Below are 118521 nucleotides of genomic sequence, written 5' to 3' on the forward strand. Positions count from 1 at the left end.
TATGTTACCTTGATGACACAGACAAACTAACCAGTTGAAATGGTAATCCAAATATATTCTACTTTACCTCCAAATTAAAAGAATGTTCATCAGATCAGGTGATAGATGCTGGGCTTGATGATGCACACCTATAATCCCAGCAACTTGAGAGGCTGAGGCAGGAGGCTCACAAGTTCAAGATCAACTTCAGTAACTTAGTGAGATTCTTCTCTCAAAATAAAAAACAGTGCTGGGTATATTTGTGGAAATTACATTCAATTACTGATATCCCCATTTGATATTCATTTAACACATTTTTTTAATGTTCTAAGAAATAAAAGATGGTAGGCATACTTACTAATTTGAATGAAAGCCTCTCTCCCTCTTTCTCTCTTTCAGTAGTGGGAATCAAACAGAGTGTCTTGGCTGAGTATGGTGGCACATGTCTGTAATCCCTGTGGCTCGGGAGGACAAAGCACGAGGATCACTAACTCAGCAATGGCAAGACACTAAGCAACTCAGTGAGACCCTATCTCTAAATAAAATACAAAATAGGGCTGGGGATGTGGCTCAGTGGTTGAGTGCCTGAGTTCAATCCCTGCTACCAAAAAAAAAAGAAAGAAAGAAAGAAAGAAAAAAGAAAAGCGCAGTGCCTTGTGCATACTAGGTAAGCATTCTACCACCGAGCTAGATCCCTACCCTGACAATGCCTGACTGTATGCTTCCTTTGTTAAAGGCAATTACATCAAGGTGGGACAAGTGTGTGGATGAAGAAGTACTGGATGCTCTGAGAGCACGCCAGGGGGCCTTAACCCAGACTTGGAGTTATGTGTTTGGGAAGGCTTCCTAGAGGGAGTTACATTTAGGCTAAGTTTTTTCCTGAAAAAAATGAGGGGGGGGGCGGTGCAAAATACACATTGAGAGACTGTTACACTAAATAATCCAAGTAGACAGATTGAAGACATGGTCAAGATTGGTGGTGAGGGAAGGGAAATGGGGAGCAAGAGCTCATCCATAATAACTCAGGTATTACTTGGGGAACAGAAGGTGGAAACTGGAACAAGGGAGAAAAATGATGAGTTCAGTTTGGACCTGTAGAATTGAATTTAGGTGCCTATGTGAAGCCCAAGGAATGATATATATCTCAAACTCAGAAGGACCTGCCTGAGCTAGAGAGGAAGTTTGGATTCTGGAATTCTTAGCACATATGATAATTGCAGCAAAGGAATATTTGAGATGGTTGGTTGAGGGATCAACAGTGGAAATGAAGCCCACTAAAAAGGCAGGGGAAAGAAAGGTAGAAGGGAAATCAGAAGGCTTTATCCAGCAGAAGACTCAATAGTTGTGTTGCAGTTCATTACATGCACGGCACTATTCCAGTTGCTGATGATAAAGCAGTAAGGTTTTACACAGATTTTATTTGTTGTATTTGGAGGAAGCATATAATTTCATACACTATGAAGAAAAATAAGGCAAAATATGGAAATACAGAATGATGGAAGAAAGGCTATTTTTTAAATATTTATTTTTTAGTTGTAGTTGAACACAATATTATTTATTTATTATTTTTATGTAGTGCTGAGGATCAAACCCACAGCCCTGCATGTGCTAGGAGTGCACTCTACCGCTGAGCTACAACCCCAGCCCTTTTTTTTTTTAAAGAGAGAGAGAGAGAGATTTTTTTTTTTAATATTTATTTTTTCGTTTTTGGCAGACACAACATCTTTGTATGTGGTGCTGAGGATCGAACCTGGGCCGCTCGCATGCCAGGCTAGCACGCTACAGCTTGAGCCATATCCCCAGCCCAACCCCAGCCCTTTTTAAAAAAATTTTTAGTTGTCAATGGATGTTTTTATTTATTTATATGTGGTGCTGAGGATTGAACCCAGGACCTCACATGTGCCAGGCAAGTGCTCTACCCCTGAGCGACAACTCCAGCCCCGAAAGGCTATTTTTGATGGGGTGTCTAGGAATGATTACTCTTAAGAATTGGCATTTGAGCAGACGTACAGAAACGTCTGAAGTACAGAAATGGGAATATCTTGGGGAAGAGCACTCCAGGCAGAACAAATGGCAAGTGCAAGGGTCCTGAGGTAAAGAGCTTGGTAGATTCAAAGAATGTTAAGGAGGCCAGCATGGTATAAGGCTGGCAGTGGTAAAAGAGTTTGGAGAGGATGGCTGGGGTCAGCTCCTGCTGAGCCTGGTGACAAAGAATTGGGGTTTTGTTCTGAGTGTGTTGGGAAGACATTAGAGGGTTGACAGCAAGGAGTGGCATGATCTGAATTATATTTAACGAAGATCACTCTGGTTGCTGCTGGAGAATTATTTTGGGAGCAGCCCAGAGGAAACAGACCAGATAGGAGGTTAGGACAATTATCCAGGAGAGAGAGAGGGTGTGTTTTAGTTTGGTGGTGGTGTAAACTGGATGGATTCAGATACATTTTGAAATGAGAGCTGAAAATATATACTAAGTGTTTAGATATATGTTTGTTAGGAAAACAAAGAATCAAGGAAGCCTCTTTTTGGTTTGTACTTTAACAACTGGGAAAACAGGAGCAGAGTTTAGGGTGAAGGGGAAAAGAATCTAGAGTTCTTATGTAGAACATGTTAAATTGGATACATATATTGGACATTGCAAGAGAAGCTGCTTCTTGGGCCTTCAGATACAGGTCTTAGAGTGGGTACCCTAGATTTCTTCTGGCATTCATATAATTTTTTTAAAGTATTTATTTTTTAGGTGTAGATGGATACAACACAACGCCTTTATTTTTATGTGGTGCTGAGGATCGAACCTGGGTCCCGCCCGCCTGGCGAGCCCTCAATGTGAGCCACAATCCCAGCCCGATATATACATTTTTTATGTTGATCTCAAGATCAATAAATTAAGACCTTGAATCTAGGCCTCAGGTTGGCAGATGGTGACTTCTAGCATTGACCTATTATATGCATTCTTAACGGGGTGATATTGTCCTCAATGGGACAAAAATTTATTGTCAAAGTTGGAAGAAAAAAAAAACCTTAGACTTTACAATGACTTATGACCTTCAGAATTCAACTTCATCTGACAAAAATCTTTTTTTTTTTTTTTTTTTTGGTTGTGCTGGGGATTGAACCTAGAGCCTTGTGAATTTTAGGCAAGCACTCTACCAACTGAGCTACACCCCCAGCTCCATCTGACAAAATCTTATTCCTTAGTGTTTAATATATTTTATTAGGAAGAGCTTACATTTAATTAAGTAATTAAAATTTTCAGACTAGGGGCTGGGGCATGATAGTGTAGGCTTGTAATCCCAGGCTGAGGCAGGAGGATCACAAATTCTCAGCCAGTTTGGCTAGTTAACTTAGTGAGAACCTGTCTAAAACTTTCTTAAAAAGGCGGGGGCCGCAGGGCTTCTGGCTCAGTGGTAGAGTGCTTGTCCCGCATGTGTGAGGCACTGGGTTCAAGTCTCAGCACCATATATAAATAAGTAAATAAAAATAAAAGTCCATTGACAACTAAAAAAAAAGTAACACATAATCTTAAAAAAAAAAGGTTGGGGATATATCTCAGTGGTAGAGCACCCCTGAATTCAGTCTCCAGTAGCATTAAAAACAAACAGTTGGGATGTAGCTCATTGTTAGAGCTTTTTGCCTAGCATGTGCAAGATCCTGGATTCAGTCTTAGACACCATAAATAAATAAATAAATAAGTTAATTGATTAAAATTTTCTCCTGGCACGGATGGATGATGGGAAAAAAAAATAGGTTGAGAAACACTGAACTTGTGCAAGGCTTTTAGGACAGACCTGGTATGAATCCTGGTTCCATCACTTGGACATGGAACTTAAATGAAATGACATGCCTGGCCTATAGAGAATGGCTGACAAATGTTTCTTTCCCTTTTATTTCCTCATCCCAGAAGGGAGATTATTATAGAGAACTCCAGTAAATCGAGTGGTGACCTAAATCAGGTGGGAATATGAACTTTAAAAACGTATTGAGGAAAAACAGGACATAAGGGCTAATTAAATATTAGGAATTGGGTGTAAGAAAAAGGGAGCAGCTGAAATAATTCTTAAGGAATTTGACACTCAAGGCAAGCCCCCAGTAAAGGTTGTTAGGTGCCTGTTGAAAATGCTATCTGAGGAAGCTTACTCTGGAGTCATTGACATATTTCACTGAAATAGTGATCAGAGGAAGAGAGCCCACATTAATTGTGGTGGACTTGGAATCTGAAGATCTGAGTGTATAAAATGTTGAACAATGAGGGGCTGGGAAAATTAATTATGGTCACTATTTTGAAATATCATGCAGCCGGTACAATTGTTTCAGAACAATATTTAGTGGCACATTACGAAACAATATGAAGCCATTTTTGTCAAACTTATGTCTGGGTAGGAAATAGATAAAATTATCTCTGAACTAGATATCAAGTTTTCTTCTTTGTAGTTTTCTGTGTTTTCATTTTTTTTAAAATACAAAATGCTTTTGTTAGTTTTAATAACTAGAAAAAAAAAGCTATTTTCCGAAAGAACTTTTGGCGGAATTCACAGAACGTTGTGACCCACATCTCAGCATTACCCCAACCTCTGGGTCCTGAGAAACGGAGAACCAAGGGTGTGGCTCCGGAGGTCTGAGACCCAGGGAAAGGGAGGCAGTGGCGAAACCTCCCTCCTCTGGGCAAGCCCAGTCTTTGGGGGGAGGGATCCGACGCAGAGGTGGCCACACTACGCGAAGCTCAGAGCCAGACCCTCCCCTGGGGCTAACACCGGGAGGAGCAAGACGCCGGCCTCCGGAGTCGTCCGGACCACGGGGGCAGCCTAGAACCGAAGGGCGGAAGGCCCAATGGCCCTGGCGGCCGCCTCCTAACCCCAGCCCCAGAGTAGCCGGCTGGGAACCGCGCCAGCCCGCGCGTCCGCGGAGCCTTCGATGACTGATGGGAGGTGGGAATGTGGGCGGAGCTTCACACCGCAGCTGTGATTGGAGCAGCCCACACCTCCCGGGAAGAGCTGGAGAGAGCTCCAGCTAGAGATGCGCAGAGACTGAGGCTCGAAGCCTTCTCCGTGATTGGCTAGCAGCACGGGAAACCGGCTATGTTTTGATGATTGGCAGGCGCCAGACATCACTCGGAAACCGACTTTGCTTGGCTATTGGCATCCTGAGGGAGGAGGCGGGATTAGTTTTCGTGTGGTGCTGATGATTAGCTGGCGGCTGAAAGAGTTTAGGGTGTTGGGAGAGAGCCTGGGAGGGGGGCAATCGGGGTAGCTGACTTCCTTCTCGTTATTGGCTGGTGAAGTGAGTGGGGGTGGTGCGAAGGTCCTGTAGCTGCCTGGGATTGGAGGATGCTGGCGTGAGTGACAGACAGGGGGGCGAGCTGCGCGACCAGCGGTTTGTTTTTCGGAGCGTTCCTGAGGTGGAGAACGGTGGCCGGACCGAGCGACTGCCGGACTGAGGGACTGGTGGGCGGGCGGGCCGAGTGGCACTGCCGAGGCCGGGCTGGGCCAAGCCCGGGAGCGCCCGGGATGTAGCGGGCCACCCTGCCCATGCCACAGCGCCCGGCTGCGGGCGGAGCCGGAGCCGGAGCCTGGGGAGGCGGCGGGGGCCCTGAGCGCAGCCCGCGGCCCCCGTGCGGAGCCAGGCCCGCTGCCGTCCCCGCCCCCCGGGCCCCCGGCATGCAGCCCCTGCTGCGGAGGTGACACTCCTGGGCTCGAGCCGCCGCCGCCATCGCCACCATGGGTGAGTGTCGCCACCGCCCCGGCCTGTGCCCGCGCTGCCTTGCGACGCCCCGCCCCGGTCGGAGGGGAGGAGAGCCCTGGGCCGCCGCCTGACAGGCATGGACAGCTCGCCCAGCCCCGGCTGCGGACGGTCGGCCCCCCGCCCACCCGCTTGCGGCGCCGGGGCCGGGTTTCTGGCTCCCGAGGCCCTCCGGGGCTGCCCCGCCGGCCGAGCCCACTAGGCAGCCCTCTTTCCGGGAGGCGCGGAAGGCGCATCCCGAGGAGGAGGAGGAGGCGGCGGCGAGACCCAGGGCCAGTGCTCCGCTGGGCAGCCGGCTCCAGCCCCAGCGAGCCGGCCCTCGAGCCCGAGGGAGGGGGAGCGAGAGCGCAGTGTGGGGCCCGGGTTGGAGGCTGGTGCAGGCCCAGCTGCTGTTGTGTCTTTTCCTTGATTTGCTTTTTTTTCCTGCCTGTGTCATTTCCTTCCCTTTGCTCACATAGGCCAGCCTGTGAGTTCCCGGGGCTTGCTTTCGAGTCCTGGTGCGCGCCCCAGCGCAGGGGGAAGGGCGTTCGAGGATCGGCTGCGAAGTGATTAAACTCAAATCTCTGTTATCAACAGCGTGGTTGAGAAATGCGTGCTCCACGCAGATTGCAGAAGGTTAGGAATGTAGGGTGCTGCAGATTATAGTTCTTCCTCTGCTTTTTGAAAGATTCATTTGTGGTGTTTTACGTCTATTATTTTTCTCTTGTGGTATTCCTGAAAATTATGTAACTTTTGAAAGACATTTGCTACAGAAAAGGTTCTAGGAAATCATTTCCTTTTTGTCAATATTTGCCGTTTTAGCTGGAAGATGTAATCTAAGAAAAGCTGATGATGTCTTCCACACGCAGCACTTGAACTAGATTTCATAGCCTTTTTAGTACTTAACAAATGACCATTGGAGCAGACAGGCGGTGTAATACTGTTGTCCCCATTCACAAGAATTATTATTAAAAGGGTGAACTTGAGTGAAAAAGGATTCTTTGCAAAACCATTCATTGCTTCTCCGCAGTGTCCCATGTGAAGAGGGAATGTTAATGTCTGCTTTGCCCTAATAATAAGGTCAAGTTATTAGGGCATTTTGTAGGTTAAGTGTGTGCTGTGTCACATTGGTTAGATATTCATTTACGACCCATCTCCACACTCTTTGAATGAACTGCCTTGTTCTGTTTCATGCTGTCCCTCAAACAGTATAGGAAGGGTTTATTTGTTTGCTGGGCTTGTGGTTTCTTTCCAATTATGTTCTTTAAAAGTTCTTTCTCTTCTAGGGAATATCTCCCATGAGAGTTAAACATATAAAGGAATCCAATAAGGCCTGATGTTCAAATATATAATTCTACAAACATTCTTTGAACATTTACTATAAATGGGGCACAGAATTATTTTTGTCTTGTCTTCCCAAGGCTTTAAATATTTATAGAATTTGAACTAATCTTTGAATTGATTTATGAACCTATATTATAATAGTTAGTCTTTTATAAGTCTACTCTTGTCCTGTGTGGCAGCATTAAGTCCAAAAGGGGTTATGAAGAAATTGAGGTGTTCACCCTTTGCAAAACCAGTAAGATTGTCCAGATGTGAGGGCTACATCTCATTACCTAAAATAGATATACGAACCTGTTTTCAAGACATTTTTAAAAAATTTAAGTGTCTGAATTATGGGGAGGAAAGGAACTATATAGGTAATTTCAGAGTCCCAAAGGTGAAGGACCAGGAACTTTTTAATTTGCCCTTTTATCAGTTTTACATTAAAAAACTGAGACTGTGAAGAGGGGAATTAACTTGTCTGGTGGCAGCAATACGCTGGACAAGCCAGTTTAAAAACCACTGCCCTGGCTCTTTCTCCCCTTGCCATTCCCTACCTCTTTCTTTTATGTAGATGATCTTAACACACTGTGAGAGGTAGTATTGAGTTTTCTAGACACCGGGCTCTTTCATTTGTTTTGTTTAGAGCTCAGCAAGGTTATATGTACATAGTCACACACTCTGAAATACTAATTTTATTTTGGTGATGTAAATGATGAAAACTCATCCCCAGTTAGTTTGCTTTGGTTGCTGTGGTTCTAAATAAACCAGCAAGGAAGAGGCCCTGGGTTCAATCCCCAGCACCAAACAAATAAATGAAATAATTTGATGAAAAAGAAACATAGATTCCTTAATATCTTAGTTACACTTGTTGAACTCCATCCCAGTGAGGAAAGGACTAAGACTAATTTGAATACCCTGCCCTGCAGGTTCTTTTGTTAATAGTCATATTTTCTTGAGCTGTTCTATGCCCCAGACTCAAGCCTGTTTGGCAACTTGGATTGTTAATAAAAACAGGTCAGATTTTATATTGGTTATTAGCTCCAGTAAATTTCTAGTGGAAACTATACTTTGTAAATAACAAAAAATTCTTTTTACTTTGATACCATGCTATGTAACTATTAAGAAAAAAAAATGGGGTTGACTGGTTGTTATTTCTTGGTTACCGTAGAATTCCCTCCCAGTTTTAGTAATTGTAGTGGCAAGTGCTCTTAATAATACCTGAGAGTAATTCACTAGTGTTTATTTGGTGTTTTTATAAGTACAATCTGAAACTTAGTGGAATATATTACTGAAAAACATGTAATAACTTGGAAATGTTAAGGAAAATATAGTGAACTAAGTATAGGATTAAATAGACTGGTTCTAGTCGCTGATTTGATGTCAGAATCATGGTGACTTACAGAGCCTGTGTCTCTAGGGTTCCAAGGCTGTTGGGAGCTCCCTGGAAGACCAAATTCAATTTAGTTTGGCTAGAATATGATCACCTGTGTAGACTCAGAATGGTTATTAACTTTTGATTGAAACTTGAATTATAGCCAGGCGTGGTGATGCATGCCTGTAATCCCAATGACTCAAGAGTCTGGGGCAATTTAGTGAGACCCTCAACAAATTAGCAATATGCTGTCTTAAAATTAAAAAAGAAAAAAAAATACTGGGGATGTGACTCAATGATCAAGTGTCCCTGGGTTCAATCCCCAGTACCAAAAAGAAAAAAAGAAAACCTTGAATTGCAGTTTCACAAATCAACATAACATGATTTGTGATATTTTTACCATGTCTTAATGTGATTCCTAATATTTTTTTAAAACTGACAATTGGATTTTAAAACTGAATTTTAAGCACTTATAAAAAAGTAATAATCCATCCATTAAGTGCTAATTTGGTGGACACACAGATGATAAGAATCAATTCTGGTTCTATGTAAGCTATCCATTTATTTTTTTGCCCATTTGTCAAGTGTTTCCTATGTTCCAGGTGTAATATTAAGCCCTGTACCTGCATTATTCTGCTCAAGAAGTTATAGTTAGGTTAGATGAACCAAAAACATATAAACAATACAGGTTGAATATTACTGTTTTTTTTTTTTTTTTTTTTTAACTCCAAAACACTTGGGATCAGAAGTGTTTAAAATTTCAGAGGTTTTGGGTTTGGGAATATTTGCATGGCATTTACTGGTTGAACATTCCTAACTCATTTCAGATTTTGGATTAGGGATGGTTAACCAGTAAGTGCAACAAAAAAAAATATAGGTACTTTGTCAAAAGTATGTAAAGATTTGCAAGAAGGAGAGCACAGTTCTGTAACTAATGGTTTAACCACACAATCCTATAGCTTCTAGTTTTTTAAGTTAGTTTTTTCAAATATTAAAATATAAAGGTGATACATAGTATTTCTTTTTATGAGGAAGTAGTGGTTTTCTTTGTAATATGTATTTAAAATTTTTGAACTGTAAATTAATGTCAGATGCCTGTTATATATCCTAGAAACAGAAGAATAAACACCAGAATTTAACTTTGAGATTTAGCAAAGTTTCAACCATGTTATTGAAGGAGAAAAATTTGTGAACTGAGGATGGGGACTTTTTGTACATACTTGTTATAAAATGACGTTTGCTTGGGTATGGACAGGGTGGAGACATTGGAAATATGTGAAATGTCATGAAGAGAAAGAGTAAAATCTGACTCAGGGACACTCTGAAGCATAGGCTGTCCTGGGTTGAGCACTGTGATCAGATAATCTGGCAGAGCTGGGTAGAGCCTTGGCAAGATGAAGAAATAACATCATTAGTTAAGTGAAAACAAAGATAAAAATATTACTTTGGGGATTTGTATATATGGAAAAGAGAGAGTGTATGGCATAGTAATCAGACATCTTGCCAGATGACAGTGTTTATTGGAGGACACTGTGCACCTGGCAACTTTTCTGTATTTTTAGCCAGGAAAACTCTTACATGGGAAATGTCTTAAGACCCTTCTTTTAGATAAAAGTAATATCTCAATCTGGAAGGATGACTTCCTGCTGGAGCTAAAAAGAGGAATGTGTTGTTTGGCAGCCCCCATACCCTAGGTCAGGATTTAAGAGAAGAAAAAGTACATGCTGCTGGGAAATTATGGATACCTGTCTACTTAAAACTGCTTAAGACTTTCCACTTTGTAAGCCTGAACTCTGATTCTTGTTTTATATATGGCTTCTTTTGTATCATCTCTTTGAATGCTCCTCCCTTTCCCTTCATATGTTCCTTATTTCTTCCTCCTGTACCTTCCTTTCCCCCTCCCCCCTTCTCCTTTTTTGGAGTCTGGGTACTGGGCCTGACACATGCTAGCAAGTGCTCTACCACTGCACTGTACCCCACCCCTTTTTTATTGTACTTTGGGACAGGGTCTTGCTAAGTTGCCCAGGCTAGCCTCAAATTTGTGATCTTCCTGCCTCAGCCTCCTGAGTTGCTGGGATTTTAGACATGGGCTTAACTATTTTTTGCATTTAAGATTTATGCGTGTACATGTGCTGGGGTTAGAACCCAGGGCCTTGCTCTACAGCTGACTTATATGCTCAACTTCAAAAAGCCAACTGCTTCTCTCTCTCTTTTTTATTTTTTTCCTCTTTCTTTTCCTGCAATGCTAGGGATTAAACCCAGGAACTTGCACATGGTAGGCAAGTGCACTACTGAGCTATATCCCCAACCTTGGTTAATATTTTTTTATAAACTAATGTTTGTATGGTGTTTATTCTTTTACCCCTAGAATTGAAATACTTCCAAATAGCTTTTATAAATTTCTAATGGGGCTAGAATATAGCTCAGCAGTAGAACACTTGCCTAGCTTTTATGAAGCCCTGTATTCAATTCCCAGTGCCCTAAAAACAAGCAAAAGAATAAAACATTCTAATATATAAAATATGATAAATATTCAGTAAATGGTTATTGTTAATGATTAATAAATTTTCAGGATTAAATTTAAGTACTAAGGTAGATTAAGTAGCCTCCAGTTTTTTTCCACTGACCTGTTCCTACTGATAATAATAATAGCCAGCATTTTTTTTTTTAGTATTACTAAATGTTAGGTACCATGAGAAGTAATTTATAAGTTCATTTGTTCTTTTTTCTTTCTTTCTGATTTTTAATTTTCACAGCACTCTGTGAAATAATGCTTTTATTACCTCCATTTTACAGATGAGGAAATTGAGGTTTAGGGAGAATAAGTTTTGTTTATTTAGGAATATTACACTGAAGGGGTGCAAATAATTCAGATAAAATCACAGTCAAGGAAGAAATGCCTAAAAGAGCTACTTGATTTCCTTCCTGTCTTTATCCATGTCCTCAGTTTGAAGTATCTGTTGAAGAACTATTTTGCTTCTAGTAACTTTGACTTTTACATAAAAACAGGTTCTATAACCTTGTTTTACTTGTGTCAGGCGATAGTGTCAAACCATTCCTTAGTGTGTTCTCAGCGCGAAAACTACCAAACAGGTTTATCCCATTAAGCATCGTTGGGAGTTGGTTAGCTTTCTGGAGATGGAATTTGTCAACCCGATAAACCAGCTCTTATAATAGCATCATCTGATACAGAATTAGAAATAATTCTGCCAGTCATACTTGTGGATTTGACTCAAAAAGTATGTTTTATTCACATCCCTGTTTGTTCAATATAAAAATTTAGACAACTGAAATCTATACCCTCACCCCTGCAACCTCTCATCTCTCTCTCTCTCTCTCTCTCTCTCTCTCTCTCTCTCCTCTCTCTCCTCTCTCTCCTCTCTCTCCTCTCTCTCCTCTCTCTCTCTTTTTTTGCATGCCAGAGATCAAAGCCTGGGTCTTATGTGTGCTAGGCAAGAACTTTAACACTGAGCTATTTTCGAGATTTAAAATCTTGGTTGTAAGAATTAAAACAAACAAACAAACAAAAAACCAAACCAAACAAAAACCCAAGATAGTCCCCCCACTGCTCCTACCTCTAAGCTATATCCTCAGTCCAAAGTTATTTTTCTCTAAGGAATATATAAAGAAATTGCTAGAAAATATAAAATAGTGATGGGACTTATGTGTTTTAATTTTGACTAATGTCTTTTTGGAGATACCCACTTCCCATTTGTTGTCCCATGTGAATGCTTTCAGTACTATAACTGTGTTACCCTTTACAAATTTTTGTATGTGTTTTGAAGTGGAATCGTAGAGAAGCTACTCTTCTGATGTTTTTCTTGCAAGTTTTAAGTCTAATTTTACTTTTCTGGACAGACAAAAACCTCTTTATAGGCACCTTTGTCCTTCCTTTCCTTTACCTCCTCTGAGGTGTGGTGGGCCTCTAAGCAGAGTAGTCTAGGAAGAGGGGAGAGGCAAATAGTATGGGAGAAGAAATTGGAATGATGCTGTGTTTTCCTTTTCATTGGGGTATTAGAATATTTCCAAGGGACACATAAAGGGCAGAAGATAGGCACTCTATTTGGGAGTAGTCTTTTGCACTTGTTTCTTTTAAAGTTGTGTCCCAAGTCCCCAAGTGACTCACTTGACACCAAAGTGTGTGTAACAACTCATCCCCCATATTCCCTTCCAGAGCAACAGATTTAATTATTTTCAACCTCTAAATATTAATTGAATGAATAGAAACCTCGTGAAGGACCTAGGAGAATTTTGCAAAAGTTAGAATTGGGCTGATTTGGGTTCTGCTTTTGCTCAGTTGTTTTCAGTGCATGAGAACTCCAGTAATTTATGCTATTTCAAGGAAAAGAGATTAAAAGTAATGCCAGTAAGGTAGAGACAATGCATTGCTTGGTCAGGGAAGAAAAACAATAGAACTGCCCTTTGACTTTCCTATAGGAAGCAGAAGGTCTGTAAACTTTGTAGAGTTAGGGGGCCTATATTCAAATACAAGGCTTGTAAAAAAAAAAAAACCTCTGCTCCAAGTAGCTACCTGAAGTCCTTGTTTGGTACCTTTTTAAGATTTGCACTCCTACATATGATACTTTAAGAGTAGGTCTGGGACTGACTGTGTCCCATATTTAGCTCTCTCTGAATTTATCTTTTCATTAATACCCTGTTACACATGTGTGCTATGTTTTTTTTTTTTTTTCTCTTTTTTGTGGTACTGGGGATTGAACCCAGGGGCATTCTACCACTAAGCTAGGTCCCCAGCCCTTTTTATTTTTATTTTAAATCAGGATTTCATTAGCTCAGGCTGGCCTTGAGCTTACTATCCTCCTTCATCAGCCTTCCAAATTGCTGGGATTACAGGTATGCACCACCTGTGCCTTGGCTCCAACTTTGCATCTGTTTTTCCTGTTAAGTTTTTCTAATACTGGACAAATTGCTCTTTTTTAGTATCTTCCTTAGTTGCAATCAGTTGGCAAATACTGCTGCCAGACTTTTGACTGGAGCGCTTCTAAAAATTCGTTAAGATTTAAATTGTCATAATCTGATCTCATTTATCTACTTTAGTGAGGCATCTGCTGTAGTGATTGTTGTTACTGGGTCTGTCATTTTACCTAGGCAGAACCTCCTGAGTATTAGTTGTATAATTTATGGAAGTGCTTTGCTGATCTCTGTTTTAGTCCCTTAGCCCATGTGCTCTTTTTCATTGCAGATGAACAGGAGGCATTGGACTCGATCATGAAGGACCTGGTGGCCCTCCAGATGAGCCGACGTCCCCGTGCGTCTGGATATGAGACCATGAAGAACAAGGACACGGGTCACCCAAATAGGCAGGTATGTGTGGCCTTAACAGATTTGTTGGAGAGGGATTTTTCCAATGGGAAATATTTGATAAGTTAAGGCCACTCTACTAACAGCCTTGAATTCTGTGGTCCTTTCCTTCACAGTCTGTTAAATGGTAAATGATATATATCAACCAGATGTGAGTCTATGACCTGAAGTTCCAGAGCCTTGTGCATAGCATTTCATTTATAAAGAATAAAAATAGCTGGGTGCAATGATGCACATCTGTAATCCCAGTGGCTTGGGAGACTGAGGCAGGAGGATCTTGAGTTCAAAGCCAGCCTCAGTTATGGCAAGACACTAAGCAACTTAGTGAGACCCTGTCTTAAATAAAATACAGCTGGGGATGTGGCTTAGTGGTTGAGTGCCCCTGAGTTCAATCCCCAGTACCAAAAAAAAAAAAAAGAAGAAGAATGAAAATAATTATTTTACTTATTATGGGGAGAGTATTCATACAATTTTTTTCCTTTATTGATTATTTGGCCTTATTCAGATTCATGCTTCCTAACTCAGAAGTATTTTAGAGTATACCTTAGAGTGTGTATTCAGAGAAAATTAATTTTATATAAAACGTAATTAGGAAGGGAAATTTCATTCAAATGTTACATAAGTACTTGGGACACTGAGCCAGGAAGATTGCAAGTTCAAGGATAGCCTCTGCAACTAGCAAGACCCTATTTCAAAATAAAAGGACTGAGAATGTAGCTCGGTGGTAGAGTACCCCTTGGTTCAATCCACAGTACCCCAGAAAATAAATTAAAATTTTTTAAAATTTAAAAATGCCACATAATATATTCTAAAGGCAACAACGAATGACTTGTTATTATTATTTATAGTTGTTTCCCATTATTGACTCATAATATATTTTTGAGATAATATTTGTTTTATTGAGAGTCCTGTGCTGCTTCAGAAAAACATTGCTCATTTTTGTTAACATTTAAACCTGTGTGCTGTTGGGACTCTTCTCACCTCTAGTGTCATCTATTGTCCTATTTCCTGGGTACTTTGGCCTTCTGAGAGGAATGAATGGATGGGGATCTTTCCTCCCTAGTGGGTATCACCAGTGTTATATCTGATGGTGTTGCACATGTTTGATAAAAATTTGTCCATGATATCCATTCTTTCATGAGCTAACCTCTTCTCTCATTTGCATCTTGTCTACCAAATCTTCAGAAGTATCCTTGGTTCCTAGAGAAAGCATAAACATAAGGCTCTAGGATTTTTTCTATCTGTGGTCTTGCCTCCTAGAGTATTTCCTGCCTTTAGGAATTCTAAGGGCCCCCCCCCCCCTGGGGGGAGGTGGAGAGGATTATTTTTGTTCCATATTATTAGTGGAGAGATCACTTTAGAAAGCTTTCATTGTAATTATCTTACAGAACTGAGCTAGGAACAGATTAGGACCCATTCTTCTAATATTTTCATACATTATTCTGTCTAATTGTGTGGGTTCTCCTTGTCATAACTTATTTGTATTCAAAGCCACTTTTGGAAGGAGCATTTTACCAGAATTGAGTTCCCTCCCCCAGGCTTGAGCCTAATGACCTCACTTTCCTTCCTGTCTTCCTATGTGGAGTATGACTGCAAACACTGCTCCAGTTAGCTGATTTTTTTCCATACTGACCTATGGGCGTAGATATCAGTCAGTGGGTGAAAAGGGCAAGCTGTGTTGAGCTGGAAGACCCAAATGGACTGAGGGAAAGGGAGTGAAATAGTCCCAGATAGTTCCTTAACAGGAATTACCTTTTAGGAATCATTCTGTTTAGAGCCTAAAAGCTATTATAAAAGAAATCTTGATTTTTTTCCCCTATGTCTGCTGTTATGTTATTGGAGTGAAGTCAGTGGTTGGGAAAGTTGTATAAAGAATTGACTAGGGCTGGGGATGTGGCTCAAGCGGTAGTGTGCTCGCCTGGCATGCGTGCGGCTCGGGTTCGATCCTCAGCACCACATATCAACAAAGTTGTTGTGTTCTCTGAGAACTAAAAAATAAATATTAAAAAAACTCTCTCTCTCTCTCTCTCTCTCTCTCTCTCTCTCTCTCTTTAAAAAAAAGAATTGACTATTTTTTTAGAAATTAATCTTCATGCTACTGGCTCTTTGCACCTATAATTTACTTGAGTAATGTCACATTTTTTTTTTTTCTGTTATGTGGAGGATACAAATCATTAACCTCAGTTTTTTTGTTTTTAAAGAAAAAACACAACAGCAGCAGCTCAGCCCTTCTGAACAGCCCCACAGTAACAACAAGCTCATGTGCAGGGGCCAGTGAGAAAAAGACATTTTTGGTAAGGACCTGTATTACCTGTTAAAGCTGAAATGTGCTTTTAAATTTGCTATTCATTCTAAAAGAATGCAATTCATTTCCCAGATAAGTTGTTTTAGTGAATTTGTAGGGACCATTGGTTCCATGTTCTGTGCTTCTAATCATTTCTCACAACAGTATTCATAAACAGCCTCTCTCAGTACTAATAAACTTCCTGTGATGACAGAAATGCTTTAATATTTGTGCTGTCCAATATGGTAGCCACTAGCCACATGTGTCTGTTGAGCAACTGACGAACTAAGTTTTAAATTTTACTTATTTTTAATTAAGTTAAATAGTCACATGTGGCTGGTGACTATTTGAGAGTAAAACTTTATATACTATGTAAAGTATTGTTGATTTTTTTAAAAAGGAAATTAAGTCTGTGCTTAGAGATGGTAGAGATTCATTGGTGCCTTCCATTTCTACACAGGTCGTGAGTTTCTATAAATTATTATAAGTTCATCAATGGGAATCCTATCTAATGAAATTCTATTCTTTGGAGAATGTGAAGCTGTGACTCTAACATGACTGTTTTTGAAATTAAAGCTCAAGTTTTTATGCAATATTAGGTAAAAATCCAAAAAGTGTCAAGATGACTTTTCTCTTTAAGTCAAGGTTGTAGAATGATCTCTTCTGGGAAGCCTAGTAGCTTTTCACCAGGAGAGATAGTCTTCAAAAATCTTTAAAAAAAATTTTTTTTTTAGTTGTAGATAGACCTTTATTTATTCATACGTGGTGCTGAGAATTGAACCCAGTGCCTTACACGTGCCAGGCAAGTATGCCACCACTGAGCCATAGCCTCAGCCCCTTCAAAAATCTTGAAAGCAGAAAGAGACTGCATTTATAAAAGAGAGAAGGTGAAATGGGGGTGAGGGAAAATGCATGGGGGAGAAGTATTGACAGTTTACAGTTTAGTGTAATGAAAAGCATGGTGGTGGGGAGTAGGGGGAAGCTGGGGTTGTGGCTCAGCGGTAGAGCGCTAGCCTAGCACATGTAAGGCTCTGGGTTTGATCCTCAGCACCACATAAAAAATAAAGGTGTATATACATATTAAAAAAAGTACCTGGAAAGTGGACTTGGGACTTTACAATTTACAGAATAAATTAATGTTTGTTATTGTTGTTTATTGTTAGTTTAGGCCTAGGATAGGATGAAATAGCTTTTTTCATTACAAATTCTTTGCCAGAATGTCCATGCTTAGGAAGAAAAAGGAATGAAAAATCACTGCCTAATTTAAAGGGCTAAGAGATGCCAAACTGGGCTAAGAAATGTCAAATTGGGCTAAGGATTCAAATTGCAGAATTGCAGTTGAAGGTAACCAAGTATTTTGGCTAGTGGGAAAGGTTGTTAATTCATGAGTGGAATGATGTTGGCAGAAGCAAATAGCTCTTCAGTGTGCAAATGGCAGTGCTGGTTACAAGGCCAAGTTGAGACTGGCACAGCCTCATGGGGCTCAAGCTTGGCACCGCAAAGAAAATCAGAGGAGGTAGGTTCATTGATAGAAATGAAGAACTGAGGCCTGGAAGAACTGGGAAACCTAACTCAATATCTCTGATTGGCAGGACTTAAGACATCCTCTTAAGTAAACAGGGTTGGTAACTAATTGAAAAAGAATGTGTCTAAGAACAAAAAAACATTCTGAGCCACTATAGAAGTACTGTGGGCAACAAGATGCTCAGTTGTGAACCATTGGCCGGGAGGCTAGATCTGTGTTCTCTTTATTCTCTCTTCTATACATTAGGTCCCTGGAAGCCTACAGCATGGTTAGAGCTGGCTGAATATCTTAGGTGTATGGCATATCAGGTGTGATTGGGGCCTGTGGATAGTTTTGCAGGTCATGATATGTTAAATTCTCTCAGCTGGTATCCACTCACAGTGAGTACTAGCTGCCAGCTCAGTGGAGTTAAGAGAGCACTGGCCTAGAAGTCATAGAATTGTTAATCATCTGTTAACAAAGGATTTTACGATTTACTGAGTATTTTCTACAATGATAGTTAACAACATCAGCAGTTGTAAACATGTATAATGTTTTAATGTTTACAGAACTTTTTATTTTATTTTTTTATTTTTAGTTGTTGATTATTTTTATGTTGTTTATTTTTATGTGGTGCTGAGAATTGAACCCAGCGCCTCACACATGATAGGCAAGTACTCTACCACTGTGCTACAACCTCACCCCATACAGAACTTTTACACAAAGATAATTGAGTAGAACCAGGTAACAAACACAGATCTTCTGACTCTTAGTCACATTAATTTTACCAAATGTAAGTTATATAACCTTTCGGAACCTCAGTTTTTCCATCTGATATATAGACATAGTATCATATTGTGTTTACCTCATAAAGTTGTGGGTAACATTGTCAGAATGTATTTCGTACATTTTAAAACAAACATATAAATGTGAAGTTGTAGCTGGGTGGGGTGGAACACGCCTATAATCCCAGTGGCTTGGGAGGCCGGGACAGGAGGATCTTGAGTTCAAAGCCAGCCTCAACAGTGGTGAGGCGCTAAGCAACTCAGTGAGACTCTGTCTCTAAATAAAATACAAAATAGGACTGGGGATGTGGCTCAGTGGTCAAGTGCCCCTGAGATCAACCCTTGGACCAAAAAAGTATAAATGTGAAATTGTAGTGATTACATGACTTCTATTATGTTCTAGTTCTGTAGGTGTGAACTTTGAGGAAACAGTTTCTAAACCAAAACTATACATACTGTTTTGGAACTGAAAGTTCTAAGATTTTCTACCTTTATTGAATTGTCATTATCAATTATTTGATTGATGGCCTTGTGCAAACTTCTGGATCTAGTCCAATTTTAGAAAACTCCAGTAAAGGAAGAAATAGAATCTTTATTTCCATGATTCTGATTTCCCTTGAATCTTATCAAGATGGCAGGTAGATGCTCCATCAGAGCCCAGAGTCTGGATCTGACTCTCTAGATAGTCCACTAGTGGGTCCTTCTGAATGGAAAAGCTGCCTTTTTTGTGGCAGAAGTAAGCAGGGCAGACCCTTGGCTATCAGTTCTACAGGAAGAAAATTCCAGGAGCTGTTCCTCTAACAGGGTCCATGATTAAGCAGACTGCCTTTTGCTTTTACCATGATAGATCTGGCTCTTCAGGACTTCCCTTCTCTTTCAAGGGTTGTTGATAAGATGGCTGGCCAGTTTGAAAATAAGACATAGCAGCACACAGCCTGGTGTTTTTTTTTTGTTGTTGTTGTTATAAGTTTGGTTTATAATCATCTCTTCCGCTGATCTCTTCTGACTTTTCTGAGTTACATATACAAATAATATTTTTATTTTTGTTGCCCTTTTCTTTCATTTATTTACAATCTCTGGCAAAATAAGGACTTCAGTTCCAAAGATGTGGGAAGCCATCAAAGGTATTCAGCAAATATAGGAAGAGGGAGCAATACAGAATCAGAGAGAGGGTAAGACAGATAATGACTAACGGAGACCTTTGCCAGAACAAACTAGTTCACAAACCTTTGTTTAATAAACAGTGATTTTTTTTTCTGGATTCTCAAAAGAGTTTTTTTGGATTATATGTTCACATATCAGTCCAGACTTTGAGAAATTTGCGTCTTCGTAAATGTGGTGTTACCAGTGACATCCATTGCCCCTGCTGCTTCCTGAATCTGTAGCTCAACTTTGAGGCCTGCTCTGTCCCTTTTCGGAGTGTGACCCTCACTGTTACCCTTACTGATTAACTGGTGAACAGGGGACTTGAATTTCCTAAACCTGAATCGTTAATTTTCTTCCTTTTTTTGGGGGGGGGTTGTTTGTGGGGGGATACTGGGGATTTAACCCAGGGTTGATTTACCCCCCTGAGCTACCTCTCCAGTCCCTTTTATTTTTTATTTTGAGGCAGTCTCACTAAGTTGCTGAGGGTTTCACTGAGTTGCTAAGGCTACCCTCAAACTCTTCCCAGTGCCTCTTGAGTTACTGGGTTATAGGTATGCACTACTCTGCCAGCTCCAGAACATTTTTTATCAGCTATGGCACCTCTATTAAATTTAACATATGAGTATAGTCCAGCTTCCTAAACACATAAAAGAAATGTAAGTTATAGTCCCTGAACCCTAGGATTTATGCATTCTTACTGGGAAATGAAGAATACATAGAAGAATGGCAGGAAGACAGACAGGCAGGCAGGAAGGAAGGAAGGAAGGCAAGAAGGAAGGAGAGCAAGCGGGAAGGAAGGCAGGCAAGAAGGAAGGCAGGAAGGCAGGCAGACAGGAAAGAGGGCAAGCAGGAAGGAGGGAAAACTACTGTAGTGTATGACTGTACCTAATCAATTATATGGTCCCCAAAATGAGTGCTATGGGAAACCAGGAAAGTGAAAGGTGTAAACTTGAGCCAGAAGAGCTATGGAGTCATTTCATATGGAGGTGGCACTTGAACCATTCTGCAAAAGTTGTGTAACAGTTAGGTAGAAAGAAGGAAGAGTGGCACTCTAGGTCAGGAAACAGTTTGTTACAGGCTAGAAGAAGGAATAAATATGGCAGAAAATAGAGTGAGCATTGACTGGCTTGAGGGGAGAGTTCCTTAGAGAATAAATAATATGCAGTGGTTAGGTAAACAGAATGAGTGTAAAATCCCAGAGGATTTCAAATGGTGGTGGAGGATTTAAACTTTATTTCATAGTTGTGGGTATCACTGACTATTATTTGAACAAGGAAGGGACACCATGAAAGAGGTGATTAAGATAGTTGGGGCCACGTATGATGGCACATGCCTGTAATCTTGGTGTCTTGGGAGGCTGAGGCCGGAGGATGGTGAGTTAAAAACTTAGTGTGGCCCTAAGCAACTTAGTGAAACCTTGTCTCTAAGTAAAATACAAAAAGGGCTGGAGATGTGGCTCAGAGGTTAAGCACACCTGGGTTCAACTACTGGTACAAACAGAAGATACTTGGAACTGTAGAGGAAATGTAGAATGGGTAAGACGTGGGGAACTGAGAAGCACAGAGGTAGCCTTCAGAATCCAGTATCAAGAGGTGACGTCAGAAAGAATGGGAAGCAGAATCTCTTATCAAAGTCTTTTTTTTTTTTTTAAGAGAGAGAGAGAATTTTTTTAATATTTATTTTTTAGTTTTTGGTGGACACAATATCTTTGTTTGTATGTGATGCTGAGGATCGAACCCTGGCCGCACACATGCCAGGCGAGCGCTCTACCGCTTGAGCCACATCTCCAGCCCTCTTATCAAAGTCTTTTGAAGGGAGAAATTGGAAATTGCTATCTGTCTGTGAGCAGGGAAAGGAAGGAAAGGCTCAAACAGAACCCAGGTTTAGCTGAGAGAACAGAAGTACCAACTTAGAAATAGGGATACTGAGAAGGGAGACTCATTTAAGAGGGTAGTTGATGTAGACATATGTGGCTAGGTTAAGTGTGAGATTGCAGTGGGGAGAAAAACTGAGAGAGTGTGATGGGGGTATATGTGTGTGTGTGTGTGCCTGCACACGTGCACTGATTTTTGCAGGTCTACAGTATCTTTTTTTTAATATTTATTTTTTAGGTGTAGATGGACACAACACAATACCTTTATGTTTATGTGGTGCTGAGGATCGAACCCAGGGCCTTACACTTGCTAGGTGGATACTCTGTTGCTGAGCCACAATCCCAGCCCCTCCACAGTATCTTATCTGCAATTCTGAAATGCGGAGAGTTCTGCAAACTGAAGGATTTTTGTTTTTTAATTTCAAGCAAACTCATTTGGGAACAAAACTTACCTGAGTAGATGCAGAGCTATTTATAATCTTTCTCTATTCCACTTATTATGAATATTCATATTTTCACTGCAAAAATTAGAATAACTTAGATAAATAGTTTGTACTGTGTAACAAATGAACTATGAATCTCAGTGACTTAACACAATATGGCCAGTATGAGGAGGGAGAGGAAAGTGTTCCCCACAGTAACTTAGCAATTTGAGTTGAGAGGGTCCCTGCTGTCTTGGGATGTTAGACTGCCAGGAAAGAGTATAGAACTCAATTCTGTTTCTAGCTCTTGGTCAGAAATAGGCACAATGTCCTAAACTAACTTTAGGAAATGCACAAGAATGTAGGAAATACTTAAGAGCATTCTGCCTCTCCAGTGGGAGTGCTGCCCGCCACTGACCCAGGGATGGGGGAGGTATCATGTGGTATACAGAGTACACACCATATTAGTTCTCTAAGTCCTAAATGTGCATTTCGAAACACTTTGGCTGCAAGGATTTTGGCTAAAGGATAGTGGACCTTTCTTAGTTTTTAAGTATCAGGTACTATTCTAATTTATATAATTGTGTAATTTAATTATTTTGATAAATCTACATAAAAGATACATGCTCTTATGATTCTTACTTTTCAGATGAAGAAATTGAATCACAGAAAGGTTAAGTAATAACCTTACAAACTAGAGCCAGCATTTAAAGAAGGTGGTTTGACTCCACTGCTACATTTTAATAACTGCATATCTGCCTCAGATACATGGTAGGCAAATAAAGCTTTGATTCACAGATTGGGGCTGGACATAGAGATTTGAGAGTCTTTTATTTATAGGTTGACTTGATGAAATTTATCCTTACTGAGAAGAAAGTTGAGTAAAGAGGGAGAAAGCCAGAAACTGAAGATTTGAAGATTCATGGTCACATGGTGAGAGGGGTGAGAGAGGGCACGAAGAAGAGGAAACAGCAAAGAAGCAGAAGTAGTTAGTGTGTTAGGGGTTAGAGTGGTAGCAGGTTCCCAGAGGAAGACTTGGCCACCAATGTAAAATACCCCAGAGAGGTTAAGGAGAATGGTTGGCAGGAAGGAATTGAACTAAGTTACCTTTATCTGAACCTTCTTTATCCATATTGTCAGCCTGACAGGAGAAACAGATTTAGGAATTTGGCATATTTGGGTACACCATGTCATACATGGAAACCTGCATTTTGCTCTGGGATGGCTGTGGTATCATTAGACAAGGAATCTTTGTTTACACTATTTGCTAGTCACAGCCTTGGTTAGGCTGGAGTAGGAGTGATTTGTGGTTTGGAGCAAAAGTTTAATTCTTTCTCTCACTCTTTATTTTTGTACCAGGGATTGAACCCTAGGGACAATTAACCACTGAGCCACATCTCCAGCCCTTTTTTATATTTTATTTAGAGACACAGTCTCACTGAGTTGCTTATGGCCTCACTAACTTACTGAGGCTGACTTTGAACTCGTGATCCTCCTGCTTCAGCCTCTTGAGCTCCTGGATTACAGGCATGCAACATCATGCTGGGCTTAATCCCCTTTCTAACTAACCTCATGTAGAGGCAATGCCCAAGTTATAACCCTTAATGAAGCAAATTTAGTTCCTTCAGTCCTATAAAGGAACTGAAGAGGTTCTTTCATATGTATGTCTAAATATATTGTTCCAGTTTAAGCATGAGAGCTATTATTATATTTTTTTAAACTATCATCTTGTAAAATGAAAAAAAGAAGTAGATAAAAATCAACAAAAAACCTGAGGAAATCTGAATGAACTGTGAACTTAGTTAATACATGAATATTAGTTAATTAACAGTAACAAAAGGAAATGTGCCATACTAGCATGTTATTAAGGAAAGCTTAGTGTGGGGGGAGAGGAATATATGGGAAGTCTGCTTTATCTGCTCAATTTTTCTGTAGATCTAAAACTGTTTAAAAACATCTATTCATTAAAAAATAATAATAATGAGAGCTACATCAAGGTATGCCAGGCTATAGGCAGAATTGGTGAAAGGATATGGTAATCCACCTTCAGGGGAACACAGGTGAGCACTGAGGATACTTCAGAATCCATTGTGGGAATAGAGTGAAGCATGTCAGGGTGGACCATGCTTTGGAGGGATTGAACTCAGGGGCACTCAACCATTGTGCCACATCCCCAGCCATATTTTGCATTTTATTTAGAGACGGGGTCTCACTGAGTTACTTAGTGCCTCACCCTTGCTGAGTCTGTCTTTAACATTCTCCCATCTCAGCCTCTCAAGCCGCAGGGATTATAGGTGTGTGCCACTGCACCAGCTTGGAGGTAACTTTTGTTATGGCAGCCCCTTAGCTTTTCAGGGAAGAAGAAAAGAAGACTGTGAAAAAACTGCTATCACTAATATAAATCTTGAATTCATATGGTAACTCCTCCACAGCACTGCTCCATCTTCTGGCTTTTATTTATATGTGTGTGTGTGTGTGTGTGTGTGTGTGTGTGTGTGTGTGTACACGCACGCCCTTGTGTGTGTGGGGGCATGTTACCTAGAATACAGATCGATAGGAGCAGCCTACCTTCCTGTTCTATCTCCTTTATCTCCATCTACCCATAATCTCAGCCAAAGGCTCCCCTCCTGGTTTCCAAGTTTGCTGCATGATTGTCTCCTGGTTCTGACTCCACTATTATGCCAGATATAGAGTTTTCCATCTCTTTCTTTATAGTTCCAAAAAGTAAGTCACGTAACTTCCTTTGGTGTTCTTATTTATTTATTTATTCTGGGCGTACCAGTGATTTAACTCGGGAGCGCTTTACCACTGAGCCTCATCCCCAGCACTTTTTATTTTTTATTTTTGAGACAGGATCTTACTAAATTGCTTAGGGCCTTGCTAAATTATGATCCTCCTGCCTTAGCCTCCTGAGTTGCTGGGATATAGGTGTGTGCCACTAAGCCCAGTGATAGTTTCCTTCCTCAGTACTTGCATTAAAGCCCTGCATCTGTGAGTGAAATAAACATTTACCTATGTGACACTTAAGTTGTAGCATAACATGGTAGTTAAGATAAGAGCTAGTCTTCCACAGATTTTTAAGCAGTGATAACTTGACCTTAGGGAGACTTCCTTAACCTTATTGTAACTCAATTTCTTCTGTAAAATAGGAATAATAATAATACCTGTTGTGCAGATTAGTTCAATAAACATATAATATGCTTAGGACAATCTTGGTACATAGAAAATGCTCAAGCCAGGCATAGTGGCACACAAGTATAATACCAGCAATTTGGGAGGTTGTTACGGGAGAATTGCAAGATTGAGACCAGCCTCAGTAATTTAGCGAGACCGTCTCAAATAAAAAATAAAAAAGGCTGGGGCTGCAACTCAGTGGCAAAGTGCCTATGGGCTCAGTCCTTAAAGTTCAATAAGCTGGGTGAGGTAGCCCCTGCCTATATTCCAGTAACTGGGGGGACTGAAGCAGGAGGTTTGCAAATTTGAGACCAACCTCACTGATTTAGCAGACTCTGTCTCAAAACAATTTTTTTTTTTTTTTTTTTTTTGGTACCAGGGATTAAACTTCAGGGGCACTAGACCACTGAGCCACATCCTCAGCCCTATTTTGTATTTTCTTTAGAAACAGGGTCTCACTGAGTTGCTTAGCACCTTGTAGTTGCTGAGGCTGACTTTGAACTTGCGATCCTCCTATTTCAGCCTCCGGAGCCTGGGATTACAGGCATGTGCCACTGTGCCCGCCCACTAAAACAATTTTTAAAAAAAGAAAAGAAAATGCTCAATAAATGTTAAAAATTATTGTGTTATTATTAATTGATAAAATGACTTATAGGTTATATGAAAAGAAAACATCAGGGCTGTATGTTTTGGGTTTTGTTGTTGTTGTTTGTTTGTTTGTTCTTTTTTTTGTAGTACTAGGAACTGAACCCAGGGACACTCTCTCACTGAGCTACACTCACATCCCTTTAGTTTGAGACAGGATCTCACCAAATTGCTCAGGCTGGCCTCAAATTTGCAGTTTTTTTTGCCTTAGCCTCCCGAGTTGCTAGGATTATGAACATGTGCCACTGTACCTAGCTCAGGGCTATATTTGAAGAGTTATCACATTACAGGCCTTGTCCCTCAAGGGAGCCTTGCTGTCTACTTTTTTAGTACGTGTACTTTCCAGGAATACTGAGCTATTTGAGCCTCACTTTCCTTGTGTTTAAAATAACGGACTAGAGGATGGTATTCTTATATTCTAATTTAGTGATATAGTCTGGGTATCCTCTGGGAGGTTCCTAAGACTATTTCAGGGTCAAAACTTTTTATAATACTAGATGTTACTTGCTCTTTTCACCCTCATTCTCTTAAGAATATACAGTGCAGTTTTCCAGAGTAGCCATATATGTCATTGCAACAGAGTGAAAACAAAAACAAACATGAGAATCCAGCTGTCTTAGGTAAGGCATTAAAGAGATTTGCATTTTCTCAGTATATTTTTTGGAAAATACTATTTTTTAAGTAAAAATCTATATTAAGTATTAATATAAATATTATATTTAACAAAAAGTCTATATTTTTATTTTAATTGCTGTGTATATATATGTGTGTGTGTGTGTGTGTGTGTATGTATGTGTATGTGTATGTGTATGTGTATGGTACTGGGACTTAAACCCAGGGCCTCACACATGCCAGGCAAGCATTTTACCACTGAGCTACACCCCCAGTCTTAATTGCTATTTTTAAATGAATAAAAGAAATAAGATTAGGGCTGGGAATATGGCTCAGTTGGTTGAGTGCTTGCCTTGCATGCACTAGGCCCTGGGTTCTAATTCCCAGCACTGCAAAAAATAAAATAAAATAAAATAAAATAAATTTTCTGAGCTTCTAATATGGTAAATGTCAATGGATATAATCCACAGAAACAAAAGTACTTTGGGGTCCTCAATAATTTTTAGGTATAAATTAGAACCACTGTTTCAGTTGACCTAAAGCATTCTAGCCCCTAAAGGGAGAAAGAAGTTCTTTGTGTACTCTCCTACCTTTCAAGCCTGCTCCCTTTTCTGTCATCTTTGATTACTAATTATTCTTCATCTTTTAAAATTTATTTTTATGGGTGCATTATAATTATACATAATATTGGGATTTATTGTTGCATATTCATACATGCACATGATGTCTGTCTTCTTTAGATACTCTGAAGTCCTATTTTTCCCTCCCAAGCCACAATCTATTAATTTGTCTTGTCCATATAATTTTTATTCATTGAGCTTGAATTCTTTCTCTCCTTCATTTGTTATTCGATGGTTTCCTGATGATCATACTTTCCTTTTCTTCTTTCATTTTTTTCCTTCTGTAATATCTTATCCCCGGCCCCCTTTTTTTTAGTTATAGATGGACACAGTACCTTTACTTTATTTATTCACGTATGGTGCTAAGGATCAAACCTAATGACTTACATGCGCTAGGCAAGCACTCTACCACTGAGCCCCAGCCCCACCTTTTCTGTCATTTTTAAAATGCCTTCTGCACTATCTCTTTCTTGATTTATTCTTTAACATTTTCACACTTATACTTTTCCCTATTTCTGACATTTACACTCAGTTCTGTTCTTCGGTCCACTCATCCATTTAGCAAATATTATTAAGCACAAATATTATATGCTTCTCCCTTTGTTGGGCACTGGGGATTCAGGAACAAGATAAATGTGATCCTTGCCCTCCCAGAGTTCTCATGCTATCCAGCATAGTTACTTCAGATAGATCTGGGGACAGTTTCTAGGGTAATTTGTATAGGGTCTTACTTTACTCCCACTAGGTTAGCCTTGGTAGAATCATGTGAAATCCATGATAGTAGTAACAATAGCAGCAGCAGATACAAAAAACATTTGTCACATGTCTATTACTTGTCAGTTATTTTACTAACATTATCTCATCTAATTCTCAAAGCAACTCTGCAAGATGTGTTTAGACCTATTCTACAGATAGAAAAACTAAAACTCACAGAGGATAAGTAACTTACCTAAGGTCTATATCTAGAAAGATCGGCATCTAGATTTCTTTTTCTATTTAGTTGCATCAGCCAAGCAGTAAAGGTATCTTGGTCAGGAGGTGATTTGGTAGGAGAAATTCCAGAGCCACTTGTAGAAATAGTGTATGAACCTAGAAAGTTGTTGTTTCAGAGCACGGCAGTTAAGCTGGAACAGTTACCTAGGAATTTTATCCCAAGAGCTTTGTTGCCCCTGAGGTTAGTACTGGAAGTTGTAACTCATTGGAAAGGAATGCCTTTCTGGGTAGAGAAATTGGACCAGGAGCCATCAGGTGTGTGCTTAATGGTGATGTTTACTTAATGTTGCCAAGGACTGCCCAAGGCTTACCTGGGAATGTCTAGAGGAACACAAGTCAGAGACTGCTCTAACCTATCTATCATTCCTTTTGACAGAGTGATGTCAGAATCAAATTTGAGCACAACGGGGAGAGACGGTAAGTTGCCTTCCGATTGATGGTTGTGTTCATGTGTATGTAAGCTATCAGTATTGACTTTGGGAAGCAATACCCTGTCATGTTCCCTGTGGGACCACTGGGCTGGAGCATAGGGTTGATTGGGCATAAAGGGGAAAGTTTCACCTATCAATTGAACTTTGTTTCTGATCTTAGAATTGGAATCCATTTCAATTGCTGATGTTCTGTTATATTCTGTTATTGTGAGGTCTGCCATTTTACTAGGGGAGGAAATGAGAATTCTGTTTCTATTCCAAGTCATGGCTTCCAGACAACTGGAACTTCCAGACAGCTGCCACCTGTAAGCATTAGAGGGAGGTCAGGATGGTCCTGTGACATGATGCCATCCCTATCTTCTGTAGAATTGCCCTGGCTTTGTCTATATTGGGGCCATTGAAAGTTGGGTGAATTGAAAGTTTCTTCATGATGTGTCTTTAGGTCATGGGAAGCTATACTAAATCCATCAGTTTTAAAAGATTTCAGATCCTTTAAGGGCATAGAAAGAGGGAAAGCTTTCTGTTTTTGTTTTTTAAAGTCTATTCTGAATCTTACCTCATTGGTGAAAATAATGTTACTCAACTCTTCTGTCTTTTCCATTGTCAATATTTTAGTAGTAGTTGTTGTTGTCATTATTGTTATTATTTTGTGGGAAGCCAAGGTAGAAGCTCTCAGTGGAGAAAAAAAAATGTGACTCCACTTACTTTATCAGGTTATTTAAGGAAAAACATTTTAAAAATATACAGAACTCTGGTTGAGCAATATTTGGAACCCTGTTATGTGTATGCATATGGTCCATGTGTACCTAAGTGTGTCTAAGGGTGCCTTTCAGTATTTATTTCCCACTCTTTCCCTCTCTTTCCCATTGCTATTCCTCTTTTTCCCCTTATTTGAGCATCTGAAGAGGTGAAGAGCATGCCAATGAGAAGATCTTCCTACTTTAAGAGGACCTTAGTACCTCCACACATCCTTCATTCTGGGAGTTGTCTGTAGCTGGTACCTTTCAACCCAATTTGACACTAAGTCCAGAGGAGATTGATGGCTGCAATTCTCCCTTAATAAGATCCAATCACAAGCCTGCAAGGTTGGCGGAGACTACCTGATAGAAACCTCCTAGAAAGTGTGGCCTATGGAGCCAGAGTCCTGTTCTCCCATGTGGATTTCAGGCCTGGAGGAAGGAAGGTCCTCAGCTGCTCATTCTGCATTCTTCCAAAAACAAGGAAGTTAAATTGCCACTTCTTAGTTGCTGCTTTTCACACTTTCTGACCTGACTGGGTTTTGGAGGGATGGCCAAATTTGGTATAGCAGAGAATTTTCAGAAGTAGATATGAAATCAAAAGCTCAATTGTGTTGGAGCCTAATTATGCAGTTATGCTCTTCTGAATTCCCTGTTCCCAGAGTGGTGTGCAGTTACAGTGAACGGACTTACACTGAGAAAGTGAGTATGTTTGGTTTCAAAGAAGCTGCCAAATTGAAACCACAAATATTTAAGGTGGTCAGGCCTTCTGAAGCCCCAAGTGGCAGAATGTTGGTATCAAGGTTTTGAAAACTGTATTCTCTTTTTATTGAGCTGACATTTCCCTGTTTGTGTACTATATGTAGAATCGAAGACTTTATAAAGAGCAAGGGGAAGCCAAGTTCAAGCTGCTCTTTGCCAGACAGCTCTAGTTGCAAATATTTCATGTCAAGATTTTGTAGAGAAAGTTATGGGTTTCTTTACTTTTTACAAGGAATATGGTTGGATCTTTCTAAATGTAGGCCCTTACAGAATTAGAATTTACAGAAAAGAGGAACAAAGTAGCAACTTTCCCATTCATTCCTGTCAGGTATCCAGGTTGGTCATTGCACTTTCCCTTTGTTTTAGAAGGGTGGGGACCAGACTCCTGACCCTCCTCCCTCTTTGCCCCAGAGGCAGAAAAGGAGGAGTCTTTCCCTTTGAAAACCTCAGTGGCAGATAACATGGGGTTTGTTGTTGGGATATAGATTCCTGGTTGAAGCACAGGCCTAAAAATGCCTACTAGAGCATGCCATGGCAGCAGCTTGGGCCCTACCAAATCTTTAAAAGTTCTGGTTTCTGAACTTGACCAGACTGTGGGCAGCTTTTAAGGGTTTTTAATTGCTCATTGCCAAACCAGGATTAGGAAGATTTAATCTCTGATCCTTTTCTAGTACTGTGCTATGGATATCTAAGTGGACTTCTGGCATTTTTATACAGAAAGGCTAGCCCCTTTTGACTTATTGCTGAGACCCTGATGAGATGAATACGATTTGATATTAGGAATGACAAGAAAACCATTCTTTCCAAAGGCTACATAAAACTCCTCTAAGATAACATATCTAGCTAGCATCTAGATAGTACCTAACGCTGCTTGGGACAGTTGATGGGGGGAGGTACGAATGGATTTTTCCCGGTGAAGACAAATGAATATAGTTGGCAATATAACTTCCAAAAGAAAAATTATGGGGAAAGTATCTTCCTAAAGGGTAGGTTATGGTGTATAGTAATATCCTATCAGAGTTGTCCAGTAGAACTTTCTGCTATAATGGAAATGTTCTGTATCTGTGCTGTCCAATATACTGGCCACTAGACATGTGTGGCTAGTGAGACTGACAAACCAATTTTAATTCAAATACTTTAAACTTGAAGCTGGGTGCGGTGGTACATGCCTATAATCCTAGCAGCTCAGGAGACTGAGGCAGGAGAATTGCAAGTTTAAAGCCAGCCTCAGCAACTTAGTGAGACCCAGTCTTAAAATAAAATATAAAATGGCCTGGGGATGTGGTTCAGAAGTTAAGCACCTCTGGATTCAGAAGTTAAGCACCTGGTACCCCCCTAATTAATTAATTAAAGTAGCCACACATGGCTAATGACTGACATATTGAATAACAATTCTAGATGAAGGATTTTTGTACTGCTCCTTGGAGCCAGTATAGTACAGAGGAACATTAAAGAAATTTTATCTGGTCATATTCTATTAAACCCAATGGCTTAGATCCATCTTTCCTGTGGCTGATTGCTTCTTCCTCTGGTTATACCACTTCCCACTCTGGGTGAGCAGGGAAGATATGAAAGAGCCACATACTTCTTCCTGTCAGCATAGAGGATGGCAAAAAATGTAGAGTCTGTAACTGAGCCCTGCAGCTCTACCCCTAGTGTGATTTTTGTCCTGAATAAGTGTACTGAGAGATTTTACCAATTACATGGAATATCTTTTCATGTGTGCATTAGACATTCATAACTCTTCTGTAAATTCTTTTTCTATTTTTTGTCTTTTTGATTCTTTGTTAAGTATTTTCTCTAAGTTCAATATTTGTTGTTTTTTTTAACAAAAAAACAAAATTTTTGGTTTATTTTGCCATTGCAAGTTTAAATTTTCGTCTTTAAGTCTGCCTTCTTCCTTGTTTTCTATATTTTATGTTACACTTAGGAAGACCTTCCCCACTCTTAAGAATTTTATTTATTTATTTATTTTTAGTTGTTGATAGACCTTTATTTTATTTATTTATATGCAATGCTGAGAATTGAATCCAGTGCCTCACACATGCCAGGCAAGTGCGCTACTGCTGAGCCATAGCTCCAGCCCCTAAGAATTTTTTTTTTTGAGATGGGGTCTCACCATATTGCTTAGGCTGGTCTTGAACTGTTGGACCTAAGTTATCTGTGACCCTCCTGCCTCAGCTTTCTGAATACCTGGAACTACAGATGTGTGTTGCTGCACCTGGCCAAGATTTTACTTTTTAGTCCAATATTTTCAGGTGTGCGGCGGCGGTGGGGGAGAGAAATTAATTCTGATGTTCTCTTCTGTTTAATTTTTCTCTTTGCCTATTTCAGTTAGTTTAGAACCTTGTTGGGTTGGACCTATTGGATATCAAAAATGATTGACTGATAGCAGCCCTGTATAATTTAGCCTAATACATTGATTAAAACATTTTACCCTGAAAATATCAAACATACACAAAAGTTGATAGACTATTATACTGAACCCCCATGGTCCTGTCATCCAGCTATAACGTTACCAATATTTTGCCAATATCGTTTCATCTCTCCTACTTTTTAATTTTGCTGGAGTATTTAATAACAAACCATATATTAATACTTCTTTACTGAAGTTTTTACTCTATTTTATGTTTATAGAACTTGTTGTTTGTACTGACCTAATGAATCTCCCTAGAAAAGCTTCAGTATCAACACTACTTTCATGCCCAGATAGGACACTGGTTAAGACACTGGTATATCAAAAACTTAAGGGAATTTTTATAATTCCATGGTAGGAAATCCTAATTCTGAAAGTAGTCAGTATTGAGATTTCTGTGCCATCTCAAAAATGAACAATGGAAAAGATCTTTCACTTCTTAAGAGTTGAGTCCCTTAGGATTTAAGATCATGTTTTCAGACCTGGTGGTTTGATCTCTAAGTTTTTTTTTTTTTTTTTAAAGAGAGGGGAGAGAGAGAGAGAGAGAGAGAGAGAGAGAGAGAGAGAGAGAGAGAGAGAGAATTTTTAACATTTATTTTTAAGTTTTCGGTGGGCACACCATCTTTATTTTTATTTTATGTGGTGATGAGTATCGAACCCAGCGCCCTGCGCATGCCAGGCAAGTGTGTTACTGCTTGAGCCACATCCCCAGCCCTGATCTCTGAGTTCTTTTAGCTTATTTCCTAACAAGAGTATTTAGAAAATAGTTCTTAAGCTCAGTGGCCTGCTGTGATGCTGTCATTGGGAGAAAGGTGCAAGCTAAAGTAGTAGAAGGAAAAACTGAGATTGAGCAAAGGTTGCAAGAGCTATTGTCAGATTTGAGAGATGTTTAGGTGAAGGGTGAAAAGGGAAAGATAAATAAGAAAATAAAAGGAAACAATAGAAAAAAAGCAAACTCAGTGAAAGAAAAAAGAGAATCCTATGTTGAGAAGAAAGGGAAAATATGTTCAGGTCATTCTAAAACCTACATTGTAAATATATAGGTAAATCAACCTGCCTGTTCCTTTTCAGAATTATAGCATTCAGCCGGCCTGTGAGGTATGAAGATGTGGAGCACAAGGTGACAACAGTATTTGGCCAACCTCTTGATCTACATTACATGAACAATGAGGTAAGAGAGATGAATCGTGCAGGGACAGGAGAAATAGCTGCTTAAAGAAATTAAAAAAAAAAAAAAAGGAAGAGATGCCTACTTTTCTTTCTTTCTTTTTTTTTTTTAAGAGAGAGAGAGAGAGAGAATTTTTTTAATATTTATTTTTCAATTTTCGGTGGACACAACATCTTTGTATGTGGTGCTGAGGATCGAACCCAGGCCGCACGCGTGCCAGGCAAGCGCGCTACGGCTTGAACCACATCCCCAGTCCCCCTACTTTTATTTCTTACTGCTTAACTGAGCTGAGCATTTTTTTACATTTTTTAGTTTGTTCCTCTAATATCATCTGCAGGTTCTCATTTTCTGGAGCCTCTTTTCTTAATTCTAACAACTCTGGGATTTCTGGTTTTTTTTTTTACTACGTGAGAGATAACATAGTTATTTCCATTCCCCCTACTCATTCAGTGTAGGTAGATCTAATATTTCATGGTGGAACCAGGTATGATACCAGGGCCAGAACTTATTCTGTCTCCTTTACATTTTATAGGTGCATCTTTCTTTTCAGCACAGACTTATCAAAAATAGAGTATTAACTGAGCACAGTGACACACATCTATAATTCCAATGATGGGAAGCTGAGACAGGAGGATCGCAAGTTCAAAACCAGCCTCAGCAACTAAGACCTTTTCTCAGAATAAAAGGGCTAGGGATGTAGCTTGGAAGTTAAGTGTCCCTGGGTTCAATATCCAGTATCCCAAAATAAAAGAATTCCAGATGTAGAGTTGGGGATGTCGCACAGTAGAAGAATGCTTGTGTAGCATGTGCAAGGCACTGAATTCAATTTCTGGTACTGGGAAAAAAAAATAAAGTCCCTAAAAAAAATACCTCATGTTCCCAAATGTCCCTAAATCTATTTTGAAACTCTTTCGCCAGTTAACAACTGTTTAGAATATTGAGCATTCCCTATTTTAAATGTTTGTATAGATGTTAATTTAAAGCCAAATCTAGATAATTATTTTAGATCATGCATCTAAACTATTTTTTGCTGTCCATACTTTACTAATGTCAATGATCAGGAGTTGACCAATTTATATTTTGTTAATTTAAAATTCCTTGTTTTGGTTGTACTATTGGCCTACATTGGCAAGCCCCTATGTGAAAGAGATGGAGTTAGAAAATGGGTCCATCTGGCGATAAGCCTGTGCTTATTCCATTTCAACACAGCTTTAATGCTGCATTCAGGGTGGAAACCTGAGTTACCAGAGTTGAGATTTATTATAAGCAAGTGAGGATTTTCTCTGGCAGTCTAAGGACCACCAGCAGTGGGTATACATTGCATAAGACAATAAATAAAGAAATCTTTTTTGTTCTTCAAAAAAATAAATAAATAAAATTCATTTTCTTTCTTTTGTTTTGCTCCTAAACTCTACCCTGTTAGGATTTGAGAATCCCAAGTGAAAAACTCATTGAGGTTTTATTTAATTTATATATATAAGGGGCTGGGGTTGTGGCTCAATGGTAGAGCTCTCGCCTAGCACAGGCAGAGCCCTGGGTTCAATCCCTGGCACCCCACATAAAAATAAATAAATAAAATCAAGGTATTATGTCCAACTACAACTAAAAATTAAATATTAAAAAAATTTATATATACATCATATACATATATATTATATATATCACCCCCACCCCGTTACTGGGGCTTGAACCCAGGTATTCTTTTTCTTTTTTTTCTTTTTAATTTTTTAGTTGTAGATGGACACAATACCTTGATTTTATTTATTTATTTATTACCAGTGAGCTATACCCGCAGCTCCTTAAAAAAAACAAAAACTTTTTTTTAGCTGTAGATGGACACATACCTTTATTTTATTTATTTATGTTTTGCTGGTGATCGAACCTACTGCCTTGCATATACTAGGCAAGCGCTCTACCACTGAGCTACAACCCAGCCCATCTTTTTCTTAGTAGATTGAAATTGTGTGTCATCATGGTTTAGATTTGCTTTGTACTAATGACTACTAATGTTGAGCATCTTTTCATGTGTGTTGGGCCATTTGTTTATCTTGGGACATATATCTGCTCAACTTCTTTGCCCATTTAAAAAAATTGGTTGTTGTTTTATTGTTGAATTTTAAGAGTTCTTTGTGTATTATGTGTACCAAACTCTTACGCATTTGTAAAATTATAGCTGTTTTGAAAGTTAACACCTATTCCAATGATCTCTTTATACTGTCTGCAAACAGTTCTTATTTATTCCTATCTTGACTATCCCCCAGGAAGGAATTATTTTGCAGTATGATAGATTTGCAAAATATTCTTCCATTCTATGAGTAGTTTTGAAATTTTTATTTAAATACTATTCTTGCAGTTGAGTACACCTATAATCCCAGCTACTCTGGAATCTGGGGCAGGAAGATCACAAGTTCAAGGACAGCTTGCCAATTTTGTGAGACCCTGTCTCAAAATAAAAATAGAAAAGGGCTGGGGATGCTCAGTACACTCACATACACTGTTCTTACTATTTGTTTTTCCCAGTTTAGGATTTGGGATTCTGTCATCTATCTGTATTTTAAATTGGAAAATGAATAAATTAAATGGACTTTGCTTGATTTTGTTTTTACGACATGTGTGAGATCTGGCATTTGCTAGTCCTGGGCAAAGCATATTTTTGCATCTAAGTATTCAGTGCCCTCTACATTTAACAGTGAGTGAGACTTATCTGTATCCTTAAAACCTTCTCTTTAATACTTCAATGGAATGAAAAGAGAGTAGGTAGTTTTCAGGTTCTAGTCACTGAATTTGCCTTTAAACATTAAGATATTAAACATTCAGATTAAATTTGTGCTCTTATTTTTAAAATTTTTTTTAGTTGCAGTCAGACACAATACCTTTATTTTATTTATTTCTATGTGGTGCTGAGGATCAAACTCAGCACCTCTCACCTGCTAGGTGAGCGCTCTACCACTGAGCCACAACCTCAGCTCTTGTGCTCTTATTTTAATGAATTTTCATTCTCTTCCATTCCCCCCATCCTCCTTATACCTTTCTCTTCCTGCTTGTTCTGTTTTTGTCAGCACAATGGGAGATAGGGTGGGACATGACTCAGCTGCTTACTTTGGGTAAAAATATGGGACCTTTAACTGTTTAGGATTTGATGCTTTGGAATAAAGGGTATTTTTAGAGAGGACGCTCTTCTCAGAAAATCTCAAAAAAAGTACTGAGTCTGAGCATGGTGGCACACGCCTGTAATTCCAGCGGCTTGGGAGGCTGAGGCAGGAGGATTACAAGTTCAAAGCCAGCCTCAGCCAATTAGCAAGGCCCTAAACAGCTTAGTGAGACTAATCTCTAAATAAAATATGAAAAAATGAACTGGGGATGTGGCTCAGTGGTTAAGTACCACTGGGTTCAATCCCCAATACCAAAAAAAAAAAAAAAAAAAAAAAAGAAAAAGTACTGAGATGTGCTACAGCATGGATGAACTTAGAAACATTAAGCTAAGTGAAAGAAGATAGATGTAAATGATTGCAAATCTTTGAGTTGAATTGAATATGTATAAATTGCATGATTCCATTTATATTAAATGTCCAGAAAATCTATAGACACAGAAAGTAGATTAGTAGCTGCCTGGGGCTAGAGGTGGGAAGGGGGAGTGACTGTAAATGGCTACAAGAAATATTTTGGTGTGATGGCAATCTTTTAAAATTTAATTGTGGGCTGGGGTTGTGGCTCAGTGGTAGAGCACTTGCCTAGCATGTGTGAGGCACTGGGTTTGATTCTCAGCACCACATATAAAAAAAATAGATAAATAAAGGTCTATCAATAACAAATAAAAATATATATAAAAAATTTAATTGTGGTACCAGTTGTGGTGGTGCATACCTGTAATCCCAGCAACTGGGGAGGTTAAGGCAGGAGAATTGCAAGTTCAAAGCCAGTCTTAGCAATTTTGTGACACCTTGTCTCAAAATAAAAAATAAAAAGGCCTGGGTATGCATCTCTCAATGGTAAAGTGCCCCTGGGTTCTATCCCTAGAACCCCTACTCTGGGGAAAAAAAATAATTATGGTAATGGTTGCACAACTCTGAAAAGTTACTAAAAAATATTGAATTGTATACTTGAAGGAAAAAAATTACGATTTCATGTAGATCTTTTAAGACCCATAGTATCCAATGAGATTATTTTTTTCTCCAAACTTATTTTTAATTTTTATGTTTGCAAATTAAACATTGAAATAGAGTTGTATTTTATGATTTAATTTTTCTGTGTCCCATGTCACAGCTCTCCATCCTGCTGAAAAACCAAGATGATCTTGATAAAGCAATTGACATTTTGGATAGAAGCTCAAGTATGAAAAGCCTTAGGATATTGTTGCTGTCCCAGGACAGAAACCATGTAAGTAGCCTGTGTTATGGGCCAGCAACTGAAGACAAAGCTTGCATTCCTTCAGGCTTACTTTGTTGCTTGACAGAATCTTGTATTCCATGGCCTCTGCCAAAGTATGGGCATAAGCACAGGCCAGCCCACTATTGTTGGTGGCCAGCAAACCTTCTGTGTTTGATTTCATAGAGATTCAGTTTCAAATTTACAACTAATGGTAATTTAGCTAATAGGGTGGGAGGAAGGAAAACACTTTATGATAAAGGAGAAAATTCTTTTCTCTATATTTGTTTTCAATTAGATTTTGCCCCTACCACAAGAGAGTTGATTAGTGTAGAGGTGATGTTTAGTAAAGGCTTTCAAGGACTTGAGACTATCATATCTTGTGAATCCAACTCCCACAGCTCAGCAGTCTGGCCTCTCCCTTGAGACACATGTAGGAACAAATTTTCCATCTGTGCAATAGAAAAAAAGGCCATGGGCTGGAGGGCTTCTTGTAACTTGCCAGCTGCTGCCCTACCAAGTGGCAGGCAATCTATAGGGGCTGTCAGAAATGGGGAATTACACCATACACTTTTTTTCTGCTGAATTGTCTGAGAGCCTACATTTCATGAGAACACTTGCAGTTAGAATTTGTCGTCTTCTCTAATTCCTCTGCCAGATTTCTTCAGATGTGTGTTCCTGAAAGTTTCTTGACTCTCTTTCCTTTCCTTACACTTGAAGATATGCAACTGTGGACAACTGACACGGCTGCATGAGAACTATGAATGTACTATGGCAGGGTAGAGTTTAGGTGGAATGGTACTCATGACCATCTACTTTCTGAAAGACTTGTGTAATAGGATGTCTTATTGATTAGGAGGAGACCCAAGAGAATGGGTATGTCCCTGTGCATAAGAAGAGTCCTTTTTTATCCCCAGTGTATCTTTTTTTTTCTGAATATGTTTTGGGAAAGTATCATTTTATGTTATTATATAATATTTCATTTCTCTGTTCAAGTTACCTCCTCTATATAGCCCTTCTTTATTGCCTATCATGTAAAATCTGAATTTAGTCTAACATCCAGGGTTCAACACTGAATGTCTCTGCTTTTATCTCCCCAGTCTTATCTACCTACATTCTTCATCATACTACAGAGCCCACCATCATTCCTTTCACCTCTTTGCCAGTTCATTGCTATCATCTTTTATTTTAGGATCCACTTTGATTTACCTGCTATCATGTAGTCAGCATTTCTGACTGAGGCCATTTTGATTATTCTTAATTCCTTTAGTCATTGGATATAATTTGTACACTGGTCTGTAGGTTGTTCAGTTGTTGCCATATAGTTGTTGCACAGTTGTAAGTTTTGCCCTACAAGATTATAACTCCCCAAGAATAGGAACTATATCATTGTTTTGGAGCCCTTCCCCACCTATTCACTAAATAAAATGTTAGTGCTTCTTGAATTGTTAGCAAGAGTTAAGCAGAGATCATTTTTAGCAAAATCCTTCCTTACAAAAGAAACTAGAATTGAAGTGTTGTTGAATGGTTGCTTGACTGAGGGCTAGCACTCCTGATTGTGATTGTGATCCTCTGATCTCCTAATAAGAAGTCATAAAAACTGGTTCTTTATATCAGCATTCCTGTCACTAAGGGGGTGCACATGGTTTCAGACATTGCCACAACACTCAGAGGTGTTTGAAAGATTTAGTCCAAGTGATTTGGGAACTGAAGCAGGAAGATTGCAAGTTTGAGGCCAGTCTGGTTTACTTAGCAAGAACTTGTTTTAAAATTAAAAGGACTGGAGTTGTAGCCTAGTGGTAGAGTGCCCCTGGGTTCAAGCCCCAGTATGGATAAAATGACAACAGTAACAACAAAAATTAGTTATTTAATTAAATTATGGTATATCTATTAAAGAGAAATATGTATGCTTATAAATTACAGTTATGAAATTATATATTAGCATAGAAAAATGTTTGTGATTTAAGTGAAAAATAAGTTAGAAAATTGAATGACTACCATGAAAACATTAACATAAATACATATACATATGGCCAAAACCTGAAGAGACATATGCAGAAATAAATAAAAATAATAAATGTGTTATGGTGATTTTAAACTTTATAAAACTTACATTGAATTTATTTTTAAATTTTTTTTTTTAGTTCTAGATGAACACAATACCTTTATTTATCTATTTTTTATGTGGTGCTGAGGATGGAACCCAGTGCCTCACACATGTTAGGCAAGTGCTATACCACTGAGCTACAACCCCAGCCCCTATATTGAATTTATTATGATTTCTGAAAACAAGGTCCTTAGAAAAAGAGGCATCGATGTGGCATTTGTCTTTTTTTGTTGTTGTTGTTACTGGGTATTGCACCCAGCAGCACTTTACCACTGAGCTATACTCCTAGCCCTTTTTATTTTTTTGTTTGAGATAGATCTTAAAATTACTGTAGTCCTTGGAAAATCTTGCCTGTGCCTCTCTATAGCTGGATATCATTAGTAGTCAGAAAGTATGATTTTACCTATGAGGAAAGCTTGTAAGATAATGTATCATTTTATTCCCCACATCTCAGAAGATAACTGACTAGAAAAAATCTTAGAGAAGACAGAAAGGGGTTGGGATCACTTTTTTATGTGAAAAGTTAAAAAGCTTGAAACTCTTTGGTTAGACAGTCTAAGCATGAATATAATCTAAAACATCAAAGCGTTTAAGAATATAGATAATGAACACACAGATTTATTCACCTAGGCTCAATTTAGTTGAATGTGCCTGAAATACTGGCAGAACTTGTATAACAGTTGGTAAACATGGCTTTGTATTCTGAAATTATGTAATTTCAAAATGGATTTTTTTTTTTTTTTGAGATAGGGTCTCGATAAGTTGCTTAGAACCTTGCTAAGTTGCTGAGGCTGGCCTCAAACTTGTGATCCTCCTGCCTCAGCCTCATGAGCAGAACTAAACCATTAAAGCAGGATGCTATGGATAAGATCCTGTGTGCCATTCCTTCCCTTATATTTTCATGCACCAAACTAAAGCAACCTCTCTCCCTCCTGTTTTCCCTCTGCTTAGTTGAATCTACTTGTTCTTTTGTGTCTTATCTCCAAATCTTTTATTGAAATCATTCATGCGTCAACTTTTATAACTTTTCTGCTTATCTCCTATCTTCCATTCACTGTTCATCTTGATACATCTAGTTTCTTAGTAACTTTTCATATTATTTGTGTCATACTGCTTCCCATAGAGTCCTTCAGTGAAATTTTCATGGAATGATCAAATACCACCTTCTAGCTGCTGTGTTTAGAATGTTCTGTTAGTTACACATGTCACACCTGTGGCTCCTATCACTCTATGACAGTCCCCTGTCATTTTTTTGGTATTGTCCCACCTTCTTCCTTTCTCTTTCCTATTTCTGAATCTTGTTCAAGTTTCTGTAATTCTTTGCAACAACTTCATTTTTGTTTACCATGTCATATTCCTTATTTCTTAAATCAAGGTTTTCAAAACTTGGCTGACTATTATAATCACCTGGAGACATCTAAAAATTATCAGTGCTTGAGCCCCATCCCTAGAGGTTCTTTTGTAGTTGGTCTGAGACATCGTAAATTCCATAGGCAATTCTAATGGGCAGCTAGAGGTGAGTAGCATTATCTGATATTGAAGCAAGCCTCAGCTCCTGAAACCTCACGACTAATAGTGTGGTCTGTGGACAGCAGCATCAGCATTACCTGGAAGGTCATTAGAAATATAGAGTCTGAGCTCTACCACAGACCTACCTACCCAAATCAGAATCTGCACTTTAACAAGGTTCCACGGTTTGTACATATATGTATTAGAGTATGACTATGAAACCTTCACCCAGTCCCTTCACCTGCTTTTCAGCCTGTTGCCAAATTTCAGCCTTTCCTTTCACAAATCTAAGCATGGGCTGGCATGAACTTTCCTACCTCAACCTTTAAATTTTAAAACAGAATGTTTAGTGTGGATGTTCTTTGGAACGTTTCAAATTTATACTACGAAGATTCAGTGAAGTCTCATAATGTGTAAAGTCCTTCACCCAAGCAGGTGCACTGGGGGTGCTCATCATGCAGCTCTTCTTTTTCTGACTGCAGAGCTATGGCCCTCCTTTGCCCTTTACAAACCTGCTTTCCCCTGTGTATGGATTTGATTGTTTTTACCTTTCTCTGGGCAGAACTATTGCACTTCAGAGGCTTCAGCAAGAATATTCACTTCCCTTTAGTTTAGACTTCCCCTTAGAGTAAGATAATTTGTCAAGACAACCCTACATGTGATAAAGTCTTGCATAGGGAGACTATAGAGAAGGCTGTTTGGCAGCTGGACATGCCCCTGGGAGCGGGAAACCTTTTTTTCTGGGGGACAGGATATAGAGATTGTCTAGATCAGACTTTTTTTGTTTTGTTTTGTTTTTTTCCTTCTCCTATGGGTAGAGGACATAGAGAAGCAAGTAGAAACGTTGACCTAAATTGTTGATAAATCCTGAGCTCCCATTCAAACTTTCAATAGTGCTTTTGCATATATTTGTAATTACACCCTGACATCTCTCACTTACTTCTACTGATCGGTTTTAAGCTTTCTCAGTGCAAAGCCCCCCATTATTGCTTTGATTTCTCTCTAGGGCTCCCTTGCTGACTTGACTGGGTTGGCACCTCATGGGGGTAGGTACAGGAAAGCTGCTGACCCTATTCTGAGGTCCTTGACCTCTAGCACAATGGTGCCTCCCATAGTTTTTCCTGGTTGAATGTGATCCTAAGATGATTTATGTGTAAACCTTGGTATTTTGAAGCAACCAAAATGTTTATACCTTAATTTTCAGGGAGTGGTTATGATTGGGGAAGGAGCATATTGAACTACTTTTTAAAGTATCGTTGTTAAGTATTTAGCGATGATAATTTTGTTGGGCAGGGAAGTTACCATCGTTCTCTTTTCTGACCCTCTCGCAGCAGGTGATTTGGCTGCTGAAATAATTTCCTGCAATTCTTCCAAAGCTCTCTAGAGAATTTTATGAGAGGGTATTTACAGCTCTCTCTTCTGTTTGGCAGATTTTTTACAGGAATGCCTGTTATTCCTCCATGTCTGGGTCATTACCCATTAAACTGGGCACCAGATCTCATTGCTTATTTATCACTGAAGCTGTAATACTACATTTAACAAATAGTGAATTGTCAAGACAGATTGAGGGAAAACCAGGTAGCTCATTTGTTTTAAAATATGAACATGGCTGGATGTAGCAGCACACACCTGTAATCCCAGCGACTTAGGAGGCTGAGGCAGAAGGATCACAAGTTTGAAGCCAGCCTTAGCAACTTAGTGAGACCTTGTCTCAAAATAGAAATTAAAAAGAGTGCCCTTGGGTTCAGTCCCCAATATTACCAATAAAAATGTATGAAGGTGGCTGAGAGAGCAGGGAATCCTAGAGAAGTCAGGGAGCCTTATAGGCCTGCCTGCTGAGAGATTTAGTTCAGCGTTTTTCCTCTTCTCTTACAGACCAGTTCTTCTCCCCACTCTGGGGTATCCAGGCAGGTGCGGATCAAGGCTTCCCAGTCTGCAGGGGATATAAATACCATCTACCAGCCCCCTGAGCCTAGAAGCAGGCACCTCTCTGTCAGTGAGTATCTCACTTCTTTATCCCCCTCCTCTCATTTATTTTATCGGCTCACACTTTAAAAATTCAACAAATATTTGGACAACCCCTGTTGGGTCCCCTCTCACCCTGCAGGAGCTTCTCTTCTCAGTTAAATAATTCCTACTCTTTTTAAAAAATATTTTGTTAGTAGTTAGTAGGCCTTTTTTTTTTTTTAATGTGTTCTGAGAATCGATCCTAGTGCCTCACACATGCTAGGCAAGTACTCTGCCACTGAGCCACAACCCTAGCTCAAAATCCTACTTTTTTACACTCAAAAAATAAAATAATTAAAATTTAATAAATATTTATTAAACAGTCATCAAATATGTATCAACTACTACTCTGTGCCAAATAATCCTCTGTGCTTTTATTTATTTATTTATTTTATATATATATATATATATATAGTTGATAAAGCTTTATTTTATTTATTTATATGTGGTGCTGAGAATCGAACCTAGTGCAATGTGTGCTACCACTGAGCCCCAGCCTCTCTGCTTTTATTTGGGGAGGAGAGATGGGAAATGACTAGAATGTTATCCTGATCCTTAAGGATCTAACAAATATAATGATATAATGATCTGATTAAATTTCTTTTAAATATCCCTGAGAAGATGATCTCCTCAGACATCTGTTTGGAGACTCCAGTGGAGTCTACACTCATTTTTGATAATTCTTTCTCCTAAAGGACCAGAGACTTTTAAAGTTAGGAGACAGGTCTGAGTTTGAGTTTTGAATTTCTGCTTATAAGTCCTGAAAAGTCCTTATACTTTAAGGAAGTTGCTGGCTAGAAGACTCTTGGAGAATCAAACTAAGTTGTCTGAGAAGGACAGAGTGTTAGCATATACAATTAGCTAACTACTGGAAAAGCTATTTGAAGCTGGTGCCAAATTTCCCTAGAAAAGAAGCCTAACTCAGGTCTGTGAATTATACCAAGTAACATAATGTCCCTCTGGATCCCCTTTCCTCAGAGTTTGATTGGAGAGTTCATTTACTGAATTGTGGAGTTGTATCAAGAGGGAGGGAAATCTTGCTGGACATGGGGCTCACACCTATAATCCCAGCAAATCTGGAGGTTGAGCAGGAGGATGGCAAGTTCAAGGTCAGTCTGGGCAATTTAATGAGACCCTCAAAATAAAAAACAATTTAGTTATATCTCAAAATAAAAAACAAGAAGGACTGGGGATGTAGCTCAGTGGCAGAGCACTCCTGGGTTCAATACCTGGTACCATTAAAAACAAAAAAAAGTGGGAAATCTGGCCTTATCAAATATTTGTGTTATATCTGTTGCCCTAATGTTGAGACCCTGTGCTACTAAGGAGCCAAATTTTCCCTTTTCCATATAAGCAGAATTGCATTAAACTGAACTACTCTGAAGATTCAGAGCTAAGCTTGGAGAGGTCTGAGCATTGGTCCTGCTACTAAATCTGTCTGTGAGTAATATGTCTCCTGAGGAAAGAGCAGGAAAAACTATGTTGCTGAGGCACTGATTTTGCCTCACTGAGTAATTTCTGGAACTCAAGCAAACACTGATAGTGTTTCCAAATGAATTTCAGATTTCTGTGGATAATTATAGATAATTGGTGGATATGTTTTCAGTATGTTGGTTGAGGAGAGCCACCAAGGAGAACCTATCCAGAGCATCCCTGGAATCTGGGTGCCCTGGAGCCTGGAAAACTCTGCCAGCTTGACTTCTTTTCCAGAGACCTTATAGAGATTAAAGGAATGGAGGGCAGCAGCATTGTTCTTTGTAGAACAATGAAGTATGACATGGGGTAGGAATTCAGTCTTCTCCCAAGCATGAGCCTGTGATTAATGTGTAGAGACAGGAGTTAAATGCTGAGCCATTTGGACCTTTTCTCCATGTTGCAGGGGACATGTATGGAAATTATTTTCCTGGCTAAGAATGCTGAGAATAAGATTTCTATATAGATCCTGTTTCTCTAGAAAATGGACAACACAGACTTACCCCACCTAGATTCTGGCTTCCTTCATTCAGCAAGCATTATGTACCAATTGGTGGGCTGGGTGAATGTGACAGTGGACCATGTACAAAGGCAATGGTAGTAGGAGCACAGAGGAGGAATCACTGATTCTGCCCAGGAGAGGAAGACTTTCACAGCAAAGGGAACATCTGGGCTTACACGCTGTATATAAAGATAGACATTCCAGGCAGGGGAAAGAGTACCTTCTAGGTGTGATCATAAAAGATTATGGTGGGCTTGAAGAACTCCAGGCACTTTGGAGCATGTGGAGTGGTGTAGATGCATCAATAGAAGGGGGCAGAACCAGAAAATTGTAGAGGACTTCTAACTGGGATGACCTGGGAAATGCCTTCTGGGGAGGAGCTTTTTTAGCTAGATTTGAGAGATAATGGAGGATTTCCATAGAAGGATGAGCTGAGAGGGCTTTTAGACTGTGCCTGTGGAGAGCTCACAATCCTTCACAGATGGGTTCATGCATTTGGAGAAAGGATGCCTGGGTTGCTTTCTGGTGGTGCCCTGATTGTACTTAGTTATGCTTCTTTTTTGTTTTTGTTTTGTGTGTGTGAGGTATTGAGGTTTGAGCCAGGGTCTTTTTTTTTTTTTTTTTTTAACAGAATGCCTTTATTTTGTTTATTTTTATGTGGTGCTGAGGATTGAATCCAGTGCCTCACACTTGCTAGGCAAGCGCTCTGCCACTGAGCTACAGCCTCAGCCCAAGTCTAGGGTCTTGCATATACTAGACAAGTCCTGTACTACTGAGCTGCAACTCCAATCCTTTTAATTTTGAGATAGGGTCTCACTAAATCGCCTAGACTGGCTAAAAACCTATGAACTTCCTAATTAGCTGTAATTATAGGCATGCACCACTGTGCCTGACATGCGCTTAGTTTTTTTTGGTAGTCAGTGGAAACTGCTGAAAATCTTCTTTCCTCGTACCCTTTACCATTATAATCTTTATCACATTATTATCTTATTTCTGTCCTATTAAACTACATTTTTGTTCATTCATTACCAAAGTATCTGCTATGTGTCAAAAACATGAAAAACAAAAAAGACGTGGGCTTTGTTCCTGAAAACAGACATTTACTTGTTATGATGTGATGAATGTATAATTCCAATATGTGACCAGAAGATGCATAGTACTGTGTGTTTGATGAGAGATAGAACCTGACCCTGGGGCTGGAAGGGCTTATACTTCTACCTAAAGCACAAACAAAGGGTTCCAGGCAGAAGGTACCACAAATGCAAAAGCCTGATGACTGGAGGGAGTGTAGATTAGAGAAAGGGAAAGAAGTCCTGATAGCTGGAGAGCTAGGAACAGAGGAAGGAGGCCAGAATTTGGCTGAAGAGAGAGGCAGACCCATGTGGACTGTGGTTAAGATGTTAACCCTTTTGTCTAAAGCAGTAAAAAAGGAGTCTTAAGGTGAGGAGGAATGGGTGGTGTTACATATTCAGATTTGTATTTTGATAAGATTGCGCTGGCTGTAGAGTGGAGAACAGATTGGGTCAAGAATGGACCCAAGGGAACCATACTAGGATAATGCAGTAGTCCAGGTAAAAGAAAACAGAAGCTTGCATTAGGCTGGTAATAGTAGTGGAGTAGAGGAACAGGAAGATTTGAGATTTCCAGAGGTAAAACTGACAGAAAGTGGCATGTCAGTGGTTCTCAAAGTTTGGAATGAGAACCCTGGGAAGTCCTTGATACCCTTTCAGGAGATCTGTAAGGTCAGAATTACTTTCAGAATCATACTAAGACCTGATGCCAATTCTCTCACAAGTCAGCAGTGGAGTTTTCCAGAGGTTATGTGTCTGAGGTGATGTCATCCTTCTGATGACTAATGGAATATGTACTTGTGTATTGTGTTTTTAAAATTTCTGAGTTTGCAGGGTGTGGTAGTGCAGCCTGTAATCCCAGCTGGATCGAAAGTTCGAGGCCAGCCTGGGCAATTTAGTGAGACTCTATTTCTAAAATAAAATAAAAAGGGCTGGGGATGTAGCTCAGTGGTAGAGCATTTGCCTAGCATGAGTGTGGTTCTGGGTTCCATCCCTAGAACCACACACACCAAAGGAAAAAAAAAAAAACTCTGAGCTTTAATTTCTTTTTTGAAAATATTTATTTTTAGTGATAGGTGGACTCAATATTTTCATTTTATTTTTATGTGATGTGAGGAACAAACCTGGTACCTCATGCATGCTAGGGGAGCGCTGTGCCTCTGAGCCCCAGCCCCAGCCCCAGCCCCAGCCCCTGAGCTTTAATTTCTAATATGGTAAATATCAGTTGACCTTGTTGGGGCTCTGAAAATGATACCTTGAAGTATGGTGCTTTGGCATGCTGAGTACTTTGAACTGAAGGACATTGGTAAGGCCTCAGAAGCAAAGTTGTATTTCTGACATTTGTTTGCTCTTCTTATATCTTGCTCCCCATTCTCCTCTACAGCAGGCTACAGAAATTAGAATTCTCTTTTCCCCAAGCACATTATGGAATTTGTTTTTTTAAAAATGTATAAATTAGCAATTTTATTGAGGTAAACTTATGCATTCCAAGAAATGATCTGGCTCTGAAGCAGGATATTCAAATTGTCTAGACTTTTATATTATCATTTCAAAACCATTATATAAAATAATATTTCAAGTGGCACTTCATAAAATTATAAATATCAATCACATATAAATTAACTCAGATCTCATATTTAAATTATCAATAAATTAAAAATAATTAAAATAGTGTCCTAACGCTCATATTGTCAGTTCTTCATAGAGAACAAGATAAGGTAGGTACCCAGTTGATAGGACATGTTTTCTGACCGTAGGAAGGAATGCTCATGAACCAATAAGCTTAGATGCCCACTATGCTTTTCGAACAACTCTCAGGGTGAACTGCAGGAAATCCTCAAAGTTGCTCAAGATGAGTTGCATGGTCATGACCTTCTGCCAATCATTCTGTGACTCCAGTTTTGCCAACAGGTTGATATTTGCAGTTGGGCTAGGGAAGACTATTTTACTGGGATCCTTCACCTCTTGTTTCAAGATCTCAATTAGGGCTTTGGAACTGAACTGCACATGTTCAGCTGTGTCCCTGTTCTTGCTTTCCTGAAACTTGTTCCGGATGTACCTCAGGTAGACCTGAAACTCCAGAAGCCCAGAGGTGATTCGCACAAGGCAGTTGTCCCGATTGTATCCAGTTTGGAAGCATCCATCTTTTTCAGTCATCTTTGGAAGGTTCAGATTGTTTTCAGACACTGCCACATGGCTCTTGATACAGGTCTCATCATTCTTGCACAGCTCTTTTCTCATTTCGAAGACTTCCTTGATGAGGTAGGAAATCTGTCCTGCGGTTTTTTCGGAAGAGGCACGTGTTGGTTTATTTCGAGTGACACTAGTCTCTCCATCTTCTCCTTGAAGTTATGAGGCGGGGAAAGCAGTAGCCACCACTAGGAGCCCCAAGGAGGCAATTGAGAAGAACTTTATGGCTGTTCCTGGAGGGCAGATGGAACTGTCTTTCCTGGTGGGCTCAAGAGCTGAATGTACATTATGGAAATTAACCCTTCTCCTTTATAACCAGCCATAAAACCTAAAACATTCCTTTTCCAGCATGTCTGTGTAAGAGCTGGTCTTGAAGAAATTCTCTGACCTATTTTATCTGATAGTAGATCAGAATACCCTCATTCCAGAAGAGGTGATGCCCTATACCACAAAGAGACACCAAGAAGCATCTGAACAGTCAGAGCTTTACTGGGTTTCCCTCCTCAGTCTGTTACTATTAGGTACACCCATTTTATCTAATCAAAGTTCTACACTGGGGTTTACTGTCATTGATTCCTAAGTATAACAATAGACAGTTTTCCCTGGGTCTTTGGATCTTCATTCTGAAGACTTTTGTGTCATATAAAACTTTGGTTAAATAAAATTGCTATGCTTTTCTCTTGTTAACCTGTCTTGTTGTAGATATGTATATCCTTGGTTTTAAAGAGTTTAAGTATTCTAAGACCAAAAGACTTTAGGAAATACTTTGGTATTGGATTAAATTTTCAGGTGTTGAAAAAGAAGTAAGTTGCTGACTAGATGGCATCACCTTTCACTAAGGCAGGGATATTGAAAGAGAGCCTGATTTCAGGTGCTGGGAAGGGGCAGAAGTAATGTTTTAATCATGGTGATATTAAAGTACCTTTAAGACAGCCAAGAGGAGATGTCAAATGGGCAATTAGATATATAAGTCTTAAACTGGGGAGAAAATCAGAGCGGAGAAGGAAAAACAGAAAAGAAATCGTCTGTTTGAAACTATGATCCCAGAGTGACTAAGCAGACTATAGAATGAGAAGAGAAAGGGGCCTAGGACTGAGCCTTAGGAACCAACACTTAGATCCAGTTAGAGGGAAGAGAGGATGAACCTGCAAGGAACAGAGGAAAGGAATGACTAGAGAAATGGTGAGGAAATTAGAAGTGTGAGGCATTGGCCTTACGTGGAACCAGCCAGATTGGAAAGGACAGAAGGGTAAGTTAGAGAAACTTGCTTAAGCAGGTACAGTATAAGGCTTTCTAGTAAAGGGAAGCAGGAAGAAAGAGGGGTCAAGGTTATAACATGAAGGACTCTAGGAAAAGTGCTAGCAGTAGAAATGGGGTCCAAAGAGAAGTCACTGGTAAGTAGGCCTTAACAATTCACCTCCCACCCAGTTCTTCTCCCTTCACCCTCCTTCATCTTCAACATTAGCACACCTAACTATTCTGTGAGAGGACAATGTACAGGTCATTCAGCTCCCACTGCAAGGTTTCTAAGAAGCACTAGGTATCCCAGTCAATTTTAGACATCTCTATTCCTTACATTGAATTGAAAAAATGGATTCCCTTCTCTTGACTACTCAGACAACATCTTTCAATAATAGTTTTTCAAATATTTGAAATCAGCTATCTTGTTTGCCCCTTGTTTTTCCTATTATAACACACACACCTTGAGTTCCACTTTTTAAAAGCCAATCTGTTAAACTAGTTCATGCTAAAAACAAACAAAAGTGTTGGTGCATGCCTGTAATCCCAGCAATTCTGGAGGCTGAGGCATGATAATTGCAGTTCAAAGCCAGCCTTAGCAACTTAGAGAAACCCTGTCTCAAAATAAAATTAAGGGCTGGGGTTGTAGCACAGTGGTAGCATGTGTGAGGCACTGGGTTCAATCCTCAACACCACATAAAAATAAATAAAATAAAGATCTATCAACAATAATAAAAAATTTAAAAAATAAATAAAATTTATTTATTTATTAAAGATTGTGTGTGGAGGTATTGGCAGACAGATGAATGGAATTTCCTTCCCTATGTGAAGATGTCCTTCCTGTCTTTGCATATGGAAATTCTACCATCTTTGAAGCCAAGCTGAAGCAGCATTCTTCCATTGCCGCAACCGAGCTGGGCACAGAAACACAAACCGCCGCAACCCGGCTGGGCACAAAAACACAAGCCGCTCAAGCGGGAAACAAAGCTTTATTTAAAAAAGCCGCCAGCGTCCCGTGTGTGACCTGCTAGCAAGCCAGTCGACCCACGTGTCTCCCCCCACCGGAACCGGCCCCCCCCCACCTCCCCCGGGAGTTCCCTCCTACTATCCTTCCCCAACCAATGGGAACTCTCCGGGAGTCCCGTAATGTGAGTTCCTTAACAGGCCGAGGTGAACAGCAGGAGTCCAATATCCATATGAATGTAAAGCTTAACATAATCATATCATCTCAATGGCTAGCTGGCAGTCACCTAAACCAAAAGTGCCATGTATCATAATACTTTTGCTGTGGCTCCTAGCATTCCATGAAGTTGAGTGGTGCTCTTAAGCCATGTAGCCAGGCTAGAATTAAAGGACTTGTCCCTGGGTATTCTGACTCCTGTTTTTCATAGTGTATCTCATTAAGTGCCATTGCTTGTTCATACACCATCTTTCTCTTTTTCTTGTCACTTTATCCCAAGTTGAGGCAAGCCAAACAGCAACCCCTAAAATGAGTGGAGGTAATCAGTCTTTTCAAGAAGTTGGGTAGTTGGGACTGGGGATGTGGCTCAAGTGGTAGCACGCTCGCCTGGCATGCGTGCGGCCTGGGTTCTATCCTCAGCACCACATACAAATAAAGATGTTGTGTCCGCCGAAAACTAAAAAATAAATATTCAAAAATTAAAAGAAGTTGGGTAGTAACAGAAAAATAGAGGTGGGCTAATAGCTTAGGGAGCAGCTAAAATATTATCAGGCTAGAGATCTGAGCAGTTTGTGAAGGGAGAGTGAAGATGGCTGGAAAGGGGAAAGCCAATGTGAAGAGACTGTGGGTAAGCTGGATCCTGCACAGGGGGATCGCAGTCCAGGAAGAATGTAGTGGTGCCTTGGCAAGAAGGAGAAAAGCCTCTGATTCAGAGGGAAGAGGAGGAAATAATGAAGCAAAGGGAGAAAAGGATTGCTGACAGTGTGGGATAACTTATTATAGTGATGGCTGGGCAGTGGAGAGCTATAGAGCCCTGTGTGTAGTACCAACTTCCAGTCTTAGGAAAGGTTTAAGAGGGTAGAAGTCAAACTGCAAAAGTGGTAGTTATACATATGAAAAGAAAATGGTCAATCTCCTTCACTGCCAAAGGTTTTTTTCTCTTTTTCACTATAAATTCTGCTGCCGTAGTAGATGGTTAGTGGTGATGGCAACTTAATAAAATGGGGGGCTGAGGTTGTAGCTTAGTGGCAGAGCACTTGCCTAGCATGTGTGAGGCACTGGGTTCGATTCTCAGCACCACATATAAATGAATAAAACAAAGGTTCATCAACATCTAAAAAAATAAAATAAATAAATAAAATGGGAATTTGAAAGTTGAAACACACAGATGTTCTCAGGGTCTTGTGGGATGAAAATGTTTAGAAGCAGTGTTCTGCACAGCATAGTCCAGGGTGAGTATTTGGAGAAATATTGGTTACAATTTCTTTTTCTTTTTTTTGTGTGTGGGTGGTTATTGGGGATCAAATCCAGGGACACTTAACCATTGAGCCCTTTTTTAATTTTATATTTAGAGACAGGGTCTTGCTAAGTTGCTTAGGACTTCATTAAGTTGCTGAGGCTGGCTTTGAACTTGTGATCCTCTTGCCTCAGCCTCCTAAACCACTGGGATTATAGGCATGCTTTACTATGCCTGGCTGGTTACAATTTTCATTCTTTTTTTTTTTGGTACTGGGACTTGAACCCATGGGCACTTAACCACTGAACCACATCCTAACCAATGAGCCACATCTTTATAAAAAAAAAAATCTATTTTTTAGTTGTAGGTGGACACAGTACTTTTATTTTTTATTTTTATGTGGTACTGAGGATCGAACCCAGGGCCTCACACTCTACCACTGAGCCTGAGCCCCAGCCCCAGTCCTCAGTCCCTTTAAAAATAAATAAATAAATAAATAAATAAACAGCTTTTTTTTTTTTTTTTTTTTTTTTTTTTTAAGTACCAGGGATTGAACCCAGGAACGTTTAACCACTGGGGCACATCCCCAGTCCATTTTTGTATTTTATTTGGAGACAGGGTCTCATTGAGTTGCTTACCATCTCGCCATTGCCGACACTGGCTTTGAATTCAAAATCCTCCTGCTTCAGTCTCCTGAGCTGCTGAGATTATAGGTGTGCACCACCACGCCTGGCCTCTTAGGAAAAAAAAAAAAAAAAAAAAAGAGAAACAGAGTCTCACTGAGTTGCTTAAGGCCTCTCTGAGGCTGGTCTCAAACTTGAAATCCTCCTGCCTCAGCCTCAAAAGTCACTGAGATTACAGGTATGCACCACCATGCCTGGCTTGGTTACAATTTCTATTGAGAAAGCAAAAAAATAAAAAATTTTAAAAAATAAGATTTAATTACCCTCCCTATATCATTTGTCCCCCAAGAGAAAAAAAAAAAAAGATTTAGAAATATTTCTTGTACTTGCAATGACCTGACCTACACATTAACACTGACCCAAAGCCCTAGAATTCCCTGTGGAGGCAACTTCCTGACTGCATCAGTTTCCTGGTGAGTGTTCTCCTTTGAAAAGGGCCAGAATCCAAGAGCCTGAATTTCAGCTTAGAGCCCAAGCAAAAGAATCATCCATATCCTACCTGGGGGGGGGGGTAGTTATCTGATTCTGCTTCTCTGAATAAGGAGGCTAGCAGAGAGTAGCATACCTCAGCAAGAATTCAGACAGCTAGCAGCCTAACCCCCGTTTCTTCTCCTTATGTATAGAATGCTTTCAGGGGAAGCTGTGAGACACTCTGGACTGAGGACTACTCCAGTGCCCTTCTGCTTCAGCCAGTGCTAAGATGGGCCCCTTAGTATAAATGACCTGATGAAGCTAGAACAGCAAGATCAGGGTAGAATGCCAGGGAAGCATGGCCTAGAGAACCTGTTCCTCTCCCCCTGCCTGTGCTTGCCTCCTGAGATCTACTGAATGAGCTGTGCTTTGCACAGCAGAGTCTTCTGCCATCCAGCTCACTGTCATTACTGGTAAATATATGACCACCAACAGCACTTAGCCCAATATGCTGGCCTTGTTCAGTTCCCTGTCCCACTTGTTCTCAACTACTTGTTGTGCATCTTGTTGGCTCCCAATTTCTGAAATGAAGATAAAAACAAAACTGAAAATACCCTGAAGCAGTTCTGCCAACTCCTGGTTTTTCCATTCGCTTCCTCTGATAGCCATTGGTTTGGGGAGACTTCCCTTTCCTGCTCCAGGCTGTGGGCCTAATCACAATAGCCCCTGGCGTGTTGCCCATCAGATAATAAGGCTGGCTCTCTGCAGGCCATAGTGTGGATTGGAAAAAGTGAAAGTCTCTGGCTGGAAGTAAAAGCTTAGAAAACCTTTGCTCTTTTCCCTCTCCTGTTTCTTTGTTGCCCTTGCATGGGCTACTTCCATCCCACCTGTAAAACCAGAAGATAGTTCAGAGGAGCTAGTGAAGGAGGGGATAGGTATGAGGAGGATGCTGAATGTTTGATCTCAGGGAGGTCTCACATCAGACACTCTGTAACAGATGGGGAAATTCATCCTGTTTAGGGATAGTTTGGACCAATGTCTGAGATTTCATCAATAAGAGTTTTTCTTTCTCTTTAATCAATCCCTTTCAGGAGATGTTTATTATTTGTTCTAGGTAAAATATATAATATTTTTTCACTCCAGAACACATTGATCAGGATTCAGTTGCACAAAAAAGTATCCATTTTAGGCAAAAGAGATTTAGTGCACATTCTGCTTATGGAATGGACCATTGGGAGAGTGAAAGAAACAAGCTCTAGATTCCAATGCACCACAGAGCTTCTCTTTCTTCTATAATTGGAAAGCCACCAGTCCAGAAGCCCTGTGCCTCTTGGTTCTGGTCCATACCACATACATACACAGGGATTCCTGCACTTCTGTAACTGTGTCCAGAAACAGTAGGAATGACAGGAAGCCTCTAAATCTCACACAAGTGTATTTGTTTGGCTGAACCTAAAAGGAGTTTTAGAAATATAACTAGCTAAATAGCTTTTGAAGAACAGGAAGAGATACTAGACAGAATGGATCTAGAGTGTAACTCATACCTGCTATATAAGTTAAAGGAAATAAATGAGATTCTGCCGAGTTCCTACTATGAGGTAGTGTCATATAGGTTACATATGCTACCACATTTATGACTTCCCCAAATCATAGATACTTCTCTCCATTTTTTCAGATGAGAAAATTTAAGATGAGAGTTTAAATCAGTCAGCTAATAGGTTAGCAAAGCCAAGTTCACGTAATCCCAAAGCTTAGACTTTCTTTGATACAACTTTCTTACCTTAGGGTTGCCTCTACTACTGACATATGTTACCAACATATGGACTGAATTGCCACAGAACTTGTTATCTACAAAATGTTATCTACAGCCAAAAGCAAGAATCGGGCACAAATATTAGCAAGATTAAATGTTCTGTGCTTTGGGACATGACAAACACAGCTTAAGAAAACCATCCTTTTTTCATGGTTACACTGGAATTTTGTGATACAGTGGTGAGGGAAGTGGCCAGGTATTTTGGTCTTTGACATCTGGGCCACTTGGGAAGTGCAGGCATTTTCTTTTACTTGGTCCAGATTTCCCCTCCCCTCCATTGTGTCTTTGCCTCTGGGTTCTCTATTTGCCACATGGCATTTTGTATCCCTGACCCCCTCCTCATGAATGATCATGGACAAAATAACTTTGAATCTGAGCTATATAAAACATGACACTGTGTTTCTCCTGTACTGTCAAGAAATTCCCACACTTGTTGGGCTTTGTGGCACATCCTTTGGTCCCAGTGACTAAGGAGATTGAGGCGGGAGGGTCTCGAGTTTGAGACTAGCCTCAGCAATTTAGGGAGGCCCTAAGCAACTTACTGAGACCCTGTCTCAAAAAGAGTTGGAGATGTGGCCAATGGTTAAGTGCCCTGGTTCAATCCCTGTTACCAAAAAAATTATAAAGGAAGCCATACACGATGGCACATGCCTATAATCACAGTGACTCTGAAGGCTGAGGCAGGAGGATTGCAAGTTCAAGACCATCCTGCCTCAAAATAAAAAAAAAAAAAAATTAAAAGGACTAAGGATATAGCTCAGTGGTAAAATGTCCCTGGGTTCTATCCACAGTTCTGGGAAATAAATAATTTCAAAAAGGGCTGGGAGTGTGGCTTAATGGTAGAGTGCCTGCCTAACATGCATGAGGTCCTGGTTCCATCCTAAGTCTTGTGAAAAAAGAAAAGAAATCCCCACACAAGCCTCTCCTGTGCCTTCCAGAAGACTATCACATTTCCCCATGGAAGGGATATCCATCCTCATGGGGGGCAGTTCCAGGAAAAGTTTTGCCTTTTGCTCCTATATTAAGCAGCATGCCTGCCCTTTTTGGAAATGAATGTCTCAAAATTACCTTGGCTGACCTGCATTGGGAGTCACAAAGCCTGTTTTCTAGCCACAATCCCACTGTTAAGTCACTATATGACTTTGGGCCTCAGGTTCTCCTTCCATGCAGTGTAGGTGATAGTCATACACCTCTGCTGCAGGGGTGTTGTAAGAGTTAAATGAGAGATAACAGAGTGTCGAGAGAGAAGAGAATTGCCTAGCCTGATTTCATTGCTCTGTTGGTTCACATCTCAACATCCCTAAATTTGTACTCAGAGCTGCTTGAGTTTCTGCCTGGGTTTAAGAAATCATGAACAGACACACTTCATTGGGCTGTTTGAGATCATGTGATAGGAATGGTTCAGGTACTGCTTTACCTCGGAACTGGTGGCCTCTAACCTGTGATGACATGTTGAGTTCCTATTTTTGGAGAAATGTTTCTGGCAGCTGCCGTGGAGTCAGGTGAGGAAGTCAGATTATTGAGGGCCTTATGTTAGCCTTCCTGCCCAAGATATATCATTGGATTGATGCCTCCAAGAAAGAGTTGGAAGTTTTGTTTGCTTGTTTGTGTTTTTGGTAAAGGGGATTGAACCCAAGGGTGCTTAATCACTGAGCCACATCCTCTGCCCTTTTTATCTTTTATTTTGAGTCAGGATCTCTCTAAGTTGCTGAGGCTGTCCTTGAACTTGCAATTCTCCTGACTCAGCCTTCTGAGTCTCTGGGATTATAGGTGTGCACCATCACACCCAGGCTCAATTGGAATTATTTTTTTTCTTTATTTTTTTAGTTGTAGGGGGACACAATAACTTTATTTTGTTGAGGATTGAACCCAGTGCCTCACACATGCAAGGCAAGCACTCTACCACTGAGCTACAACCCCAGACCGGAAGTATTCTTGATGACAAATTTATCAAGTGTCTTCTACATAATTGAATAAACTATAGGTCTGATCAATTGATATCATATAGAATAATAAAGGAGTCAGTCTCTTGATGAACGGATTAAGCTTCTTAGATGCTGTCTCAAAGAGCAACCCTCTGCACCATTCTTTTTCCCTTATGAGGGCCCTTGGGATAGTAGAAGGAGCCTCCCTGACTCAGGGAATTTTGTTGAGCCCCAGCAGTTTGTCAGGCCCACTCTCCCCTCCAGGGTGTTCAAAGAGCCTAGCTGGACTTATTAGCATCTTCTGCAGGAGATATACCACCTCTCCTTCCAGAGCACAGTCTGTGCTCTGTATATCCCAAATTTTCCTTCTGAAACTGATTTCTATCAAAAAGGAGGGAGTTGGTATTGGCTGTTCCCCCACTTTCAGAGTAGAATGAGTTAGATTCTTCCCCAAGTCTCCAGGCTACCATACTTGTTCTCTCTTCCTTAGCCATTCCCACAAAACATCTTGCCTGCAGCTCCATTTCAGGAAACCTAGTGCTATAGCTCTGAACTAGACTGGAGAAACTGGTCACTGAGGAAAGTAGCCTGCTTCATTGAGGATTTTAACTTCGGCTATTCCCAGTGCCGGAATTGCTGAGTTATGGGGGAGAGGTAAGGAGTATAAGATATGAATATGGGGAAGGATATGGGGAGGGCTGTTTTGATTCAGGTTTTCTATATGACTGGATAAATTTGTTACCTGCTTGGTGATCTTAGAAAAAGAAAAAATTGGGGCTGGGGATGTGGCTCAAGCGGTAGCGCGCTCGCCTGGCATGCATGCAGCCTGGGTTCGATCCTCAGCACCACATACAAACAAAGATGTTGTGTTCGCCAAAAACTAAAAAATAAATATTAAAATTCTCTCTCTCTCTTAAAAAAAAAAGAAAAAAATTGCAAAATTCTAGTCTTGCTTTTGTCTCCTCTGATTATTGAAAGCAGAGAGTCAATCAGAAAAGGCTAGGGGTAGAGAAATCTGATTTCCCAAACTCAAATCCCTTATGACAGAACATTGCTCAATGATTTCTTTTTTTTTTTTTTTAAATATTTATTTATTTTTTAGTTCTCGTCGGACACAACATCTTTGTTGGTATGTGGTGCTGAGGATCGAACCCGGGCCGCACGCATGCCAGGCGAGCACGCTACCGCTTGAGCCACATCCCCAGCCCCCATGCTCAATGATTTCTAAAGCATCTCTGTACACTTGTCATTCTGTGATATTTGAATGATAAACTATTCCATCTTACAAGCTGATGTAAGTCCACACACATTGGCTTTGTGTCCTCTCACCTGTAAAATAGGGATGATTTCTGCTTCCTAAAATTATTTATATTTTCCTAAGAAATGTAAAGCTCTCTGAGTTCAGTTGCCTCCTCTGTTAAGTAAAGCAAATGCTTATGTTTCAGGATTATTGCAAGGATTAAGTCAAGTAACAAATGTAAAAGTACTATGCAGAGTGCCTGACTCAGAAAATGTTCTCCAAACCTCTGTTACATGGATGTTGAAAATCAAATGAAGTAATTACTATGAATGTCCAACAAAAAGTAAAACATTAAGATAATATGATTATTCATAGTAGTTAGGAAGGATAGAAGTGGTAGATCTGAAATAGGCAGCCCCTTGCTGCTGGCCAGAATGTCAGGGGGCCTTCTTACCTGATACAGATATAGAACAAGTAAGGGGAGCCGCAGACTGGGGGAATGGGGCAGGAGAAGGAGATGCCTAGGTATATCCAGTTACCTTTCCCTGGATCCCAACCCAAAAGTGCTGCTGGGACCCAAACAAAGCTCAAGAGAATTAAGCTGATGTACAGTAGACCACAGTTTTTCTTTCCACAATTTTATTTATCACTAGTCAGTTGTAGTCAGAAAATATTAAATGGGGAATTCAAGAAATATGCAATTTATAAGCTTTAATTTGCACACCATTCTGAGTAATGAGATAAAACCTTGCATTTTTCTGCCTGGGGTATGAATCTTCCCTTTGTTCATATGCTACCTGTTAGTTACTTATAACTATTACATTTTAACATTGCTTGTGTTCCAAATAACCCTTATTTAATAATGGTTGCAAAGTACCAGAGTAGTGACATTGGCAGTTTTGTTAGACTGTTATTGTAATTGTTCTATTTTATTATTATTATTAACCTCTTACCATGACTGATTATAAGTTGAACTTTATCATGCATATATATATATGCATATATATATATATATATATATATATATATATATATATATACACACACACACACACACATCTAGGAAAAAACACGGTATATGTCAGGTTTAGTACTATCCAAGGCATCAGATATCTTACTGGGGGGTCTTAAAATATATGCCCCATGAGGGAAGGGGAGGGGGGATAGGAAAGGTAGCAGAATACAACAATTACTAATAGGGCATTATGTAAAATTGTGGATGTGTAACCGACGTGATTCTGCAATCTGCATTTGGGGTAAAATTGGGAGTTCATAACCCACTTCAATCTAATGTATGAAATATGATATGTCAAGAGCTTTGTAATATTGTGAACAACCAATAAAAAAAAGTATAAAAAGGAAAAAAAATATATGCCCCAACCATATATGAACAGACATATGGGAAACTACTGTATCGTTCCTTTTTCTAGGTTCTTTGCAGAATGGGAGGAAATTGTTTTGGTGCTCTATAGGGGGAGAGAGAGAGGTATGGCATTATAAAGGAATAGTCATATACATGAATAAGAGAAAATACAAAGCTGGTCTGATTGTCAACTCAAAATGATTTCCCAGGGTTTATTCTGGTTTATGTTTTGTTCTAAGGTTCTTAGTTAATGTATGTTCTAGCGTATGCTCCTTTTTTTTTTTTTTGTATTGGGGATTGAACCCAGGAGCACTCTACCACCGAGCTACATCCCCAGCCTTTTTTTTTTTAAATTTTGAGACAGGGTCTCATCAGGTTGCTGAGGCTAGCCTGGGACTTGCCATCCTCCTGCCTCAGCCTCTCAAGTAGGTGAGATGATGGACATACACCACCACACCCTGCTTGCTTCCCATTAGGAAGGACTTTGCCTTAGGGAGCTGGAGCATGCTGGGCTTCGGTGCCATAACCCAAGTCACAGCCCTGACCTCTAGGTCTCAGTATCTCAAACTGGTCCCATGCCTGCTCCTCTTGAGCCACAAGTCCTACGCTCTGTTGTTAAAAGCTTTGTTTCTATGCTCTAGGCTCTCAAAACCCTGGCCGAAGCTCACCTCCCCCTGGCTATGTGCCTGAGCGGCAGCAGCACATTGCCCGACAGGGATCCTACACCAGCATCAATAGTGAAGGAGAATTCATCCCAGAGACCAGCGAGCAGTGCGTGAGTATGGGGGCCCAGGGTATGCCCATGGACTGTGTTAGGCCAAGGTTATGACCAGGGGTACTCAGTGGGCATAGTGTAGACCGCAGGGACTTAAATCCCATCCAATAACTCTTTTATAAATCAGGCTTTCCCAAATATTAGTTATTCCTTTCTAGGAGCCAAATATTAATTCTTGCCAAAAATGAAGTTTAAACTACCTACCCTTGGTCTTGGGTGAGTACTTGACAATTTCCCTCTTCTGCAGTCCTCTCGCAATCCCCTTACATTACACCACTTTGCTATTTATGATGATCTTTGCAATGCCTATCTTCATTTCCGCACAGTTTTTCATTAGCTGTGTTTTAGTTTTGCTATATCTTGATGAAAGGTAGAAAGTAAACTATATCCAAATCACCTTTTAGGATTGATTAAGAGTGACCTTCTGTGAAGATAAATAGCTGTGTTATTTACCTATTACAAAATAACAAATTCCAACAAATTTAAAATCTTTAAATGACATATACTTTTATTGCTTTAGTTTCCTTGGGTCAGTTGTGACTCATTGGTCACCTTGGGGGTTTGTCCACTATGATGGTTTACCCATTTTAATGACTGGCTTTTTAATCTTGGGGCTTACTTGATGAAAATGGCAATGGGACTTAGTGAACTCAGCAAGGGTGAGATCTCTGGCTTCATTCTGGTCTTTTAAATGAGCTTGCTTTAATTACAAAGATAAATCTGCTTTTATAAGTTTCTGGAATTTGGTTTGAGAAGGGGAAATTTCTTAAGGGCAAAATGTCCAACAGAAGGGCCAGTACCATCACATGTAGAATTTTACAACAACAATTCCTGTAACTTTTCTTTCTTTAAGAAAAGAGACTGTATAGTCTATGAGAAGCCCTTTATACTCTTCTCCCTTCTCTACTCCTGCCTGCTAGATAAATTCATGTTTGGAACAGTGACTTGGAATGCCTTTAGCTGCAGATTTTTCCTAGGCATTTTACTAACTGCCCCGTTTCTCTAACCATTTTTCTTCTGCACACCTGCTGTTCTTAGAGGTGACTGAGTATGAAATCCCAGAGATTGCCAACAAGCTCCATTGCCTCTGTTTCTGTCTTTCCCCGTGGAAAACAGGAGAATTTGACTCTTATTGATTACAGACTTTTAGAAAGTGGCTGCTGGAGACTGTCAAGGTCCTACCCCCAGTTCCCACCCCTTTAGCCAAAGCAAATTGCTTCTAGTAACAGGCCATTCAAGATAAATCTACTTCACAGGGACCAAAACAGCATAGTATATAGTGAAAAAAATATCCCATTGGGACTTTCTTAAAAAGTGAAACTAAGATAAGTTTATTTTGTTTTTTCTTTAATCAGATTTAGGTAACAGTTGCATCTATTTGCTGATTTTTAGAATGAACAAAGCATGATTCATGTTAATTTTTTGGCTTAATTTTTCTGACAGAAGTTAGCTAGCACAATGTAACTTCCTTCACTTCCCCTTTGACTTCTGTAGCACTATCATAATTAGGGTCATTGTTGCAAAAACATTCATGGGACTCAGCAGTTTTTCTCAAGGCCTCTTGAACCTTTGGTATATTTCTCCATCACACTTGCTGTGTTGTTTTACTCATCCATTTTCTCTTTTTGGTTACTTGATCGAACTTTACCAAATATACACTTGCTGGATTTAGAGCAGTTCTTTCCCACTTTGGGAAATCTTGTATCCTGGCCAAATTTGTAATTTTACTTTGCAGTTAATTTGCCTTGATAGGCAAATTTTAAAAAATCATATATGATAATATGACCTAAAACATTTGAAATTATGGATGGGGATGGACCCTAGTATGAAATGGGAAAAGAGATTTCAGTTGGAAACAAATTATGTAAAATCTTATGTTATTGAATTCTCATAATTCTAATATTTTCTTCCCTGTGTGAAGTTTAACTTTGGAGCTCAGGTAATGCATATAGTCAGTCCTCTACCTCTGTGGATTCCATGTCTATAGACATGGAACAGATTCAACCAACTGCACAATGAGTATATTCTGTCTGTACTTATTATATAGAGACTTTTCTTTCTTTCTTTCTTGGTACTGTGGATAGCTCTATTTTTTTTTTTTTTTGAGACAGGGTCTCACTAAGATGCTAAAGCTGGCCTCAAAATTGCAATCCTCCTGCCTCAGCTTCCCAAGTCACTGGGATTAGAGGCAGGTGCCACTGTGACCAGCATGGACTTTTTTTTTTTTTCTTGTCATTCCCTAAACAATGCAGTATAACAATTATTTATGGAGTGTTTACATTGTATTAAACATTATACATAATCTAGAGATTATTGAAAGTACATAGGAGTATATATGAATGGATAATATGCTAATACTGTGCCATCTTTTGTAAAGGGACTTGAGGATCCTCAGATTTAAATGGGAACCTGGAACCAATCTCCAGTGGATGTCAGGGAATGATTATACTGTGAAATTGAAGACCCCATAGCCACCTCTGCTCTGTAAAGAGAAAATGAAGGGGAGGACCTTCACGAGATTAGTTAGTGGGGGTGAACTATTGTGAAGGCTTTTTGTAACTGCATTAGATCAGGGTCCAGAGAAATACTTCAATCTATATAGACGTCTATTAACTCTGTATTGAAACTAGGAGCTGGGAGATTGTATTCTGGTACCAGCTATGCATGGACTAGTTTTATGACTTTAGACAAGTCTCCTAACCTTTCTTTGGCTACAGTGCTCATCTGTGAAATGAAGCAACGCTTGTTTTCGTAAATTATGAATTATAGAGTGTAAACAGAAGCATTAGGGTCCCACCCAAACTCACTGGAAGCCTCTGCAGGGTAGTACCATCTCCAGTGCCAGGCACCAGTGTTGATAAGCCAAGAAAGTGCCAACTAGAGAAGCTGCGTCTCTGCTTTGCCCTCCTGGCAAGACTCCTTGGGATGTCAGCCAAGCATTTTTCTCCCTCCTGGAAACTTGCCTTTCAGACTACAGGGGAGAATGGTACCTTACTAACCATTCTTCCCACTGTATGGGGAAACAAGGGCACTTTCATATTTAAACAAAAAGACCATGTGCTGGCCTCAACTGGGTCATAAAGCCTGGGTCACCTGGCTGGCTGGGATTAGGGTTGGGACTGTGGTTTTATTGTATGACTTGCCTTACAGATGCTGGATCCCCTGAGCAGTGCTGAAAATTCCTTATCAGGAAGCTGCCAATCCTTGGACAGGTCAGCAGACAGGTATGGGGCTGTGGGTAGCTTGAGTGTTATTAGATGGGCTTTTTAAATTTTTTCTTTCTTTCTTTTTTTTTTTGGGGGGGGTCCTGGGGATTGAACACAGAGCCACTTAATCACTGAGCCAGCTACATCCCCAGCTTTTTTTTTTTTTTTTGTAGTAGCAGATGGACAGAAAACTTTATTATATGTTTAATATTATGTAGTGCTAACGATCGAACCCAGTGCCTAAGTTTATTTATTTAATATTTTGAGATAGGGGATCACTAAGTTTCTTAGGCCCTCGCCAAATTGCTGAAACTGGCCTCAAGTTTGCGGTCCTGCCTCAGCCTCCGAAGTCTCTGGGATTATAGACATGTGCCACCACACCTGACCAATGCGTAGGCATTTTTTGAACTGATGGGTTGAGGAAGTAATGTTTGCTAGTGTGCATCTATGATCCAGCCACAGATTGACAGGCCCAGTGTTAGTTTTTTTGTTTTGTTTTTAATATTTTATTAGTTGTTGATGGACCTTTATTTATTTATATGTGTGCTGAGAATCAAACCCAGTGCCTCACACCTGCTAGGCAAACACTCTATCACTGAGCCACAATCCCAGTCCCAGGCCCAGGGTTAAAACAGCATGCATCTAGGGAAGCCCTCTCCTTAGTTTCCCAAACACCTTGAGAATGTTTTGCTTGCATAATAAAATGAATATAACAATAGCCTATAAAATATCAGTTCATTTATTAAGTGCTTGTTATGTTGTTTTGAGTGCTCTACATGTTTTGATTTGACTCATAATACTTGCTGCTCTTGGGCGTTTGGGGTCTTTATTGTAATCTAGACTGAGAAACAATGGGCTATTGAAGTTTGGGGGAAAAAAAACGAAATTCTCATCCATGGGTTTACTTTCATTTTAAAATTTTTTTGTCCAAATGTTTCTGGTGGAATAAGAAACAGGGATATGATAATTGGAAAACAATACTTAGGCCTCCTCCCATGTATGGAATCCTGTTCTTACATTCATCTTTAGAGCTGGCCCCAGCACTGATCCCACTGCTCCCTTATCTCAGCCTCGTTTTGGCCACCTCTGACTGGGTTTAGGGGTTAGAAGCTAAGGAGCAGGGGTTGGGGTTGTGGCTCAGTGGTAGAGTGCTCATCTAGCATGTGTGAGGCACTGGGTTCGATCCTCAGCACCACTTAAAAATAAATAAATAAGTAAAAGTAAAGGTATTGTGTCCATCTACAACTTAAAATTTTTTCAAAAAAAAATGGAGAGCAAGTTTAGTTTTTTTTTTTTTTTTTTTAATTTGTGTATCTGATTGTTTATGTGGGTACTGATCTTCTGACTGCGGCCAGATTTGACCTGAGCACTGATAAGTGTGATCTTCCTCTAGATGTCATAGAATGTAGTCATAGATATGTGTTGATTCCAATATATATCCTTGATTGGGGCTTGCTTTCCAATCAGGGTAGCAAGAAGGCACAAGTAAAGTGCTAGGAGTCCTCACTGGTTGAGGGCTCTGCCAGGACAGGGACTGACTCTGACTTTGGACTATCCTCTGAGCTTTGGGATAGAAAGAGAGGACAGAAGGTCTGGGGAAGGTCTTGGGAAGAAGAAGGCAGCCCCCAAGTCACTGTCTTGAAGTTCTGACCTATGACCCTTTCAAAAGGTACTTGCTTATCAGTCAGGGAAAGGGTTATTCAGGTGGATGCTGGGAAAGATAGCTGAATTTACCCACTTCCCTGGTTTTGGGTATTTCTTCCAACCTTCTTTTTTTACTTTGTTTTCTCCTTGTGAATGAAACCCAGTGATCTGAACTGACTTCATTGAGGTCTGGCCTGACCTGAGTTCAGAGCTCTTATCTTCCCTTTTTGGGATTTAGGAAAGGGCAGACCTGGAGCCAGATAGACCTGTATCCAATCCCAGCTCCAGCAGATATTTCAGTAGCTTCAAATAAGTGCGTTAACTTCTTAGTTCCTCAGTGTCCCTCTCTCTAGAATAGGATAGTAATGACTAATTGAAAGGAAGATGCTTGGTATAACTGCAGGAACACAGACTTTGGAGTCACAGATGTGGATTTGAAGTCTAGCTCTGTTGCTTCCTAGCTGTATCCTTGGGGAAATAAATAAGAATGTTCATACCTAAACCAGTAGGGTGTCTGCGAAGACACATTGCCTACCTTGCAGAGTTATGAGGGTTAAATAAGAAAAAGCTCACTCTCTGTAAACTATGCTGTTGTTATCTTTGTAACTGCTTGGGCCAGGGATTCTCTTGCAGCTCTTCACCTGTTACATAGGTGGGGGAAAAGGCCAAGAAGGTAAAGTAAAGGGGTATGCAGCCAAGGTGGGTCTCAGCAGGACTGTCATTTACCACCCAGGGTCCTGTCACATTTGGGCCTCTGACATGTGAAGGGTGGAGAAAGCAGGGGACTAGACTAAGGAAAGGGCTACTTCCCTCCAGTTCCTCTTTCCACACCTGTGCACATGGGAGGCACTTTGAAGAAGAGATGATTTAGATGCCCTTGACTTCTCTTCTGCCTTCTGAGCTGCACTGGAAGTACACTGAGGTCTATTTTGTGATTCCTTTTTGCTCTCTCTAGCCCATCCTTCCGGAAATCACGAATGTCCCGAGCCCAAAGCTTCCCAGACAACAGACAGGAGTACTCAGGTAAATTCCACAGAGCCTGGGTTAGCAAAGCAGGGGAGTCTTTGTGGGTCCAGAGAGTTCTGAGTTGGGAAGCCAAAACTGTGTAGACAAATTTGCCTGGGCTTACTGCTCTAGGGTCTTGAATGACCTGGGACTTACGTGGCTCACTCACATTGACCTGCCCAAAAGCCAGTGACTCCCTTGTTTTACTTAGATCGGGAAACTCAGCTCTATGACAAAGGGGTCAAAGGTGGAACCTATCCCCGGCGCTACCACGTGTCTGTGCACCACAAGGACTACAATGATGGTGAGTGCGCCTCCATGCTGCCCTCTGCTGGCTGCCTCACAAAAGACCATACTTAATGCTCTGCTTTGGAAAAGCCACCACTAGTGGGTGGGACCTAGGTACTCCAGGATCTGTTTTCCATTAATCCTGGGAAATTGTGCCTTAGTCTTGAGTCAAGAGAGACAGAAAATAACCAGATAAGGAGTATTGCATTTTCAAACTAAGTAGCTGCTGCTAGGAGCTCCGTCTTTTTGTCCATGGTGTACTCTGGAGTGCCGTCTCTCCAATGACCTTTTCTGCATCAGCAGCAGACACAGCGGAGCTGTGGCAGAGGGGGTCGGAGTAGGATGCTGACGAGAAAAGAGACTTGTGCTGGGGATTGGCCTTATCAGTCCCTGTCCCCACTCCCTATGGCCATGGCTCCCTGAACCTGGCTACTTCTTTATTTCTGCTTTTGTCTTGATTCTCAAGGTGCTTGGGACAGCAGTCTTTCTGGCATGAGTCAAGTGGAAGGGCAGACAGGATAGACCCAAGCCAGTGTTGTCTATCACTTCTAGCTGGTCTGCACATTCTGTCTTGTGGCCAGAGGTCTGACTTGCTCTACTCTGGCCCCTTACCTTTTTAGGCAGAAGAACATTTCCCCGAATACGGCGTCATCAAGGCAACCTGTTCACCCTAGTGCCCTCCAGCCGCTCCCTAAGCACGAATGGCGAGAACATGGGTCTGGCTGTGCAATACCTGGACCCTCGTGGACGACTACGGAGTGCAGACAGCGAGAATGCCCTCTCTGTTCAGGAGAGGAGTGTGCCAACTAAGTGTGAGGAATGTCCCTGGCTAGGAGAAGACTGTCAAGGGTGCTCAGACAAGCTTCAGGGTTGGGAGGACAGCCAGGCCACTAGGGTGTTTAGGCTCAGCATTCTGCTGCTCTGGCCCATCCTCTCCCCACAGGGACATCCTCGGAGAGAGCAGCATACCCTGGATCTTAGGCCTGACTCCACTGCTGTGAGACAAGCCATTAATCTCCAGCCTTTAGTTTTTCCATGTTTAAATTGAAAAGCATGCTCTTAATCCCTGATGTAGTAAGGTATTTGGGAGCTTTGAAAGTCATGCAGAAGACCATTTGACTATGAGTTTAGCAAGTCCTCTGTTTCCCAGGACTCTGATCTTAAGCTCCCTTTGATGAGGGCTCTGGGTCTACTTCAGATGGGGTACTGAAAGAGGTGATGGTGCTGGGCATGGGGGAACCTAAGCCAGAGGTCTCATGATCAAGTGGCTGGAGAACAAGGAGGGTCTCCATAAAGAATGTGCATAATATAACACTCTTTTCCAATGTTCTCTTGTAGCGCCTAGTGCCCCCATCAATTGGCGTCGGGGGAAGCTCCTGGGCCAGGGTGCTTTTGGCAGGGTCTATTTGTGCTACGATGTGGACACAGGACGAGAACTTGCTTCTAAGCAGGTCCAGTTTGACCCGGACAGTCCTGAGACAAGCAAGGTACTGCCTTTCCCATTCTCTGACCTCCAGTTCTCCAGAACTCTTTCAATATAAGTGCCTGTCTTGTACTGCACAGATTAATAGCTCCAGGTGCTACAGGTTGCCTCCCCCATCACTCTTCCTCCCAAGCTCTCTTGCTATCCACCCTGGTCCTAACTATGGGGTGAAGAGTTGATGGTCCAAGGAGCACCAAGCCCCTCGGGGAGGATCTAAGGCCATCTCATAGTCCCATGCAACCCAAACAGAGGTGATAATCATTGCCAGAAAGGGTACTCCCTGTCCCCACTCCCCAAGTACCTTTCTCCACTTACTTGGGCCAGCTCTAAAGGAGAAATCATGTGACTGACACCTCAGTTTGAATAGGCAAATACAATAGCTACCTTAACTAAGCCCCCACAACCCCTCCTTCCTTCTCCCTGTCTGCCTTCCTCCAGGCCTGGGAGTGCCATATCCCAAGGACTGGCCGGCATTGTGGCCAAGGGTCAGACAGCGAACAGGCCCTCTTTTCTCCATATGAAGTTCCCAAGGCAGATCCCTGTGAAGCACAGTCTAGGGCAAGCTGCGTGCATCCCAGGCAGGCACACCCAGTCCCCTAAGTGCCTGGGTGACCACTGGCCCTTCCCTAGGAGGTGAGTGCCCTAGAGTGTGAGATCCAGTTGCTGAAGAACTTGCAGCATGAGCGCATTGTGCAGTACTATGGCTGCCTGCGGGACCGTGCCGAGAAGACTCTGACCATCTTCATGGAGTACATGCCAGGGGTATGTGTGCCTTGGACATATGAATCTCTCACAAAAAGGAGCCTGATCTGGGGTGAGGCCTTGGGGGGTCACTCTTGACCTGGGTGTGACCTCCTGGGGCTCCAGAGGTTTGGGGGAGCTAGGTAAGGTTATGGCAGGATCTGGATTCAGGAGAACCTTACCTGTGGCTATAGTAAAGGTGTCAGGTGAGAAATGTCCTAGCCTAGCCTAACCCAAGGTTGGAGCTTGAGGTCTGGTTCTTGTCCAGTAAGCACAGACTTCACCTGCAGCAAAGGTCCCTTCTTCTGCATGTGGGTCATCCATTGCTTGAAGGAAGGATTGTTATTTATGTTTTTCTCCAAGCTGCCTGGCAGCTCCTGGCAAAGTGCCCAGCACATCACAGATGGAGCTTGGATGAATCACTGCTTTGCTACAGTGCCTGGGGCCAGGAAATAGCCTTGCCCCCTCCCACAGCCATCCCCTGAGGGGACTCCCTGTGACTCCTTGTGACTGCTAGGGCTCAGTGAAAGACCAGTTGAAGGCCTATGGAGCTCTGACGGAGAGTGTGACCCGCAAGTATACCCGGCAGATCCTGGAGGGCATGTCCTACCTGCATAGCAACATGATTGTTCACCGGGACATCAAGGGTGAGCAGGGCTTAGGCTGTATGGAGTCTTCAAGTCTACCATTTAGTGACTGGGTGGGCCAACACTGAACCATTTTGAACTTTCTATAAAGTGGGACCCCCAGTTGCTTCCCCAGCCATGTGGGATTAATATGAAGAACGGTTGAACAATTTGGGGAAATACTCTAGTCCAGTGTGAATGTTGACCACGAAGACCTGTGACTTCACACTGTAAGTTTGAGGCTTCCTTTCCCTGTGTGCCCTGTGCAGCTCATGTCAAATTCAGTGTAGCTCCCACCCTCCATAGCTCTCTGTGACCTGGAGGAAGGATGATAGAAAATAGAAGGGGGGGCCAAGGTGGTAGTTTCTGCTCTTCCATGCTTTAGGAGCCAACATCCTCCGAGACTCTGCTGGGAATGTGAAGCTTGGGGACTTTGGGGCCAGCAAACGCCTGCAGACCATTTGCATGTCAGGGACCGGCATGCGTTCAGTCACTGGCACTCCCTACTGGATGAGCCCCGAGGTCATCAGCGGCGAGGGCTATGGAAGGAAAGCAGATGTGTGGTGAGTGCTGGGACATACCAGGACTCTGTCTCCCTGCCTGGGCTGTAGTCGCTCTGAATTGGAAATGATTTGGGGAACCTTGCATGTGAAAGGAGGGCCTGCCTTTTGCTGACTGGTGCACCCATAGGCTAGGCTCCTTGTATGCAGCGGTGGTGGTGTTTGCAGTAGCACAAATAGGGTGTGTTTTAATTCCAAATAACAAATCTTGTTAGTGCTAGAAATTTAAGCCATGGAAAAAGTATCCTTGGGTTTGCTGAACCCCTTGAGAAGCAGAATCCACTCTGAAGTCGTAAATCTGTCTCTAAACAAAAGCAGACTTATGCCCTTTCTTCTAGTGCTCAGATGGACTTGCCTTTGCCTGAGTTTATTTCTATTTTCAGAAAGGACCTAGAAGTCACAAGAACTTTTCTTGAATAGTTATTGTGGTGGGCTTAACAATGCCCCCCCCATGTCCTGATCCCTAGAATCAGTAAATGTTACCTTATATGGTAGCAGGTCTTTGCAGCTGTTAACTTTGAGATGGAGGGGTTATCCTGGATTACCCAGGTGGGCCTGGCATAATCACAAGAGTCCTTATAAAAGGAGGTTCAGTTGGTGCAGTGACACACTCCCATAACTCCAGCTACTGGGGAGGATAAGGCAGAAGGATCAAAAATAGTCTGGGCAGGGCTGGGGATGTGGCTCAAGCTGTAGCGCGCTCGCCTGGCATGCATGCAGCCTGGGTTCGATCCTCAGCACCACATACAAACAAAGATGTTGTGTCCGACGATAACTAAAAAATAAATGTTAAAAAATTCTCTCTCTCCCCCTCTCTCCTTAAAAAAAAAAAGAAAAGAAAAAGAATAGTCTGGGCAATTTAGCAAGATCCTGTATCAAAAACAAACAACAAAAAAATTTTTTTTTAAAGGGCCAGGAAAACCTGGATAACTTGGCGAAACCCCATCTCAAAAACTAAAGGGCTGGGGATGTAGCTTAGTGTCAGAACACTTGCCTAGCATGTGCAAAACTCTGGGTTTGATTCCCCAGCACTACAAAAATTAAAAATAAAGAGGGAGGCAGGAGGTCAGAGTGGGAAATAGGAAGTGTGACAATGAAAACACAAGGCTGGAGTAAGCCACGCAGGTACATGAGCCAAGAAACACAGGTGGGACTAGAGTGTAGCTCATTATAAAATACAGCACATGCTTGGAGAGCACAAGGCTCAGGTTGATCTGAGTGTATACACGCATGCATGCATGCACTTACACACAAAGAAAAAGAGAAGTGCAGGGGGCCTTCTTTAGAAGCTGGAAAGGTGAGGAAATGAATTATCTCCTCAAAAGCCTCCAGAAGGAACAAGCCCTGCTAATGAATGCCTTAACTCTAGTCTGGGGAGACTAATTTTAGATTGATGATCTCCAGAACTGGATGATAATAAGTATGTGTTGTAGTTATGCCACTAAGTTTGTGATAATTTGTTACAGCAGCAATAGGAAATTAATATAATTATCTTGGAGGTTTTGGGTTTTGTGTGTGTATGGTGCTGGGGATGGAACCCAGAATCTCCCACATGCAAGGCAAGCATTCTAGCACACATTCCCAGCCCACTTGGAGCTCTGTCAGTGCCCAGTGGTTCCTTTTTCTCCCGTCTGAAGAAGTAAGTACCCAGGTGAGTGATTTGTGCAGGTTGATGAGGCCTGTATAGATAAGAGCAAAGAGTGTTTCAAAATTTTCTGGTCTTGGGATTCAAGGAGTCTCATTCCTCAGCTTAGCACATCCTGTACTTCAGTGTGATCTGAGGAAGACACCTCCTTTCACAAAGGTGGGTGAGGCAGCTGGGAGCCTAGAATTGGCCAAGGGGTGACGTGAGATTCTCTCTCCAGGAGCCTGGGCTGCACAGTGGTGGAAATGCTGACAGAGAAGCCACCTTGGGCAGAGTATGAAGCTATGGCCGCTATTTTCAAGATTGCCACCCAGCCCACCAACCCTCAGCTGCCTTCCCACATCTCTGAACATGGCCGGGACTTCTTGAGGCGCATTTTTGTGGAGGCTCATCAGAGACCTTCAGCTGAGGAGCTGCTCACACACCACTTTGCACAGCTCGTATACTGAGCTCTTAAGGCCACTGCTGCCGGCTGCCCCGTGCTGCACAGGCGGGGGCTGCTGTGGGGCGCAGTGAAGTTGCTGCTTCTCCCAGACCAGGCTGTGGACCTTGGAGCTGCAATCCAGCCAGCGTTTGTCTGTGCCCCTTCTGCCAATGGGGCTCAGCTAGGATGGGATGGCTGTAGCCTCAAGGACTGGGAGCCCCCAGCCTGCCAGACCCAAGAGCTCCAGTGTCTTAAGCTCAGTGTGGAGGGAAGGGGCTGGGAAAGAGTGTAAGGCAGCTGCGGGCCCTGCCCTTGGGGTTGTCCTGACACTGCCATTGACTGGGAAGCCTGGGGTGGGGGGTACAGGACTGACTCAAGGGTATGAATAGTGTTATTTTCATTCAGAGTGTTATTTTGTTTCTCCTCCCAATGTCTGGAGATCACCAGGGTGTCTCTGGGCTGGATGAGCCCACTCAAGCCTGAGGTTAAGCCCAGTGTCCCACAAATGAGGGAAGACAGAGGCCCAAGTCAGTTTTGCCAGTCCTAGTCTTTACCAAAGATGAATGAAGCAAATGTTATGCTGCCTTATTCAGGGAAGGAGGAACATATCCTGCCTGCCCCAATGACTCTGCACCCCCAAGCAGGAGCCTGAGACATGGCTGCCCCCACTCAGGGGGGAGACCCAGTTTTGTCAATGCAATTGTCTCTGTTTTACAAGTTGGAGTCACTCTTATGCTGTATCCAGTTTCTAAACTGGAGACTGTGCCCTCTGGGTTCTGAGTATCCCTGTGTGAGCCTGGGCTTTGGGCTGGATTCTAAAGAGTTGATGGGATGACCTTTGTGCTTCTGGCCTGGCATGTTTCCTCATTGAAGCAGAGAGGAAGGTGGACAACTCAGTGGGCCCAGCAAGGCTGTTCAGGAGAGCCCAGGGGTTGTCTCTGCCTGTCAGTCATGTCCCTGCCAGGCCAAGCCCACTCCATCTAGTAGAAGGGAAAGCCCATGTGCTGCAACCAGCAGTGTCCAAAACCACCAGCTCTGTTCTTCCTTAGCCTTGCCCATCCCTGTGAGGTCTCAGCCTCTTTCCCTTCTTGTTCCTCCCCTGAGGGAGGAATGGCAGTGGGGAGCCAGTATCTCCAAGCAGCTTAGAGTTGGCCATATTTACCTCAGCTTGGGCGCTGGTCCTTTCTTCCGGCCCCTCCCCTCCAAAATGTGCCTATTGCTAGAGCTCCTCCCTCCCAACACCCAGTTTCCTTGGGAGTTATCATAAAAGAAAGAAAGAAAAAAAAAAAAAAAAAAGCTAGTGCCCGTGGATGGGCATCTCCAGGGAGCTGGGGATTAGCGCTAGGCAGCTCACTGCCAGCCATGCCCACTACCCCGCGGGCACAGAACAAGCCAAAGCCTTCGTTGTATGTTGACGATGCACTTTTATGAATGTAGTTTCTATCGCTGTTTTTAGCCTTTTCACATCATGTAATGTGAGGCCTTGTACTTGTTAATTTATATCTCAGATCATATTTGATGGTTTTTATATATCAATTCTAGACTGTTACAGGTGATGGACGCCTCAAGAGAGAGAAAATGAAAGCAGCTGGTTTTGCAGAATGTGTGTTGCACGGTGCCAATTGGGCCTGGGCCCCCTTCCATCCCTTTTCCCCTGGGGCCTCTGTCAGGCCACTTTCTACCCATCACTGCCCTCTGAGGCCAGTGAGCACACATGCTCCTGCCTCTACCTCGGCCCTTGCCCAGGGTGGGGACTGGCCCCTCATCTTGACCAAAGCTGCCAAGAGGCAGCTCGGCCTCTCCAGGACTCCATCCTGATGGCTGTAGCACTCCTTGGCCCATACCCTGTCCCCAGTCCCCATTTCCCAAGAGGAAACAGAGCATGGTGCCACTGATTAGACTAAGTGAGACGACTCTGCTACTCTGCATGACCCAGGTTCAGGCTCTTACAGAGCCCTACCCCTGGGGTCTTACCTCACAGGGATTATTTTTAAAATAAAATTTTAAAACAAGCCAACAAACCCTGCACTCCCCCCAAATCAAAAAAGACCGACTTTTGTGCCAAAAACTGTGGACATGCTGGATCAGCATCCTCAGGACCAAGCTGTTGCTTAATTTTAATTTATTTTTTTTATTATTAACTAATCAAGATTAAAAATTCTGGGACTCTAGGATGGCCTGGGCCCCAAAGTTCTGGAGGGCAGTTTCCTTGCAGCCCCAGGCTTGCCATGGCAAGGGGCCATGCTACCATTTTCTCACCATTCCATGGGGTATGTTTGCCTTGGCCAACCCCACACATAAGGGCCAGGGCTGGGCCAGTTCGTGTGCTGCCACCCTTCTGCCCCTCTTGCCCTCCCAGCTCTGTGTCTGTGTCTGAATTGTGGATTGTGCAGAAGAACCTGCAGCCATAGTTATTTGACTGTATCTTGACTGAGGGCTTGCAGTGCAAAGCCAGGCCAGTGTCACGCATTACTTACAATAAAAGGGATCATTTATACCAGGGGGGTCCTGTGCGGTGCTTTTGGTTGGGGGTAGTAGGTGTATGCCTGGGAGGGGCTGGGGATGGCACCTAGTAACAAGGTTCCTTAAGCAGGAGAGAACTTGATGCCAAGAAGAGGGGCCTTGGCATGACTTGGTTAGGTACCACTGTTACCTCAGTGTGCCCTCCTTCCTCCACTCCCTCTCCCTTTCTAGGACCTCTCCTGAAAGTGGTAAATTAGGGCCAATTTACTGAGGCACTGTTGGCCTTTCTGACCTAAACATCACCAGTGGCTTAGTTCCTGGGACCCTCATGGCATCTAGTAAGGTCTTCTTTTGAGGCTCCCCTTGGACCCATCCTGCAGGGCATTATCAGAAACCACCTCCAACATCTCTCCTTGGCTCAGCTGCTGCTGTTGCTTAACTTTGAGCAGAGACTGTCCTTATCCCCAACAGAGGCCTCACTATAGGAAGTTGGGCTTTCCCTGAGTGAGGCTCTTAACAGCTCCCAGGATCCAGGCCTTGGGTGCTGTTGGCTTACTAAGCATTGTGTCTACTTCCTCAAGGAGCAGTGCTTACCTCAACAGAGCACAGTGGCTCATCTGTCACCAGGAATTGAAACCAATTCCTACACACTGCTTATTAGTAAGTTGAGTTGTATGGGGCAGTGGCAGCAAGTCCTAGAGGTGTCTATCCTCTTGCTCCACCACCTTATCTATCCCACAGGCAGTTTGGAGAAGTCAGGACAGCTGGGTCTGCGCAGCAGAACCCAATCTTCCAAGATTGCCTTGTTTCTCTGCTATATATACACTGTCGCCTCTCAGTGTGCCTGGGCTCACAACAGCTGACAAACTCTCCTTGGATGACCTGATAGGGGTAGCTGTGGTTGCCCCACTCCCCAGAACATAGCAATAAGAGGGGCACAAAAATGAGGGACAAAAGGAAACCTTTAGCAACACTTGCCAGGTCTGTGGGTTCCCACATTCCATGCAGATTTCCAAGGCAAAGGAATAGGATTGGGGAGCTGACAGCTGGGAACAGCCCATAGAAAGGGGTTAGACTCTGCTGAAGGGTTCTGCCTTGGGCCCTGCCCCCCAGGTGTAGCAAGGCAACCAGATGACATTGATGCTTCTGGTTCCTCTCTTCAGAACAGGGGTGTGGATGTGAGGCCATGGGCTTGGGAAGTCAACCAACCCAAAGATCAAGGGAGAGTGAAGTTGCAGTTACAGAATCACACTGTTTGTGCGGCACCCTGGCTGAGCAGAGAGCACCCCTTTTCTCAAGCAGCTTGTATTTCCTTGATACTGCTGCCCCTCCATCAAAGCCAGGAGTGCTCTGGGCTAACCCTGAACCCCTTCCCCTCCCTGTGGTCAATGGGCATCCTGTCACAAGAGCCCCCACAACAGGCCACATAATAAGAGTCAGGATCTGTTTAAACATGTTTAAAACAGGGTTATCACAACAGTCAGAAGGCAGAAATGAGGGAGAGGAGGGGGCACGGCTGCTGCTGGCCCCCGAAGGTCTCAGAAGCGCTCAGCCTGGCGGGGACTTTAGCTTCATGGTGCAAGGGGGTCCCAGCCCCAAGGCAGTGGGCCCTGCCTTGCCTTCTACTTCCCCATTCCCTCCCCCATCAGCTGCTGTGGCATCCTTGAGGTCCAGCAGGTGACACTCTCACTCTCCTTCCTCCCAGTCTGTGGCTCAGGACCAGGCTAAGGACAGAGGTAGATGGGGAGACATGGGGGCCAACATGGCCCAGGTGGCAGTAAGGGAGCTTGGGACCCTGAGGGGGGCATGCTGACTCCTTGCTGGAGAAAAGGCACCTAAAAAGGGAAGCTGGGCTTGGCGGCCTCCCAGGGGGCCATGTGGTGAGGTGGGGTGGGCTGAAGGAAGCAGGGTGAGCAAACCCCAATCCTGGTTCCCACCCCTTGACCCCCACTGAAGGAGAAGGAAGGAATCCTGGAGCAGAGCCCTGCCCCGGAACCTTCTGCCTGAGCAAGCCTCCCCCTTCCCACCCTGCCCCCTACTCAAACCCAGAGAATCTTTTTCCCGCCCTTCCCACAGCCCAGTTCCAGGCCCTCCGCTGAGGGAGTGGATGGTCAGAGGGGCCTCAGGCTGTCTTGGTGCCGGGGTCCACCTCTTTGTGGGCCCAGAGCTCCTTGTGCTGTTTGCGGCCGAATCCCTCATCGTAGTTGCCTTTGCTCTTAAACAGCTGCTGAAAGTGGGGTTTGCAGTAAAACTCACCATGCAGCGCGGCATAGCTGCCCAGACTGCGGAAGCAGAGCAACAGGGTCAGGCGGGGTCAGGACTAGAGGCAGGGCAAGGGGTGGGCAGGGCAGGGTCGCACCTGAGCTTGGTATGGCAGTGCTTGCAGCAGAAGCAAGAGTTGTGGAAAATGAGCTTGTCTGCCACCAGCCGCTCCATGGGGTACACAGTCTTCTGGCAGGCGGCACAAGTCTCCTTCACCTGGGCCCGCAGGCTGAAGGACTGTTTCGAGGGACGCTCAGCCAGGAGCCTGGCCAGCGCCCACTCCTTCCTCCACCCTCACCCACCCTTAGGGCCCTACCTTGGAGCGCTGCACAGCGCTGTTGCCACCGCTGCTTTTGGCTTCCTGAGAGACAGACAGTCAGGGCAGGCTCTGAGGCGGCCCAGCCCAGACCTAGGGGCAGTCAAGAGGGGGCAAAGGGTGCCCGGCAAACACACAGCTCCTCTCCCCTCGTCCCTCCCACCCGGCTGGTCACCTACATGAGAGGGGGTGGCCTGGGCGGCTCCCGAAGCCTGGAACATGGCTTGTCGGAGGTGATGGAGGCCCCAGGCAGAGACGCGGCACCGGCTGGGTTCTGCAAGGGGAAGTCAGTCGATGGGGCCCCACGAGCCTTCTCCAGGCTGCAGGGTGGGGGTGTTTACAGGCAGGGGGCTGGGGGGCTGTGGTTGGGACTTTCCCTAAGTCATTTCCTGTTGCTCTCGGTTTTGCCACTTCCGCCCCTCACCCACCCTCTTGCCTGCCCGTCCCCCACGCTGCTCCCCAAGGGGCAGGGGTCCTGGAGTGGAACCATGTGTGGGAAAAGAACAAAGTTATGGGGCAGCGGCCGGGCACAAAAGGTCCCGCGCAGCCTCCTCGTGCGCTCCGCAGACTGGGACCCCTCCTGGGGTGAGGGGAGGACAGGGGAGGGCGGGGCGGACGCGGCCCGGCGAAAACCCGCTGCCCCAGCCTGACTCGCGCCGCACGCTGCCCGGCGCGGGGCCCAGGCACCCAGCCCCTGGACAGCGCCCCGGCCCGGCCGCCCGCCCCGCCCCGCCCCGCCCCGCCGCGCCGCAGCCCCAAGTCGGCCCCGGCACCTTGGACCCGGGGAAGCAGACCCCAGACCCGGGACTCCCGCGGGCCCCACCCTCGCTGGGGACCGGCCCTGAAGGCAGACACTAGCCTCGGGGCCGACGGCGAGAGCGAAGCACAGAGTCGCGGGGCGTTGGGACCCCGCGGGCGGAGGCAGAGGCGGCCCTCGTCCCCCACCTCGGCGCCTGGGCCCTAGAGCCGGATGCTGGCCCCTCCCCCCGGGCGCCCGCGCGTCTCACCGGGCCCCGGCCTGGGCCGCGGGGCGGGGGTCGGTCTCCGGGGGCCGCCTCGAGTGGGAGGAAGGTGAGGGCGCGAGCTGCCGCCGCTGCCAGTGGTCCCCAAGCGGCCACCGCCGCCGCCGCCTTATCGCGGCGCCGCCCCCGCCGGCCCCCGCCCCGCGCCCGCCCATTGGCTCCGCCGCGCCCGGAGCCGCCTCCGGGGCCCGGGCGCCGCCGCCGACCCCCCTCTGCGCTTTGTCTTTCTCCGACTCGCCGTTCCCCCGCCTTTGTCTGCCCCCCGCGCCGACCCCACGCAGCCTCTCGGGCTTGCCGGGCTCCAGGGACCGGCCGCCCCGTCTGCCGGCTCTCGACGACGCCGGGCCGTGGGCAGCCGCGCTTGAAGAAAAGAGAGGTGGGGACAGGAGCCCGAGGTTCCACACCGCCCTCTCCTGCGGGGACCAGTGTAGGCTCTGGTTTCAGGACACGACGCTGCTGGCACAGCCCCTTCGAGCTTGCCTGAGCCTTTCGCTGCCTCAGTTTGCCCGTTGGCCCTCGTGGTCGCAGGTTTCCGGCAGCTCCTGTTCCCGCCCCGCGCAGTGTGGGCCCCGCAGCCTGAGAGACCCCACTGGGGCGACCCCGGAGGCAGGGCAGGGACCTTGGGTTCGGCTCCCGTGCCCCCTCGGGTTGCGGGGTCCTCCCGCCGCCAGGGGCCGCTCCCGCGCCCGCACAGCCCGCGGAGAAAGATGGCAGCGGCACGCGGTCCCGCCAAGCCCCGCCGCGAGGCTGCGAGGCCAGTGTTAGGGGCCGCAAGGAGGGCTAGGGGCAATCGCTGTCAGTGGCCTTGGCTGGCCGCTTGCCACGGAGCTGACCTGCATGAGAGGTCGGGCAGGGTTGCTACCCCAATGCGCCTTCTGCTGCCCGGTAGACAGGGGCGGACAAGGCTGCTGGCCGCAGTTTCCCAGAGCACCCACTGTCCCAGGGCCGGTGTCTTGAAGCCTTTCTGTGGCCTGACTTTGTGGCATTACTAATGTTACCCGCAACCCGATCCAGGGCCCCTGCCTGTTTTCTGGCTGGTTGGATTCGGCTGCAGCCCGCATAAGAAAGAGGCAAAAGAAAAGGAAAAGTGAACTTTATGCAGTTTGACCAAACTGGAAAGAAACAGCTAGATTGCTTCTCTAGCCCGTGACACTGAAGCCGCCACAACTTACAGAAACAAAAGCCAGGTGATATGCATATGTAGATTTAGTTGTCCTGAAGAGAGGCAAAACGGGACAAAATACACATATATTTAGTGAGCCTGTGCTCCATAGGCCAAGCAGGAGTCTCCCTCTCAGCTTCTTTGGCAACTTTTAGAGTGAGGATTGCAGCCTTCCCTTTCCATTCTCCTCGAAGAAGTTCCTCTTAATTCAGCAGGTCCTTAATTCAGTCTGTTTCACTAACGTCTGGCCCTCCAAGAATACCAGGGGCAAGTCCTCAGGGAAAGAATTATTCCATCCCACCAGCAAGCAAATCTCTGAGCACCCAAACCTCATTCTGCAAAAGGGAGCTAAGGCCTAAAAGTTTGAGGTGACATTCAGGGGAACAAAGTTAGTGCAGGAGCATTGCCTCCTGCAGGTGTGCCCTGCACAGAGCAGGTCTAAAAGTGCCACTTGCGAGTGGAACCTCAGCTGTGCTGGGGTCCCTGTGGACCTCTGCAAAGAGGCTGGGGCTTTCTGGGTCCCAGCGACTCATTTGGCTTTGCTTGAAACCAGGCTGGAGGCTGTTTCACAAAACACAGCCCTAAACAGCATGTTCCCACACTGTGGCAGGAATAGAACTGGTGGCTCCAGATTGGGCCCACACACTTGTCAGGGAACAGAACAGCTCCCTGCCTGCCGCCTGGCAAGGAAGCAAGGAGCTGCCCAGCCCCCAAACATTTTCCTGGCTGGCTGGATGCACCCACACTGTATTTGGTTTTCTCTGTCAGCCCTCTGGCTCACCTATAAAGAAACCTGTGTTTTCCTGGCACTGTGGGCCTGAGAATTCCCTTATAGGTGTGAGAACCCTCCACAACTGCATGTGTCTCTGGGGAAAGTGTCCACACCTGTCATCCAAGGGAGCTGTTTGATACAAGAAAGGTGAAGCCCTCCCAGACACTAGGAGCAGGCTTCTTGGCTACAGAGCACTATCTGGGAGCCAGCCCTGAGGACCATATTCTGCCCAGGACAATCTGTGGGCTGAGTTGCAGGAAACTATCACAAGATCAGTAGTTAGGTGTTGAGGATGAGCTGACTGCGTGGAGAAGGCAATCTGGAAGGAAAGAAAACTAATATGGTGATATGTTGTTAAGAAAAGGAAATTTAAGGCTGGTTACAATGGCACATGTTTGTAATCTCAGGGACTCAGGAAGCTGAGGCAGGAGGATCACAAGTTCAAGGTCAGACTCAGCAAATTTAGCAAGACACTGTCTAAAAAACTTTTAAAAGTTTTTTAAAACTTTTAAAAGGGCTGGAATGCAGCCCAGTGATAGTGGTAGAATGCCCCTGGGTTCAATCCCTAGTACCAAAAAAACAAAACAAGGGAACTTAAGACTCCATGAAAAAATGAACTGGGTAGGGGTTAGGAGAAGTGCTGGAAACAGATGTAATGGAAGCTTCTCACTTGCATTTCAGGTCCTCTACCCCTAACTTCATCTCAGCTCCTGTAAATGCTCAAGGGAAGAAATATAAATGTTTTCTTTAAACTGGTGTTAAAATTTCTCAGGAAGTGGAAAGTAAGGGTGTTTGATAGTTCAGAGCAAGCTCAGGGAAAAGGGAGGGGCACTTCCTTAATCTGACATTTGCAGTGCATGGGCCAGAGTCTTCACCAGAAAGGACCAGCAAGACAGAAAAGCACTGTGCTGGGCATGCACAAACACATGCAAATGAACGTGCACATGTCTATGAAGCACCACAAAGGAGACCAAGGTTGGAATCATCCTTTTGCTCCCATTCATTGGCTGACAAGAACGACGGGGCCAGGAGCAAACACCTATAACCCAAGCAACTTGGAAGGCTGAGGCAGGAGGATCACAAGTGTTTGGAGTCCATTCTGGGTAACTTAGTGAGAGAGACCTTGTCTCAAAATAAAAAGAGCTTGGGCTGGGGATGTGGCTCAGCGGTAGCGGGCTCACCTGGCATGCGTGCGGCCCGGGTTCGATTCTCAGCACCACATACCAACAAAGATGTTGTGTCCGCCGAGAACTAAAAAATAAATATTAAAAAAATTCTCTCTCTCTCTCTCTCCTCTCTCACTCTCTCTTTAAAAAAATAAATAAATAAAAAGAGCTGGGATATAGCTCAGTGGTAAAATACCCCTGGGTTTGATCCCCAGTACTGAAAAAAAGAAAAATGACAGGAGTGGGCAGGTCTTGTTCTAAGGTTTCTTGCTCTTTGGACATTAGTACCCATGGTAGGGAGACTCCACAAGTCAGGTTACAAGACAAAACCCTCCACCCTTTCCTGCCAAAGGTGAGTATCTTCTGCCCAGACCCTCAGTGGCCCAGAAGAGGTCCTGCAGAGGGCTAGTCTTTAGCACACAGACCTTTCCAGCTCCAGGTGGTTTGATGGCCACAAGCAAAAATTAATAGTCTTAAAATTTGGGGTATTTAAGAGACTATCTCTTATGGGTTTTAAAAGAAACTGGTCTATCTACCTGTGAAAGGTGTCCCTTCTATGCTCCCACAATCACTTGTAGGCCCATTTTTGGGTGGAATGGACCAGGGTGAAATGAGGAGAGCCTGAGCCTGGCCATCCTTGGAAGCACAAATACCAGTAAGCAAGCCTATAGCTTCTGCGAGCTTGCAAACACTAAGCCATTCTCTAAAAGGTTCTCTGAAAATTTTAATTTGTTCTGACAACGAAACTAACACAGCATAAGGATTTTAAGCCTTCAGGCAAGGCAAGACATTATGGCCCTTGCAAGAAGCACCAGGGCAGCTGGCAGGTGTTAAGATGGATACTTGGAGTCATTTCTTTTTTTTGGGGCTGGGGATGTGGCTCAAGCGGTAGCTCGCTTGCCTGGCATGCGTGCGGCCCGGGTTCGATCCTCAGCACCACATACCAACAAAGATGTTGTGTCCGCGGAGAACTAAAAAATAAATGTTAAAAATTCTCTCTCTCTCTCTCTCTCCTCTCTCACTCTCTCTTTAAAAAAAAAAAAAAAAAAAAAAAGATGGATACTTGGGAAAGGAAAGAGCTGGACAGATGAACCATGGGAAGGTTTAGGAGTCAAGGTCCAAGAGATTAGTGGAATAAGGATAGACTGCCCCAACTTTATTAACTTGATGCTTGAAAAGACAGACCCTTCCCTTCAGTTATTAAGGAGAGGCTTCAGAGCAAGGGAAGCAAACTGCTAATGACTTGCCCCTTTATGGACCAATAGGATCTGAGAGCAGAGGAAAAGAATACAATCAGGCTGGCAAGAGAACAAGTGATGGGAAGAGGAGGTGACAGTTCCCTAAGTTAATGAGTCAAACCCTGGACTTCAGCCTCAAGGCCAGAGCAGCTTTTCTTTCTTTTGAGGATGTTGCTTGAGTTCGTAGGACAGGACGTGTCAGGTTTCTGACCCTTCCCAATCCCTGGTGCCTGGGATTCCCTTGTTTCAAAAGCAGTGCAGAAATCTCTCCTGGATGCCCTTCCAATCAGTCCATAGCCTGCTCTGCTGACAGAAGGTCCTTTCTACCCAGTCTGCACCCACGAGGGTGGGAATGTGCCAGCCCTCAAGGGCTCCTGGGCCTTGCATGCCCTAGGTTGGAGAACGTGCATAGTCTGCAGAGGCTCAGAATTCCCAGTCGTCCACCTCCAGCTCTTCCAGGTTTGTCACCAGGCCAAAAATTCCACTATGATCTTGAGACTGGCTGCCCTCAAAATTGGTGATGGGAGTGACAGGACGAAGTAATTCAGGCAAAGCCTCTGAGGCACGTCGCTTGATCTGGGGAGAAGAGAATTGGGTGATGGATCCTGCTGCTCAGGCCCCAGGATAACACAGAGCAGGAACAATGGCCCAGTGACAGATGGCCTGTCATAGCCAAAATATGATAGAGAGGAAGGAGCAGTGCCTTTTAGTGGCTTCAGAAACTTGGTCATTTCTCTAGTTCAAAAGGAATAATAGAGAATTCCTGAACACCCCACAGCTAAAGGAATCATGGGCAGTAGAACAACAGGCCAGAAAAAAACAGGAACTGAGGCAGTGCTACTGTACCTGCTTGAAGAAGGAGTGGCTCAGGAGGGCGCTGGCACTTGGCCTGGAGAAGAAGGTGAAGAGATCCACATCACCCATGCCCAGCTCCACCTCCTGTTGCTGACATCCTATCCTCAGGTACCTCTACTTCTTCCCTCAGCTCACCAAAAATGACAGCCAGAACTATCCAGGCTGGCTTTTTAGCAAATTCATGAGCTGATCTCTCTTACTGTCTGGCCCCTCATTTTTCCTGGGAGCCCAAACCCATACAGATTCTTCTTCTTTAATGTTTCAGAACTTTTATTTTTATGTGGTGCTAAGGATTGAATCCAGTGCCCCACACGTGCCAGGCAAGCATTCTGCCACTGAGCTACAGCCCCAGCCCCCTTATAGATTCTATGAGAGGTACATCTTTTAAAAGTCTTGCCCCGGGGCTGGGGATGTGGCTCAAGTGGTAGCGCGCTCGCCTGGCATGCGTGCGGCCGGTTCGATCCTCAGCACCACATACCAACAAAGATGTTGTGTCTGCCAAGAACTAAAAAATAAATATTAAGAATTCTTTCTCTCTCTCTCCTCTCTCTCAAAAAAAAAAAAAAAAAAAAAAAAAAAGTCTTGCCCCAACTCTGGAGCTCCCTCTGCTACCCCAAAGCCTGGCTCCAAGGCCAGAGGGATACCTTTCATCCGGGTTGCGCTGAAGGCACTGCTCCACAAAATGATGAAAGTGGGAGGAGAAGGTTCGTTGGTAGGGATGGGAAGGTGAGTCACCATTGGAGGGCCGGGGGTTGCTGGTGGTCAGGCTCTCACTCAGGCCAGGGTTGGCCAAAGAGCGTGAAGGGCTCATGTTCAATTCCTCAGCAGGGATGGTACTGGTGTCCAACAGGCAGGGTACTGTGCCATTCAGCTTCTCCAGCAGCATCTGGGAAGGACAGAGCCAGGGCCTGGGCTGGAGGGGGCCTTGGAAGACCTAGGAGTCTCTTCATAAATAAACTCTTCCCCATAAGCAAATGATCTTTTGGGAACAGAGAAAAGACGGAAGTGGAATAAGTCTAACTTTTCCAAAGGAATGCTGGCCACTGACTCAGCAGCTCCCCACTACCTAGGCTGACAGGAGAAGGAGAGGAAGGGTTGCAAGAAGTGCCCCTACCATCGCTGGAAGGGCCACCACTGCCTCTCTCCCTTTACAAGACATCAAATTTCTTTAACTGTAAAGCCTTCATCTCAGGGTAGAGGCAGCAGCCAGGTCACTTTCTCTGAGGCCCAGCCCATTTGCCATACCCAGGTGGGTCCAATTGGGTCCACAATGCAGAACCTATAGTACCATATTCTGGGTTTGTTTTACAGTGGCAGGCTGCACAGAAGCAGTGTGCCGGGGCAGGCCAGGATTGGGTGACTGTTCCAAAGCCTTCAACTAAATACATGTAAAACGAGTCCACTTTGAATACTGCTGTCCTCCTGAACTTCATGTGCTGCCCAAGCCAGAAACCTAGGAATCTCTCTAGGGCTGCACTTGTGTAGTAGCCACTAGCCACATGTAGCTATTAACATTTAAATTAACTTAAATCACGTTTAGAATTTAGCCCCTCAATCTAGTCACATTTTCAATGCTAATAACTGCAGGTGGCTGGTGGTTGCCATATTGAAAAGCGCAGGCATTGCACAGAGTTCTACCTGCATAAATGCTGCTCCTAAATTTGAACCTGAGGGCTGGGGATGTGGCTCACACGGTAGCGCGCTCGCCTGGCATGCGTGCAGCCCAGGTTCGATCATCAGCACCACATACAAACAAAGATGTTGTGTCTGCTGAAAACTAAAAAATAAATATTAAAAAAAATTCTCTCTGTTTAAAAATAAATAAATAAATAAATCAATCTGAACCTGAGCATTCTTCTGTTACTAAATTATTTTTCTTGGGACTTTACCTACATTCATTCATTCATTCATTTATTGGTACTGAAGACTGAACTCAGGGGCATTCAAACACTGAGCCACATCCCCAGCCCTATTTTGTATTTTTATTTAGAGACAGGGTCTCACTGAGTTGCTTAGCACCTCACTGTTGCTGAGGCTGGCTTGAACTCCGAGTTCTCCTGCCTCAGCCTTCCGAGCTGCTGGGATTACAGGTGTGAGCCACTGTGCCCAGCACTTTACCTTCATTTCTACACCCCCCTGACTCATCTACCAGATCGAATCCAGCTGCTAAAATGACCTTTCTAAAATATGTGTGTCTGATGCGATCACCCCATACTTAAAATCCTCCAGTAGGGGCTAGGGATGTGGCTCAGTGATAAAGAGTGTTTTTGCCTGGCATGTATGAGGCCCTGGATTTCATTCCCAGAACCACAAACAAACAATCCCTCTAGCAAGTCTCCATATGCTTTGCAATAGGAGCCTAATTATACATTAGAATGGAATACAAAGCTCTTCATGAGATGCCCTTGAGCTTCCCTTGCTTCTTTCTCCAGCCTCATCACCAAGCAGCTTCCCCCACCCCAAAAGCACTTGTACCTTAGCCACTGACAACATTTTGCTGATGTTGTTCACCAGATCCTTTTCTCTCTCTCTTTGGTACTAGGGATTGAACCCAGACCACTTTACCACTGAGCTTCATCCCCAGGTCTTTATTTTTTATTCTGAGACAGGGTCTTGCTAAATTGCTGAGATTGACCTTGAATTTATAATCCTCCTGCCTCAGCTTCCCAAGTCATTGGGATTGCAGGAATGTGGCACTGTGCCTAGAAGATCCTGTTCCTTCCTGACTCTTGAGTCTTAAAGAGTCTGTTTTTGTTCCCATTCTTCACACAATAAACTGATATTTGCTTTTAAGGCTTGACCCAAATGCCTCCTTCCTCAAAGCCTCCCTGGTCCCCTCCTCTAGAGGGCTCATCTGGTCATTCTTTTTGTGGCTTTTACAGTGCTGGGAATTAAACCCAGGGCCTTCAGCATGCTGGATAAGCTTTCTACTACTAAGTTACACCCCCAACCCTAATATTATTCAACCATATTACCATGGTAAATTGTGCAGGTCAATTTTTTGTGGGGGTAGGGGAGGTAGGGGATTGAAAACAGGGGTGCTTAACCACCGAGCCATATCCCTAGCCCATGTTTTATTTTTTATTTTGAGACAGGGTCTTGCTAAGTTGATTAGGGCCTGGCTAAGTTGCTGAGGCCGTCTTTGTACTCCAGTAGGGGCTATGGATGTGGCTCAGTGATAAAGAGTGTTTTTGTATTCTCAATCCTCCTGCATCAGCCTCCTGAGCTGCTGGGATTACGGGCGGGCACCACCATACCTGGCTGTAGGTGAATTTTTAAAGATGAAATAATAATATATTTATTAATTGCTTAAAAATATATGTGTGTATGTATATACATATATTATTACTTTATATAACACATATATATTGTTTTGTGTGTGTATGTGGTAGTGAGGATTAAACTCAAGTCCTCATGCAAGCTAAGCAAGGGCTCTACTACTGAGCTACATCCCCAGCCCTTGGTCTGGCCATTCCTAAGCTTCCCTCTCCCCACAGGGGGAACAGTTCGCAGGTGGGAGAGAGAGAGGCTTACTGAGAGTTCATGCCTGCCCCCTCCTCATTCTAGGCCATGCTCCAGGCACTTGGAACTCAGGTAACCCTTGTCCAGATGACTCTTCTAAGTCCACTTTCCTGATTCTGACGGGGTCTGGATCAGCCTCTTCCCTGGGCCTGTCCAACCAGACTGTGGTACAGGCTGTGTATTCTAAGGCCAGAGGGTGGGCCAAAGGGTAGCCATACGTAGGAGAATGAATAGAAGGTGAACTGGCAGAATGGAGGTTCCAAAGGTGTGGGTCAGAAAGGCGGCACAGAACTCTGAAATGTTAGCCAGACACGGAGGTGCACACCTATAATCCCAGCAACTCAGGAGGCCAAGACAAGAAAATCACAAGTTTGAGGCCAACCTCAGCAACTTAGCAAGATTCAGCAATTTAGTGATACCCTGTCTTAAAATAAAAAATAAAAAGGACTGGGGAATGCAGCTCAGTGGTAACGTGCCTCTGGGTTCAATCCCCAGTACTACAAAGCAAAACAAAATTCAGATGTCTAAGAATTCCAAATTAGAAACTGACCTTTCAAGGTAGGAGACAGAAAATAGGTAGAAGATATTTTATAAATTTATAAAAATTGGTTGGCTTGATTTATACATTTTAAATAGACATATGGTAGGTGGGCCTCCATTTGCACTGCTAATTCCAGGCTCCACCTTCGCTGGACTGGGCTCCATGACAATAGTATTTATCATGTAGAGAAGGACACGAAGAAGTACACAACCATCCCTGACTTCTTGAAGAAAAGGACCGTGTCTTTTCATCTGAGCTAACATTAATCTATGTCATTTATGTAGCAGGTATTCAGGAAACATTTGTGGAAGGCAGGAAGGTGGGTAAGAAGGGAACCACTGGGCTACAGGCTCACCTGAGTGGCAGGCATATCCTTAAAGGGGACATGGCCATTGGCCAGTTCACAGGCAGTGATTCCCACACTGTAGATATCAGACTTGGCATCGTAACCCTGAAGATTCTAAATCAGAAGAAAAAAGCCACAGATGACTTCATTTGCAGTCCCGGTCTTCGTTTAGAAAAAGAAGGTTTGAACAAAACTGAGGAGGAAAGAATGCCTTTCCCACAATCAGAACCAGCTGCTAATGACTCTCCTTGCCTGTACTGCTGAAGATTAGCTGCTATTTTACAAGGAACAAATGTTTAGTGCTACTATGTAGTACGCTGGAAGGAGCACTGGGGCCATGCTCCTGCTCAGCATAGGGGTCGCGAGAGCACCAAAATGCTCACTCTTACATAAAGTAGGAAGGATTCCCCAGGGGGAGCTGAAATAGGACCCCAGCAAGTGGGAACAACATCTATCTGCAGTGGGTAGATAATATCCATGTTAATTTGAGTACCAACGCATATCTGGCCAATAGGGACCCCTTCCCTCCAGGATCCCTTTAGTCCACTCAGAAATACAGAGCATCCCACCCCATCCGTGGGATATTCCTATAGGTTCCTTGGGAAATCATGAATTGATGGGGACTCCTTGGGACCCTATGCACAGACCTGCTGAAGGACTTCTGGGCTGAGCCAAGGGAGGACCTTGATACTGTACTTGGGAAAATCATGAACCACACGCTGCCGCTGCCCATGGCTGATCATGCTGAGGTTGCTGCGTAAACCAGACAAGTAGACCTTCCCGTCCACAGAGATCAGAATGTGGCTGGCTTTAACGCTCCTGGTGGGGAAGGAAGAGAGAGATAATGAGCAATAGGAGCGCCTCACACTAAAAACCCTCAGTATTTACACACTACTTCTATTCAGCTCACACCCAGGTATATGTTATACATTTTATATATAAATATGTTTTTATGAAAAACTTCAAACATACAAAAAAAAGAGAAGATAGCATGAACCCATGTACATATCACTTTTTTTAAATATATATATATATATTTTAGATGTTGATGGGCCTTTGTTTTATTCATTTATTTCTATGGATGCTGAGAATAGAACCCAGTGCCTCACACATTCTAGGCAAGTGCTCTACCACTGAACCACAACCCCAGCCCTTTTTTTTTTTTTTTTTTTTTGGTACCAGGGATTGAACCCAGGGGTACTTAACCATTGAGCCACATCCCCAACCATTTTTATATTTTATTTTGAGACAGGGTCTCACTAGATTGCTTATAGCCTAGCTAAGTTGTTCAGGGTGGTTTTGAATCTATGATCCTCCTACCTCCTCCCCTCGAGTCACTGGGATTACAAACATGTGCCACCATACCCAGCAATCAGATTTTAAAACTTACTATGTCTTGTTCTGTTTTTTTTTTTTTTATTTTTTAGTTGAAGATGGACACAATACCTTTATTTTATTTATTTTTATGCGGTGCTGAGGATGGAATCTAGTGCCTCAAATGTGCTAGGCAAGTGCTCTACCACTGAGCCACACCTCCAGCTCTCCTGTTCTGTTTTATGCACATCCCCTAACTTCCACTAATAATCTAATCTGTACTTCTTATTTGTAGGGATTCTTTTTTTAAAAATTTTTTTATTCTTAAGTTTTAGGTGGACACAATATCTTTATTTTACATTTATGTGGTGCTGAGGATTGAACCCAGTGCCTCGTGCATGCTAGGCAAGCCCTCTACCACTGAGCCACAACCCAGCCCCTTGTAGGCATTCTTGTAAAGTATGCCATTGTTTTGTATGTACATTTAAATTTACTTGTTTTGTATGTATATTTTAAATTTAAGAATGTTATGCAACTCATTCTTCCTTTCTCGGTGCTATATTTTCAAGACCCACCTGATAGCTCTCTTTATATATCTTACATATCTGATCTTTGCTTCTACTTGCCACCTTGTGTCCAGGGTGGGAATATAACACTTTATTCTCATTCTCCCAGTCTCCAGGGAGGGATACTCATACTGCCTCTACTCAGTACAAATATGACCAATGACATTGATACATGTGTTCCCTCATGGGGCTATGTGACAGTTTCTTTAGGGCACACACCCCAGAGGCAGTATTAATTGTCTTGGTTCTGTGTACCTGACTGGCTGCATCAATCATCTTCTACTATCTGAAAAGAAGCTTTCAGGTTCCCACTGCACTGGGCTTCACCCAAACTCTGAACCACCACCAGTTTCAAGAGTATAAAGTGATATCTTAGTTTTATTTGCTTTTCTCTGATTGCTAGGTCTCAGTGCTGGCTCTTATGACTGTTTGCTTTTGGGGATTTTCTCTTTTATAAGCTTCATATCCTTTGCCCATTTTCCTATTCTTTGTTGTCCTTTTCTCATTGCTTTGCAAAATTTTCTTATTTCTAAGCTACTGTGTATCTTAGACAAACCTAACATCTTCTTCCACTCTGTTACCCATTTCTTCACTTTGTTCATGATATCCTTTATTGAATAGGGAACTGAGTCTTCATATAATCAAATTCATCTATATTTTTGCCTTATGTTTTATGTTTCTAAAACGTTTAAAAGTTGTTTTTAGTCTCAGATCATAAAACTATTTTCTTGCCAGGTGTGGTGGCGCACGCCTGTAATCCAGTGGCTGAGGAGGCTGAGGCAGAAGTTTCCCGAGTTCAAAGCCAGCCTCAGCAACTTAGTGAGGCACTAAGTAACTTGGTGAGACCCTGTCTCTAAATAAACTATATATAAAAAAAGGGGGTGGGGATGTGGCTCAATGGTTAAGTGCCCCTGGGTTTAACCCCTGGTATTAAAAACAAAACAAAAACAAAAACAAACAAAAAAAACAACCCTATTTCCTCACATTGTTTTCTATTTAAGTCTGAGTTTTAAATCTTACATTTAAGGCTTTAATCCACCTGCAGTTCTCTCTGGGTATGAAGTTCCAGTTTTATCATCTTTCCTCAGTTTTCCTGACACCACCTATTAAGAAATCTGTCTTTATTGCAGCCACTCATCTTAGGACTGACTTGAAAGCACACTAGAAAGGAAGTAGGGGAGTGGTCCATGTCAGATGTTCTTTCCTCTCACATTAATACTCAGGACCAAGCTGCCCAGTAAACAGAAAACAGTGGCTTCAGCACTAACAGGCTAAATGCCACCATCAGTGGCAAGGTCAGACCCAGATCCTTGATTTTATTTTATTTTTGGGTGCTGGGGATTGAACCCAGGGCCTGTACATGTGAGGCAAGCGCCCTACCAGCTAAGCTGCATCCCCAGCCCCAGATCCTTGATTTTAAACTCTGGCTTCATTAACTCCAGTTAACTTTCAACTGTTTCCCTGAGGCCACATGGTCACAGGTTCTTTTTGCTTATTTTGTGGACTGGGAATTGAACACAGGGCTACTCTACCACTGAGCTACATCCCCAGCCCTTTTTTATTTTTATATTGAGATAGGGTCTTACTATGTTGCTGAGGTTGGCCTCAAACTGGTGAACCTCCTGCCTCAGCTTCCCAAGTTGCTGAAATTACAGGCATGAGCCACAGCACACAGCATTTGCTCTTTATTAATAGAGGATGAAGTCACTTAAGAGTGTATTACCAGGTGCAGTGGCGCATGTGTGTAATCCCAGCAGCTCAGGAGGCAGAGGCAGGAGAATCGCGAGTTCAAAGCCACCCTCAGCAAAACCAAGGTGCTAAGCAACTCAGTGAGACCCTGTCTCTAAATAAAATACAAGATAGGGCTGGGGATGTGGCTCAGTGGTTGAGTGCCCCTGAGTTCAATACCCAGTACCTACCCGCAAAAAAGAGCATACCTGTGGGGGCTGGGTTTGTATTTCCGTGGTACAGCACTTGCCTAGCATGGGTGAGGCACTGGGTTCAATTCTTAGCACCTCATAAAAATAAATAAATAAATAAAATAAAGTATTGTGTCCATCTACAACTAAAAATATGAAGGAAAAAACAAAGAGTGTACCTGTGCACATAGCCCATATGGTGGATATAGTCCAGGGCCTTTAGCACCCCCTGCAGGATATAAGCAATTGCCAGTTCATTCATGCCATCCATGAAGTGTGTGCCGATGAGATCCTTTGCAGAACCTGAAGAAAAATTGTGGGGAGGAAGCAAAGGGTAACAGAGGAAGATGATGGCACATAAGCAATCTGCCAAAAGAGTTCTTAGAACCCTCTATACCAGGAACCTTTTCCCACTCACCATATGCCATGAATGATGTGACAACCCACAGCTCATTGTCTGCAATAAAGGTAGCTCGATATGGCACGATATTGGGATGGTTGAAGAGTTTAGAGACATGAAGCTCCCCCTGAAAGCAATGGTAAAGCTGAAGTCAAAATCAAGGAGCCCTGAAGAATGATACCCAATGTGAAGGTGGGAGCATGAATAACATGGGAACCTACTTCTTTCTGGGTGTTCTTCTCAGAGTTCTAGGATAAGCCAGAGTGCTTCCAGTATAGGAGAAAGTAGGCCCTGCAGTGCCTGCAGTCTGTTTTGCCTGCTTAGGCCTGAGAGTAGCTCTGTACCTAGCCTCAAGAAACAATCCCCCACCAGACAGGGAAACTACTGTCAACACATTGGAAGATTCCAGTTAGCCATCTCAGACATGATGAAAATAAACTGCTGATTAAAGATTTAGGAAGCCTGCAAGCAAGCTTAGCTCAACTTCAAAGACCAAGGTACAGAACTCCTCTTGAAGAAAACAAAAACAAATTTTTCTATTATAAATAAAAACCTAGTAATTGACAGAAACAACGTATAAAGAATAAATGACAACTATGAAACATAAGATGTTTTTTCAACAATCTTAAACCAAGGGATCGCTTCCTCAGAAGCAGCTATAGAAGTATAAAAAAAAAAAAAATGGGGGCTGGGGTTGTAGCTTAGTGGTTGAGCACTTGCCTCCCATGTGTGAGGTGAGGCACTGGGTTCAATCCTCAGCACCACATAAAATAAAAAATTATAAAAACAAACATATAAGTCTAGGGGCTGGTATTGTGGCTCAGTGGTAGAGCGCTCGCCTAGCACGGTCAGGACCTGGGTTCGATCCTCAGCATCACATAAAAATAAAAGCATTGTGTTGTGTCTATCTATACCTAAAAAATAAATATTAAAAAAAAAAAAGAATTACACAGTCTAGCAAGCACTAGAACAAAATTAGATGTGTTTTTCTAAAATAACTAAGCTGCTTTACTGGCAGCCTTGCTCCATCCTCAGTCCCACCAACCTACTCTGAACAAATGAACTGAGAATAGAGCACCATCAGGCAAGCTTGGATTCAGGGAAAACATTGAAACATTGCAAACAAAAAAGAGGAAAGGCTGCAAACAAGAACATTGAATATAACACAGAGCAGGCTCCTAATTCCAAGCCATGTTAGCCAAGGAGAGTCTAGGCCCCAGTCAGCTACTAGACTTGTGGTCTCTCTCAGTTGAACAAGAATGCAACTACTTACTTCCTAAAAAGGAAGGAACCTAAGGCAAGCAGGATGCTAAGAGCTAGAAGATAGCCACTGGCAGCACGGCAAGAAGCTCTGCATTGGAAACAAGACTGCCTGGGTCTGAACGCTGTCTCTGCCACTTACTACTATATATGACTGTGCACCAGTTACTCAGTCTTTTAAATAATGAATGAGCCACAAAGGAATATTTGAAGAAGGGAGCATAAAATACATATAATGGCCAATGCCTAAGATTCTCCATTGAAAGCTTCTTGACTTTTGAAGTCAAGAAGCCATCCATGAAGTGTGTGCTGATGAGATCCTTTGCAGGAACTTTCAGAAGATTGATGTGAGAGGTGTCTTATAATTACTACGGAACTTCTAAGAGTCACATTCATTTTTTATTACCTGCAAAAATGTCACCATCTCATTGGAACAAGCTTCTAGGTTAATCCTTCGTACTGTCACATATTCTCCTGTTGGTTTGTATCTTGCCATATTCACTGTCATCAGGTCCTCAAATCCTTTGCCTAAAAGAAAAGAGGAATGCCATAAATAAGAACAACAGCCTCTAATCTCTTCAATGGAAAAAGAATTTGATTTCAACAGAAAATTTAATTAAAAATTTTCCCTACTGTTACTTTCATGATTGACATTTCTCTTTTTTTTTCCTTTTAGTTATCAATGGACCTTTTACTTATTTATATGTGATGCTCAGAATCAAACCCAGTGCTTCACACATGCTAGGCAAGCACTCTACCAATGAGCCACAACCCCAGCCCAATGACTGACATTTCTTGGGTTTTCTCCTATCACGTCCTTCTTAGTCAACCATTCTAGCTAGCTATGACCAGGGACATCAGAAGTATACAACTATGAAGAAAAAAATGGCAAAAGAGTTTCTCTCCCAGAAACTTGATTTCTTTGCATAGTTGGCAGAAAAAAATCAAAGAAGATCCACAGGAGCCAGTTTTGTCACCGTGAATCCTACTAATTGAGCTAAGCTGTAGCAGTCCCCTGGAACAGAAAAGCAATGACAGTCTCTGGACATTACCTATAATAGTAAGCAGCTCATAACATCCTCCCTCTGGCAGGAAACTACTCATGATCTCTTGTTTAGAGAAGGATGCTATCGACTCTGAGCTTGCCTCATTGGTCTAAAGAAAAAGAAAAATAGGTTAACAAAGAAAAGGGGTGGGACTGGAGTTGGGTGAAGGTGGTAATTTAAACCCATGAGGAAACTGGAATCTAAACAAACACATAAATCCTGACTCTGGCAAAGAAACAGTACTAACACTATTTGAAGAGAAAACACAAGATGTACAGTGTAGGAATCAACAATGATACCTGAGCAAGTTAAGTGTTGCAATATCTACACATGTAGGGAGATGACAAGGGGCTGTTCCAATCAACTGTCAATCTGCTTGTCCTTTCATACAACTGATTCACTTGTTAAAAAAAAAAAAAAGAGGAATGCCATAAACTATGGCATATGGAATATCTATGAAATTCTTACTTGGGGCAAGGATGTCTAGAGAAAGGCATATGTAGAAAAAAGAAGGGGGACAGAAAGGTAGAGAGGTCTCTTGAATTTCCTTCTCTTTGAGGGTCTTTTAAGGACCTAACTGCAAGATCTCAAAAAGATCAAGTGCTAAATCTTGCTGTGTGGAAAATGTGGCCAGAAGAAGTCCTCTCTTAAATAACCCAAGAGCCCAGGCCAGTCATTCCCTGATGTTTCCAAATAAAGCAAGGTGACAATGCAGGCAGTGAGCTGCAGGTCAGGAACAGAGCTGCCAGTTCTCAGCTGTATCCCCAGCTGCAGAAGCAACCTGCTCCCTCCTTCTGTGCTCTCATGCTACAAATGAAGCCAGAGCCCTGCCCTGCCACATAGATGTAGGAGTTATGCCTCTGGACTTTTGAGGGCCTAAAGGAAGGCGTTCAGCAATGTCTGAGTGTTGAAAGCAAAACACACGGCAGACAACAGCTCTTCTTCATCTAAATGGCTTGGTTTTCTTCTTCTTAACTTAAATTTATTTGTATGGCTTGGGATCTATATTTCTCTTTCTTTTTGACACTCTTTTCTTTTTTGGAGGGAGGGAATAACAAGGGATTGAACCCAGGGGCACTTTACCACTAAGCTAAATTCTTAGCCCTTTTTATTTTTTTATTTTGAGACAGGGTCTTGCTGAATTGCCCAGGCTGACCTCAAGTTTGTGATCCTCCTGCCTCAGCCTCCTGAGTCACTGGGTTTAGAGGTGTGTACCACCATGCTAGACCCTTTTTCTTCAGATATATATTCAACTAAAATGGAGAGACCCAAGGCCAGCTTATATGTCATATGCTACATTCAGAAATCTGGTCCCTAGCCAGGAGTGGTGGTGTATGCCTGTAATCTCAGCAACTCAGGACTCTGAGGCAGCAGGATCAAGTTTGAGGTCAGCCTCAGCAACTTAGTGAGAGTCTAAGCAACTTAGTGAGACCCTGTCTGAAAATAAAAAAATGAAAAGGGTTGAGGATGTGACCGAGTGGTAAAATACCCTTGGGTTCAATCCCTCGTGTCAAAACAAAAAGAAAAACCTGGTCCCTAGTCAGAAAAAAAAAAAAAATCTCTGTGAATACATGAAGGGTTGTTGGCTCAGCATTAGCTAGAAAGATCCAAGTAGAGAATGTTCTGACAAGGTGGTATTTGAACAATCACCAAGGAAGTGGCTCTGCATAGGAGCCCATAAAAATGGTCATGCTTAGCTGGGCGTGGTGGCGCACACCTGTAATCCCAAAGGTTTGAGAGATTAGAGACAGAGGCAGGAGGATCTAGAGTTCAAAGCCAGCCTCAGCAATCTAGCGAGGTGCTAAGCAACTCAGAGAAACCCTGTCTCTAAATAAAATACAAAATAGGGCTGGGGATGTAACTCAGTGGCCAAGTGCTCCTAAATTCAATCCCTGGTACCCTCAACCTCCCAAAAAATTACCTTACAAAAGAAAGTCATGTTTAAATCTGTTATTTAAATATAATATATTTTTCAGAGCATTTTCACATTGTATTTGATCTTCTCTATAGCTCAGTGAAGTAGATATCTCTATTTTTCAATACCAAAAATAAGGGCCAAAGAGATGAAATTCAAAATTCAAAATGTGAGTACATGGCACAGACAAGATCTGGGCCCAGGCCAGGGAAATTAATATAATCCTTTGATAGGTTGATGTTTATGGAACATCTTATTTCAAAACAGTTGACAATATCTATGGGGAAAGAAGTGAAGTAGGATTCTGCTCCCTCACCACTTATGCTGACACTAAGAACTAAGAAGAAGTTAGTCAAGCAAAACTTACCACTGTTAACAAACTCCATTTCTAACTTGGTCTATTTTTAGTATTGCTAAGATTTAGCCATATAGCTGTTCACCACTTTCACTGTTGTATGATATTCCTCTAATTAGTGAGATCCTGGGTAACTTAGAATTAATAAGTTGAGACACATCCCCAGCCTTTTTTTTTAGATAGGTTCTCATACTCCCATACCCAAAGCATAAGGAAGTACTATACTACTTATTCAACTTTTTTTAACCCACCATTTCCCAATTATGGCTGTCTAAGAAACTTTTGATGCCTAACATCTGCTAATCTTTAGGAAAGAAAATGATATTTTAAGTGAAACATATGGTATATCACAAAGATCATAGCCTTAGGAGCCTGACAGAGGCAGAATTTAAATTCAGGTCTATCACTTGCCCTGCGAACCAAGGTAAGTCATTCTTATCTCTTTGTGGTCAGCTTTCTCAGCAGCAGTATAATTCCCATCTTGCAGGCTTGTTGTAACTATAAAATGATATAAAATATATCAAGAGGATAGCTGCTTGCTATATAACAGGTATTCAATATGTGTTATTCTATTCTCCCTCTATTGCTGTTTACTTTTGATGACTTGGCATTCAATAAACAAAATGGCACAGAAAATGGAAGAAACAGAATCCTAAGTGGAGCTTCATCAATAGTTGATTTATTTTGCTTTTTAAAATTTTTTTTTAGTTGTAGATGGACACAATACCTTTATTTACTTATACGTGGTACTGAGGATCGAACCCAGTGCCTCACACATGCAAGGCAAGTGCTCTACCATTAAGTCACAGCCCTAGTCCCTGATTTATTTTGCTTCTTACAGTTATCTCTGGAAACCAATTCTAGGATCATTTAATGTCACTGTAACTCTTTGAAATGATCTTGTCTTTTTTTAAACTTTATTTATTTATTTTAGTTGTCGATAAACCTTTATTTATTTATTTATTTATTTATTTATTTATTTATTTATATGTGGTGCTAAGAATCGAACCTCATGCCTTGCACACGCCAGGCAAGTGTGCCGCCACTGAGCCACAATTCCAGCCCCCATGATCTTGTCTTTAAAACAATCTTAAAATACTGGTTACTACCTGCCACGTACTTCACACAAGTGAGAAAGATACAAGAGAAAATTGGAGCAGCAATTTGAGCAAGAAGTCTAAACCACAAACTCTGGAATGACAACTCCCCATTTGTTTAGAGTTTATGATGCTACGTCAGTCTTTAAGAATCCCATTCTCAACTTCTAGCCTCTGCACGTACTCTTGCTCTCAATAAAATCAATGTCACCTGTTACCAGAAAACTCAGTGGGTTGCTTTCAGACCCAAACTTCTTATTCTGGCCTACGATTCTTCACATGATCTGACCTCTGCCCACCTCTCTGATCTCTTCCCTTACCACTCTCCCTGCCATTTTCTCATTGCTGTCTCAATTCATCATAGAGGTGTCACTTAAATGTTGTCTCTTCAAGCCAGGTGTGGTGGCACATGCCTGTAATCCCAGCAGCTAGGGAGACTGAGGCAGGAGGATTACAAGTTCAAAGCCAGCCTCAGCACTTTAGCAAGCACTAAACAGCTCAGCAAAACCCTACCTCTAGATATTAAAAAAGGGAGATGGTGAGGATGTGGCTCTGTGGTAAAGTGCCCCTGGCACTGGGTTCAATCCCTGGTACCAAAAAAAAAAAAAAAAAAAAAAAGTTGTCTCTTCAGAGAAGACTCTGTCAGGCAAAGTAGGCTCCTAATTACTTTCCATGCTTTACTTTCTTCATGGTAGCCATCACTGCAGTTTGTTTATGTATTTCCAATCTTCTCCATTAGAATACCAAGCTTCACAAGAAAGGAACCTTGTCTGTCTTGACACATATTTATTTATTATTTTTTAATATTTATTTTTTTTAGTTTTCAGCGGACACAACATCTTTGTAAGTGGTGTTGAGATCGAACCCGGGCCACACGCATGCCAGGCGAGCGTGCTACCGCTTGAGCCACATCCCCATTCCTGTCTTGACACATTTAAAAAACAAAAATCATTCAATCGAAGTTTGAAATGAGGAGGTTTTCTGCCTGTAATCCCAGCAACTCAGGAGGCTGAGGCAGAAGGATCAAAATCTGAGGTCAGCTATGACAATTTAGTGAGACCATGTCTCAAAATAAAAAAAAAAAAGTGGGGCTGGTGATATGGCTCAAGCGGTAGTGCGCTCGCCTAGCATGCACGGGGCGCTGGGTTCGATCCTCAGCACCACATAAAAATAAAATAAAGATGTTGTGCCACCAAAAACTAAAAAATAAATATTAAAAAATTCTCTCTCTCTTAAAAAAAAAAAAAGAGTGGGAGATGTAGCTCAGTGGCAAAGCTCCCTCGGGTCCAATCCCTGTACCAAAAAGTAAATAACTGCCTTTGGAAAAACTACAAATAATTCACTGTTACTACCTATGTCCTTCCATGTGGGGACACTTAGAAAATATACTGTCTCACTAGGCTTCACATTAAGATGTGCTCTTTTTGAGGAAACAAACAAACCAAGTCAAAGGCAAGTCAAAGCTTTCATCAAAGAGAAATTCCCAGTCACCATCATCATTTTTCATTTAACCTGGGGCTGGCTACCTCAACACATTCACTAAACTATTGATGTGCTTAGTTAGCAACTTGACAAATATTTCTACTATCCTGGAGTACAGAAAACTATTCAAAAGTGTTAGTTTTAGAAAATAAAATTCTTGGGCTGGGGTGTAGCCCAGGGCTAGAGTACTTGCCTGGCATGTATGAAGCCCTAAGTGCAATCCACAGCACCACAAAGAAAGAGAGGGAGGGAAAAAGAAGGACGGTAGAAAAATTCTTTAGGTAATTGGGATTACAGTTCATGGGCAATTGGGAATTGCATGAAATCATCTATGCTAGTGATTGCTGTGGTTCCTCTGCCTCACTGACCCCAACTCACTAGAAACAATCCTAAAATGGAGGCTTTCTACTTTGTGAATATTCTTTAGGTCTGAAGTTAGACAGCCTAACTTTCACTTATGAAAGCAAACAAACTAAGAAACAAAGGCAAGATGGGTGTGGTGGCACACACCTGTAATCCTAGCAACTCAGGTGGCTGAGACAGGAGGACTAAATCTAAGGCTTACCTTAGCAATTTTGCAAGAACCTGTCTCAAAATAAAAAAATAAAAAGGGATGGTGATAGCTATAGCTAAGTGACAAAGTAACCTTGTGTTCAATTCCCATTACCCTCCCCTTCAAAAAAAAGAAAAAGAAAAAGAAAGGCAGTTCTTTGTTTTGTACCAGAATTGAACCTAGGAATGCTTAACCACTGAATTACATCCACACTTCTTTTTACTTTTTATTTTGAAACAGGGTCTCTCCTGCCTCAGCCTCCTGAGTCACTAGGATTATAGTGCCACTACACCCAGCACAAAAGCAATATTATGAAAGGAAGATGTCTGGTTTGATATTGACACAAGAAAGGGAAGTTAGTTCATTATACTATTTGAGTCTTAAAAAAAGGTCTAAATCAATAAAAAGAATGAAATATTTAGCCTATTGTGTTTAAATGCAGCATGCATAGTTTTATTAGTATGATGTATAATCTCAAGCTGTTCAGGCAAATAAACCAATACTATTAAGATCTTCTTAGTTTCCTATACCATGAAAAACATTTTATTCATTTCCAAGTATTTGAAAAATATATAAAGTCAGATGTGGTGGCCCACATCTATAATCCTAGTTATTCTGGAGGCTCAGAAAGAATGATCACAAGTTGGAAACCAGCCTAGCAACTTAGCATACCCTATCTCAAAATAAAAAAGGTTTGGGGATGTAGCACAGTGGTAAAGTACCCCAGGTTCAAACCCCAGTACTGTAAAAAAGGAAAATACATAAACTACTGACATCTAGAAATGACCATACAATGATAACTTTGTTTAAACAGTTTAAAACAAAATACAATAAAGCATACAAAGACAATACTCATGAAATGCTTCCAAATGAACACATTCAACTTTCCATAGGTTTCACCCAGGATAGCTTCTGGCATAACACTGACAGATCTGAATATATAAAAATTATATACAACTGGCATAGTACTCTGGAAAAAAAATCATCCTACAAGAGAACTTTTTGGGTCTCCTGAATAGAAAGTATTTGGATCTGGTAGAGAAGTGCTCCTGACAGCCTCCATGAGCACAGTCAAAGCTTTAATCAGAGAAATTCCAAGTCACCACCATCATTCTTCATTCAACCTTGGGGCTACCTGCAAAAGGTACAAGAGTCTGTAATCCTTACTGAGTTAGAACTCTACTTAGACTGTTTCTTAAAGACACTGACTCACATTTTCCAAAGCAGCCTGGTACACTGCACTCATCTGGTGCTATTTATTTAGGTAAAATAAACCAGAAGAGGAGGAAGCAGAGCAAATCTTGCAGTTTTTGCCAATAGAAAAAGCAAATTATAAGTTTTGAAATTTTTAATTTTGGCTTTATTTTTTAAGGTAGGAGACTTGACTTATAATCTAGACAGAGATTTATATTATTTTCAAGGACTGTAATCTATTATTAATAGACTAAGATTGGAGAATTTAGTATCACCAGCCAGAATTCAGACTGGAGAAACTTATTTTGGGGGCGGTGGGGGGTGGACAATTAGGAGGGTGGTTAGGAAGAGAACTTAATATCAGAAGAGAAAAAAAGTGTCTGAGACATTTTCACTCTTCGAACTGTACATCAAAGTCCTTCCAGGGTGAAACCTGAATCCCCACAAGTAAAAGAAATATACTACAAATAAAGCTCAAAGATAGAGAGGCAGAAACTTAACATAATAAGCCAACAAAACACACAAACTTTCACAATAAGTCATCTTCATGCAACAGCCATGGTGCGAGAGCCTAGAAAATCACTTACTTTTCTCCGAGTGTCACCCGGAGGCTGCTCTGGAGTAAAGAAATTGATTGTTGGCATTTTGTTGTTTAGCAAAAGACACACCCACATTCAGAACAGCATTACTGCACTTAGGACTACATTTATTAATAGAATCCACTTAAAAGTCATTACAGCAAAACTGCCTGCAGCGCTACAAACACACACACAGAGTGAAAATGCTACAGCTAGACAGGATTTTAAACACAAATCTTTCACTCTTCAAAACTTGGCAAGGCTACTACTCTATGGGTATTCTTTACTGGGTATGACTCAATTGCCACAGTTCTGTCATACATTTACTTGTCATCAGCACACAATGAATCTTTGAATTGGCTGGTTTCAGTCTTATACTAAACTAAAAAGTTATTTTCTTTTCGTTTCTTTCTTTCTTCTTCTTCTTCTTTTGTTTTTTTCCTTTTCATGGTATTGAGAATCAAACCCAGGGTGTAGCACATGTTAGACAATTGCTCTACCACTATATCTGCACTCCAAAAATTAATTTTAAAGTCAGAGATGGTTGGCTATTTCCTAGGAAGTATAGGGTCTAGAAAACAATGTTTGTTTTCAAAGTAAAAAGTACTTTAATACAGAAGCACATGTATGAAGGGTAATTTCTGATTTTGATTCTACAAAGTTAGATATATTCTCTTTTCAATGCAAATAAAGCAAGGGCTTTTTATCACTCTGCTATTCAGTGAAAATGAACAAATTATAGGACAACTGAAATAATTTTCTGCTTTTCTTTTTTAAAATTTTTTAATATTTATTTTTTAGTTTTCGGTGGACACAACATCTTTATTTTATTTTTATGTGGTGCTGAGGATCGAACTCAGCGCCCTGCGCATGCCAGGCGAGCACCCTACCGCTTGAGCCACATCCCCAGCCCAATTTTCTGCTTTTCAATTAGACAAATTCTGTACGTGTTTTTGATTTTTCCCATTTCATACAAGTGAAAAAAAATCATTCAAGTGGGAGCTAGGATTACAGCTTAGTGGTAGAGGGCTTGCCTAGCATGCATGATCTCCTGGGTTCGATCACCAGCTTGGGGAAAACAATCATTAAACGTTTTGAACTACAAAGTACTCAGGTAATATACAATGCCATTATCTTAAATTATACAGTTTTAAATATCTTAAACAAAATCGAGGAATAAGTCTAGTCACCAAGAAAAATGCTTCTCATAAGATATATTAGAGCATCTAACTATATTACTAGACATTGCATTAGATATCAGTTTTCTGGTATACAGACAACAGAAAGAGTTGCTTAAGTCAGAGTGTCCAAGGTAAAAAGCCAGGTGAATGGATTAAAATAAATCTAATTCAACCTTCCAGAGTAGAAGGCAATTTTGAGATTGTATGAGACTTGGTAACACAGAATTCATCAGGCTATAAGAAAAACCTTTTCCTATTCCTTAGATCAGAAACTAAGGCATAGTCAAAAGACAACAAGAGCTCCAACACTTAAGACACTAAATACCAAACTCATTCATTTAAGTCACTATACTAGAATATTGTAACTAATTCATTGTAAATTACACTTGCAAACTGATTTTCATTAATGTCAACGTTAACTTTATTTTTATTTTGGGGGGGATGTGCTGGGTATTGAACCCAGGGGATGCTCTACCACTAAGCTATTTTCCTCAGCCCCTTTTTATTTTTTACTTTGAGACAGGGTGTCACTAAATTGCTGAGGCTGGCCTTGAACTTGGGATCCATCTGCCTCAGCCTCCACAAGTCACTGGTATTACAGGTAAGCACCACAACATCTGGCCTAATGTTTACTTTTATTTTTATTTATTTATTTTAAATATTTTTTTTTTAGTTGTAGATGGACACAGTATCTTTATTTTATTTGTTTATTTTTATGTGGTGCCAGGGACTGAACCCAGTGCTTCACGCATTCTGGGCCAAAACCCCGGCTCCCAATGTTTACTTTTAAACAATTTTATAACCATTAATTATTGGAAGAAAATGAGAATCAGACCAGAATGTAATGTTTTTTTTCCATTAATCTTTCCTTTACTGTGTAGCTAATTTCTACTCTTTGTAACTCACACAAAAAAAGAATAAATTCTCATTTGTCTGAAACAACACTTTGACAAAGTTCACAAATAATACTATTTCAGAATTTCTTTGAGATGCCTTATGAAAAATTAATAGGTACCACCTAGTAACAAACACGTTTCAATTTCCAATTATTTAACCTATTTGGGGATAATGTGAACCAATGCACTCAATCTGATAACCTGTTTCTTTTGCTATTAGAACCTAAGAGATTATCTTGATATTCACACATAAAAAATGGGGCTCTACTACTATTATTTTTATAGAAAGCAATTTTTTTTGCCCTAAATTAAAATTATCATTGCACAGAAGGCTCACTTAGCACAAATGGCCAAAGAATAATGCCTCAGTCTATTAAACCTCAAAGTTGCAAATATACTTTACTTCTGAAATCTACATTTAGGATAGTTGATATTTTTGCCCTGATAGATTTTCTCTAATACTCTAAGTCTCATAATTTCTACCACAAAAAAAAAAAATGCCTCAACTAAATGGATCAGTAAAACCAGAACTTTTATGTTATTGCTACCTTTATTGGGAACCATCATTTTATTTTTAGAATCTTCAATGGTATAGAATTTTAAATATCTTTTTTTCTTTTAAGAATATGTACTTCAGGGGCTGGGGATATAGCTCAGTTGGCAGAGTGCTTGCCTTGCATGCACAAGGCCCTGGGTTCAATCCCCAACACCATAAATAAATAAATAAATAGATAGATAAATAAATAAATAAAGTACTTCAATAGGACAAACACTTAGGAAAAAAACTTATCTGCCTTTAAGTAAATACTATACTGGCTTTCTAACAATCAAGACAGGTCAAGGACAATTGTCAGACTAGATCTCAAATCTTTGGGAAGTAATACACTCAAAAAGGAGCCAAATAAATCTTGCACTGAGAATTGCTAATTTATATATAAACTGACTTAATCATTTAAAGGATAGTGATGTTTATCCTGAAGTGATGGCTAAGTGTCATACCGTACTTACCTCCAAATAGTTCCAAATCTCTTAAGCCCTCAACAATGAACTTTTCCGAGACCCACCGCTAAAGAGGAAAACCCCAAAGAGAATTAGTATTTCTTCCAAGCCAGAACAAATTAGCTATCAGCCTTTAGAAAGACAAACAAAACCACAACTACAAAACAACAACAACAACAACCAGAATCATGCAGTATAGTTAGGATACATTTCTATAGAAGTTTGAAAGAATCTTGAAATCAGCTAAAAACAATAGACTAATTCCTTTCTCAATTCCTCTTTACCTAATATTAGGTAAAAGGTCAACTAATCCTAAAATCTGAGAGATGATAAATATATATTACTACTAATGAAATATGCCTTTGTCTTTCCTATATGTAAAAAGTACATTTTCTTCCATCTTACTCATTCTATAGCTATCTATTTACAGATGACTTGAATCATTAATGCCAATCTGAAAAGTGTTACTGGAATCAAAACATAGAAAACAAAAATGAAACAATAGCTCTTCACAAGCCTCCATTAGTTTGCAAAGGAAACACAGTAAGTTGCATATTCTTTTATCCACTGGGGTTTCTGAAGACATCCAAGCTTACATTGTCTACTATTTTCCCAAGGACCAAACTAGCAGGATCACTCTATGGTTTGCTTTACTGGCCCACTTCAAGTGAGCATTAGATTTCCATTATACTGATCAGTGGTTTCACTTGGTTAAAATGGAGAAGTAGTTCGTATTTAAAAGCAATGGAATTAAAGATTGTATTTCACTTAAAGACTAGTGTTAAAGTTTGGCATGGAAGCATTCTTTCCGCTGAGCAGAGTTTAGGCTAAGGAGAGAGATACTTTTTCTTCTTAATTAACACCAATGTTTAGTCTTTACAAAAATAAATTATTCTTATATACATAAACATAAAAGAAAAAGAGCTAGACTTGGTGGTACACCTCTATAATACCAGTGATTCTGGAAGCTGAGGCAGGATCACAAGTTTGAGGTCAGCCTCAGTAATTTACTAAGACCCTGTCTCAAAGTAAAAAAAAGGGTTTGGGGAATGTAGAGTACCCCTGGGTTCAATTCCCATTAGTGGGAAAAAAAAAAAGATTAACATTCTGAAATAAGTTACATAACATGGATTGTGAAACTATAAAATTATTCTTTGTCCTTCTCTAAATCATTTTTCCAATTTAAAAAATAACACCATAAATAAATTTAATATAAATAGAACTTATATGCACTATACCACAAAATATAATTTGTTTTAATAAAAAGTAAAATCATGTCTCATACCATTTATACACTGTTAAATTTTTTAGATAATTACTACTGTATTCAGAAGTTAAGTACTTAATAATAAACAAAAGAGGATACTCTTGAGGAATTATGAGAGCTTATAAAGACTTAAATTCAATATTTGTTCTTGAACCTATTTTAGTCTAGAAAGTTTTAAGGTATAGTAAGTTTTTCATGTGGACTTTTAAAGTCTTCAGTTAATAATAATGATTATACTTATAAAAAAGTGTCCCAGTAATTGCAATTTGATACTTATTTATTTTTTTTGAGATGGAGTCTATCTATGTGTTGTCCAGGTTGAAATCAAGAGTTCAAAAAATCCTCCTGCCTCAGCCTCCCAAGTAGCTGGGATTATTATGAATCACCTCACCTGGCTATAATTTGATACTAATTTTAAAAACACATTAACCCATTTAAAAAAAAAAAAACAGGAAAAGATAGATCGTTAACAATATCTACATTGAAAAATAGTATCTACTTTAAGTCATTTAGCTTATAAGTGATATTTATTCATAAATATGACACTATCTTCCTTCTTTTTTTGGTACCAGGGATTAAACTCAGGGACACTCAACCACTAAGCCACATCCCCAGCCCTATTTTGTATTTTATTTAGAGACAGGGTCTCACTGAGTTGCTTAGTTCTTGGATTTGCCAAGGCTGGCTTTGAACTCACTATCCTCCTGTCTCAACCTCCTGAGCTGCTGGGATTATAGATGTGTGCCACCGCATCCAGCTCACACTTTCTTATTTTTTTCCCATTAGACAGGCTGGCAGTACATACTGTGTCTCTTGCCTGCAAGTTCTTCTCTCAGGAGTAAAGATTACAACATCTACCTTACTTCCTACATTCCTCACTTCTGCATGATTCTGAGCATCACACAAAAAACCCACCTATGACATCTGCCAAAACACCTTTTATTTTTTAAACAAGAAAACTAGTAAAGTCAGAAAAATGGAAACACTCACCCTAATTCTCTCTGGTTTACTTACAAGAAAAGACATGAGTTCTTAATATGTAGATCTATTTTCAAAAACTTAAACCTAAAAGGAAAACAGAAATAGGTTGAATTAGTCAAATATCCTTTCATAGAAATATCTTTTGAGGGGCTGGGATTGTGGCTCAGCGGTAAAGCACTCACTTAGCATGTGCAAGGCCCTGGGTTCGATCTTCAACACCACATAAAAAATAAAATAAAGATAAAAAAAAAAAGAAATATCTTTTGACTAACAAAAACTTACACTAGATCTATAAGTTGCTAGCTTCTAAGTATTTGTTTAGAGAAATTTTGAGTGACAATAAACTTGGATATACTTTGGTCAAGTACATCTTGAAACTCTAAAATTTCTTTCTTTCTTTTCTTCTTCTTTTTTTTAATACTGAGGACTGAACACAGGGGTACTTTACCAATGAGCTACATTTCCAATCCTTTTTATTTTTTATTTTGAGATAGGGTTTTGCTAAATTGCTGAGGCTGGCCTAGAACTTGCAATCCTCTGCCTCAGACTCCCAAATCACTGGGATTATAGTCCTACGCCATCATGCCTGGCTGAAATTCTGCAGTTGCTATGAGAAAAGAGAAGCCAGTTATTATTTGGTTTTCTCTAATTTTTAAATTTCTCTTGACCCAATCTCCCACTTACCTGTTTCCAGAAGGAATTACCTTCAATTCTTTTGGCTATTTATTTTCTTTTTATCACCACCTTAAATAATGTCTATATGACTATGACTTATCCGTCTTAGACATTAACCTACTAACTTCTTATCATGGTAGATGAAAACTAAGTTCTATTCACCTTCCTCAACCCTACTTACTGCCCTCAATCTCCCAACATCGTTCTAATATAATTTTTTATTAAATTAACGATTCATAGTCAAAAGTTTCCAAGAAGTTTTGCTCTTTCTTGAATGTATCTTCTCTCCACTATCCCATCTTATTTGATCTGTCAGTCATAGTTTAAAAATTTATATCCAGAATGGCTAAAAACATAATGCACCATGACCAAGTAGGGTTTATCTCAGGAAAGAAAGACTGATTTAACATTCAAAATGAATAAATTAACCAGGCACAGCGGTTATGCCTGTTAATTCCAGTGGCTCAGGAGGCTGAGACAGGTCAGCCTCAGTAACTTAGTGAAAACCTGTCTCAAAATTTAAAAAAAGGGCTGGGGATGTAGCTCAGTGGTAGAACACCTCTGGACTTGATCCCCAAAACAACAATAATAAAAAAAAAAAAACAAGAATTAATATATAAAAAAGTGGTTTTTTAGTTGCTGATAAAGAAAGAATAATTTTAAGGAATCAAAAAAATAATCAGCCAATGCAGTAATGCATACCTATAATCCCAGTAATTTGGGGGGCTGAGGCAGAAGAATTGCAAGTTCAAGACCAGCCTGGGCAACTTAGTGGGCCCCTGTCTTAAAATAATTAAATTAAATTAAATCTTAAAAGGTCGGGATGTTGGCCTGGGGTTATGGCTCAGTGGTAGAGCGCTTGCCTAGCACTGTAAGGCCCTGGGTTTGATTCTCAGCACTGCATATAAATAAATAAAATAAAGGTCTATTGACAACTAAAAAAATAAAATAAAATAAAATGGGGGAGGTGGGGATGTAGTTCAGTGGTAGAATGTCCTGAGTTCAAGCCCCAGTACTGCCAAAAATAAATAAATAAAATAGTAATTTAATTTTACCTTATTAACTAAGTAAATGAGAAAATACAATCATCTCAACAGATGAAGAAAAAGCATCTGACAAAATTCAACAACAATTCACAATTTTTTTAAAATTTCATTTCAAGCCTGGCATCATGGTACATACCTCTCATTTCAGCTACTTGGGAGGCTAAGGCAGAAGAACCATAAGTTCAAGAGACCTTCTCTCAAAATAAGATAAAGAAAGAGCTGGGGGTGCAGCTCAGTGGTAAAACACTTGCCTACCATGTGTGAGGCCCTGGGTACAAGGCCCAATACTGTAAATAAATAAATAAATAGATAGATAGATAGCAGGATCAATCCACTTGACCTTGAATGGCAAGGTTAACACAATGGAACTATAGTGAAGAATACCACTTGGCTCTTTAGTGAACAATGCTTAAAAAATTATAATAATTCATTATTAGCTTTCAAGTTTTAGAATGGAATGACAAAGCATGATGCTTAATTATAGTTATAGAACAGAATTGGAATGTCTTTGAGTTTGATAATATGAAGGGAAAGGTTTGGTTGACAGAGATGTGAGATAAAAGGGGAAGAGAGTAAGAGGAATGACTAGCGAAGCTAACATACTTCTTTCCAAGGAGACCACTGCTTTTATTAGCTCATTGTACCATTATCTTTAAAACTGCATGCATGTGTTTTCTTTGATACAGTTAATAAAAACATATATATATACACTTGAGATGGCTGAGAGAAGCTCTACCTAAGGACTAAGAGTATACATTACATAAATGTTAAAGGATTTTCCTAGTTCATTTTTTACAAATAAACTTTGTATAACATTAAAATCATTATGCTGAGCCAGGCATGATGTGTACAACTATAATCCCAGCATCAGATGGCAAATTCAAGGCCATCCTGAGCAATTTAGAGACACTGTCTCAAAATTTTAAAAACGGCGGGGACGGCGGGGAATGTAACTCAGTAAAAGAGCACTCCTGGGATCAATCTCTAGTGCAAACACATGCACGCGCACACATGTTAGTTTACACCATAAAACATGAGCAAAGGAATATCCTAGTGAACAGATACAGATAGCTTCCTTTCTTTAGCAATATTACTACTGGACAGACACAGAAACAGTTCTGTTTATTCTGCAGTGCTGGAGATTGAATACAAGGCCTCACACATGCTAGGCAAGCACTTTACCATTAAGCTATACCCATCCCAGAAATAACTTCATTACTTAAAAGCAGATTTAAATGATATTTAAAAGATTCTACTGGTATTCAAGGCTATGAATATCCTGAAGAAAAGTGAAAAGGAGGCCTGTCTTGACCAGCATGACTAAATCCTATACACTTTCCACAAACTATCTCTAAGTATTAGCACTAGAATAATGTGATATTTACATTAAGAGCACTAATAGAAAGAATAACTATTATGGATAAGCTTGTACACTTAGACTGGGTGTGGCACCTCTAGCTAATCTTAAAGACACAGAGTGTATGCTGAGGGACGGGACTCAAAGGATAACCACACAGTTTCATCATCCTTAAATGTGTACATCCTCTGACAGGGCCCTGGTGCCTGGCCTTAGCAACTCAAAAAGATATGACACATTCCTGGAAAGTAAGGAGCTTATAAATTAGTGGTAGAAACAAATAGTAGGACAGGGAAATGTATAAGTAGAAATTAGCAATGGGTAACTTCTTATAGAGTTCAGCAAAGAGGAAGAATGCTATCAACTGTAGTGAACCCTGGAACGTCAAACAGGACTTCAAAAAAGTGGGAATTCTGCTACACATGCCTGTCATTCCATCTACTAGGAGGCTGAGGCAAGAGGACCCCTAATTCAAGGCCTGAGTAACTTAGTAAAACTGTTTCAAAAATAAAATTTAAAAAAGCTGGGCAGGGGCTGGGGATGTGGCTCAAGCGCTCGCCTGGCATGCGTGCGGCCCGGGTTCGATCCTCAGCACCACATACAAAGATATTGTGTCCGCCGAAAAAAACTAAAAAATAAATGTTAAAAAAATAAAAAATAAAAAAAAAAAATTTAAAAGCTGGGCATGGTGGCACATGCCTGTAATCCCAGTGGCTTGGGAAGTTGAGGCAAGAGGATGGTGAGTTCAAAGCCAGCCTCAACAAAATAGAGGCATTAAGCCACTTAGTGAGACTCTGTCTCTAAATAAAATACAAAATACACTGAGGATGTGGCTCAGTGGTCGAGTGCCCCTGAGTTCAATCCCCAATAATAAATAAAATAAAAAGGCCTGGGGATGTAGCTTAGTGGTAAAGCACTCCCAGGTTCAATCCCCAGTACTGGAAAGGAAAAGAGAATGAATAAACATGGGAATTCCAAGCCAGAACTAGCATAAGCTCCTGGTTTATTTAATGCTTATGTTGTCCTGTCTACAGGTGTGTGTCTTCCAGTTTCTACAATAGTACCTGCCATACTGCAAACACCTTGCATGTACTCTCCAATTAACGTGAGGGCAGTTACAGAAGCAGAATACCACATATATGAGGACAATCTATAGGCCTTCAATGCATGCTGGAGTATGGATTTTATTCAGCAGGCAGTAGGAAGCCACTGTAGGTTTTGAACAGAAAGATGACAAACGTGTAACAGTGGTATAAAACAGTGTCTCTCAAACTTTATTGTGTATGCAAATCATGTAGGGGTTTTACTAAAATGCAAATTTTGTTTCAGAATGAGGCCTGCCAGTTCTAACCTGCTCCCAGGTGGTAGTAATGCTGATATGTGGATCATCACATTGACTAACATTTGAGAAATCTTGTTTCAAAAAACATTCTAAAGAATGTTCTGCACAAGAATGGGGAAGGGGAGAGGTAAAAATAACTCAGAGAAGCCAGTGTGGTGGTACAACACTTAATCCCAGTGACTCTAGAGGGAGAGGCAGGAAGACTGTAAATTCAAAACCAGCCTAGGAAAACTCAGCAAAACCCTAAGCAACTTAGCGAGACCCTGTCTAAAAAAAGGGGGGTGGAGGGGCTGGGAATGTAGCTCAGTGGTAAGCACCCCTGGGTTTAATCCCCAGTACCGAGAAAGAGAGAGATGAGCCAAGTGCAGTGACATGTCAGTAACTCTAGCTATGCAGGAGGCTGAGACAAGAAGGATCACAAAATTGAGGCCAGCCTAGACAACTTAGCAAGACCTTGGCTCAAAATATAAACAGAAGGACTGGGGTGTAGCTCAGAGACCTCTGGGTTCAATCCCCAGTATTGCCCCCACCTCCAAAAAAAAAAAAAAAAAACAAGAAAGAAAAGAGAGATGAACAGGGGAGCAGGAAGAATAAAGAAATTATAAAGTAATTTAGAAAGGACACCATCATTTAGCCCATTCCCTACACTTTGGAGAATATGTTTTACAAGATCCTGGATATATGGTTATCTAATCTCTATGTGAAAACTTGCCATGCCAGAGACTTAGCACCTTATCGGGGAGCCCATCCTACCTATAGACAACTGATCATTCCAATTTTTTTTTTCTTTTTGAGTCTGCACCCAAGTGATTGGGAAAGAAATAGTGTTTCAAAGACAGGAATAGAAAAGTTCAGAGTAGAAGTAGTTTGGGTGTAGGGCTGGGATTGTGGTTCAGTGGTAGAGTGCTCGCCTAGCATGCATGAGGCACTGGGTTCCAACCTCAGCACCATATAAAAGCAAAATAATATGTCCACCTAAAAACTAAAGATACATAAATAAATAATTTTTTTAAAGTAGTTTGGGTGTAAAGATGAATTCAAGTTCTTATTTTTGAGGGGTGGAAGGGGTACCAGGGATTGAACTCAGGGGCACTCAACAACTTAGCCACATCCTCAGCCCTATTTTGTATTTTACTTAGAGACAGGGATTCACCGAGTTGCTTAGTGCCTTGCTAAATTGCTGAACTGGCTTTGAACTCAAGATCCTCCTGCCTCAGCCTGCTGAGCCACTGGGATTACAGGTGTGTACCACTGCATCGGGCTGAATTCAAGTTCTTAAATCATACTGAGGCTAAACAGATAGATATATATTACAGGAATAAATAGGTTGTAGTATTCACTTAGAAAAATAGGACAGATGATTGAAAGGTTAGAGATGACTACATGGACTTAGGGGGTCAGCAGCTGAAGCTGTGAGAGTGACTGAAATTCACCAAAGGAGAAAATAATCAGAGAAAAGCAGAAGGATGGGAAACAAGAATTGAGAAGGAACACTTTTAGGGTAAGGCCCTTGAAAAGAAAGAAATGAAGCCCAAAGGAAATGCTTGAGATATCCTACTTCCCCTATGGGACCACCTCCTGTCCTCAATCTGGCTAACTTTGTCCTGTCCCTCTGTACTCACTTCAGGTATCCTGTGCTATAGGAAGTAGCAAACATTTATAGCAAACTTACTATGTACCAGACACTAAATGTTTTGCAGACATCAGCTCACATTAAATATTACCATGCTGCATTTTATAGTTTGGGAAATTAAGGTTCAGGAAAACTTTAGTTCAAAGTCACATAGCCAAATGATAAAGGACTAATGAAATCTGTTCCAAAGCTTGTGATGTTAAAAATCACAGTGAGAGCAAAACCTAGGCTGAAGCTCAAGACTGGGTGTGCAAAGATAAAATGACATCAACTGATTAGCAAAAAGTGGCTGACCAGCTACCAAATGGTACAGAAAAAAACATTTTTTTTAGTTGTCAGTGGACCTTTATTTAATTTATTTATTTATGTATTATATGTCGTGCTGAGGACTGAACCCAGTGCCTCACAATGCTAGGCAAGCGCTCTACCACAGAGCCATAGTCCCAGCCCCAGAAAGAATTTATTTACTGATTATTTTTTCCTTTATTCTCTATTTTTGTCACTGGTTCTGAAACTTCCTCCATATCTGGGATCACAAAACACTGAATTTGAGCCAGAATACCTCTAGGAAACTGGGTTAAAGAGTGTGCAACAGGCCAGGTGTTGTGGCACATGCCTGTAATCCCAGAGGCTGGGGAGGCTGAGGCAGGGGAATAACAAGTTCAAAGCCAGCCTCAGAAACCGGGGAGGCACTAATCAACTCAGTGAGACTCTGTCTCTAAATAAAATACAAAATAGGGCTGGGGATGTGGCTCAGTGGTTGAGTGCCTCTGAGTTCAATCTTGGTACAAAAAAAGAAAAAAAAAAAAAGTGTGTAACAGATTTGACCAATTCAGCAGAGTAACTAATATGTGAAATAATAAGCTCCTGACATAAAGCAGATATCAAATTTGAATTCTCCATCAACTTTCTGGTAAAAGTCTTTGGTGTGTCTAGAAAGTATAATCAGTCCTTGAAGAGAAATGTCTGACCCAGGTGTGGTTGCACACACCTACAATCCAGCTACTGTGGAAGGTGAGGAGGCCAGCCTCCTCAGCAACTTAACAAGACCTTCTCTTAAAATGAAAAAAAAAATAAAATAAGAAGACTTGGGTCAATGGCAGAGTGCCCTGGGTACCAAATTCCAAGTACAAAAAAAGAAAAGAATAAAAAAAAAATGTGTACAGATTGGAAGACGGTTCTACTTCAACATATCGCCTTAAGAAGACCAACTCCAACGGCTTTTCCTGTATGTGTGTGTGGGGAGGGTCAAATTAAAATATATATGCTAGGATCTTTGCAAAAGCTGGGCGTACAGTTAGTTCCCTATTTCCTGAAAACTAAGAACAATTTTATTTAACCTATCCCCTGCCCTCCTGCTCATTCCCCTCACCCCAGGTCCCCACCTCCGACCTCAAAACTACTGTGGATGTTTAAAATATTCTTTAAAAAAGTAAAAAGAAGCCGGGAACAGTGGGCACGCCTGTAATCCCATTGGTTTGGGAGGCTGAGACCGGAATGCGAGTTCAAATCCAGCCTCAGCAACTTACCGAGACCCTGTCTCGAAATAAAATTTTAAAAAGGGCTGGGGATGTGGCTTAGTGGTAAAGTGCCCCTGGGTTCAATCCCTGGTACCCCCCCAAACCAAAACTAAACCAAGTAAAAAACTAAAAGGACAATGATCATCCCTCTTCGTTTTGGCCGATTCGGGGAGCCGCCCGGATCTTGTGTCCTTAATGGGGGCTTGACTCGCTGCTTGTCCTGCCTCGGAAGAGATTCTGGTGTGGGACGGAGCACCAGGATCTGCTGCTACTTTGCAGAACAAAAATGAGCAGGACAAAAATGATATTTGGCCTTATGTTCCCCACCTGGAACCCGTGGTGGAGAGGTAAATGGGAAGGGAAGGCGGGAGTTCGCTTCTCCTAATCCGCAACTCCGCTCCGGCGTCTCCCGGTCGGGCCCAAGCCTATTCTACTCTCGGGCAGCGGCCCCTCATTTCGGGAACCCAGGACGCGGGTTAAAAGGGGCCGGCGGAAGGCGAGGGAGAGCAGGGATGGCCACTTTGGCCAAGGCCCGCCCCTGAGGAGATGGAATCGGTATCTGGGCGAGAAGGACTGGTCCGGGGAGCGCACCAGGCGGCCCCGCCACCCAGTACCTGGTCCTGGAGTTAGAGCGCAGTCCCGACTCGGTCTCAGCTCCGCCTCCTCAGTTTTGTGGCCGCGCCGCCGCCAGGCCGGTTGTTGGGAGGGAGACACGCAACGTGCCATGCGCAGTCGAGGGACCCGGGGAGGCCGGTCGAGCTCCGCCCCGCCCCCGGCGGGTGGGGAAGCTCCGCCCCGGCCTGGCCCGGCCCTAGTTGAGTAGGCGAGGACGCTCCGCCCCTCCCCGGAAGTAGCGCACCTCCCCTTTACGGAAGCTCCGCCCCGGCGCGCGTTAGTAGGAATCACTGCCTGCTTGCCTTGGTTTCCGCTGGTACTGTGATCTCCTAGGAGCTGTAACTCCGAAGTCTGTTCCTAGGTTCCCTGTTGCCCCTTTCCGCGCAGTGCCTGAGGGTATTCCGTTAGGAGGAGGGTCCGTTTCCCCAAGTGTGTGAAATAAAAGACATACCTGGTTATTTGTGCGACCTACAGGGTCCGAAAAGACCCCGGCCCCCAGGCTTTGCTCCCGCAGAAAGGGAAGTAGGGTTGTTTCTATAATGGAGGGTCAAGGGGACTAGAGAAGGGCAAACCAACTCTGGCTGCTGACTGGCTACTTTGAGGATTCCCCCCACCCTGAAATCATTCTGTCTTTAGGACTTTACGTGGAAAGACACGTCTGACACTTTTCTTCAAAGACATCTCAATTGCCTCACTTTGGCTTCCAGAGGAACTAGGGGAACTGTAAAGAGGAAACTCACTCTTTCTTTGTGCTCCAGAGGAAAAAAAAAGCTCAACTAATGAGAACTACCTCCCACCACCATCACCACCACCCCCTTCTGGGTCTTTCTGTTCCTGAATCCTTCCTCAAATCACAACTCAGAGATATATCTGGTATGTGGAAAGCTATAATAAGAACCATGCCTGGTGGTATTTGGTACATGCCTGAGGCAAGAGGATCAAAAGGTCAAGGCCAATGTGGACAACTTAGTGAGACCCTGTGCTAAAATTCATAAAACGGTTGGGCTCACTGGTAGAGCGCCCCTGGATTTTCAACCCCCAGTACCACAAACCAACAAAAACCCTATGACAGCATTTGCCATGATGGGGAAGCTACCCCAAACCAAGGTGTACAGGACTCTAGAAATAAAGCAATCATGTGATAGAACAAGACTGCCTCTTGTGAGGTTAGGTTTTTAGTGACTTGCTCAGTTCACTGAGGGGTGACTTTTAAATAAATTTTAAAATTTAATTAAACCCATTAGGTGAATTTAAAGAGGACAGTTTGGTTTTGGTACCAGGCATTGAGCCCAGGATCACTTAACCACTGAGCCACGTCTCCAGCCCTCCCTCCTTTTTTAAAATAGAGAGACAGGGCCTTGTTAAGTTGCTGAGGGTGGCTTTGAACTCTCAATCCTCCTGCTTCAGCCTCCCAAACCGCTGGGATTATAGGCCTGTACTACCATGCCTGGCTGAGTTCAGTTATTTTTAAAAGATAAAGTTAGAAAAAAAAAGTATGCAATAAAGATAATATCTATTTAAAAGTGGTGTAGTAGTAGCCAGGGTGATGGTGCCTGCCTGTAATCCCAGCTACTGGAAGACTGAAGTTGGGAGGATGGTTTGAGCCTCTGAGTTAGAGACCAGCCTAATGGTAACATGTCGAGGCCCCCCTCTCAGGAAAAAAAAAAAAAAAAAGTGATATTGTAGCATGGGCACAAAGTTCTCCCATCAGGGGAAAAAAAATTTAACTTTCTTCTGAAATTATTCTCAATTCATGTAGATGAGAAGACAGCATTCAACCTGTACAAATACAACGATACACCACATACATGGCACACACATGTTGCTTCAGTGATTTGGGAGGCTGAGGCAGAAGGATTACAAGTTTGAGGCCAACCTTGGCAACTTAGTGAGACCCTGCCTCAAAATAAAAACTAAAACCAGATGTGGTGGTATGTGTCTGTAATCCCAGCAGCTCGGGAGGCTGAGGCAGGAGGATCATGAGTTCAAAGTTAGCCTCAGAAACTTATTGAGGTCCTAAGACCTTATCTCTAAATAAAATATAAAAAAGAGCTGGGGATGTGGCTCAATGGTTAAGTGCCCCTGAGTTCAATCCCTCGTACCAAAATAAATACAAAATAAAAAGGGCCGAGGCTGTAGCTCAGTGGTTCAGAAGTAGGTGCCTGTGCCCACACATATACAGACACAGATAATATCACACTATCTTCCTTACATAATGAAAAAAAAAATTTTTTTTTTTGAGATAGGGCCTTGCTAAGTTGCTAAGGCTGACCTCAAATTTGCAATCCTCCTGCCTCAGCATCACTGAATTGCTGGGATCACAGGTATGTGCCACCACATCTAGCTGTAATGAAATCTTTTGCTGACTACCAAACACCAGAAACTGGGAAATACTTTTGGCTGTTCTGTTTTAGCAGTTTATAATAGAATTCACTCCTGTGGGTATAGCTTTTCTCCCTTTTATATTCTTTCATATCATTCAAAATGAGTGGAAGGGACTGGGATATAGGTCAGTGGAAGAGTGGCTGACTGAGTTCAATCCCCAGTGGGATTGGAAAAAAAAAAAAAAGTGGAGGCAGAAGAGTAACAAAAAGAGAACTTGGTGGGGCTGGGGATATAGTTCAGTTGGTAGAGTGCTTGCCTTGTACTCTACTTTGGTTTAAGCCCCAGAACCACAAAAAATAAAACAAAATATATGGGGCTGGGGCTCAGTGATAGAGTGCCCACTTAGCATGTGCGAGGTCCTGGGTTCGACCCTCAGCACTACATAAAAATAAAAAAATAAATAAATGTATAAAAACAAACAAAAAAAGAGAACTTGGGAGCTGGGGTTGTGGATCAGAGGTAGAGCGCCCGCCTAGCATCCATGAGGCACTGGGTTTGATCCTCAGCACCAAACAAAAAATAAAGACATTGTGTCTACCTATAACTAAAAAATAAATTTAAAAAAAGAGAACTTGGGAAGTTAATACAGTATTTCACTCCTCTCCACCAAATCCAACAGATCCTTATACAACAATAATCTTCACATTGCTAATTTCTATTAGATGGGTAGAACGAGAATATCAGTGTTTTTCTTTGGTGTAGGTTCCATGTAAAGAGGTCTACATCTGGGGCTTGACAGTGAGAAGTTTCCTATTAATAGAGAAAGAGAATCACGAAGGATTCCTCTCTTCCCCGCAAAATACCCTATCAATTTTGGCAGATCAATTCAGAGAACTCTGAAAGGATCTCCTTGGTTTCCACTGGGAGAGAGAAAAACAAGTAAAGCTAAACTGAAATCACTTGGAAAAAAGTCTTAGAGGATACCATTTCTTTAAGACTTGTGGTGTTCCATCTGGAGGTGTTGGAGTTATTAGGAGGTGGGGCCTACTGGAAGTAAAGTTAGGGCATTGGGTGAGTGTCCTTGAATGGGATATTGGGACTCCAGCTCCTCCTCCAGCTTTTCTTTGCTTCCTGGTCACTATGAAGTGAGCAGCTTCACTCCACTGTTCACTCCCTTCCATGTTTTGCCTCACCATAGGCCCAAAGTGACAAGGATAAGCAAGCATGGACTGAAACCTCTCAAACCATAAGCCAAAATAAATCTTTCCTCCTTTAAGCTGGCTATTTCAGGTGTGTCATAGCTACAGAAAGCTAACACAGAGACTGCAGGAAGGAACACACTAGTACAT

General features: G+C 41.9%; 3 protein-coding genes across 12 annotated transcripts; 1 reads left to right on the forward strand and 2 right to left on the reverse strand.

Annotated features, from left to right (window-relative positions):
- The first annotated feature begins 5335 nt into the window (after nucleotides 1-5335).
- Map3k3 (mitogen-activated protein kinase kinase kinase 3) lies at nucleotides 5336-74476 on the forward strand. Of its 4 annotated transcripts, none has more exons than XM_026402262.2 (17): nucleotides 5336-5694; nucleotides 13590-13711; nucleotides 15910-16002; nucleotides 28143-28183; nucleotides 33184-33283; nucleotides 37544-37657; nucleotides 43137-43257; nucleotides 60236-60369; nucleotides 63520-63593; nucleotides 66175-66242; nucleotides 66436-66528; nucleotides 67133-67324; nucleotides 67851-67999; nucleotides 68626-68757; nucleotides 69254-69383; nucleotides 69748-69925; nucleotides 71788-74476. In XM_026402262.2, the coding sequence occupies exons 1-17, from the start codon at nucleotides 5691-5693 to the stop codon at nucleotides 72014-72016; spliced, it is 1974 nt and encodes a 657-aa protein (XP_026258047.1). In that variant the 5' UTR covers nucleotides 5336-5690; the 3' UTR covers nucleotides 72017-74476. The 4 variants fall into 4 exon arrangements, with proteins under 4 accessions (XP_026258047.1, XP_026258049.1, XP_026258050.1 ...); XM_026402264.2 differs by having other exon boundaries at nucleotides 63520-63581; XM_026402265.2 differs by lacking the exon at nucleotides 15910-16002.
- Nucleotides 74477-76493: 2017 nt separating this feature from the next.
- On the reverse strand, nucleotides 76494-78139 carry Limd2 (LIM domain containing 2). Of its 2 annotated transcripts, none has more exons than XM_026402267.1 (5): nucleotides 78040-78139; nucleotides 77212-77306; nucleotides 77033-77077; nucleotides 76814-76953; nucleotides 76494-76736 (listed from the first exon to the last, which is right to left on the reverse strand). In XM_026402267.1, the coding sequence occupies exons 2-5, from the start codon at nucleotides 77251-77253 to the stop codon at nucleotides 76577-76579; spliced, it is 387 nt and encodes a 128-aa protein (XP_026258052.1). In that variant the 5' UTR covers nucleotides 77254-77306; nucleotides 78040-78139; the 3' UTR covers nucleotides 76494-76576. The 2 variants fall into 2 exon arrangements, with proteins under 2 accessions (XP_026258052.1, XP_077657113.1); XM_077800987.1 differs by having other exon boundaries at nucleotides 77978-78139.
- Nucleotides 78140-81346: 3207 nt separating this feature from the next.
- Strada (STE20 related adaptor alpha) lies at nucleotides 81347-114958 on the reverse strand. 6 transcript variants are annotated; one of them, XM_026402269.2, is made up of 13 exons: nucleotides 114847-114955; nucleotides 106693-106743; nucleotides 104421-104478; nucleotides 101345-101373; nucleotides 94168-94270; nucleotides 93522-93643; nucleotides 91874-91982; nucleotides 91635-91758; nucleotides 88304-88475; nucleotides 87666-87770; nucleotides 83892-84133; nucleotides 83239-83281; nucleotides 81347-82968 (listed from the first exon to the last, which is right to left on the reverse strand). In XM_026402269.2, the coding sequence occupies exons 2-13, from the start codon at nucleotides 106702-106704 to the stop codon at nucleotides 82816-82818; spliced, it is 1272 nt and encodes a 423-aa protein (XP_026258054.1). In that variant the 5' UTR covers nucleotides 106705-106743; nucleotides 114847-114955; the 3' UTR covers nucleotides 81347-82815. The 6 variants fall into 6 exon arrangements, with proteins under 6 accessions (XP_026258054.1, XP_026258053.1, XP_026258056.1 ...); XM_026402268.2 differs by having other exon boundaries at nucleotides 106669-106743; XM_026402271.2 differs by lacking the exons at nucleotides 101345-101373; nucleotides 104421-104478.
- Between the last annotated feature and the right edge of the window lie 3563 nt (nucleotides 114959-118521).

This window comes from Urocitellus parryii, chromosome 7 (assembly GCF_045843805.1).
Source record: "Urocitellus parryii isolate mUroPar1 chromosome 7, mUroPar1.hap1, whole genome shotgun sequence".
NCBI classification, from domain to species: domain Eukaryota; kingdom Metazoa; phylum Chordata; class Mammalia; order Rodentia; family Sciuridae; genus Urocitellus; species Urocitellus parryii.

What these genes read in the sequence shown, in the direction of transcription:
- Strada (XM_026402268.2), bottom strand. Translation starts at nt 106,704, where the DNA reads ATGTCTTTTCTTGTAAGTAAACCAGAGAGAATTAGG. An exon ending in AGGATATGCCTGCCACTCAG is followed by an intron (nt 84,134 to 87,665) that starts GTGAGCCTGTAG and finishes TGTCCTTCCCAG; the next exon opens with ATGCTGCTGGAGAAGCTGAA. An exon ending in CAGCGCAACCCGGATGAAAG is followed by an intron (nt 83,282 to 83,891) that starts GTATCCCTCTGG and finishes CTTCTTCTCCAG; the next exon opens with GCCAAGTGCCAGCGCCCTCC.
- Map3k3 (XM_026402262.2), top strand. An exon ending in TCATGGAGTACATGCCAGGG is followed by an intron (nt 68,758 to 69,253) that starts GTATGTGTGCCT and finishes TGTGACTGCTAG; the next exon opens with GGCTCAGTGAAAGACCAGTT. An exon ending in TGTTCACCGGGACATCAAGG is followed by an intron (nt 69,384 to 69,747) that starts GTGAGCAGGGCT and finishes TCCATGCTTTAG; the next exon opens with GAGCCAACATCCTCCGAGAC.
- Limd2 (XM_026402267.1), bottom strand. Translation starts at nt 77,253, where the DNA reads ATGTTCCAGGCTTCGGGAGCCGCCCAGGCCACCCCCTCTCAT. An exon ending in GCGCTGTGCAGCGCTCCAAG is followed by an intron (nt 76,954 to 77,032) that starts GTAGGGCCCTAA and finishes CCCTCGAAACAG; the next exon opens with TCCTTCAGCCTGCGGGCCCA. An exon ending in CACTGCCATACCAAGCTCAG is followed by an intron (nt 76,737 to 76,813) that starts GTGCGACCCTGC and finishes CTGCTTCCGCAG; the next exon opens with TCTGGGCAGCTATGCCGCGC.